The following is a 143,726-nucleotide window of genomic DNA, read 5'->3' as shown; positions in this document are numbered from 1 at the left end:
TAAACAAACTCCATCTTTCCATCCCCCCACCCCCCTTCTCAGAGGATGCGATCAACAGAACGAAACTCTCTCCAGTGTGCTAGATTATGTGTAGCTGTTACAGAGCCATCATTATTCTCTCTCAGAGTCCACACGGAGCGCTCTCACTTCATCCCTTTTATGGTCACATCACCTTGAACGGCGTCTGTCTGTCTGTCTGTCTGTCTGTCTGTTTGTTAGATATGAGCCAGAGCCAGCTGGCCATCCCCGTCACCCTGAACGATGTCCCTCCGTCCATCGCCGAGATGCTGAATGATGAGGAGTGCTGGGACTTCAACATCCTGGAGTTGGAGGCAGCGACTCACAAAAGGTACTCGGACGATGGAGTAAAGGAAGACAGAAAGAGCCCCAAATATCCAACAAGTCCTTAAAACTCACACGATCACACAAGTCGTGTGGTGCTTTTCTCAGATACAAACCACTACTGGTTAGGTTCAGGCACACTCAATAACTCTCCATAAAACCACTAGTTGTTTTTACAGGTTGGTGTTTTTGTGTTGATTGAACAACTGCAACTATTCTTGTAAATACAACAAACTATTTTTAGTTTACGACTATTTTCACTCAACGGAAATCTACTTTTCTAAAACTACAGTAGCTCAGTACCCTGAGTCATTTCAGTCAGGGTAAAGGAATAAAGATATTTAACTGATAATTAAATCATACACGAGGAGAAAATAATCTTAAAAAGATGAATATGCATGAAGAAGGGATGAAAAAGTCACCACAACGATGCAGAAACCAGTAAAAGTTGAGCCGAGTTTGTTTCGGTAGTTTTGATGTTAAACTCGTTCCGTGCTCTCTCCTCTGTTCCTCTGCAGACCGCTGACTTACCTCGGACTGAAGATTTTCACCAGTTTCGGAGTGTGTGAGTTCCTGAGCTGCTCGGAGGCGACGCTGCGCTCCTGGCTGCAGCTCATGGAGGCCAGCTACCACTCGTCCAACTCCTACCACAACTCCACACACGCCGCCGACGTGCTGCACGCCACCGCCTACTTCCTGCGCAAGGAGAGAGTCAAGGTTAGAGGAGAGACACGCCGACACGACGTCCACACTAACATACTTAACTTTTAAAATGCGTACTTTTTACTGTGTACCGCAGTTAATCATCAAAACACCTTACTTCACTCTTTTCTAAGTAATTTTTGGGACAGAAACAGTCTCTGAACTTTGATCGCCTCTTGTACGAGGGTGGATCAATAAGTTCTAAGACGGCTGCTCTTGCATGTGAACCGCTGGTCCGGCGCTTCAGGTCGGGAGACACCAGGGGGGTTTTCTTTGTGCACCATGAATTCGTCCCCTGGGGTCAGACTGTCAACACAGAGTTCCGCTGGGACCTTCTGAGGGGAAATATTCACTGCAGACCACCTGAACTGTGGCGCCATGGCAATAGGCTTCTCCAACATGACAACACGCGCAACTTTCTCGCCCACAAAAGCACAATCGCCACTTTTGTTGAACAATGATTTGTCACAAACTTTGATGTTCGCTCTCTGCTCAAGTTTCAGGTGTGTAAAACATCTCTGACGCACCCGAACCACCGTTCACAGTAACATGTGGAACTCAGGTGCTGATTTTTATCGACCAATAAAAGTTGGAGCACTTCCTGATTACGGTTCTTCCTTCCTTCTCCTCCGTGCACGTCGCGTGGCTGCACATCGATCGAACGCAACAGGAGCAGCCTCTGAACTTACTGATCCACCCTCATATGCGTTTTCATTATAATCCATCACACAGACTGATTTAATAACAGTATAAGTTTTAATGACCAGTATCTGCCTCCGTACCGTGCGTGTAGAGCGGTCCATCACCGACGTCCCCCCCTTCGTCTCCTTGTCTCCTTCAGAGCAGTCTGGAACAGCTGGACGAGGTGGCGGCGCTGATAGCGGCCACAGTGCACGACGTGGACCACCCGGGCCGGACCAACTCCTTCCTGTGTAACGCTGGCAGCGAGCTGGCCATCCTCTACAACGACACGGCCGTGCTGGAGAGTCACCACGCCGCGCTCGCCTTCCAGCTCACTGTACGGGACGGCAAGAGCAACATCTTCAAGAACATCGACAGGTCGGTAGCAGCCGGTACATCTTTCCTACAGGGAGGACTTTACAGCGCTTTCACATATCAGACCGACGCTGATCTCATTCTGTCCTCCGCTGCCGACAGGAATCAGTTCCGAACTCTGCGACAGGCCATCATCGACATGGTGCTGGCCACCGAGATGACCCGACACTTCGAACACGTCAGCAAGTTCGTCAACAGCATCAACAAGCCGATGGCCGCCATAGAGGAGACCAGCACCAGTGTGAGTGGGGGGGAAGGTGTGGGGGCTGTTTAGTGTTTGATATTTTAAGATGAAGAATCTCAGAGAGGAGCCAGAAAAAATGACGACTCTTTATTTTATAAACTCTTATTTTACTAATGATTTATTTTTGTTGTTTTGGAGAAAACTGTAATTTAGTACAAATACAGACAGGAAAGGAAAAATGAAGATGAAGCTCTGAGACTGTTTTAGTTTTTAATATTGTGTTGATTTCCAATAAATATTCATTGGTTATTTAATTATAGTTTATACTGAATTATCTCTATATGTGGAATTGTAAACTCACCCGTGTTCACATTTTTTGCAGTTGATCCACTACGCACCCAGTAAAAGGCAGGTCCTCGATTAGATCAGCTGGAGGGACGCTCTGTGGGAGGGTTAGGATTAGGGATGGACCAGCCAATCAGGCTGCAGGTCACAGATGTTCCTATTTTCACCAAAATTAACACCAAATTTCTTTTCTGGAAACTTTCTATTAAATTATTAGAAAATTACAGAATCAAGGCAATATTCGAAGAATGAGGGAAATTCTTCAAACTTGCCAAAAACACTCACTCGGTACCAACGATGAACTGATGAGATTTTGCTGGTCAAAGGTCAGGTTCCCCGTCACCTTACATTTTTTTTTTCTCTTTCTCGTGAACGTCATATCTCAGAAACATCTGGAGAAAATATTTTTAAATTTGGCAAAAACATTCACTTTAACTCAGAGATGAACTGATGAGATCTGGTGGTCAAAAGTCAAAGGTCAAGCTCCCTGTGAGTTCACATCCGTCTGCCACTGTGAATGGGATATCTCTGTGCTGTCAAGGATTGAGTTGTGTGTGAACCAACAACATCTCTTGAGTTCAGACAGAAAAGCATGTAAACTTCCACGTTAGCGACGGCGTACAGCTGCTCGGTGGTGATTCTTTTTGTCTCGTACGTGCAGATGCTAATGTCTGAATGTCCGCCACGTCTCTCCTGCAGAGCATGAACAGCGACTGCGAGGGTCAGGCCAACATCAGGAACTCCCCAGAGAACCGCCTGCTGATAAAGAGGATGCTCATCAAGTGTGCAGATGTGGCGAACCCGTGCAGGCCGCTGGAGCTGTGCATCGAGTGGGCGGGGCGGATCTCTGAGGAGTACTTTGCACAGGTGTGTTGTCGGCGCGACTGCAGCGCAGTTTAATGGAGCGGTGCAGTCAGTTAGTGTCTGTTAAAGGAGGCAGCTGTTTATCCAGGTGGAGTAACTCTTCCCGTTATCCTCCCCTCATCGTTCTCTGTGTGTTTCAGACCGACGAGGAGAAGAGATTAGGGCTGCCCGTGGTGATGCCAGTGTTCGACAGGAACACCTGCAGCGTGCCCAAATCCCAGATCTCCTTCATCGACTACTTCATCACTGACATGTTTGACGCCTGGGAGGGTGAGCCACGTTTTCTGACGTCTTTGTTTTATTCTGTTGATTCCTCGTGATTTCAGTCGTTTCCGTTTGGGTTTAGGAGATCCGCTGTGTTCCTAAAATAGATTTACACGTATATTAAAACTGATTGTGTGAGCAGGTCAGAGGTCGTGAGCCAGACTGGTGTCGCATTCATGCTGCTTTACAAACTGAAATATTTACTTTCAAAGAACTAAAGCGCCTGCTGTTCAGAGGAAAGAGATTTTAGTGGAGCTTCCTCACCTGCTTTTATTTCCCTGAAAAAAAGTTTGATGTCTGTTCTCTGAATTGTTCCACATTGTCATTTGATTGCGATTTCTTCATCCTTTTATTAAGTGTTTCAATCTTTTAGCTGAGCAAATGAAGGAGAGGTTGAGCATGAACTTTTACTTCTGTTATCATATTTTCCTGCAGAAAAAGTTTGCTCAGATTGCTAAAGAAGATGCAGCTGAAAGCTCCAGTAGCAGCAAGTGAACGGCAGAATTTTGCATCAGCTAAGTGTAGTTTGAGGGAGCTAATACATTTTCTATGGGAACGGGTACCAAGACAGACACCCGCTGACTCTCTTGTCCTCTGCTGCCTTCACTGATGTCTTCATTTTACAGGACAGAGATGAAGAGTCATAAAGAGTAGCGAGGGACAGTCTGGTCCAGAAACCGGCTCTCCTCATTTCCACTGAACTTAGTCTTGGTTCCCCGAGAGAGAACTTGTTTACTGTCAACGCAGCTCTGATGTCACGGAAAGTTTCCAAATGTTAGTGGGACTGAGGGAAGCTCAGGGCGTCAGGGGAGGGGAGGGGAAGGGGGTAATGGGGGTGGGCGGGGGAGGGGGGGTGTGGCGGCGATGGGGGTTTAAGATCGGTCGGGTTGGATCGGGACGAGAAGTCGAGTAGAACGTCGCTTAAACACAAACACACAGCTCTGGAGTCAGAGAGGTCACGGTGAGGTCACGGTGGGGTCACGGTGAGGTCACGGTGAGGTCATTTCATGGTTTAATATTGTAAACTGGATATTTGGGGGCTTTGGACTGTTAATTGTTAGCTGGGCAATATTTTACAGAAGTAGTTGTACCATTTAGTATTTTTTTTTCTATTTAATTGAATAAGACCTGAAATATAGTTTTGTTTTCTTCCCGTTTCCGTAACCAGAAAAATGACATTCAATACTTCAGAGGCCGTATGTCCTTCAAAAATAAAACCGCTGTATTTGAAATACTGAAGACTTCGAAATAGTTGGACTTTTTTTCCTACACACATCTACATCCACGAGCTGAAAAACACTGCGGTTTTCAATCGGACATTTCAAAGTGCAGATGGTCGTGTGAGAACTGCTTGAACACAGAAATGAAAACCTGTGAATGGACCTTTTAAATGCACCAAACACCCGTGTGCTCGTGGTTCTTCTCCTTCCTCTACCCGCCTGATGTTTGTGTGTCTCCTCGCAGCCTTCGCCAGCCTGCCCGGTCTGATGGAGCATCTGTCGGAGAACTACAAGTACTGGAAGAACCTGGACGAGATGAAGTGTAAGAGCCTGCGTCCTCCTCCTTCATGACCGGCTCCTCTCCTCCTTCTCCTCCTCCTCCTCCTTCTCCTCCTCCTCCTCCTCTTCCTCCTCCTCCTCCTCCTCCTCCTCTCGTCCATCACTCGGAGCAGGGTAGGACAGTGAACGCAGCCCTGCAGCGGGGCAATGAGTCTTCTCAGCGGTGGTTTGACGGAGAGCTGCGTCCTGAAGTCGACTAACGAACACCGAGGCGCCGCTCCCTCCTGAAATCACAGCTTCTCTTCTCGCAGGTCGTCGTTGGAGGAGCTCGCTCGACTCTCTGCTGCCACTTTAAGTATTTCTCTGTGAAAGCGTGTGGAGCTCAGCGCCGTACAGTGGAACACCCCAAGACACACTGCACTTTATCCCAGCAACACATTTCCCTGCTTTTCACAGTTAATAATCGCTTCCACTTTTTCATTTTCTGTCTGTGTATCGCTATAAAAGAAACGTGGACAAGAAGAGGTGACGAAGTGTCTCAGAGACGCTTTCAGCGGACGTCAAACTGCCAACGTGTGAAGGTGCTCCGCTGGGAATCTTCTTTCTCACACTTTGACTTGTTTCTGGGACCAAATCCTTCACGCTCCCTGTGTGGAAACTTTTCCTAAAAGAGGGGACGTCCACAGACAGTGAGGACACCGTCCCAGCCAGCACACGGACTTTCCTAAATGTCCACCCCCCATAAACAGAGGTGACATCCTAAAGGGCTGTTTGTTTGTGGTGACAGGTGGATTTTAAGGTCACGTAGCTGCAGAACAGGTTGGGAAACATCTTATTTGATAACTTAATGTTGTGTTTCCTTCTATCACCGCCCTGTGTGCACTGTGAGAGAAGCCGGTGGGGAGGATGGAGGTACTGCACTGCATCAGAGCTGCTCACGTTACACTCATAGCTTTGTGACACTAACTGTAGACATTTGCACCCCAAAAAAGCACGACGAGACGAATCATATCTGAACAATATGGGCTTTCTGTGAGAGTGCATCAATCTGTGAGATGAGCCGGACAGACAGACGTACGAAGCAAGCAGCAGATCTATGTCGTAAAAGCAGCATCTGTCTGCAGCTGACGGCTCTCGCGTTGTTTTTATTGTAAAGTAATTTTACTGCATTTAAGAAAAATATCCACGATTCACCTAATTTAACTCTTTTTTTTCCTAAATTATTTGGATTTCAGAAAAAAAACCTTAAAAAAAAAGCCATCAGATGGAGATCTGTACGAGGTGACTGCCCCCTGGTGGCGATGGAGAAGTGGTACAAGGTCAAATTTATGTGCAGTGGTGCATCATGGGTAAAATCAGATGAACGGGAATGTATTTATTGGGCGTGATTTGGGAAAATAAAAAACAAAGATTTGTTTTAAACAGAAGCTTTGGCATCTTTCAGGTGTTAAATTGTGATATGAACACATGAAGGTGAAACATTGTTGGTAACCAGCAACAGACACTTTGATATGATAAATTATTCAATAAATTAAGAAAATTGAATGAGAAACCAAAATGATTAGCAGTTAAATTCTGTAATTTCATGACGTATTACCGAGTCTCCTGAAAATAAATTTCATGTGTTAAAATTTACAACACCTGAAAGATGCCTAAGTTTCCGTTTAAAACAAATCATTGTTTTATTCCCAAATCACGCCCAATAAATACATTCTCGTTCATCTGATTTTACCCATGATGCACCACTGCAATTAACGAGGGAGGACGTGCAGCTCCGTGTTTTAATCTGTATTAACTGATTATTTAAACAGTATTAACCGAAGGCACAGGGAGCTCTTTACAGGTGCCTTATTCTCTGGTCATCTTCACAGAAACGGTCCCTCCTCTCCTCGACACGCTAAAATATGGCAAGAAAAGCCATTCGTGTTTAGAAATGAGACGTCTGTGCTGCAGTTTGGAGTCAGTTCTGATATTTCATCCCGAGTTTGAAATACTAAAATTGTTTTGTTTTGTTTTTGTTTTTTTAAGACAGAAGCTGAATCAGGTGCAGTCGGCTCAAATGTTGTCGTTTCAGTTAAACTGGTCACATGTACAATGTGTTCACAATGATGTCATTTTATCGAAGGTCTTAATCGACGCCTTAAATCTCTTCATGTCTCACCGAGTCCGTCTGTGAACTAGCTGCTGTTCCTGTAAATAATCTGCCAATTGCATCTGTGCTTTGCATTTTTTTTTTTTTTCCTGCTTTCATAACTTTTGTTTTCGATGTTAAACGTTGTCGTTGACTTCCAGAATATCTCAAGTTTTTCTGACAGCGAGTTTACCGTGGCTCCACGTCCGAATGTTTCCTGTCTGCTGTCACTGATCATCAGAAGATATTTTTTTCTACTCTATCCACGGAGATTTAAATATGTCAGACTTCATGCCTTTTCTGCCGATATCAGTGAGATGAGCTCTGTAGAGCTGCTCGTTACGAGACGATCAGCCTTCATTTCCACTTCTTCTTCCTCTGTGACACGGATAGCAGTGACAGCGAGAACGTGCCAATCATGTGTTTTCTACCATTTATAAATGGAACAATAATTAGAAAAAGCCATTATAAACATGAAGACTTTTTTTTTTTTTTTTTTTTAAAGGATAATAATTAGCGGCCACGAGAGCTGTCGTGTGTTTTGAAGTATTTTACTGCCTCGTAGTTACAGAAAGCTTCACACCTTTCATGTTTTCTGCTCTCGCTGTCTTATTTTGAGGTTTTCTGTCAAACACTAAAATGTATTGTCAGAGACAATGAAAGCATTCTTTAAATACAGAGTCGTTACATCAATTAACACATTCAGAGTTTGAAATCTGTTTCTTTGTCGAGAGTTCGGATGAGAAGATTTAAATCACAGACATCTGTCCGACATCCTGTTTGTTTGACTCTAACAAAAACAGGATGTCTGACAGGTGTTTGTAAGACGTCAGATAATAAGTGGAGTTTCTGAGATTGTGTAAAGATGTATTCACTTTTATTTTATCTTAGGACAAAGTCAGACAACTTGTCTCCGTATTTTCACTCTTTGTGCTAAGGTAAGCCAATCGGGTGCTGTCTTTATTTAACGAACAGATACGAGGTGAAATCAAAAAGTTCAGAGACCGTAAGAGACCGTGATGCATACGGAGCAGGAGGATCGACAACCTTCATGAGGAAGTATTCAATGATCAACATTGAGTTCACAGAGTTCCACACGTTAACGTGACCACTGGTACGTGAACGTCTGTGATGTCACCATGGACCTGAAACCGGAGCAGAGAAACATCAGATTTTATATCAAACTCTATAAATGGTCAACAGAGACCCTTGAAATGCTTCAGAAAGTCTACGGCGATGAAGCGAGGTGTTCTGAGTGACAGTCGCGTTTCAAGAGGAGGCGGAGCTTCACCGTCCAAGACCGAAGAAGGCGCGTCAGGTCAGGAGACACCTGGTGGGTTTTCTTTGTGTCACCGTGAGTCAACACCGAGTTCTGCTGGGACCTTCTGAGGGGAAACATTCACTGTGAACCACCTGAACTGTGGCGCCATGGCAACAGGCTACTCCTACACGGCAACACGCGGGTATCGTAGCTCCCTGCGACTCTTTTCTGTTCCCCGAAATGAAGATCAAGCTGAAGAGTCGCCGTTTGGCCACTAGCGGAGAATCACAGATGGTTCTTGATGTGCTTTCCAGAACAACACTTGGGAGGAGCACTGGGAGCTTCAAAACAGACCTACTTTAAAAGGAGGCGGCGGCCAGATTTAAATAAGGAACAGTGTTCGGTTGCTATGGATGCAGTCTCTGAACTTTTTGATCGCACCTCATATGAGAGTGGCATCAGTTTACTCAAGTAATCCTCAGCACGAACACAAAAAAAAAAGTATTAAATTTAAAAAAATCTATGAGTGCAAATCAATACAAGCAGAAGCAGCTTTCACATTTCCTCACAGAACAACTTGAAGACAAGGATGAGGGAAAAAAAACTAATAATGACATTTAAGAAACAGGCGTTTACAGCGAACATGAAGACTGCAGGTGGCGGATCTACCGGCTGAGCCTGGACACGCCCCCTGAATGTGATTGGACTAATATTCTTTCCATAACAGGTCATGTTTGGCACAAAATAACTTGACTTCACTCCAACATCACACCGTTAAAATCAAAAAGTCTTTCAGTGTGTTTCTGAAGTTTTTAAAATCTTAAGTCTTCAGTCGAACAATAAGCGGTCCATTATTAATAAATGTAAACAGTCGTCCCGCTAAATAAAATCCAAGCGATTCGTGAGCAACATCGAGCATCCCCCTCCCACCTCTCCTCTCTTTCAGGCTGCAGGGTCAAAGGTCACAGGCCTCCCTTCTCCTCCAGCCTCTGGAAGAGCGCCAGGCTGCGGAGGTGCGACTGTCTGTCTCCGTTCTTCCACAGAATCAGCAGGTGGTCCGCGGAGCAGGTCACCAAGCCGTTCTCCTCGAAGCTCACAAACATCTGAGAGAAGCCCAGAAAGGGATTAATGAAGCACCGCCAGAGACAGTCAGAGGAGATTATTATTCCGTGACAGGAAGCCTGAAGTAGGACACGTTTTTAACATCGTGTACCTGGACGGCTCCCGAGTGTCCGATCAGATCTCCGGTCAGCTCCAGGGTCCTGATGGTGGGGACGTCCACCACCTTCTTAGACGGAGGACCAGGCGGTTTGTTGGAGCGGCCGAAAGTCCACATCCCAAAGAACCCTGGGTAAACAGACAGGAAAATAAAGACCAATCCTGTTTATAACCATGGATTAAAGACGATAAACGGCAAAGTTAATACAGATTGTACTTCTTGCACAAACTGATGCTGTTGAAAATATCATGACCGTATATTCAAACAACTTCATCAGTTGGCTTCTTGTGTGTTGTAATATAACATATCCTCCTTGTGTCACCATGGTTACCCTCACATCTGTCCATTTCAGCTATTTCAGTCTGCACATGTGCAGCCACTTCCTCAAAGTTCGTGTGATTCTTCTCCTGTATGGATGCAATGTTTGACAATCTCTTCAAAGTCAAAAAACGTATTACCAAACTGAGTTCATGTGCTGAAGGAGACCGAATTAATTAGTTCCTAAAACTGATTCTGATGTACAAGTTTATCAACATAGCATCTCGTATTACATGTGCAATGCACGCGGTTTGGATTATTATCACAAATTGGACCTTTATATTAAAATATCAATTTATTCCGGAAATGATTTCACTTTATCAATTTCCACTTTATTTTCAAAAGCAAAATAAAAAATAAAAAATTATATAGATACATTTATTTTCTTTAATTTCACAATTTTCACAATACATATATGATCTTTCACAAAGAAAATAATAATTTTGTTCTCAAATGAAATATCCAGCAGAAGAAATGGGACAATGGCGTCCGTCTTCATTATGTCTACAAGGGTGAACGGAGGATGTGAAGTATTTAACATCCAAACGTGTGTGTGTGTGTGTGTGTGTGTGTGTGTGTGTGTGTGTGTGTGTGTGTGTGTGTGTGTGTGTGTGTGTGTGTGTGTGTGTGTGTGTGTGTGTGTGTGTGTGTGTGACCTGGAGAGGCGGGTTCTGCAGGTAGAGGTAAGTCCTGGATCTCCCACATCCTCACGCTGCCGTCTTCAGAGCACGACATCAGCTCGCTGAAAGAGACGCCGTCACACAGTTTCATTTACAGAGTTCACTGACAGGATGCAGCTTTGATTTAGAGAATATAAAAAAGCAAACATGTAACAGTCATATCTGTAAGGTTTTAAAATGTATTCAGTAAACCTGCTGCCTAAATGTCGACTCATTCTACAAGTTAATGAAGGAGCTGTTGGGAGTTTTGTGTTTTACTAAAGAGATGCTGGACATTTTTTAGCTTTGTTAAAATCCCAGTGGCGCCCTCATGTGGAAGACAAACAGAGTACAACTTCTTGCACTGATCAATGTGGACCAGTGGTTTTTAGATCTGGTTGTGAGGTAAATCTGGTACATATGAAGGTGATAAACCACATTTTTTGTTTTTTTTTCTTGTGAATTATAGAATAGCAGGGAAAAAAACTGTCGTCGGATGAACTGGTCACAGCTGTTAAGAGACATGCAGCCAATAGAAAAGGAGTATAAAGTAGAGATTGTTCTGTTTAAAGGAATCATTGTTCGGCTCAATAAGCCAAGTGTGACCAGGTTTTATATATATATATATATATATATATATATATAATATATATATATCCACTAATAACTCTGTGAAGGTATTTTTGTGTCTTTATTATGCAAAAAAAAAAAAAAAAAAAACAGCTTTGAGAGCAAATTTCTTGCACTGCAATCCAAAATCATCAGTATGTCGTCGGCATGGACAACATGAAATACAACCAGAGTGAAAGTCATGTCGTCACATTTTAAAGCATTTCAATAGATAAATATAACATAAGCAGACCTTTAAATGTAGCTCAACACAGTCCTCTACAGTGTCTGCAGACATGCTGTGCGGATGCAAGTCAAACCCACCAATAGAAACTCACGTCTCAGCCATCAGCGTTTGTCCCGCCCACAATAAAACCACACGTTTTTGACTCGCTCCCAAAAAGTTTAGTTTTGTAAGCTAAATTCTGAATTCAGTGACCAAAGATTTTTTTGAAATGCAAATAATTTCGTTCTGAGTTTATAAAGTTTTACTTACAAACTTAATTCTTGAGAAAATTGTTGTTGTTTTTTTGGCTGCATAATAAAGACATTCATCTTCGTCCACTTTTCTACAGAGAAAACTAATTGTCTCTTGAATCAAACTAAAAACATGTTTTTCTGTCACACTTTGAGGAAAAACATGAATTGTGTTAAAATCCTACCTGTCAGACAGCATCATGGTGTGTAACACATTAGAGTCGTGGGCCACTTTCTTGTAGGCCACCACTGACTTGATCTGAACGTTGTACACGTACAGGCCGCTGCCCACAGCTGCAAGGATCAGCTACAAAACACAAATATACCGTTTTAATTATGGATCACACCATGAAACGTCGTATAATGTTTTCAGGGTACATAAACCGTCCTTACCTTTCCGTTGGTGGTCAGGTGCTGGATGGACATCTCGCTGGGTTTGGGCGCGCCCAGTCGGATCTCGGTCTGAGAGCCGGCCTGCGACTCCTCCCACAGGATGTGCTCGTAGGCCAGGATGTTCCAATCAATGGAGTCCCATAAGATCAACTCGCCTGCATGGGAGCCGCTGGCGAAGAGTCCGTCTGAGGAACCAGGAGGGAAATGACATCAACCACAGGGGACAATAAACAATTTAGGACATCAAAAAAAAAAAAAAAAAAAAAATATATATATATATATATATATATATATTAGTTAAACAGACCGTTGATGTTAATGAGAGCTCTGATCTGGTCCTGGTGATCGGACAGACAGCAGATCTCAGCCACAGACACAGAGGAGTCAGTGGAGACGGTCAGCCTGTAGATCACTGCACAGAGGAGGACCAAGGAATTAACTGAAATAAATCTATTATTTTCTGTATATTGTCCTCTTAATTCAATAAAAGTCTGTCTCTTACATATCTGTTTGTCCATCGCAGCTGCGATGCAGTTCTTGGGCAGCTCGATCAGAGCAGTGATTCCTGCAAACAGCCAACAAACATTCATCAGTTTGTGTGCAAACAGCAGCATCGGGGGTGCACACGGTTGGTGGTTCCCTACCTGTGTCGCTGTGGTTCTGTTTGTGACACTGCAGCTGGAAGTCTCCGCTCCACACACACAGCTCCTCCCCGCCGGAGACCCACAAACACAGCCGCTCCAGCACCAGCAGACACTGACGGGGAGACGGAGAACAGCATGAAGCCATGTTTGTATTTCATTGTCACACACACACACACACACACACACACACACACACACACAAAATATCAGGGAAGGAGAGAAATCTAATATAATTAGCCTAAAGATGCTGCAATTAACCTTCATCTGCGATCAAGCCGTTACCGTTTTCTATCTGAAATTATAACTGGCAGAACAACCTTCAGTGTCACATTTTAATGAGTATGTTTCATATCCTGCCAACACCGACTTTACTGCACAGAGAGATGACGGCAGTAACCTTCTAATGTGAAGAAGAACCAACACTTACCCCATGTCCCGTATAGTAAAATATGTCATTAATAATGAATGCAGCATTCCTGGTAACTGTAAAGAGATTATTTACTGACAAACTGCCTTTAATTTTTTTTTATTTAAAGTTCAAATATTTAATTCTGTGATAAAATTTCAGACTGGATTTTGTCAGGTTAACGAACAAAACAAAAGTACCATGAAATGCACAAAGCAGAAATGTACAACATAAGTATCACAACCAGAAACATGGAATAGATTCAGCACTAATTAGAAGTCAAATATACAGATAATAGAGCATCACAGATGATGATATTTAATGGCTACTGAAGAGAAACTGAATATTCTTAGTAAATTCTGTGGGTCTGAGAATAATCTTACAGTTAAATAATGGAACTTAAAGCTCCAGATTTCGACTCCTTTTTTATGAAGCCTCCAGTTTCTGTCCGTCACCATCTGTCAAGAAGGAAATGACCATATTTGGAAAAACTGGGGTAGGAGCCAGCAGTGGATCTGACTGATCTGATTGGAAACCTGACGATACTAAGTCCCGCCCACCGATAGCTGTAACCTGACTGCACCAGAGGCCTGTCAATCAAACAGACACGCCCCCAAAAACACTTCTTTTTGAAGCTTATTTTCTAATTAATGACAGATTATTTTCAGATGGACCTCCAGAAAACTAATAAGGAGGAGTGACTTTAGCTAACAACACCGAGATCACTGGTGGAGACATTTTATCGACTTTGTATTTGATGAGAGAAGTTGAATGGGAGTCTATGGAGACGGAGGTTTTTTGGAGCCAACCTCTAGTGGCACTCGGCAGTACTGCAGCTTCAGGCACCTCTGCATCGGTCTCATTTTTCAGACTCGGAAGCTATGAACACTTTTGTATTCAGTCTGCGGTTTTAATCTCACTGTGCATATTTAACACAATTACTTTTATTTAAAAAAATAATTTAAAAAAAATAGGTAGGTGCAGGTGTGAAAGAGGTTTCAAAGGTGTTCAGTTACCTTTACAGAAGACTGGAGATCTTTAATGGTCTGAACCCTGTTGCCTGTATCAGGATCCCACAGCTGATGAGTAAAGATTAAGGAGAATCAAACCTGAATCACAAACACAACAGTGTTCATGTTTGAACGTGTCTGCGTTGTCAGTTTTTTCTTGAGGATACGCTAAGACTTCGGTCCGAGGAGGCGGTGATGAGCGAGGTGTGCGACGTGACTTCATTCTTACAGGTGAAGGTGGTGATGGCTGTTATCTGCTGGGAATGACCTCGCAGCGCCTGCAGCCTCTCGCCGGTCTGAAAGTCAGACAAAGAAAATGAAGCATCAGCAATCAGTCTCACTGGGTTGTCTGTAGTTTCACTATAAGGGCTGCGCCAAATATCGATGTTTTTTTCGTTGGGAGATATAAATAAAGAATATGAAACTGTGTATCGAAGGTTTAACCCGCTTCAAAGAAAATATTGAGATTTATATTGTATATCACAATACACAGAAATAATCAACATGCAACGTTTTACCTCGACATTCCACACCAGAACCAGACCGTCATCCCCTGCAGAGGCACATCTGGAAAACACAAGAGGAAAGGAAAGAGTTTGAGGAATACCTCAGCTGAGACTGTGGAGGCCTCATCTTCAGCTGACGAGTCAAACACTCAGACAATCTCTATTTATGTGAGCGATCCTTTCCCGCTGGTCCATCTCCACCTGGGAAACCTTAAAAAACATCTGTCCGGGGGCTTATCACCTTAACGTGCCCTCTGACCCCGAACCATGGCCCCCGCCTGCTCCCTGAATCAACAGACAGGATGAAACACAGAGATAAAAATGAGAAGAGAGGAACTGTCGAGGATACGTTCTCGGACTTCAAAAGCAATCTGGAGAGAATTTTCTGGCCTTTGCCCCCCGACTGTGGCACTGTGAGCGAAGAGGACGAGACCCAGAGGAGGGGGTGATTACTGGAGGAGACCAGGCGTGAACGTGAACACACACACACATACACATACACACACACACACACACTTAGCTCCGATATAAATCCCAATCTGAGCACTTATGCAGACCCACTCTAGCGTACCAGGGTGTAGTCCGCTTCCACAGAGCAGCGCAAAGAGGAGAGCAGGTGCACAACCTTTATATATGTGTGTGTGTGTGTGTGTGTGTGTGTGTGTGTGTGTGTGTGTGTGTGTGTGGACAGCATTAAAGGGCTATACTGTACTGTGCACACACAATCACACAGTGGTGATGATTGGGCTCTTGTCATGCTCTGTAAGTTTTCTGTAGGTGAGGATCTCCTGTCAATCACAGAGGGATAGAGGCCAGCCAAGGGTAGAGAGGGGAGAGAGAGTGTGTGTGTGTGTGTGTGTGTGGGGGGGGGGGGGGGGGGGGGGGGGGTGCTGTGGTCTACTTACCTGAAGTCATCAATCTGCACCAGAAATCGAACAATGTCAAAATGTCCTTTCAGCACCTGCAGCTCAGTGAAGCAGTTTTTGGGCTGTTCCTCTCCGATGCACAACACGGAGCTTTTCTGCACACAAGACGGAGAGCGGTGAGACAAACAGGCTGCAGCGAAGTGGACCAATCAGACACGAGAGACGAGAACAGGGGTGGACAGCCAAGGAAAGTAATTAGGTACAATTTTAAGAAACATGCACTTAGTATTTCCATCTTCTGCTGCTTTAAACATCTATTTCACTTCAATTAAAGGGAGAATACAGCGATGCAAGTCTGCACTGATCTGACAGCTACAGTGACTTTTAAGACTCTGATTTAACATTAAAACAACACGAGTTTATAACATACAGTCCAGATTAAACCAGTGGTTCTTACTTTTTGGCTTACGACCTCTCAAAAAAAAAAACAGTCAAATTAGGGCTCCTTCACATGTACCACATTTCTGTTAGTTCACCAACGAGACACTTCCGATCAAACCTTCTCATTTGTTTTCACTAAATCATTAAAGCTGTTCAAAGCACAACGAGCTAAATTTTTTTGAAATATTTGACCAGATTTGCATCACAGAACTTTTTCTCTCCTTTCCTGCCTTCATCAATCATCTACCAATAAAAAAAAAAAAAAAAAAAAAAAAAAAATCAACAGAAGCTGTTTGACCTGTTGCTTATGTTAATTATATAACGTGTATACCTGTTCGACATATGAAATAGTCCTGTGGTTAAGTTTGTTTATCATTTTTTTAATCTCTATGTGTATTTCCTCCTAAACATTGTCGTATCGTGCAGTATCAGTGACATTTTTTTAACTTCTAAAAACTTAAAACGTACTTTAAAAAAAAGAAATGAACTGTGGTTTCTTATTCCCAACATGATCAGTTTTATTATTACTATAGTTGTCTTATCTTTATTGGGATATATTCCCCCATTCGATTGGTGTCATGTTACTTTCAGCTTCTTGTATTTGGGTTTTTAGTTTTTCTCCAGTAAAATATCTCAGAATTTCATCCATCACAGTAGGAAGAGTTTAGTTGTATTTACACACATAGACAACTGCAAAAAAAAAAAAAAAAAACATAAGAGAAATAAAACACAAGGGCATGTGACAGGAAAAGAGACAAATCAACTCAAGAAAAGATAAATAACAACAAACAAGATAAAAGCTTAAAAAAAGAGAGAAACGTACAAAAATGAAGACCTGATTAGTCTCCACAGATTAAATGAGATGGCAATTTATATTTACATTTTTCAGAAAGTAGAAACTTCTCGATACAAATGTACTGATGACATGTGAAGGAATATTATTGTTGTAAAAAAAAAAAGAGAGAAGTGGAGATGATGGCGTTATAAGAATAAATGAAACTGAAAGAGGGAGTTGCTCAAAGACAATAAAAGAGAAATCCTGATATTTGATGTAAATTCAGTCAGGACCCTGCAGCAGCAGCAGCAGCAGCATCAACACCTTCACACGTCAGCTGTCTTTACGAGAACTTAATTTTACCTCCACTGAACCCTGAGCCTCTCGACCACCGAGAATCCACCGCAGCATGACTTCGTGTTTCAGGGACCGACCTTAGCTGAGGAAACAAGAGTAAAAAAAATAAACAGTGTATCTGGACGTTTTCTCTGAATATGAGCCACGGAAATGAATACGAGTCACAGAAATGAAGCGCAGCAGCAAAACAGAGAGCGCAACGAACAACCTGGCTGCAGGTGCTTTAACTCTTACCAGTCATTAGCATAGCACAGAAAATACGGCGAAACACTTCCGCTTGGTTGAATGTCGTCTTTTCTTTTTCTCTTTTTTTTTGACTGCCTCGTGGGAGGACTTTGACATTTAAAGTCCCTGTTCGTTGATCAACGTGACGCTAATGCTGCAGTATTGAAGCTACGTGTTGCAGAAATTCAGTCACGACCATAACAAACCGTTCATGTGACTCAAACTACGGAAGCTTTTCACGGACAAGATTCCCTCAGGTCGCTTTATATTTTGGGAAGCGAGAGTTCGGACTTCTGTGTTAAATAATAACTTCTTTATTCATTCATGTCGAGTTGAATTCAATTCCGTCATCTTCATTTGCAAATATTAACTAAGATATAGAAAAAAAAAATGTTGTATTTCCTTCTGTTTATCAGAATTAAGCAAATTCAAAACTACTGTTTCAATAACGTATTTTTTTTTTCCTACAGTCTTTTAGATAATGTTACATTAACCTTAAAAGTCAATATTAATAACAATGATACTAATTTTGTTTTTATACAACACTTTTCTAAACTTAGATTAAAACGTTTTTCATGCACAAATAAATTATAAGCAACAACAAAACAATTAGACTACAGCATAAAAAAAAAACATAAAATGTGAGAAATAGCAGTAAAACAAGAAATAAAAGTGAAGCATGTAGATAGTGGTGAAAAAGTATGTTTTAAGAAGAGATTTAAAAGATGTAAGATGTAGGCTTTTAAATTGATAATAATGATACTAGACAGTGTTACAGTGTCCCTTAGCACCAACACTAAAATATCAATCAAATTGCAGAATGGTGACAAAGACAAAACCCCAATAAAAACTGAATTAAAGAAACAAAACATACACACGATACAAATAAAAAAAGCAAAAACATAAAAAAGAATCCAAACTCTTCAAATTCTTTGGCAGCTATTTCAACATCTGCAAGGCCCTGATAGAAGCTTAGTATCCTTTGGTCTTACAGTCGGTATTTAGACCCGAAAAGATGCAGATTAAATACAATAAATCAGAAGTTTTGATAAGAGACTGTCCAATTGAAAGAAGTCCTAATTATGACATACATAAAATTACCAGCACAGTTAAATAAAAAAAAATGGCCCAGCTTGGATGAAAACTGCCCAAACTGGCAACGTTGAATGCAAATAGTTTTATTTTAAACAGCTGTCAAGAAAAGATGAAGCTTGTTCACATCTTAAACACAGACTCTTTCTTCCTTCAGCAGATGGACATGAAAACAGCCTTCTAGTGTCAAACTCTGCACAGTGATCATCTATTTAAAAGTAAAATATATTTTGCACAAGAGGTGTGCTTGAATGTTTCAATCAGATGTTCAAATGAGCGTCGTTCACCTTCTTACAGGCAGATGGCAGTGTGCAACAATCCCACGAGAGAAGAGGAAGGTTCAAACCTTCATTTTCAAGAGAAAATCAAATATTATTTCCAGTTTTTTCCTCTTTTATTCATACAAATTATGAGTATAATTCTTGAAAGATAAAATCAAATCATTTGTTTAGTTCTCCTGGATGAACTCTGTCTACAGTTGTTCTTATTTCTCCTCCTCCTTCCCAGGACTTCTGCATTAATGTTGACCTGCTCTCCATCCATACCTTCTTTCTGCACTCTCCAATCTCCTCCTCAGTGTATCCCCTGTTAGCACACACACAGTCACACACACAGTCACACACACAGTCACACACACAGTCACACACAGCACCTCGGCTGTGTCTGCTCTGCTCTCCCGATTGAGACGACATGCAGTGTAGGGCCTGTGACCTTCATGGTGGCTCAGATCTGCGGCTGGCACTGATTTCTGATTTAGTGTCGATCCGCCGCGCTTGTCAGGGGCTGCGAGGTGCTTTCCATGCGGTAATAGAAAAGCTCAAGGGCAGCTGGAGAGAGGAGGAGGGTTAGGGAGAGGGATCGGTGGAGGTGGAGTGGATGGCTTTTAGATGTGAAAATGGGCTCGGCTCTGTTTGTTTTACCTCAGTATCTGTCACACGTCTGAGTGGACGGGTCAAATACCACAGAGGAGTGTTTGGAGTCAGAATATAATTCATGCAAAAGATGTGAGGGAATTGGATCCAAAGCAACAAGGCACGCTTGTGGCTAAAGCTAATTTCAGTTTGCTTGTTTAAACTGTTTAACCTCTTAGTTCAGCATTTAAGTGAAGCCCAAAGACCGTTTGTAAAAATGGACTTAATTTCCAGGTTTGAAAAGTAAAGCCAATGCGCAAGTGTTTTAAAGTGTAATGTCACTGAGGGCCACTAGGGGCTGGCTCCATAGACTCCCATTAAAAAAAACATCAAATACTCTCCTGAAATACAAAGTCAGTAAATGTTTTCCACAAGCCATCATGGTGTTATTAAATAAACTCCCTTCTTTTGATCAGTGTTCTGGTCCTTCTGGAAATATTTCAATATTTAATTAGATATGAGACCTCAAAGAGTTTGATTGACATGCCTGTGGTGCAGTCAGGTTGCCGGTACAGGTGGGTGGGGAATAATGTCTTCAGGTTCTCAGTTAGATCCATCTCTTGTTCCTCCCAAGTTTGTCCAAATATGGTCACTCCTGGTTTTAAAAAAAACAAGATGATGACAAAATGACAGAATGGAGGCTTTAAAACGGCAGCTCTTAAACCAATGGGTGACATCACTGTCGGTTGCCAATTGGTGAAAAAAACATTAAAATAAAAAAATTACTTAAAAAGTTTTAAGTTTGCCCTGATTATGGCACTCAATGAAAAACCATCAAATAACTTTAATTATCTTAAATATTATCTGAAAGTAAGGCATAAATGTAAACCATTTCATGGCAATTTATCCAATCATTGTCAAGAAATTTCACTAAAACCTATAAACGTCATCCTCATGGTGGCGCAACAGGAGACATCAGAGGATCACCACAGTCATGAAGATACCATGAATGTATGTACTCAAGTTTTATGATAATCCATCGGCTAGATGTTGAGATATTTGAAGAGCAGGTGGACATTTTAACCTGCTGGTGGACATAAATGAAAAGGACCAACCAACAGACATTACCACCGTCAGGACGCTAACCAGGCTGCAAAAAATACAAGAAATATAAACCACACAGGAAATGTGTCAGGAAGAAAGAAGAAAGAAGAAGGTGAGGAAGAGATTCAGAGGAGGAAGAGCGAAGGTCTGCTGGGTGCAGTGACCTCGGTCCGGTGTCGACGAGGTGTCAGATATGACCAATGGCAGGAATCAGCTGAGAGCTGAAGTCATGATGGGACGGCCTCCGAAACATCCACACCACTAAAGACCAAAGAAAGTCTGCCTGCTCCCTCCTTCCTCCTCCATACCGCTCCCATCTCCGGCCTGTAAAGGAAAACAAATGGTTATGATGATGGAAAAGGAATTAAGTTGTAATTTAACAGTAGGCCAACAGCAGTGTTGAATAACAGGCTCCGTCCGTTGCTGCTCGGAGGTTCTTGTAGCAGAGACCAACACACCTCACTGTCCCTCTTCATCAGGCTCTCACTGTGTTCTGCTTTACCCGCCGTGGCCTCTGGCTCCACTCAGACCTCCACAAACATGGCAGCACCTTCATAAACTCACACATAATGAGGATTTATCCATAATTCCTGTTTCTTTACATTATGCTCCATGTATTCTTGTAATGTTTGAGGCCCTCAATCTGAAAGTTTTGCTTTTAAAAACATCTGAATAAAATCTAAAATATCTGGACTCTGTGTTTTTTTTGGCTCATTTTACTCTAAGTGGAGAAAATGTGTATTTATCAGTAATTATTTTCAGCCATGGATTGACATCCAGTAATATACAGCAGCATGATAAGGTATGTTGGAGTAATTAAAAAAAAAAGTGTGTGTTATAATAAAGAAATATTTTACCAAATGAAAAAGTCTGACTGATGTGTCTTTAATAGTTTTAATAGTCTTAGTTAGGCTAACAGATAAACGTTAGGACCATTTTCATCCTTACATTGGATTTGTTGGCAGTAAAAAATATATAGAAATTCACCATTGTTATATTTAAAGGATTTAAAGGGACGATATGTAAGATTTCAGCGCCTTCTTGTACAGTACCACTTTAAGTATGTTAAGAGGCGAGTCAATAACCTACAGTCTGTCTTCAGTCTGGCTCTCAGCAAATAGGGGTCAGTTCACCTAAATAACCTAAAATAATCTCTCATATTTGCAGATTTTAAGAGTTTGGCTTCTTCTCAAAGCTTCTCTGGAGCACTGAGATCTCACCGTCAGCTCTTCTCATAACGATATTCTGTTGAATGAAATCTGTCTGCAGAATATGTGTTTTTAATTGTTTCTGATCCTTTAAGCCTGAATGGTGCCATAAAACCTAATTAAAATTACACCAGGATGTGCATTTGATCAGAATATATGACGGTGTGAAGCTGACCAGGAAGGAGGAGTGTATTCAGGCTTCTGTCACTTTGATTTGTCACATGAGCATGACTGTAATTGCTGTGTTTCAGTCATCATAGGTTAATTATGAGCCTTGACCTACAGTATTATACATGCACACATACAGACAGAGTTTATAGAAGGGGGAGGACGGATTATTTTTACACAGCACCAAAACTTCAGAGACATCACAGCGTGGCCGTGTAGAGCTGCCACTTCTCTTTTCCTCTGCATCATCTTCCTCTCTGTCTAACTGATCATCCCCCCCCCTCCACACACACACACACACACACACACACACACACACACACACACACACTACTCCCTCCTCCGGTGACCCACTAATGTTCTGTTCATTTTCTCTTATGAATAGATAATGGGCAAAAATCAAATCTCTTCATTTGCATGTAATACAATTAAGACCTTTTCAAACAATGACAAATGGAGGGAGCAGCGAGGTGTCAGTCAGCCTCGTCGGCGAGGAGGCGTCGGCCAACCTCTCCGTTTTAACCAAAATTAATAAAACCTTCAGATGGAAATTTCTCCCCGCCATCTGGAATAACAATCAGCAGGACTCTTCAAGACTCCGCCTGTCAAATGAAATTAAACTTCCCATGAATTTGGATTCATAACGTGGACGTGAAGCCACCGACGTACCTCCAAACCTTATAACCCAAAGAATAAAAAAAAAATTCTGTCAATAGTTAAGAGATGTGTGGCCTGAAGTGACATCAGAGAGACATTTCTCTCTTTTACTCATTGGTTAATTTAAGAACAAAGATGGATCTTTTGTTTCTGTTATACACACAACACTGAATGAATGTTTTTATCAGGTCGCTTCTTGCTTAAATTACTCTTTATTCGCTGATTCCACCTCCCAAGCGTCAGCCTTAAGCTGTAAATTATTCTCTCCAACATGAGCAGTGTTTTCTCTCCGTGATGAAGATCTAGCTCAGACTAATACCTGGAAATAAAGGAGGAAACAGCTTGTCGAAGGGACATAAAATTCACAAACCAGAACCCGTAAGGTTTACTAATCATATCCAACTATTCTCTATAAAACTTTATGTCTAAAAACAACAATTTGTGGATTTAAAGCAAGAAGATGTAATATTTGCTGAGCGGTGACAACAGCAGCCTCTGTGGCCACAAATGATAATTACAGAATTCTGGTGTGTTAAATTCTGTTTAAAGACTGTGTATAGACGAGGAGATAAACCGAATAACAACAGCTGTCAGGGCCACCAAAGCTACGCCTTTACTCATAGAACCCGGGGTTACGAACATAACCAACGTCCTTCTCTTCTTCTAGTATTCAGTGTGCCATCCAAATGATTATTTATGGCCTGCAGGCACAATGACAGTCTTGTCGAAATAAGAGAGTTTTTATACAGGTCAAATAAAAAGGATAAAAACATTCACGAGCTTTATCTTTAGACAACGCTAGGCTAGCTGTTTTCCTCTGTTTCCAGGCTTTAGGCTAAACTAAGCTAACTAGATGTTTTTTTTGTCAGTAGAAATGTATAAAAGCTGTACTGATCTCATCTAAATCTCGGTAAGAAGACAAATTAGTATATTTCCCAAAATGTTAAACTATTATTGTTATTTTGTTGAGATAATTACAAAAATGTGGAGCTTTGCATGTTTTTATTGCTGATATAATAACCCAATTCATATTCATCAATATAAATTCACATAATTTCATTCTGGCTTCCCTCTCATACACAAATATAAACATGTGGAAAAAAAAACACACACACACACATGCACTAAACATGCATACAAACTCACACATGAACTGTCTCTCTCCTACACACATACACACACACAGAAACACACACACGGGAAAATTAATGAGCTCTCATTCATAATCCGGGATAGAGAGAGCCATATTCACCCTTGGATGGTTTATTGACTGATTTCATTTATTTGTGTGGAATAAATAGGAGGTAAACATTGGCTCGCTCTCACATTTTCTGCGACACACTCGCTGCACAGCATTCTGGGAGAAATGATCCCACCAGCAGCGGGGTCACTGATTGGCTACCTCGTCAGTGTGTGACAAATTACCCAATGAGAAATAGGTTACCCATTTCCACAAACTAATTAACCTGGGTGATAGTGAAACAAATTATTACATTTATGTAATATTATTTCACATCTGTTGCCAGACTACAAAAATCTTCATCCTGTGTTCTGATTGTCTCTTCGCTGTGACTAGAAACACAAGCTGTACACAGACTGTGTGCATCTAAAGAAAACATACGATTTTAAACTTTATATCAAACCCTCAAAAATAGACCTGAAATTAGAACTAATGTGAAATCTTTTTTTTTTTTTAACAGGCACTGGTTTCCAACATGGGAGTCCCAAGATGATTGACAAGTTGGAAAAGGAAAGGACTGGTGAAATATTTGATATTCTCAACTCATCAGGCCTCGAAGAAAAATAAGAAAATAAAAATCATAGGAAAAAACATCAATCTTTGGCTGAAGCATTTATAATTCATATAAATATGAAACAAGTTTCATCAAATCTTTTAAAATCTTTTCAGCTTTAATGAAAACTTAAATATTTTAAACCACTTCTTCAAAATGTTTTTCATTGGTTAAAAGAGAAAGACAACAAGACAACCTAAAAAGCCCCAAAAGACCACTGACAGACAATAAAAGCCTTTAAAAAATAGTAGTAAAGTATTTTTAGTTTAGATAAATACTTACTGTCAGTATTCAGTTATATTGAATATCACCAGTGTTTACAAATAAAAACTAAAGCAAATTGCATCAAACTTGAATAATTCACAGTAAATTAAAGGATAATTTAGCGCCAATAGTCCACAACAACAGAAGAATGGTTTTATATTTTACCACCTCGTGATAGACTCGAGTGGTTGGTCTCCACTTGAGTCTGTTTAGACTTTGGAGGAAAGAAAGAAGCTCCAGACTCTAAAACGTGGATGCTTCACACACATCTGTCACCACAGAAGATCCAAACAACCAGCACAGCTTGAAGCTGGACACCCTCGATCAGTGTTCCCCAGTTATGGTGTTCAATAATGGCCAGAAAAACCTTTGTGCCAAACGTTTTGATGTCACAGTGACCTTTGACCTTTTGTTAATAAAATGTGTTTAGCCTTTTAAACACTTGTGTGGAATTTTGTCATAATTGCTGAATTAATTTTTGAGTTATGGCCACAAACTTTGTGAGGTTTCACTGACCTTTGACCTTTAACAACCAAATTCTAATCAGTTCACCGTTGAGTCCGAGTTAACATTTGTGCCAAATTTGAAGAAATTCCCTCAAAGCGTTCCTGAGATATCACCTTCAATATAAATCCATATAAATGTGTTTATGGGTGAAAATAAAACACACCAACATGATTATAAACTGCTGAACTTAATTCATCGTCATGATAACCAATAAACTATCTGCTTTGACAGGTGAGTAGCAAAAGGACATGTCTCTGATGTAAACACTTTAACTCAACATACCGCTGGTGAGTCTTCATGGAAAATATTCAGTCCTCTTCATCCCTGACATTACCATGGTGAAGATCAGAAACCTTTCTCCAACCTAACAAAGAAAAACAAACATTAAAGGTCCACATAATGTCTTGAGATCAAACCAATGTTCATGTCTGAAAGTTGAATTTCAACTAAAACCATATAAAGTCATAGAAAATTATTGGAAGCTTTGGCAGCCATCAGTTGACTGTTAGAAATCAGAACATCATCAGCTTAAGCAAACACGAAGAGAAAACTGTATTTCCACACTGATACAGACAAGCAACCAAGAAATACTGACTTCATCTGCCATGATGCCACTAATAGTGCCGGGGGAAAAAAAGGCTTTTATTTTTTTATTTTCTGTCATAAATCTTTTATTGTTAATGTCTTCTACTGACCAGAGATTATGGAGCTTTCAAAGGAACCAAAACAGGAAGATGCGCTGGTGTTTAAACCATCGTCAGTGTTAGTGATGAAGTTCCCCTTTAACCATAATTATTATTACAGTAATTGGATAATTAGCAGCTGAACAGAGTCAGTGTCAGGTCTCAGGATTTAAAATAGTTGTATATCATGTCTAATAATAAACTTACAGTGTGTGTAGGTGACAGGAGAAAGCTGCTCCTCAGAGACAGATATCTGCTGCTGAAGTTTCCAGACTGAAAGAGAATTAAAAAAAAAAAAAAAAAAAAACAATGAAGAAAAAGGATCAGAAAATATGACACGCTTCTGTTGAAGAATTTATGGATGAGAATTATTTGACTGTCCCCTCCCTGTATTTATACTTCCTGTTAGAGTATGAACACAGATCTGATGTATCTCTGAATGGAGCCTGAAATGAAGAATGCAGCAGAAGAATCTGATAAAAAGGTGTGAAGTGTGTTGAAATATGTTCATTCACGGGACAAACTCAGTGAGAGTTTTCACAGCTGGTTGTAAACAATGCTTTCAAGTTTCGCCTGTTTGTTGTTTTCTTATTATTGACATATCAGAACAGGTCATGAAAATCCTTTGAAATACGCGATTCAGTATTTCAGGTGTCATATTTAGTCCTGTGGAGAAAGTTGGATTAAGAATTGAGTTGTTTTAAATGATTTACTTAACATTTAAGAAATTATGAGAAATTATCCTTAATGTAGTTTTAAGCAGATGTAAATGTTTATGAATGTATTAAAGGCAAATTATCTTTACAATATATTTACAACTTTTGGAAACTTATAATGAATGACAGTATAGTAAAATACAAAATATGTCTTCAGGAGAATTTATAACTGATGCTGAATTCTGTGTATCAATATAACACTTAAAGATGCCCATATTAATTATAGTTATTATATATATGCTCATAAATGCTGCATATAGAGGGATTTAAGTGTTATTCTGTCATGAAAGCGTCACACTTTCTGGGCTCTGCAGTTTATTAATCAAGACATTATTTATATTTTCTTCTAAAAAGATAATAAAATGAAGACACACACCTTTGGCCCTCTGCTAATTTATCAGTTTGGTCTTTACTCAGATTGAGTTTGACACCACTGATCCCGACTAAATTGCTCATTTGGATTTGAGGATTTAGTGTGGAGGTCCTCCTTAAGGACCTAATGCATACAGATTTTTCTTTTATTATTATGGCTCCTCTACAGCTGGTGAAAGAGAGTTTTATATACCAAAAAAATTAATGCATTTATTTAGTTTCTGTATATCATATTTTGCAACTGTTTTGGTGTCAACACGGAGACGATCTCTTCACTGTTTGGACCGAGAGACAACAGTGCAAAAATACTTATTTACAGGACTTGTAAAGGAATATTTTTGCACTGTTGTTTTTGTGGTATTAGTTAAAAGTACACAAGTATTATCAGCAAAACGTACTTAAAGTATTAAGAGTAAAAGTATTCTTAATGCACAAAGAGCCATTTCAGAGTGTTATAGATTAAATATCATGTAAATGTTGAGGTCGGTCTGATTCTCACTGCTCTAACGTTGGGAGGTTTAACCTCTAATAATGTGTATTTTATGCATTTTATTAGTTTATCACACGCTGTGCATAAAATTTGTGTCTGCAAACTGCTGTCAAATTAATTCACAGCACATAATTCAATCTGAATAGTAGTAGAAGTATTGATTAAGTAGAATATAAGTAAAAGTACAAATAATACGAATTTATACTTGAGTAAAGTGAAGTACATTTATTAAAGTATGAGGGTCATTGGGGTGCAGAATTTCTTCACTTGTTTAATGTTGATTATGCTTCACAGATTATCACTCAAAGTCATCTGAAACATGATGTCATCGAGTGATGTCATAGAAAATTAGAAGATGTATCCGTTAGTCAACATTACATTTGAACATGAACAAGGTTAGATGTGCAACTGCTACACTGACAGGTTGATTAAATACAGTTGGGTTTTTTGTATATATTGTTTTTATATATATATATTTATTTATTTTTTTAAATTAATGAATCAGAAGGATTGTGCTCTTCAAGAAAGGAGGATTGATTCATGATGTGACGTAATTGAAAATGATTTTTATTTGATCATTTACATTGAATTGATATAAACATGTCCATGAAACAAAATGGTCCAAACATTTAAGAAAGTCATATTTGATCATAAGCACAGACATAATTTTTGGAAACTTAAGTTATCACAAACTGACCAAATGGGAACAAGAGTGCTTCCTACACAAAACATCCTAGAGAAGAGATTATAGTTAAGTCAGCGTCTGTGTCTTCATTCACAGCATTTCCCCCTGTGGGTGTTTTTTTTGTTGCTTTGGACAGCACATGCAGTCTTCGTCCTGATTCCTATCACATCCTCCTCTCATGTTCTCCTTCTTTAAACCTCCAGCTGTGTGGTGTCTGCACGTCCACAGAGCATCCCTTCACAGGTGCATGCTGTGCAGCAGGGGGAGTGGGAAGGGGGGAGGGGGGAATTTAGTTTTGTATCTCAAAGTATCCACAGAATTTGTGTTGAAAAAGCTTCAGTCACCAAGCAAACGTCACTGAGAGTCCTGCAACAAGAAGGCAGGGTTGCATGAGCCGAATAAATAAATACTCAATAAACCCAGAACTTCATAAATAGACAAATAAATAGGTGATATAGGCTACATGCGAAATAATAACGTATAGCTTGAACAGAAGCAGCCCTGCGATGAATGAGGAGCTGCAGTTCTCCTTTTGGGTGGTTTGGGAGAAAAAACGCCAGCCGAGATGTGAACCGGTATCCTGCTTGTATGATTCCCGGTGCACCACCGCGTGGACGGGTCGGATGGATCAGAACTAAATGATCTCGGTGAGGGAGAAAGAAAAGCTCTTCGGGCCGCTTCACTAAGTGAAGCTCATGGATACTGTGTGCTCCAGCGCTTTGCGGCGCAGCGACGCGATGCTTGTCCCTCTCCACATGTCACTGTCCGGGGAGCTACACAGCTGAGGCGAGCCGGTCACGTTATTGGGGCCGGACAAGGACGCGGGTACCATTCCGGGGAAGGTGGGCTGGTAGAGGTGGGACTGCAGCCCGGAGCCGTTGGACGACATGTTGGACAGACCCATGGAGTTGGGCGGCGGCCCGGCGCCGAGGCTGCACTGAGACAGGGACTGCGCCATGGCCTGCTGGCGGCCCAGAGAGGGCGGCAGCTGCAGCTGAGACACGCCGGGCATCCCGGCCGTGGCCCAGCGGGTGTCGTTGGCGTGGAAGGAGCACAGGCTGTCGCCCATGGCCGCTGCTGCCGCGGCGGCGGACGGGAACTGGGTGAGACCGTGGTGCGTCGGCAGGAGGGTCCCCGGAGCCCGGAACACGTTGGTGGTCTTCTTGCGCTTCTTCCACTTGGCGCGTCGGTTCTGGAACCAGACCTGCAGACAGAGACGGGATGAGTCAGGAGGGAAGGCTGCAGGTAGACCGACAGGTCAGTCAGCGCGGGAAGGGCTCATAAAAAAGGTGACGACATCAGTCTGTGATCATCGTCATAAAACAACAACAACAATAAATCAGATGGAGGAAAACACCGATTTATGTTTTATACAGAATCATATCTGAAAAAAACAACAACCACCAACTACTGACATTATTCACATTTAATGTTTCCAAATAATAATACTAATAATAAATAGCACAAGATTATTTCTGTGTTATCAATAACATAACAGTATAACAGAGGTCTCCGTACCTGCTATTAAAAACTTGTATTTTTTAAACCAGATTGTGGCAGTTTTTAACATTTTGCTGGATTTGTTTATATATATATATATATATATATATATATAAATGGTAGAATAATGTAATTTTAGCTCAATAAATTAGCAGCACTTCAGTTTAAATATTTCTGTTTGAATCAATATTTTAACGTGTAACATTTTTTTAAAAAATACAAAAACATTGAGTCTTTGGAAAAAATACTTTTTTTTTTTTCCTCTTTTTTTTATTTTATAATTTGATCTTGAATGATTTCGCTGTAAGGGGAAGGAGCCCCTGAAACGCGCGCGCTCATACAGTAAAGATGATGTTCCCGCTGAGATCAATAGTTTTGTCTTCACTCTGGAGTCCTTGAGCTTTGCAGGTTCTGCTGTGATTAATGTGCAGATTCGGTTGAGAAAGTGGGCCGCGGTAATGAGACCGGGACCGTCTCACTCTGCTCGGTGAAGCCAGCCGTGAAATCCGGCCTGAAATGCATTAACACTTCAGAGAGAAAGAAAACGTGATTCCTCACCGCTGCCTGCTTTTAAAAAGACACACTGCAGCCTGACAGTTCCCGCGTCTTATTTCCCGCCCTATCATAACAGCAGATGAGCATCATTTCACTAATTCTCATTTTATGTTAATGGCAGAGAAACTGGATGGAGCCGTGCGATAATAATAATAGTAATGATTATTATCCGGGTTTTATTTCACATGTGACTGCAGCTGTTTAATAAGGAGCCACAGTGATGTTTTATGAAGACCAGATGACAGTTAATACTGAGAATAAAATATCTGATATTTAACTATGACTGTTTAAAGGTTTTATTAGAGGAGATTAAACTGTGAAATAAAGCTGCTCTCATTTGGTTCCTGCAGATTAATTATGATGGACTGCTGTGATGTTTCCACCCAGAATCTGCTGAAATACAAACTGAAAGAAAATCCACTGCTATTTTTTTTAACATCTTATAATGTTCTTTTTTTTTCTTCCATCAGTGTAAAATGTTGGAGGATGAAAACAGTGATGTCAGGAGGATATTAATATGATGGGTTGTAATATCTGTTGTCATATTGAAGCCTCCTTGTGTTCAATGTGAGGATGAAGCACGTGTTTAATCCACAAGGTCGACGGTTTAAATCCGGACACGACATATGACAACATAAAGTGATATTTAGAATAATATGAGAATAAACTAACCGAGTTGATTTGGTTCAGGTGTGAGTGTCATTATAAAGTTTTGTATTTAAAGAAATAAAATAATTTAATTCAACAACAGAGTGAAATTCTGGGCTAAACTACTGTAGATATTTAAATGATTTCAGTGCAACAGAAAGCTAAATAAAAACCATAAATAATGTTGATAATTTGTGCAGATTATTGCTGTATCTTTAGATTATATTTTTAAATTATTTGTCCATAAATAGTCCATAATTTAAACACAGATGGAGTTAAATCAGAAAATATAAATTCACATCCCAAATAAAAATGCTATTTTCTTTGAGTATAATTTAACTTTAATTAAAAAGAAGTGAGCGAGCTCCGTGATGTTCATTTCCAGCTGAGTATGAACAGTAATGTGAATATGCTCATGTGACCTTCTGCAGGAAATGAACAGTGAACTGTTTGAAGAATTAAAAAGCTCCTGTTAAGGATATTTAATTACACATTTATTCCTGCAGCTTCGAGGCTGTTTGGAGATTTTTATTCCGTTTTATTTTAAATGGAAATTTCAAGAAAATAAATCTGAAGAATTACATTTTAAATTAAATTGTCTGTTTGTTTTTTTTGTTTTTAATTAATGCTGGTTGTCAAATGTGTTTCCGTTCCTCTTCTGCTCTAATTCTTTTAAAATTTAAACTGATAAATGTCCTTCACACTCGGTGGGAGTTGCCCCTCCTGCCGCCCCACCTGCACTCTGGACTCCGTCAGGCCGATCCTCAGCGCCAGCTCCTCCCGCATGAAGATGTCTGGGTAGTGCGTTTTGGCGAAGCTCCGCTCCAGCTCGTTGAGTTGCGCCGGCGTGAAGCGGGTCCGGTGCCGCTTCTGTTTCTGGGACTGCTGCCCTCCGGACTGGTTCGGGTTGCTGCTGCTGTTCTGCTGCTGCTGCTTCTCCTGCTCTTTGCTGCTGACCTGCACCGGGTTGGATCCTCCGCCGCTGCTGATATCGTCACCGGGGAGCATCGTGGCTCCCTCCACGCCGTCCGGACCGGGGCCCAGCTCCCCGGAGTGTCCCGGGTCAGGTCCCCCGCCGCCCAGCCGGCACTTCAAAGCCTCCCTGTGGCCCAGGAGCTCCGCGGCATCCTTCATCCCTGCACAGACAAACGGAGCAGGTGAGATGTGAACAGAGAGCTGAGTCTCTGCAGGAGGAAGAAGACATGTTAGACATGCAGAGTTGAAAAAGCAGGAAGACACTTTACAGGCTTTAAAATGATGAACTGTTGAAGCATCAGTGTGCTGCAGGAGGACATGATGACACTGACTGCATGCACTAAACACAAGAGCACAAATTAAAGCTCTTGTTAGAGAGACACACACACAGCATGCACGTTACAATCTGCTCCTTAAATACTCTTCATTCAATTCCACACTGAGATCTTAGAAAATGGTTAAATCAAATTATGCAGTAATATAATAATAATAATTACTTTTCCAATGAATTAAGCGAATTTAGCTCACTTCAGGCACATTAAGATGATATATGAAGCAAATTGACAATTTTCAGAGCGTGATTTAAGATTAGAAGTTGCTCCAGCTTACAGTAGAGTTGGAGACCGGAGTTTGGTGATGTTAACTCACCGAGGCGAGCATCCAGCAGGTCGGCATGAGATAGCATAGCGCACCGCTCCAGGGCGAAATGCTACTCCCCCCAAAAAAATCTCTATGACTTTAACCTATTTAAGAAATATATATAGCCTAAATGAAAGCAAATTCGGTTTGTGGTTAAAAGGGAGGTTCGTTGCATTATAATGTAGTTTAGAGAAATGGGGAGGCGCTTAACGGCGGAATGAACCCATGAGCTTCTCCAAACGAGGACCAATCAGAGCTGAAGCCTGAGGTATGTCAGCTTCACCCCCCCCTCCCCCTCCGACACCCCTCCTATCCACCTCCTCCATCCTCTCACATCCACAAGTTCATTCCTCCTCATTCCTGTAATTGGCTTTGATTTCTCCTCCAAATTACATCCAATAAAATAAGCTGATTTAATATCAGAGCAGAGAAATGTTGGATCACCACAATATTTGTTTAATTGTGCATGCTGCTCTGCACTTGTTTTTATAGTGAGCCACTGGAACAAGAAGTGGGCTTATTCACATGGAGAGGAATGGCAGCACATATAATCTGCTCTGAATACGAAGCTGTTTTTTATTATGATTATTATTATAATTATTATTGCTCCTTCTTTTTCATGACACTTTAGTCGCCTGATGATGTTGTCGACCTCTTTACGACACTAAACAACTCTTGGAGACCAAGTGAACCTCCTCTAATATCCCTGATTTCCCTCCCAGCCAAACAACAAACTTTATATAATTCTAACCAGCCTCATTAGGCGTCCGGTGCAATTAGCGTGGAATCTATAAGCTTTTCACTGCAACCTTTCAGAGTAAAAGCAGTGTATAAATTAGAGGTAATTTACGAGTATTTAGTTCCAAGTGTGAAGAAGGGAGGGACTCGGTGGAAATGATGTGAGAGCAAATTAATTGTGCAAACAGAGGAGGGAGTTCAACACGAGCTCTGATGGAGGGACGCAGGTAATAAAGCAGAAAGGTTGTGAACAAGATGATACATGAACACACAGTCTGATACATGAACAAGGTGTGAAACACTTTGGGGGTTCATTTTCCGCTGCAGATTTGTATTTTTAAGAAACAAGTTCTTTAAAATAAACAAAAATCCTTCTTCCTTTGTCAAACCACGGTTAGACTCAATTAGCACGGCGTGTGTTTTTTTTTTTTTTTCTTTTTTTTTTTTTTCTTTTTTTTTTTTTCTTTTTTTGTGCAGCAGTCTGCGACATATTTAAGCAGAACAACCCCAGACATGCTTTAGACAGATGTCGGCACGTTTTGAGGGAGCCGCTTTATTTATTATGTGCAGAAAAGAGCGGCACAAAGGAGGCGTCCGAGCGTGAAGCCGCCGCTTCTCTTCACCCGCTGCCTCCTCGTGCTCATCTTTTATTTGTCTGCAATCTGGTGGCACGAGCGGCAGACCGGGAGGAGGGATGGATGGAGGGACGGAGGGAGGGATGGATGGATGGATGGATGGATGGAGAGGAGAGGACGCATGCGGGAGTCTGTTTGGGACGCACCGGGAGGAGAAGGAGCTCCGTGTTGGCGCTGATGTTTGCATCTTTTTTTTTTTTCCTTTTTTTTTTTTTTTTTTTTTTTTTTTAAAAGGAGGGAGAAGAAGATGCACTTGGAGATATTTCTGATCTCTCCTTTATCGATGGTAACGGGAGGTAGATTTTAGGAGGCTTAAGATGCTATTTTATTTCTCTTTTTGTGAGAATTTATAACATATCTGTTTATTTTATCGAATGATAACGAAAGTGTTGTTTATTTGTGTTAATTGTATTAATAATTACGCGCTAAATTTGTGGTATTTTCTTGTGTATTTCACAGAACTTTTCGTGGCGCGCGCAGAGCTGCTGTAATGATAATTTAAACCCATCACATTCCGGGATGATGGATTGCGCTCTTCGTTTTACGACTTGTCGATAGCTGCACGCTTTTATAGCTGCACAAACACCAGTGAACGACTCCCCTCACTGCTGCAGTCATATTTAACCCAAACAACGAAGGAGCAGATCATAAGCTGTCAGGACAAATGACACCTAACTGCGAACAAAAAAAAAAAAAAAAAAGGGCCTAAAAAAACATTAAACTTAAATATTAACTTCTGTATTCTTTTTAAAGACTCATTTAATATTTAGAAGTCGAAAAAGGACAACTTTGTTGTTTTTATTACTGCTTTTTAAAAATGTTATACAACTGTTTGAATTCCTTTAGAATAAATATTACAATATTTCATGGTTTATTTGGAAAATGTGGATAATAAATAAAAAAAAATATTTGATTTAATACTGCAGGAGACTTAAATTCCAAACAGTTATTAATTATGTATTTTTCATTATTAAAGGGGTGTTATTTGTGTATTTGAACTGTTGAATTCAAAGACATCTTTTTAGCTGGTGTCAACAGATTCTGTGTGTGATGATGATGATGATGATGATGATGAAGGTCTTGTAATGAGGTAAACAGGTCTCTATAAGGCGCAGATCTATTCCTCCAACATGCTCACATCAATCTTCTCCATGATATAAATAAAAATAGACAAACAAACAAAGCCGACCTGCTGCAGGTTAACGTGGTGCATCTGAGTGGAAAGTCGACGTTTTCACGGGCGGTGGAGGTGAAGAGAGACTTTTACTAAAACAGCACAAATCAACAGAAAAGTGTAAATGACTGTGTGTACCGGTTGTTTGGAGGTGCAGGAGGAGGCCACAGTGTTCATACCTGAGGTCCATAGTCAGTGGAGAAGGACTCACATTTGGCGAGTGGCGGGACTCGAACTCGTGACCTCCCGGTTCCAGTACAGTCTCTCCAAGCATCGAGGCCCAGGCGGCTCTCCTTCCTCCCTCTGATCCACCTCTGCAGTCTGTATTCACTCAATTAGAGATTTCTGAGGAGAACAACAATCGATCTTCCATCTGCACGAGCTCCCGGTTTTAACAAATGAGATTCTTGTTTCGTGCAGCTGATCTGGTGGCAGTCGGAGGGATTAAAGGAGGAATACATTACTGTGGCGAAGACGAGGAGCAGAGCAGCAACCGCTGCTGCTGCAACTCAGCTGCAACCTGCGTCCTGTTGGACAAACTTCAGACGCTGTCAAGTCCTCAGTGTTTACTGAAGAGACTGAAGTTCAGGGTTACAGACTAAGAGGTCTAATTTCCTGTTTGGTAATATTTCATATAAAAAAAATAATAAAAAAAACACGATAAAAGCCTCTTGTCACCCTGAGTGGAAGAAGTATCCCCATCTTTTACTTAATTAGCAGCAACACAATAATGTAGAACATGGTTTCTAAATACTTACTCAAGTATAAATTATATTTTTTTTTAAAAAAGGGGGTTAGATTGGATCACTATTAATTTAGTTTAATGTTGCGTCGCTGCGAAATTTACGCATTTTTACGCATTGCAATTTATTTATAGCCACAAAATAAATGTTGCAGGGTAAAAAAAAAAAAAAAAAAGCATAAATATTTCCCTTTCAAGCTGCTGGAGAAGTAACATGACATCGTAATTTAATAAATGTAGTTAAATTACTCAATAAAACATGCGTTTGTGTTCATTATTAGATTGAAGAGGCCGCTGAGGTTTCTGAGGTTCCACAGGAGACGATCCTCTCGTTTTTTTTTGGAGGCATCGTTTGATTCCCTGACCGTCCGCAGCAGACAGGTCACGTGTCTTCGAGAGGAACGAGGTCCAACCAGGTTATTTTTTGCGGAGAGAAATGAAACGCAGAGCTCAGTGTTTCTCTAAAGGTCATATTATATGAATCAAGTCATGACTTAAATGTTCAGTCGTGTATTTAAGTAGGAATTGACTTTACTTCTATTTTATACTACTTTAAAATGTATTCTCCACATCTTGGGAGGGAAATCTTGGACTTTTAGTTGTGCGAGTCTTTATTACTGCAGATTCTAAATATTGAAATCAAAATTAGGAAGCGTTTCTATCGATTAAACATGTCCAAACCGATCAAGTTAATGCATCATTAATAAAACTGAATACAAGAAGTGGCCTTTCATCTGCCTGTTCGGTGCTTTTATTTGGTTCATTTACTCTACAGGTATTTCTGCACTGAATTCAGGACCTGGGACTATTTCCACATCGTATTTTTTGCTCCAGGAGCTGCAGACTCGTCCTGCAGCGTCTCCGTGCTCAGAGCAGCCAGCAGCCTCCGCGGGTCCTCCGGTCACACACACCCAGGTGGAGCAACCCGCCGCCGCATCTCATGCCTCAATTAGCGCCGCTGCCCTCTGTACGGACTCGATTAGGCCGTGATTTATCCGAAAGAAATATAATTATAGCTCCAAATAAAATAATCAGCATTGAAGAGCGATTTCCTTAACGAGATGGAGCGGGGTAGATGTCACGGAGTAGCAGCGCCTCATTAGGGTGCTAATGAGACTTTGGGGTGATCCCGATAATTATCGAAATCTGTAAAATAAGGATCAAGTCAAATGTAACCTTAATTTGTCTGGCAATTGAGTTCATTTATTAGTATGACTATTTAGGAAGGACTTAATGTGAGGTGTGTTAGTTTGGATAATAGATGCCTGTGTTGTCATTCACGGACACATCCAGCGTTGGTCATGCTACTGACAGGCTGCACGAAGAGCGCCTGTGTTTATTGTAGAGAATCAACACACAAATCAGTTTCACTGTTAACAGGAGAACCAGCAGGTGAACACACTGAGCAATTAAAGCCCTCAGATAGTGACGAAATAATGTGAGGATTAATCGACCAAACGGAAAATAATCCCAATGTAAAAAGGTTTTAAGACATGGAACAAAATATGTTGACTGTTAGCTTCTGAAATAATAAAATGGTCTGTTTTGTAACACTGCAAACTGAATATCTTTAGATTTTGGACAGTTACAAATTGCATTTTCTATTGTTTTATTTATCAACCAAATCAACACTGAAAATAATCGTGAATTATTAGTTTTGATAGTATTCCAGTAAATAGTGAAGCTGCTGTGATCTTAACCAGTTCAAACACTGAAACTAAATCAATCAATTAGTGTTGAAATGATTAGTTGACGATTGGAAAAAAAACAAATAAACCCAATTTGAAATGGTTTCCAGATATATTTAAAACAAAAAACGTTCACGTTAGCTTCTCAAATGATATAATGTGTCATTTTACATCAGTGAACTGAGTATCTTTGGATTTTGGACAGTTAGAAACTGTTTCTATAATTTTTTGTTTTTTTAATTGATCAACATATTAATAAACACTGAAAACAATCATTAACTGTTGCTCTAGATGTTCTGATAAAAAAAAGTGAAGCTCCTGTAGACGCATAAAAGAAAAGAGAAATTTAAAATGAGAAAAGTGTCTACCAGTGGCCCCACAGCTTTAACATACAGCATTAATGCAGCAGAAAAGACACTGTGTGTGTGTGTTGAACTGTGTGTGTGTGTGTGTGAAGTCCAGACTGTTAGTACGACTAATGAAATCTAAAGAAACACCCTCCACTCAGCTGTAATAAACTGTATTCTTTATGTATTCTCGTGGGCGTATCACACAAGAGAGGCGTAGTGGTACGTTAACAGTAAACAGTCGAAATAATTACATCAGGAACGGAGACTGTGAATGGATTTAGTCGGCCGCCGCGGCTTCGAACGAGGCTCGGCAAAAGGAATGGACACTTAAAGCAAGCGAATCTCCCAGAAACACATCAGAAATCATCCTTCAAGCTTCACTGAGTCCAACATGTTCCTCGCCTCTTTGTACTCCTGTGATTCACCCAAATCCTCTTCTGTTTCCTGGGAAGAAACAAACACACACAGGTTTGGTTTTCTCCTTCAGGATGAGGAATAACAACAAACTTTTTTTTGATTCAACTGTGTATAAACGATATCGTGAACTGCGGCGCTGGGCTGTTGTTGGGTTATTGGGCTCTAAATTTAGCAGTGACGGGCTGGACGGAGGATTAACGTGACTGTAAGGTGTCCGTGTCTTTTAATCAAGTGTGTTTGAGTTCCTGTGGTGGTCACCGCGCCGACAGCTCCGCTAATCAACTGTGATGAGCGTGTGCATACGCACATGTCTGTCTAAGAGAAGGGAAGGAGGGAGAGAAGGAGACATGTTGCTAATTCTAGGTTAGCTCCCTCTGCCTACCCCCCACCCCCCACCCCACCCCCTCCCCCCAACCGCCTGCTGACTGCTGCTCTGCATTAATTGAGATGACCCTGAGACATGCATGCTTATGTTTGCTTCTCTCCATATCAGCCTCAGTGCGGCAGGGTTCGGCACGCTCGCTGGTTGAAGAGACACCGAAATACAGTTCCTTGGTGCAACGCGTGTTGTTGAGCATATTCACATGTTCAGTTCACTCGGAGCTCCAAAAAAACAAACATGTTCCCGATTAAACTTTAGCAACACGTTCTCCAACTCGCGCTAAACTGGAGCTCATGGTCAGGTTTCAGGCATTAAAAACCACCTGCTTAGCGAAAGATGATAATTTGGGTTGAAAAGATGACTTGAGCCGCGTTGCGTGTTAAAAACAAGCATCAACCAGCAGTGACGTCACCCGTTGGTTTGGGAAGTGTCATTGTAAAGCCTCAAGTTCGGATTTCAGGCCTTCACCATCTTGTTATTTTGGAGCAGGAAGTGACCATATTTGGACGAGGTGGGGAGGAGCGAGCGGTGGATCTGACTGATCTGATTGGAAACCTGACGATACTACGTCCCGCCCACCGATAGCTGTAACCTGACTGCACCACAGGCCTGTCAATCAAACTGAGTGCCACCTCGAGTGCCACTTAAAAGATACGACTTCTTTTAATTTATGCAACCTTTGTCGTCATGGCAACAATGAACGCACTTTTAAAAGGTGTCCCGACTCGTGGGTATCAAAGCATCCACCCACATTATATCTTTAAAACGGTAATAATGTTTTTCAGCACCATAATGGCCAGGAATCAATTATGAATGAAGTTTTAATTATAATACCTCTTGTTTTTCTTAAATTTTCAAATTTACTTAAAATATAAAAAAAATAAAGCCTAAAACAAGATACACTTGATTGGAAGGGCGACCAATTTTCCTTTCGTGGTGTTGAAATTTAAAAGTGGAACACAAGCTGGGATTCAGATTTATGAGAGTCGTTTTTGTCCAACAGATAAAATTGCTCCATGTTTTCTTTTTTTTTTTTTTTTTAAACAAAGTAAGAGCCACTACATAAACGGATCAATACGTGGATCGGTGCAGGTCTGTCCTGGTGCGAGATGAAAAAGATTCGGCACACGTCACGATGCCGGTGAGTGTTACTTACTAATAACTGCATCAGGTCTGCGTGTGCAATGGCCAGCCGGCGGTGACAGTCTGGGACCATCATTTTGGCCTCCTGCAATACCTCCATCTGCAACCACAGAGACCTCATCAGAACCACCCCCATCTTTATTCATCAGAAAGCCCCCCCCCCCCCCCCCCCCCCGACTACATTTGTCATTACCAGACTTCACAAAGACAACCACACACATTATTGAACATGTATTTACAACATTAATTTGAACAGCCAGAAACGGGCATATTCATTGGCTGGGTTGTGCCGCAGCCTTGTTCCTGACAGCAGCGTGCAGGGTGTCCCACGCGCTCCGCCGTGGTTAACATCTCCCGACAAGCCGGCAATATGAAAAATGTTAGTGAGTTATCGATCGGGCCGGGACTCGGGCAGCGGGGGACCGCCTCGATCCGGCTGCACACCTGGATGAATGAAGCGACCCTGAGCCGAGGGCGCCGTGATCAGGCGTAGAGAGGTTTTTACTGCGCCTGCAGTGAAAGTGGGTTACAGCCGAGGGGAACTTTCACAGCCGCGGCTAATGTGGAATTCCCCTAGCTGGCACCCTAAAGAGCAGAGAGGAGCTGGCTAACGCTGTCAGACACACTCACTCATGACAGATGCTTCCTCGGCGAGCCCTCTGTCGAGCTGCACAACACGGACGCAGATACACACATGTACATTACACGGTGCTGCACACTAGCCGTCTGCCTGCCTGCCTGTGTATGAGTTCATCTGAGAGCCTAACTGACACGCTGAAAGACGCTAGACAACTAGCGGAGTTGGTTGCCACCTCGATGTGACAAGGTGAGCGGAGGAGTGGTGGAACAGAGAGAAGTCACGGTGCCCTGCCGGTGTGCTGGAATGATCCCATCAGCTCTGGATGAAGACGACACTTACGGCGTATTGATTCCATTAAAATAAAAACCTCTAATCCATCCTGCCTCAGACCTCTCATCTCCACCCATAATCCATCTGGCCTCCTCAATCTCCCCGTTTAACACCAACCAAGCCGGCCGCTCAGCCCGAGCCGCCGCTCCTCGAATGAACAAACACAAACAACACGCACGCTGAATGTTAATGTTCGCAGTAAACATCATCAGATGAGGAGCCTCAAACATGCAGAGGAGACATTAACACGGGCCCAGAACTCCTGCTGAGGTTTGGAGCTGCACTGGTGAACCATAGCGGACCGAATATAGAAAAAAGTATATATATATATATTTATTTATATATATATATTTTCTATATTCGGTCCGTTTGGTATATGAACTACATATGAACTACAGTAACACGTAAAATACACATTTGTGCATGTTGTCTGTCAGCCTCACTCTCTCCTGTCTTTTTTTAGCTTATCATCTGTGACAGCTGTAATTCCACATTTCATTTCTGCAGTCAAGACGTCGGCGCGCCTACGAGCTGGTTCTCGATTGTCGTCAGTTTATTTCCTTCGTAAACAAACTATTGGCTGCCTTTCAGAAGAAAAGTCAGCAAATTCGATTCAATTTCATTTATTTGCCGCGAACTCACAACACAAGCTATTTTGAGTTATTTAACAGAGTAAAGTCGTTACAACAGAACCCAGCACTTCAACAAATTCCTGAGACGAAAAAAAAATATCCCCTTTAACAGGAAGAAAAACCTCCGACAGAACCAACCTCAGAGGTGGGCGGCCATGCGCCTCGACTGGTTGGAGTGAGGGGAGGAGAGAAAAGGAGAGCATAGAGATCCAATAAACAGCTGGTGGGGCCAGTAATCACAGACCAGACACAAGCAGCTCCAAATTTATGACAATTCTCCCTGAAGGGGGACACAAATGTCCGAACCCAGTTGCAACCAGTCCAATCGATAGTTGTTGTTTTTGTAACAGTTCAGCCAAAAACTGTCGACCTGATAGAAGTGCTGGAGGAAACTGAGCGTCACCAAAATCATCACGCTTCTTTTAAATGTCGATGCAGAAATGAATCCCAGTAAAAAAGTAATAGTTGGGACGTTCAAGTTTGCAGATCATTTGGTTAAAGTAATATATTAAATGGGATTATTACTCCCAGCAGAAACATTCTTCCTAAATAATTCCTCTTTTGGCCTGGACTGTATCTGCGCGTTTGTGTTAAGTCATGATCTCATCGTGTTTCAATTTGTCCGTTATAAAATCTGAAAATGCGAACAGAAACACGTCGGAGTGTAAAAAGTCTCTAAAAACACAGTGCGGCTGAGGAGTGATGGAGGGATGCAGGCGGAGGCAGAGTGAGAGCAGGACATGGGCCACTGATCTGTTAGGGACACTAAATTACCAGCATGTGTCAGTAATTATCAAACTCCTATAAAGTAACATGATATAATTACATCTGCATCGAGTACATTACAAAATCACTAATGATTCTCCTCTCAAAACCTAATTCTTCATTATCACTGTGGACTGACCTCATTACAGGAACGAGGGGCTACGAAACTCATCGGGAAGCAACTCGCTCCCCAACAATACCGCCGTCTCCTACCGGCTGAGGGACAGGTGGCGATGAGCGGCTAACGCAGAATTAAGACGCGTGATTGTTGCTGGCGCATCGAAGGAGCAGAAACGTACAGAAGTCACATACCTGTTTCTTGATGACATAATGATCTCCGTCCTCTGCTTTCAGCCGCTCCACCTTCTCCTCCTGCTGCCTCGCTTCGTTGAGGTACGCTATCTTGTCTTTGCTCAGCCTGCGGAGACACGAAGAGGAGAGGAAAAGACGTGGTTAGAGGCAGAGAGTAGCTCCATCAAACAGGAAACGTGCATGCGCGGCCTCGCAGACACATAATACTGAAGCATGAAAGGCAGGCAGTGATGGTCACTTTCTACAGACAGGGCCATCTATCCTCATTCTCTGCAGCGGTCCTGTGACTGAGGGGACACAGCGAGATCATCTCCCTCAGGACGGCAAGATACACACCTCAATAACAACCTCCAAACACATCACTCCTCCTCACCGCTGCCAGCTGCACATCAGCACCGAATTCAGCTTTGAAATGCAGCTTATCGTTTACAGTGTGATCTAAAAACAAACTTTGGGGGGGGGAAAAAAATAAATAAAAAAAAATGCATCTGCATGAAAGACATGAATATTTCTAGAACAAAACCTTCGCTTTACATTATCAGAATACTTTGTACTCTGCATGATGATCGCAAAATACAAGTCAGCACCTGCGCTACGTTCGATAAACTAGTCTTTTAATTGCAACAACAAACTGTGGTTGGCTGCAACGCAAATGTAAAGATTTTTTTGGGCCACTTTTGGGGCAGCATAGATAAGTTGTACACGTAACATATCGTTACTGTTGGTGAAGACAAAGTCACAACCCCACAATGACGTCACCAACTGGTTTATGAAATGATATTTCGAAGCATTGAGTCTGGCATTTCGGTTGTCGCCATCTTGTTTTTGTTTTTTTAAAGCCAGAAGTGACTGGAGAAGCTGGGGAGGATCTGACTGAGAGCTCCAGGACATCATGCCCTGCCCACTTATACCGCAAAACTATCTGCACCCCAGGCATGTCGCTCAAAACGCCCCCAAACATATTTCTCTTTGAGCTCTAATATCTAATTATTGATGGGACTATTTTCAGAAGGAAGAAAGTTAGCAAATGACACCAGAAGGACAAAATGTATTCACGTTGTATTTCAGGAGAGAACTTGATGCGTTTTGAATGGGAGTCTACGGAGCCAGAGGGTTTTTGAGCCCCTAGTGGCTCTCAGCGGTATTACACTGTAAGGCACTTCCGCATTTTTATGTCTATTGCAAACACGCACTTTAAACAATTTTAACATATTCAATTAAAGTACTTACTCAGTTATGCAGTAAATCAAGTGTTTCAACTGTAACTATTTTATTATCAATTATTCCTTTGACGAAATGTTTCCTCTGCAAAACGTTATAAATCGTAAAATAATAATTATCCTAATGTACATGTTCACTACATATTCCTTTAACAACAATGAGAATACTGGACCACAAAAAGAAATGTATTATTCAAGCTTGAATTTGATCGATGTTATTGAACTTCTGATCGAGTTTTCTTAATTGTTCCTAAACGAAACCAATCTGCTGTTATCAACACACATATCAAATAAATACGTTTTAGAATTTCGTCATTTTAAAGTGCCGAGTGACACCAAATTACAAGTTGAACATAAATCGTGTTGTCCATGACGGTTCCTCTACTTCTCTTAGGGTTGAGTTAACATGCCGTACGCAGACACACACAACCTTCTGTCCCTGTTAACTTCTCTCTCTCTCTCTCTCTCTCTCTCTCTCTCTCTCTCTCTCTCTCACACACACACACACACACACCTTTTTAGAGATTAATTGATCACCAATTCAATCCCTAATTTGGACCAAGTCAGGTGGTAAATGGGCCTCTTTTCCTTGATTGTTAGTGAAAATGGGCTGGAGTACATTGATAAATTTTGATTATTTATCAATTACGGTCCAAATGGAGCTAAATCTATTAAGCAGATTCCGACCCTGATTGGCATAATGGGGTTTGAAAATATCCCTATTGATAATGATTTCCAACTAATAGTCTTTTTCCGGCTCCGCCTGCTTGTTAGAATGACAACACAAATTTCATTTTTCATAAAATCAGCTGTGTGTGTGTGTAAGTGAGTAATCCTTCATTAGTCAGTCACATTACTGGAGACCCTTCCCTCCCTGCTGCAGCGCTCCTCGCTCAGCTGAGGAAGCCAGCAGCACTCTGTCATATTTTACATCAATTACCACTCATTCTTATACACTTCCATCAAGGAGCTTTTAAACAGGCACCATATGCAATCGCAGCTCCTGTCTTCCACTCTCGTGCTTGATGCAGAATGAGTGATGTCACCTGTTTAGAGTCAAAGACGGTGGCAGAGAGAGGAGAAAAGATGGAGGGAGCAAGGCTGGAATAATTTGAATAAAACTGAAGGACAGTCTAATAACAAAATGTCCATTCCTCCCCTTCCAGTCCTGATGTTAATTTCTTATTTCTCCCAGACTTGGAGCGCTGTGTGAATGAGGGGTGGGGTCGTGGCTGGTTTTAAATAGACCTGCCACCTCAGCCTTAATGGAAAAGGCAGCTCTGTGGAAAATAGAAAAAAAAAGGGAATTAGAGCCAGCCGACACACACATTCGACCGCCTTACCAAGCACTGTATTTTTGAGCCACGATGTAGTCTGCGCTGGGACCGGAATGACAAAGGCAAATTACTGTTGTCATTTTATTAAGGGCATCCGCCTCGCTAGGGCAGAAAGGCACTGACTGGAATGTGCAGAAGCCACTGGAAATAGGCCTGGCTAAAAGAGCAGGCAGGTTTCCTCTAAACTCCAATATATGAGAGAGAGGGGAAGGGAGGAGGAGAGGAGAGGAAGAGGAGACAGACACGGGAGGAAGAGGCTGAACGGGAGGGACACGAGGTTATGAAGAGGCAGAAAGCGACGACGCTCTGTACATTCAAACCTAAAAGCTTCATTAAGAGCTCATGTCAACGTTGTACTTTTGGTCAAGAGAGGGCAAGCTGCAATACCTGCCGTCTAACGTTCAAACAGTGTACTCAACCTCGGACACCTCAGAGCAGCAGGCAGGGCGAGTACACACCTGTACTGATGACCACTCCTGGACACTCTGTAGGAGACCCAGCCTCCATCATTACCACCTCAGGGAGCCTGTTAGTAATCTGACCCTCATCAAAACACAATCGATAGCACATTACACAAACGCCATTGACAGCAGGGAATTAGAGGTGTGCCTGATCGATGAGAGACACACTCACACTACCACTGAGCCCCTTATCGCACCACGCCTCATAATGTACACGATATTTTCTATTCCAGCCTGGTAAATTTGGTCATTGTAGAAATTTAGACCTAAACTCAGAATTGATGCCAGTTGTATTATTGTGCCGGCTTATACTTCCCTGATGAGTTCACAGGTCCGACTGTACATCAGAAAGTCAATGTTCTGTCCCATTTCAGATCCATCTGGATGTAATGCGAGTGTTTAGCGTTTCTATTTATCCTTTGTTTGCAAGAGACAAAGAATTAAGATTAAAAACATTCATCACCAGCTCTGGATAAGCATGTAAACAGTGGAAAGACAAAGGAACGGTGCATGCAATTGGACATAAAATATATACTACGCCATTAAAACCAACAACTTAATACAAGAGTTCTCCAACAAATAAAAATGATATTGTTTCGTTGTAGTTTAAAATGTGAGGTGTTGATTCAAACTTTCTGACCAAACAAAAACTGAAAATGCAGGATTTATTGCAAGATTGTTGCATTTCTGTACCTAATAAAATGGATTACATCCAAGATAAGACGAGGTACAGTTTTGTGGTGTTGACATTATTTTTTTAAGATCATTTTAGGTGATCACAATGCAGGCCAACAAAGTAATTTATTGTTTTCTTTTGGAAAATGCCACACTTGTGGCTTTTTTTTTTTTACAGTAAACACCAGATGAATAATGTATTGGTTTCATTGAGAAGTAGTCACTCAATACTGTCAACTATGATAAGCGGATACTAAAAGGTATACTGCAAACTGTATCAATGAAAATCCACTACTGGCAGAAAGAACGAGCAGTAGACTTCATTCACTTAACAACACTGTAAAGCAGTCCAATAAAATAGTTCTGAGATAAACCTTTGTAGTGTTTTCCCTTTTAGTTACTGATGACTCCTTGGCAGATCATTTGAGGCTGTAGTCCACTGCAGTGATGTCATACTGGACTGAATTACTCTATAAACCGATCCTAAAATGTTTAATTCCCCATGTTTGCTCCTCCATATGTAAAAAAAAAAGAAGAAGAAAAAAAAGATAGCCTTGTAAGACAAAGTAAAAAAAAAAAAAAGAAGTACTGCAAGGACTATTTCGTATTGCACCAATTCATTCAGGTGTCACCAAGAGAAACTTGAACAAAAGACCTGAATTCCCTCCCATCACGTAGTACTTTAATATCACCCTGCCAGATTTCTAAAACCGAGAACTGCCCATTAAACCCTAAAGAAACAAACAATATAACTGCATAACCTGTCTACAGTACAAAAGGGGGAATAGTATGATATCCACAAACTATAACAATCTTACAGACAGTAGATATCCTCCTCCATAACATGCCAAATCATGCACCAAAACACAGATGCAGGTAAACCTGCAGTATGTGTAGGTAATGTTACAGTAGTAGTAGTCATTTCAGATTAGGTTTTAAAACACATTTAACTTTGTAAATATGTGCACAAGAATACATGGTAAAAAACCATGATTGCCTTAAAAAAAAAAAAAAAAAAAAAAAAAAAAAAAAAAATTTAAATTTAAAAAAAAAAGGATGTGCGATATTATTTTTCAACCAACTAACTACAAATGAATTTAGTATTTTAGAAATAAGCAGCATTATATTTTACACTGATATTCCTGTGGAGTATAGTGACGGCGCCTGACAACCACGTGATGACACACGTGACATCACAGACAGGGCCGTGAGAAAGGTGGCGGTGTTAGTTATCAGCCAGGTTAAGGCAGTGTGAGCATCCCTGTGACGACACGAGTCATTTTAACATTTACAAGGCATTACATAAATCTGATGTGATGGTAAATGAACAGCTACGACCTCGGTTGACGCAGAATACATCACAGTCCCGAGTGACGATGCAAGAACGCGTTACTACCTCCGAAAGGCATGTTAGCTCGATAGCTAACCGCTAGCATCAGTCAACCGACGATTCAGGTTAAATTAGTCACTTTATTATTATTATTATTATTATTACTACAACAGAACAATGTTACCTTCAGAGAACCGTGAGCTGTTATCGTCGCACCACAAGTGTTCATTAGGTACCGTCACACAATGAAAACCGATTACTGCGTTCCCGCAGGCCGCGCTCGAACACCGAAGTAAAGTAAAAAAAAACTCCCGGACAAACGTTCATACGTGCGGCCTTCGTCGAGTCATTCCCCCCCCCCCCCTCCCTCCGGCTAAGTTAGTTAGCTCATTAGCAATAGCCTAACGTTACCTACTACAAGTCGCTTGCAGGAGATACTAAAAGTCGTCTTTAAATATAACGAAGAGCCCGCCTCACCTCTTAACGATACCAGTTTTGATCTTAATCTGCCGTATTCTTGGATCTGCCATGGCCGTAGATGGAGCGTGTTGCTCGGTAGAAACGGTGCGGTCGTGAGCGAACAGTGTCTGCGGTGTGCCGGAAGTCAAGGATGGCAAGCTGATCGCAGATAAAGCGATTTTTAGAGCAGCTCATTTTCAAGTGTTCTGGTCTGACTGACTTAAGTCCAGTAGGGAAACCACTGTGAGGGGGGGGGGGGGCTCGTCTGGTCTTGTGGGCTCCTTTAAATTACATCTGTCCGTAAATGATTACATTTTTAAAAGAACCCTACGAGAAATGTATCATGAAAAAATAAACAGTAAAAAAAAAAAAAAAAAAAAAATAGGTGTCCTTATTCACTCAAGTCACGAGCTCTTATGGAGTAACATTCATATAATATAGTATAATATAATATAGTTTTATACGGTTTGGTTTTTTTCAAACTATAGTGGTGGTAAATGAGAACCAGCTGCAGGACTGTTTGAGCTTTATCTTTATCTTTGCTCAAAAGAGGTACATAAACTCTTACTAATATAACTGTGGAAGAGTTATGTGGTGTCTGTTTAAGTTTAGGAATGTAAATCCTATACGCCGATTAACTATCTACTACCTATTAAGTGAAAATGACCTTAAAAGTGTCTCTTAAACTTTATTTTAATATCAACAGACTGCCATCACAACAAAACCAACAGGAGTTATAAACTACATCTCAAACCTGGTGAGAAATGTGACAAAGAACTGCATCGTCATTTAAAACAGTCAGTACGAAATCTTTCTTATATTCTCTTAAAAATAAAACAATTACTCTGTGCAGAAAGCAGGAAGCAGAGTAACAAGTGTAACTAATAATATGAAAGGTTGAGCTGTTCCAGTACGACAATCCGGTGAGCCAACATGCATTTCAGAAACACACTGAAACTTCTCCAGCTAAAAGGAATCAAGTCATCATTAATGTTATAATCTACTCCAAGTGTCTGAATCTAGGGGAAGCCGCAGAGCTGAGCGTGCTCAGAAGCAACAGAATTTCAAATTTGTTCGTGAATGATTATCAACATTTCTAATGCAGCAATAAACAAGACACAAAAAAAACATTAAATTCATGTCCTTTAACTAGTCGGGAAGATCCTCCCTGGTCAGTCCAGCTCACTTTATCAGTAATGTTTGATTCGTACATGTGCACAGAGTTGTTTTCTTATTCATGACTTATGGGCTGCAGCAAATTCCACTGACTGGTCTGAACAGTGTTGTTGCTGCAGTTCACCTCCTGCCATCACATCCAGTCCAGCAGCTTCTGTCTGATCATTTATACCAAGTAAAGCTGAGACTTCACCCTGCTGGTGGTCAGTGTTATTACTTTAATATTTAAATCTTTTCCAAGCCAAAACACCAAACAACATGTTCAGTCAGGAATCAGAGCTGCATGCTGCTGCGCTGACCGTGGTCCTGATCCTGCGGTTGCCAGGGGTGAGGGAGCTGTCCAAGGTACTGACTCGTGCATTTGGCAGGTTGTGACCAATAACGGGCCATGTCTAATCACTGGGTTCACCTGTTTGTGGGATTATATGCCCCAAGATAATTTCGCCTGCTGAATTTTCTCCATATAACTTCAGCGTGGCGTCTTATTGAGCTTATATGCATCAAAATTAGTTTTTCAATTGACACAGCTGTGGAGAAACTGGCGTTTAGCCGGAAGATCCAAAATACAAGAGTTAAACACAATCTGTCACTTTCAAATTATAACCATAAAAATGTTCTCATCCTTATTATCCAATTATTTATCAGCATGTTTACATCAATTCTTGTTTAAATTCAATATAGTTATATATGACGTTCCAAAGAAGGTATAACTGTATATATTTGCAGTTAAATTGTGACACTTACTGTTTGCTTCTGTTCAAGATTTTTTTTTCTCTGTCTATTAAGGTCTCTAACATGCATGTTGGTCCTTATCTGAATAATGTTAACGTAAATGCTTCATTTTTAAAAACTATGTGGCGGCAGTAAAATTTACTTGAACGTTTTGTCTTTGTTGTACTTTAACGTACTCCTCTTCATCAATCTGATCCCAAATCAAAAATCCTAAAGGTCTTATGGCAGGTCCAAAAAACAAACTAACTTGCTTTTTACAACTTATTCTAAATGTAATTCAGATCTATTTGCAGGTAAATTCACTATTTTTGCATTAACTTGGCTTTTCACATCGAGTTTCGATGAGAATTAAACTCCATATACAGAAATATGTGACACTGTGCGTACTTTAAGGTTTATAAGCCTCAAAATAAGCCAATTTCTTATTTACACAGTATATCACTTAAACTAAACGATTGACATGCCCCATAAAGCTGCGCTACAAAGACAGCACATTCAATATCATTTGAATCTTTGTGCATTTGATATTGATTTATATGACCTATGAAATAAAAATCAATTTCATAGTATTTTACAAGGCAGCCTGTGTCAAAACAATATATGTATTATAACAATCCAGACTTCTGCTTGCCAATAACATTAAAAGTTTAATACATTTCTGCACATTAACAGCTTTAACTAAACTTTTCCACAATAGCAGAATGCTAATTATACACAGAATGTTCAAAACTCAACTTAAATGTCTTAATTGCTCATCATAACTGATCACAACAACACAACTGATGAGCGGAGATGTTAAGCCAGCGGTGGAGGAGAGGAGCACAGCTGCTGCTGTATGACAGAGGGAGGAAATTTACACCTTTTCTTACTCTGAAACACGTTCTCAAACATGATAAATAAAGCCATATTCCACATTTTCTGCATTAAAAATAAATTGCATTAATCACAAGTTCAGTATTTATATTTTTTCACTTGTCAAAATCAATAAAATGTTATCCTATCACTGTCAGGATGAAAAACATGAGCAAAGTTTGTGGGAACAAAAGTCCCATCTGGTGGTGTATGAACGATAAACAATATAGGAAGTAGCCAAATTCCTTCCAAAAAAGGCGAGATATAGAATGAGACTATGCCAAGAGATTTATAGGACAAACATGCAGTAATTGAGTTGTATTGGTGGAATTGTTCCTTGAAATATAATTTTACTTGAATTGGTCACTAAACTATTTTAGAATATTCTAGATTGTTTTGCTAATTTTTTTTTACACGTTCAGCCACAAATTATGTAAAAATAAAAATATACTGTGAAATGTTTTCAAAAATTTATAATATTTGCTTTAACAAAAAATTAGAAACTTACTGTATTTCATGTGAATAAATTCATTATTCCACCAACAGAAGCTCTGATTTTCATTGAGATGCTTGAAAGCCCTGCACACAGGAGATTTATTATATATGTTGGCTCTGTTTGTGCAATATAAGGCTGTAAATCCAAATTTAATTCCACGACAAACTAAACATAAAAAATAATCTCATTGTTTTCAACCCGAACAGTTTTCTAAGGACTTTTTGTATCACTTTATACACAAGGTTTGTTGGAGGAAAATTAACATTAAAATATTTACAATTTTACAAAATAATCCAGTCATATAATATTCTGTATAGATGGGGTCAAGTTTCTGCATAATGAATGAATAATGAATGACTTTTACTTTGTAGTATTTTAGTAATGGAGTATTTTACCTTGATGTTTTACTACTTTTACTTCAATAAATTATATTAATACTTCCTCCACTTCCTCCTGATCAGATCCACTGCCCATCCAAGGGGTTAAATTTCCTGCCAAAGGCCTAATAAAAAAAAAAAAAAAAAAAACACGCACCGGGATTCCCTTCTCATGCAGAATGATGATAATGAGCTGCTATTAATTTATATTATACCAAGACTAAATAGGTTAACATAAGAGGGTAGAAAGCAGCTCATTCTCTCTGCAGCCGGAACCGTCTAATGATGTCAGATTAGAGATTTGCATGCATTATTGCAGGTCCTGATTTCTAAATATGACCACAACTGGTCTAATATATATTTTACTCTCCTGTAAAGACATGAATAAAGAGATGGCGGAGGTGTCTGCGTGCCGGTGCACGGACTCCAGGCCTGCAGCAGCAGCAGCAGCAGCAACAGAGAAATCCTATATCAGGCCGAGCTGTTGTGATTGCATCTGAGTGGAGGGAAAGCCCCGGACTCTTTCCCTGCAGCTTCATGGCCGTTGATTATTGGTATTTTCCGAGTTTTCCAAACTAATAAGTGGCACTATCAAGCATTTGGAAGCGACGGGAGACTCCAGACGGGCTGCTGGACTTAATTGATATTGAGCGGGGCTGTGGTCGGCGCGGACGGGGCCGCTGCTGGTAATTTGCAGTTTAATCAGCGTTTGTAATGAGAGTCGCTGATTAGCGCGGGGTGGAAATAAAAGAGAGTTACAAGGAACGTCTGTCAGAGTCCGGTGATAATTCACGACTAATTGTAATGATTAGAGCAAACTGGATGACTTTGGACTTTTCTAATACGCTGCCTCGCGCACTTGTAGTCTTTATACTGCTGCAGCGCGTGTGTGTATTTGCAAACTAGTTATCTTCCTCCAAAAAAAAAATCTGTTATCAATTCATTTTTGGCAATTTTCTCCATCAGAAATAGCATGTGCGCACGTGCGTGTGAGTGTTTGCGTGTGTGTGTGTGTGAGAGAGAGAGAGAACAAGACTGAATCGAAGAGGTTTGATTATCAAACAAAACAGCTAATTTATAGCTGGGGAGGCGGGTGGAGGTGGAGTGTGTGTGTGTGTGTGTGTTGTGGGGGAGGGGATGGGATGGGAGGGGAGGGGAGGGAGGGAGGGGGGGGGGGAATCACCGTTGATGGACTGTGCTGCTGCTGCTGCTGTGAGGATGATATGTATTCCTCCAGACGTGTCTTGGCCTCTGCAGGAATAGCAAATGTGAAATTAGTGAGAAATGTGTGCATGAACGCCGCCGGTCAATTAGCGGGAAGCGAGAGGAGGAGGAGAAATCAGCTGGGCTACTCTGCTTGGAGCCCCCCCCCCCCCCACCAACACCACCACCTCAGCCGCTTGAATTATAATAAAGTTTAGAAATAACATCTCTGACTGATGAAGACTAAAGTGTTGTGTGTTTGTTGTTTGTGTCTCATAAAGCCACATTTAGAGGCTTTCAAACGTTTTATAGCACAAACATTAAAGGGTCAGTTCACTCAAACTAAGAAACATTTTCTCTCTTAGCTCCATCTACATGCAGACAGTTTTAATTCTCCACTTTTTTTTTTAAAGATATTTCTCACTCAAATGTGTTCTCTGCCTCAACTCAATTCTCTTTACAATATTAGTGTCCCTGTTACTTTGGATAATGCAGAAATTTCACTGCAGATTTCATTCAGGGACTATTTTAATGAAACCTGTCCGCAGCTTGTTGATCTGGTTTGTTCTGATAATTATCAGGAACACTCAGATCATTCAACATTTCAAAATGTCCCAGACTTAAAACATCCTAACAAACAGCAGCAGCAGCTGCAGCTGCAGTGTTTGCAGCTGCAGTGTTTGCAGCAGCAGCAGCAGCAGCAGCAGTGTTTGTAGCAGCTGTAGCAACATTGTTTGCAGCAGCAGCAGTGTTTGCAGCAGTTGCAGCAGCAGCATCACAGACGACCTGTTCGGTATCAGGTGTGATGTGACCTTCTCCATCTGATCCTCAGCAGCGGGAGCTCCGATCGATTCTCCAGCAAGAGGTTATCTATACGTGGTATTTTAATGTCACGGAGTCAGGCTAAATTGATAGTGATAAATATTTGCCGGAAGATTAGGTGAGGGGGGGCGTAGGAGGGAGCTCCATCTCAGACCTGTAACCCCGGCAGAGCTGCTCCTCTCTGTGTCGGATTAGCCCCATCCATCCAGTGTCAATGGCTGTCTTGTTGAGAAAATCAGTGAGTAAACACGGCTGACAGAGGGAGCCGTGTGTGTGTGTGTGTGTGTGTGTGTGTGTGTATATATATATATATATATATATATATATATATATAGTGTGTGTGTGTGTGTGTGTGTGTGTGTGTGTGTGTGCTGATTACTCATACAAATAGACTCCAAACTCTGCCTGGTCCCTCCTGAAATGTGTTTTCTCTCTGTTCACCTCCTCTCCTCTCTTTTTTCTCTCCTTCCTATATACAACCCCCCCCCCCCTCCCCACCACCACCCTTCCCTTCCTTTCCTTTCCTCCCTCCCCTCCCCTCCTGTCCTGCTGCTCCCACTTTGTCCCCATCAATCACTGCAGCATTGTGTCCTGGATGTTATATAGACTGACTTAATATCCCCTCCTTCATCTCTATTCACTCCTAAAATCATTCTCCATGAGGGTCCAACGCTGCAGCCCAGTGTGTGTGTGTATGTATGTGTGTTTCTCTAAATGGGTGTGTGTTTCCTTTAAATGAGGAAACACAATGAGTTTTAGTGTATCCATCAGTTTGCGTGTTACTTAATGATCCTCACGTGTAAATTTGACCTCCACCTCTAAACTAAAACTGAATCATAATGTAAAGATGCTAACGGGGTCCGTCGGGGATGAATGCAGGTTCGGAAATCTTTTTGTTTATGTATTTCATCCTTTCAAAGATCTAATCAATGTCCCATGAGGCAACGCAAACAAATTAACTTGAACAAGCTGCCCTCCAAATTATAAAATGCTCTGTCACTTTCTTGTTTGCTTAGAGGAGTAGATGGATACCGCCAGGAGTCATTTAGCTTAGTTTAGCATAAAGACTGGAAACAGCCAGCTTGGCTCTATTAAAAAAAAAAAGGTACGAATTAAACAAGCAAGATATCAAATGTGAATTAGTGAGTTTTAGTGGAGCTGGTGACCTGGACTGATCTTTAGGTTGGCTTTGGTTGCATGAACCCGCGTCACACCAAAGCGTGTAATACACCCGTCAGTCCACTAGAAGATACCGTGTCAGTATCACGCTTTGTCTCACCCAGGCGTGAAAAGGACACCCTTATGAACAGGATCGAAGAAGGAGTTCACGTGATAAAGGTCATGTGACAAACCCGGAACTTTCACCCAGGAGACAAAGATTTGAGTCCGTGAGAAAGCAGCGTGCATTTCTTTAAAGTAACGCAACGTGATCGCAGGTTGGTAAAGTAAAATCGATCGTCTCATCTGATGACGATTTAGCTTCTTATTAACTTTTTTTGTAGTTGTTTTAAAACGGTCAACTGAGTGTAAGCTGACTGCTTGTGAAACAATCCGGTCGTACACGTCGTCTTATTCTCACGTCTCAAGTTGGTAACTGGACTGTAAACGATGACCGTCATACGGAAGAGGAAGTCTTGGTCCAGATATCGACTGGCTACATTGGAACCCACGAAATATTCGTCGTTGTCACCAGAAGCTAATCGTCATCAGACTGATAGCTACTCAGAGATCAACTCCCATCATGAAATAAAGAAATGTCGAGATATTACTTTAAAAGCCATCAGACATGTTTGTAAAAAAGATTCTAATAGATCTAAACTGAATATATTTTCAAAGGAGATAAAAAAAAACGAGCAAAAGACTAAACTTAGTGAAATAAATGAACTCCCTTTGGTCACTATTTATAAAACACAAATAAAAATCCTGAATTTCCTGTGTGATTGTTTCCTCATTAACTTTGATGGATGCAATTTCAAAATATTCTAAAAAAATAAATAGTTTGAAAACACGCTATTTCCATCCTCTGACTTGAGAACACCTGCATGTGTCTGCAGCAGCAGCTACAATGATCTAAAACCTCCTCCTGTTAAATCCACCGCTGCAGTCTTTGAGTGTTTCTGTGTGAAATGAAGACATCACGTCTCCAACACCGGCCCCGTGTTTTATGAAAGGTCCCTGACAGATAGGGCCTCCCGGCTGCACGCTCGGGTGGCCACCTTCATTCTGCACCCGGCTTGTTTACATAGCACCAGGACCATTTCCACGGATTAAACAAATCACTGCCCGAGGGGGACATCCATAATCCGCTAACAGGTCACCAGCTAGACAGTTATAAATGTGCCCGGTTGGGTGGGTGGTGGGGGTGGGGGAATAGATGTTCATGTCCATAGATGACCTTCCCTGAATGCAGCACCCGCTGGCTCCTACAGTGTATTATCAGGAAAAAAAGAAAGAAAAAAAAAGAAAGAAAGAAAGGCTTTGTCATACAATTTATTCTTATATTATTACAGGACAAACTGAGGAGTGGAGCCATCAGCGTCTATCAGCTCCTGTCTTTTCTGGGAGACTTCCTGACACCTACAGTGATAACGAGAGACAGTTTTCCCACCAATAGGAAGGCCAGAAAAGAAGATGAGTAAAACACTGTGTGGATCTTGGACCAATTTACTTCATCATTCCACATTACAGCCTCATGAATTGTTCAAATGTGGTAACAAGCACTCAATTCGCTCTATTATGTAAGTTAAATTAGACTTTAGAAAAAAGTTGCAGTGGCATTCAGTGGCTCCTTGAATAAAATGTAATTTGTGTGAGAATTTGTTGTATCTGTCACAAATATTCACAATTAGCGGCGGTAATTATTTGATAGTTTCTGCAATTACGGCCTAAACGGTTAAATTTGGAACTGTGTGGAGCCCTAATTGGCCTAAATGCGATATTTTGCATATTTGCATAATGAGGAAATTGGTAGAAAATTGTGTTCATTCATTTGTGAAAAATCCTATGAATTTTATGAATTTGAAAGGTCTGTTCCTGCAGTCTGTGACTTTGCCGGCTGCTCCCCGAGGAGCGGCGGTGGAAAGTGGGGCGCAGGCGGCGGGCCAAATGGAGGTGATTTAAAGAGAGGAAGGGGGAAGTGAGGAGGTTTTTGCAGAACTTCATGTGTGGAGTCTTGGACCAGGGACTCTTTAAATTCACCTGGTTTGTTTCAACATAACAAAAAGCGCTGATTTATCTTGTTCAGATAACTTTTAAGATGCTGATGATCTAATTTTGGTTTCATGTTTATTTATGTCATAAGCAGTAAAAATAATATAATTCCCAGAACTATAATCACAAGTCACACGTGTATTTAAACTAATTATAAAACCGTATTTAATTTTACTGTTTTAATTGTCATCATGCATCTCAGTAAAGATCAAGTGCACTCACAGCATCTTTTAAAATTATGAACAGCTATCAGCTGCATTTAGGGAAGTTTAAGCAACTTTTCTGGAATCATTTCTTTTTAATCTGTAATTTGATTCCTTTTTAATGAGAAGAATAAAACTAGTGAAACACCATAAAAAGATGAAACGGTGAACATTTAGTTTGCATATTCAAAACCTGATATATTACTTTTCCTTGACTGCTGTCCTGCTGCTGGAAATACTGACTCCATCAAATATGGATTAATACGCCACAGAAAGTAGTCCTGAACAAATGTATTATTTCCTCCTGTTTGAGAAACGTCTGCTAAAAACTATAATATCCAGCTGTTTGGGAAAATTATTGAAACTTTTTCTGGCATCAAACTGTTTTTAATTTTGATGTCTTCTACAGGTAGTATCAACTGATGGATTTTCACATTTTTATTTTTATTTTATTTATCTTGTTCTATTAACAGTTTTTACTCTCATAGTATGTTTATTTATAGTATATCTATCATTTGAACACAAATAAAACTGTCTGAAGGTTTTGATTTATCTCCTGTCTGACCAGATTTTGGGGTATTTTTAACACTATAATGTAGTTTTCAGCAGACACAAACACATGGTGCCTTTTTTTTTTCCAGTGTAATAATCTCTACTGAAGATATATTTTATGTTACTACAACTGAGCTTCACTATATTGTTATTTATTGTGTTTTTTCACAAGCAGCCACTTAGATGAATAATACATGAATAAACCGATATCTACCACATTATACAGCTCATTTATTAAATATTTATATGTAGTTTATAAATTTTAAATGGGGAGTGTTACCAACAGATCCCGTGTTCAGATAATTCATCTCTGCTCTCTGCTGTTGATACGGAAAAATAAAATGAGCCCCTCAAAAGTGCATTATTTTCATCTTAATGAGAATCTGGTTGTTTGTGTTTTGCGTTTTGAGTATCATCCACATTAATTAGAATTTGACAGATCCAATTAAAACTGTAGGCCCATAATGATGCGTCGAGGTCGCCACCGGGGGAGCAGCCTCAAAACAAACAGCACTAGTTTAATGTAAAGGTTGAGGAGCTGCATGACAAAGTCTCAGAGAGGAGGGATGAGTGTGTGTGCGAGCCCGTCTCCCTCCGTACCGCGCTCCCCTGCCGTTCCCCAGAACCTCATAAAGCTCAGAGACAATAATGATCCCGCCATAGACTGTAATGATCCCACCATTTCATGGGGTATTACACTGTAATGATGATAGTCCTCCACATTTGCATCCCATCCAGCCTTTAGCTGCCGGGCTGCGCCTCCATCTTACCTGGCACGGCTAATTTATGGAGCCGAGGCGTGAAGAAGCCGCGCTGCAATAATACAAGCTGCACTTAGAGTCCAGCGCTGAGATTTATTACAGCAGGGTGTGTGTGTGTGTGTGTGTGTGTGTGTGTGTGTGTGTGTTGGAGAATAAAGACATCGGTGAAAAGCCGCCAATGACAGCACATAAAGGATGATGGGGAGGCGGGTGTGAGAGACCTGGGAGGAGAGGGGTGGAGGTGGGTGGGGATGTGGGCGTGGCTGAATCATAAAAATATTTGCCTCCCAAAAAAAAAAAAAAAAACATAGAAGGAGAGAGAGAGAGAGAGAGAGAGAGAGAGAGAGAGAGAGCTGCAGGGTGGGAGAAGGTACAGCGAAAACATGTTGTTTGAGGAATTTTCAGCAGCGTTCTTTACAAACAGAGAGACACAAAGAGGACACACACTCAGACACACAATCACTGGAAGGAGGAGAAAAAACAACAAGCCTGTGCGTATTTTACTCTGAGAGTTAATGGGAATAAAATACCTCGGTGGATGAGTGCAGATGTGTTTGATACAAATAGTCATTTTCCTATTTGCTGCCTCATTGAGCATGATGAATGATGGGAGTCAGGGAGGCGGCGTGATGAATGGCAGCACCTTGGCTCCATTGCATGCCCTATTGATTCTCCTTCTTTATTACTCCTACAACCCAGCTGGCTGCTCCTGCCCTCCCTACACTCTCTCCTCTCCACTCAGGGGGAGCAGAGGAGGAGGAGGAGGAGGAGGGCGTGGGGGGGGGGTGATTTTCCTACTGTAAGGCCCCGCCTCTTACAGGAACAACACAGCAGTGTGTGTGTGTGTGTGTGTGTGTGTGTGTGTGTGTGTGTGTGTGTGTGTGTGTGTGTGTGTGTGTGTGTGTGTGTGTGTGTGTGTGTGAAACATGCAAGTGAACAAGCGTGAGTGTGTGTGTTTGTGTCGGTCTGCTGGGACTTCATGGATCGGGGAAAAATGAGTTTTCTGATTAGCAGATTAGAGGCCAACAGTCTCTAATAGGGACTCGTCTGGGCGCTGCTTAGTTAGAGGGAACTCTCAGATGACAGTAATAGGACGTGTGTGGGTGTGGGTGTGTGTGTGTGTGTGTGTGTGGTGGGGAGGGGGGGGGGGTAACAAGAGAAAGAAGTCAAACTGGGCTCTAAAAAGTGTGAATCATGGGAATGTTAAAGGACACATAGGCTTCAGTCTGGAGGGTAAACCATGTAATTTATAAATATGTCCAGTCCACATTAAAGATATAAATTAGGGGACACGGCTAGTTGAAGCTAAAATATATCATGTTTTAAGATGAGGCCGTTGGGAAGATCAACATTTATGAAGTTATGAAGACAAACTCTACGTGACTAACACTACAATATATTAGCTCAACATCCAACCAAACATGAACTTCCATGACCTCTGACCTTTTGGTAAGCATCAGCAAACACATCACAACTCGTGAACTCGAGGCCGATAGAACATTTAGAGTTGTGACATGGTGAACACCACGAGAGGGCGCCATTCATACGGACTCTTCTCGTGTGCACGGAGAATACGAAACAATCTGAATGCATCGCATGTACATCCAGGGTCGAAGAAGGAGGTCACATGACAAAGTACAAAGAGTGATAAAATCTGAGGAGGTTGGGGCGGATGGAGAGGTCAAACAAACGACTTTCTTCCAAGAGACCAGGGTTTAAGTACGTAAAAAAGTAACGTGGATTTCTTTTATGTATTGAAAGTAAGGTACTTGCATAGAATATCGTTTTTAACTTATGTTAACTTTCTCTCAGAAAATGAACGGTTTGAGTCGGTAAAAAAGTAACATGGATTTCTATTTTTAGTAACATAAGTACAAATTGTAACGTATTCGAACCACATAACAAACATGAAATAACTTACAAGATATACGTAACATTACTCACGTAAAACTACATATTTTAACAAACCAGGATCTTTTCCGGATCCTAACCAAGCAGGTTTTTTCCAAAACAACGCGGTCAAGTCAACTGCTGCCTAAAAGTACTCAAAGTGGACGCACAAGAAGCAGTGAAGCATGAAACGTAAAGTAATCTAGCACTGAAAATTTGAGTTTAGATAGTTTTGTTCTTTTCATTTGCTGAGAAAAAGACAAAGACACATTTCAGTCGTATTCTTTGAAGAGAAGCTGCAAGTAAACGCTGAAAATAACTATATAAATATTAGCTCATCAGTGAGCACTTGGTTCCTGTAAAGTGTTATTTATGAAGTGCACTGCACCCGTACTCGGTGGGTGAGACTCGGCTCTGAGGTGAGTTAAGTGAGAGGTAACACGTGTCATATCTGCAGCCCTTTGAGTGGCAGCTCGGTGTTTCCTGTCAGACTGCAGCCTTTAGAAGATCAGAAAACACATCTAGCAGGGACGGTAACCTCGGGTCCCAGCGGCTCCGTCAAAACAAAGGCCTGTTCAACCAGCCGTTCCCCCGTCTGAGTCCACATCTGAGAGAGACCGGGCCTCGGCCGGGACGACAGCTCCGTGGGGGGCTGGAGGTACAAGAGAGGGATGTCACTGGGATGATATCAAACCGGTCAAACAGGAAGTGTCTGACCAATGAGAAGATGAGCTAAAGGTTGCGACAGGAAGGAGGTGGATCTCGGAGACATGTTGTTCCAGTCCGGCTGCATGTCCTCGCTCCACAGTGTGAAGTGAAGCATGAAGGGGGCTGCAGATCATGTACAAACAACCCGCAGCAGAGAGTGAAACTCAACATGCATCGTGAACACTGCATCCACCCGGGGTCAGTGAACGCACATCCAATCCCAGTCTGGAAAACAATCCTCCGAGAGAATATAATGGGCAATCTCTGCAGCTGATGAATTTAATCTCCGTTCGCTTCCTAAATGGGGGCAGGTAGAGATAGAAATGATCCACCACTAATATGCATACACATATTACCCCCATACACACACACACACGCGCACGCACGCACGCCGGCAGCCATCTTGCTCTCAGCATGGCCTGCACGAAGCTTCCCCGACTAAATTACAAATGTTTCAGAGGATTGGAGTTGCAGGACATAATGAAGCAGTGCGGCACGCTGAGAGGTAATTACCCAGCAGCACTCCCGCCGCTCCGCCGCCCGGCGAGGTGAGAGACAAGATGAATAGCCAAAGTACAAAACCACTGACCCCTCAAAAGTTTCATTTACCGACTCCCCCCCCTCCCCAACCCGATCTGCCTCCCCCTGGTTTTGGGGAGCTTGGAAGAGGTAATCATCGAGGGACAGTTTTGGTAGCGTGATGAATGGTGTGTGTGGCTTTGGTGCTCGAACACACACACACACACCTATTTATCTGCTCCGGCCTCAAACCCAGCAGAGCAGCGCCGGAGGTGTGGAGCATGCTGGGACTTATTGAGTCACCAGGAGAGAGTGGAGAGACAGGAGGAGGATGGAGGAGGAAGAAGAGGAGGATGATGATGGAGGATGAGGAGGAGGATGGAGTGATGGAGGAAGAGGAGGAGGATGAGGATAGAGGAGGAGGAGGATGGAGCGATACAAGAGGAGGAGGAGGAGGAGGAGGAGGATGGAGGTGGCGGAGGATGGAGTGATGGAGAGAGGAGCAACCGCCTGGCTGGGAGACGTGGAGCCGATCAATTCTCCCTCCCTCCATCAGTCATGTCCTCTCACTCTGTCCGTTTCTGCTGATGACACACTTTCTCTGCCCGGCGGTCCATTTCCAGGCCAACAGAGGAGAGAAAGAGAAACTGCGTGTGTGTGTGTGTGTGTGTGTGTGTGTGTGTGTGTGTGTGTGTGTCAGTCAGAGAGGAGAACACACCTGGGGGCCGTCGGAGGGGAGCGCTGCTGCAGACGGCCAGTTTCTGTCAGAGTTTCTCCTCCCAGGAGTGGAGGGGGAGGTGGGGGTGGGAGGAGGGCCCTCAGGTGAGCCCGACTCCGCCTCCTTCAGCCTCGTCTCCCCGGCGTGCCAGCGAAGGTGGCAGCATCCAAAGCCTTGTCAATGCATAATGCATTAGAGGCCTCCTTCTCCTGACAACCCCCCCTCCCCCACCGCCTCCCACTCCAGCAGCAGGCCTGCTAATCAAAAACGACACATCCCAATGTCCGGACACACACACACACACACACACACACACACGGGCAGAAATGTACTAATCAAAAAGTGTATTTCCTGGAGGCCGACTCCCAGGAGAAATCCAGCTGCAAGAAATTGGAATAATTTATTAGCTTACAAGTTTTGGTTGACAGTTAGCCCGAGGCTATTTATCTCCGTAATAGAGAACGTCTCCAATGTGGCAAAATTGACCAAATCAAACAGCTTTGATCAGAAAATGAATCTGGCAAGGCTGTCTGTCTGCGGGCGTCCCGCGAGGCGAGCGGGAAACAAACAGAACCGGGAGACGGAGGGTCGGACTGGAGCTGGAAAACCCAGAGATTGTTTAACAGGTGACCGCGGGGAGACGGAGGAGTGAAGGAGAGGCTCACACTCTTATTATTATTCATTCAACAAAAGGCAGGCGGCCATATTTAAAACGGAAGGTAGTTCACAGTCGCTCCTGTTTTCTCACTGATTCCCTGTGTCAGCTGCAAAAACAGAAAGAGGCCCGTCAGCGCTGCCACGTTCAGGAGACTCCTGGAGGAGCCCAGCACACGTCCAAACCGCATCTACTTCCACCGTCTCAAGAGATGTCCAACACGCTCCCGACATGATCCCCTGGCATGTTCATCTGTCCAGGAGACTGACAGACGGGTCAAAAGTCACCCGGCTGACAGCGGAGAGGGGGACAGTAAACACACCACAACCGTCTCAATTAGCAGCTGTCAGGCTCAGATCCTGAAGAAGCAGGTCTCATTATGTCTCATGCACACGCACACGCACACACACACACACACACACACACACACACGGATCAACGTGGAGGAGGAGAGATCTGAAGCTGATTCACACGTCTGAAGCGTTTCAACACGTCTGGTAAAGTTTCTGAGGCCGAACAGAGAAGACGTCTCGGAGTTTGTCTCGTGAACTTTACAAAACAACAACAAATTGTCTCCAGAAGTGTTTTCTAGCTGCTCGCTAAAGAAACAATGATTGGATCACGGTGGGAAATTTCTCCATAGACTGGCATTAGCATTGACCCCCCCTGCTCCCCTCCCCATCCCCCCCAGGCTCCCCCTCCCCCCGGCTCCCCCTCCACCTGTTCTCCTCCCGCTCCTCGTCCTCTCCAATCTATCCGCCTAATGAATTTCTACCTGGCACAGACTGTTTTAAACTCCATTTGGACCCGTGCCTACAATTACCTCCTCAGAGTCTCCAAAGGAACCGCGCTCAGCCTAATTAGTATGCATTATCAATTAACAAACTTAATAGCTGGCAGATTGATTGGATCCTCTGTAGAAGGGGGCAGAGCTGGAGCGAAACACAAAATGAAAAATCATCTCCCCGCGCTCTGCTCATTTCTCTCTGCACTGACTGGAGAGCGGACGTGAAATAAGTTAGCAGACACACAACACGTGAGATCCGTACACGGTGCTTTCTCGTGTTTATCTGCAGGAACAGACATGAAATTTGGAAAGTAATTTTATATTTATATAGAATCTAAACTGCATTTACATAATGCTGCATCACTGGTAGAAAATACAGCAGTGGAGGAAACATTTGACCACTTTACCAAAATAAAAGCATCAAAACTGCAACGTAAAATTCGTGTGAAACATGGAAAGACATGACATTTATTCCCATTATGGGCACTAAGCACATATTTTTTCTAAGTAATCCCATCATCATGCTTCTGATATTTCACATTATAGGCAATCTTCCCTGCACAATTATGAGAAGATATCTCTATTATCGCTTGTAATATCTGTACTATTATGTAAAAACCTCATTTCATAACATGCGAACTTTTTTTTTTAATCACCGATTTAAAAATCTGCACGTATTATCAAATGTCAAATAATTGAAGATAAAGATTAGAATATCTGAATAAAATAAGACAATATGTATTAGTGTCCTCAATGACGACTGAGATAAGAGTTAAAGTACCTTCAGGGTTGATAGTATCAAAAGTCTTTGCAGAAAAATGTCCTCTGTCACTGTTATATGTTGCAATATATGATTATTGTTATTATTACTTTTAATGTGCATGACTGTGACTGGTGGGAGCAGTTTTAATGACTTTATGAGCTTTAAATCTGTATCTAGTGGTATAATGACGTATATAGAGATTTAAAATGCTGCTCGAGTCCTTTCAAATGTGATGAAGTGCAGCACTCGACTAAATGTTCGGGTTTGCATTTAGAAAAAATATCCATATATATGATAAACGATAGTGTAAATACATCCATCAGTGGAGGAAGTATTCAGGTTCTCTAGCACGATTACAGTTCAAAAATATTTCATTACAAACGTTAGAAAATGTACTTTAGAGAATTGAGTATCTCAAAATAAGTTTTCATCAGCAGCTGTAGGAGATCATTGTCACTATTTTATACTGTTTGATGGATAATACATAACAATAAATCATATTTTATGACCTCATCATAAGTTTACTGGGTAAATCTCGACTATGGTATCGTACATCCATCCGTTATCTACACCCGCTTTATCCTGGGATTCTATCCCAGCTGACTCTAAGCGAAGGCGTGGTTCAACCTGTGCAGGCCTCCAGTCCATCACAGAGACAGACAACCGCTCTCGCTCAGAATCCCCAGTTAAACCTCGACATACATGTGTTTAGACGGCGGGAGGAGAAAACCAACACACGCTTTTCTGTGAGGTGACAGTACGAACCACTGCACCACCATTAAGTCTTCTCTACAGTAGAACTATGTTCACTCTGACGTGGACGAACAAAAACCTCATCATTGCTGGTGCAGGACATAAATTGGTTCTGTAAATAAACTGAAGTATCTTTTTAGATCCTTATAGATGAAAGTTTCAACACTGTGATATTAAAACAATCAAATGTCTGCTTTTAAAACTTAAAACAAAGTTGGGTTTTTATGCAGGATTTTTAATGAAGTGAATATGTGAAGGCAGGAGCGGCAAAATGTCCTTGAAGTTTCAACAGTAAAGTCCTCATAATGCAAAAAGATATACATTTTCAGTGTTATATTATATTATTGGGTTAGTATTTGGACTGAATTAATGTGAGAAACTTAAATTTCTCATAGTTGATGCAGGTGAAGCTCATTTTTAACTTTAATTTCTTTTAAACCATTCACGTGTTTTAAAATCTGAATCTACAGATATTGAAGCAATCAAATAGACTTAATGGAGTAAAAAGTACAATATTTCCTTTGAACTGTATAAAGTAACAACATATTAGTACCCCAGTTCAGAACTTGAGTAAACTGTGTGATAATGGAAGACTGTACGTTTATGTGCACATGTAGGATCAGTTTCGTCACGTATGTCCTCTCCCGCCGTGCTCTTTAAATATGAGATGAGACAGAAAAGAACACTGCAGTAATTCAGTATTAAGAGCTTTATGAAGAAGAAAGGTGGATAATGGAGGCGGCGGCTGTGAAAAATGAAGAGGAGCTTCCCAGGAGGCGAGCGTGGCGCCATGGAAGGCATGTTGGGCAGAGGAAACCAATTTGTCACGGAAATGAAAATGATAGTTAGAAGCAAACATTCATTTCTTGGACATCGACGTCGCCATTAAATTGTGCTGTCTGACATAAAAGTCGCTGAATGGATGGGAACGTCTGCATTTTTCACTCCTCTCTTAATTAATGCCACCTGTTTCCAACCAAAAAAAAAAACAAAAACCTCTGAGAATGATTTGAGGAGGAGAAAACAGATTACCTGCTGTGGTTTCTGGAGCTGCTGGCTTCTGTTTTAAAAGACTAAAATCTCAGCAGCTCTGTTCCGTTTAAAAAGTCTCCATTTGACTTTGTTATTCGTGATTTCAGCCACTCTATCAGCGTTAAAGTCTAACTTTAAGGCCACTTTAGAGCAGCTACTTAACAACACTGCAGCAGTCCATGTGAGGGAAAATAATCCACCTTAATATCACTCTTTATCCACGCCGCTAATGCTCCAATAACATTCATAAACGCATTACCAAAACATGTCTGACAGAGTCGTTTTAGATGCAAATTGGCCGATACGTCGTCAGCTTTAAGTGCGCTGTCCGTGGTGCTAGAAATTAATGCTGCATTGATGTGCATTGTAATGAATCCCAACGTTTTCTCCTCATTCAAACAGAAACCTGCTTATTTACATAAATATCAATAAGAAGACATTACGACAATTATTCGCCCTATTGGCCACAAACTTTATAAGCTTGAAAATATACTTTATTTTCATTAGGAGGCATGAAATGCAGTCATTAGAGCATTAATTAAGGCCACTATAAACAATTATGTGGGTTAGTTTTTCAGTTATCCTGTAATGGGTCATTGTTGTGATAGAATCAACTCCGCTGTGAGACTAATTTCTACACAGCGCCACCGAGGACAGTGAAGAGGGTGAAAATGAACAAATAGAATCATTTTTTTATGGAAGAGGATCTGAGGTGGAGAAATGGCTCCTCAGCAGAACAGCAGTGAGGTCCAGAGGATAAAAAAAACAAAAACAATCCATTACCTGCTGCAAACACTGGTTGTCCAGATAGTTCATAGCGCCGTAATACAGCAGCAGAAATGCGCTGTAAATGCAGGGAAGCAGCGAAATAGAGGAGTCACATACAATGAGTGTCACCTCGGGGGAGGAGGGGGCTCAGGGGGTGTGTGTGTGTGTGTGGGGGGGGGGGGGGGCCCTCGGGGGGAGTGTAGGGGGGGACCAGATCCAGCAGCGCCTCCTAAAACACTGCAGCAACTTTGAAGAAACGACAAAAACTGATTTAATCTTAATGTCAAATATTGTAGAAATTTCTCAAATAAAATCAGTAAAAAGATGATTTGGTAAAAAAATTTACACAAAACTGATGGAAATGTTGATCAGGATGATAAATTTACCTCCTGATTTACTGCTTTGTTGACTTAATATTACAACTGAAACAATTAGCTGATTATTTGGGGGATAAAACATTAATTTGTAACAGTTTTGATCATGAAATCCTCTTTTAAATTACATATTTCTTTTGCTGTTACTTTCTCAAATCTGAGAATTTTCTTCTCATCATGAACATATATTATAATTTGAATATATTTTGTAGAGTTGGACAAAACAACCAATTTAGAGACATCAACCAGGAAATACAAAATGCATATTTTATAATATCTTGACATTTTATTTGAAAACATATTAAATGAGTGAATAATTGCTGCCCATTACTGAAATATTTTCATATAAAATTTCAGTGCCTCTGAATGCAGTAGTCTCTTCTAAAGCCTTTAAAAAGCAGAGACAGAATTCAGATTATTTACTGAAGTAAAACACTGTAGAGATACTTCATTAATTAAAACCTTAAAGGTAGACAAGAGGCTTCAGTCAGAGTATCTCATTTCTTGTAATAACGATGCATTGATGTGCATGTAGTTTAATGGTGTCCCAGCAAAGTATTGTTTTTAATAAACTCAATATTAAAACATTTAACTTCAATTTTACCACTGTAGCACCTGGAAAATGTTACAAGTGAACTGCACCAAACTTAATCATAAAGTGAAACTAAATAAAGCAGAAGACCTCCAGCAGCATCAGTACAGGTCTCCATGGTGACCAGTGTTTATGGGATACAGAAAAGGATGCAAACTGCAGACAAATTAAAGAAGGGCTCTGTTTGGTTTCTAATAAACTGAGAGCAGGTTTACAAAACAAAAGAGTGACTGATCTGGATGTTCAGAGTAAAAACAAAGATTTTAAGGTTTAAAATGACAAAGCGGGTTTAATGTTGAACATTATATTAAAAAAAATAAATCAGAATGAGTATTTTTTTTAATTTTATTTTTTTTACTGTGAACAGCTGTGGCACATCAAGGGATCAGACAGATGAAGAGGAGGAAGAGGAGGAGCAGCCATACAAGGGCAAGCGCTTCATTTCTGTGTGTGAGCACGCGGCTGTGAGCCTCCTTCATCGTCCCTTTTTTTTTTTTTTTTTTTTTGCACTGATGTATATTTCGTTGTCCGCCGCCTTAATTTTGATTTATAGTCCGTCCATAAATTAGAAAAATATGTTTTAGAATTCCATCCCGTCCGTGATGTCAGGGGAGTGGCTGATATTTAAGATGTCACAAATACATATTGGATTAGCGCGCTTTGTTCCCGCGCAGCCACAGCAGGTGTTTAATCATAGCTGATGGCTGCAGAGAAATGCGTTGGGACAGCCGGCCGCCGAAACACTGGAGCTGGTTCCCCTCGCGATAAATCATACGTTCACACTCACACACACACACACACACACACACACACACCTCCTCCCCCTCCCTCCCTCTCCCTCTCCCTCTCTCTCTCTCACCCACTCGCAGGTACTCCATCACGTGCCGGCCACGCGCCTCTCCCACCTTTCCCACCTGCGGGTTAAAGCACCTGATCAGCGGTGTAATTGAAGCAATGGTCCGTTATTATGTGAAAACAATTACTCTCGTATCAATTTAGTTCTCATTCTTTTGGCCCTAATCAGGATTTACACACCACTACTGTGCTTTTATGAAACGGCCGGTTTCTCCCGCGGCCCTGAAGGCAGCAGCTCAGGTGAGGGCTGATGTCACTTCCTCGTGTCGGCCAGCGCTAGAACCAACAAGGCCTTTTTAACATGAGCAATGAATGAATGAAGAAAAACATGAACTCACCCGCTCTTCTGCTTCTAATTGATTTGTTTTTGTTGTTGATATTTTTGATACAGGAGGTCACGTGACTCCACCCACATGACGTCATCATTTTGTTTAAGGTGATTTTAGAGGCCCGGCTGTTTCCAGGGGAACCGGATGAGAGGCCAGGGAGGAGGGGGAGAGAGAGAGAGAGAGAGAGGGGGGGGGGGGCGTTTAGGAGAGCAAACATTTTCAAGGTGACCCGGTGAACCGGAACCGGGGGGGGGAATGCATGGAGAAAATAGTGCGTTTTGACACCAGCGCTCGGTTTGATTAAAAGCCAAAGTAATGGGTTTAAACACACGCAGCAGAAAGGCGCCAGACTCTGTTGGCTTTCTTCCCCGCAAATTACTGAACGGTGCAGTGATGGAAATAAGGTTGTAATGTCTGGTAATGGAAAAGAAAGCCCATATATTCTTCTGTTTTTCTGCTCCTCTTGTTTTCTGACACTCGCAGAATAAATTGCCCGAGCTAATAACCATGGAGATATTTTCTTGTTCTTCCAGGTTTCTCTTTCCAACCCTCACCGGGAGCAGTAATGGTCCAAACGATGAAACATCACTCTTTTAATGCAACACAGTGAGAGAAAAATAACGCCGGACCTGAAAGGAGGAATTAAAGAGGAGAAAACTTGTCCCAGCCAGCAGAGAACGGACGTGCGTTTTTTTTTTTTTTTTTTACAGGGAGCCTTTAAACGCCTCGCACCGGCGGCGCCTGCAGAGTGGAGAACCTGCAGAGTGGAGAACCTGCAGAGCAGAACAGAGGATGGAAAACGCACTGGAGATGATTTCCAGCAGGCAGCGTGGGGAAAACAAGCTCCGGCATATTAGCTTCAAGAGAGAAGCCCTAATCATGCATGTTGGCCGGCGGGAATACCGCCTGCACATCTAAATATAGGATTCGTTGAACATGAAAATCCAATAATCAAAGAGCCCTGGAATAAAAAACAAACAAACAAACAAACAAACCAAACAAGCAGAGAGTGAGGAGCTCCGAGGACGCTGGGTTTTCCCCCGCTCTTTCTTGTCCGTCCTTTTGTCCAGCTCCTCAGCGAGCCTCTTAATTCCCCGTTAACTGGTGGTGTCAGGGCCGCGTGGCCCCGCCGTCCCGCCCGGTGGCCCCGCCGTCCCACCCGGTGGCCCCTTCGTCGCCCCGTTCTCGGCTCTCCCAGCGTCACTCCGCTCAATGACACACGGCAAATTACATTTAATAAATTAGCTTAATGGATCCGACGATCGGTTAGCGGCACCGTGTTTCCTCTGGTTAGGCAAAACATTTATATCCCACAATCTCTCCCTCGCTGTTACATCACAGCTCTGCAGAAAGTGTGTGTGTGTGTGTGTGTGTGTGTCTCCATTTCCGGTGCTCCCTCCCCGTTTCCGCTCTCCTCCCTCCGCTGTCCAACCTGTGAGTAAAAAAAAAAAAAAAAAAAAAAAGGTGATCCTGAAACCTTTGAGGCCATAAATCACCATCATCATCATCATCACCGTGAGCATCCTGCTCCTCCTCCTCCTCCTCCTGCGGTTAAATGTCATGCCCCCCTCCCTCCCCTCTATTGCCTCTGCATGTTTGGTTGCGCAAAACAATCTCATCGGACGTTATTGATGTTACAGATGTTATAGTAATCAAATTATCGGCGTGTGAAGGGCCCCTCTGTCAGCGCCGCCTGATGAATTATGGGAAAGGTCACAGGCTGCTGCAGCTTTATGGACGGTGTGGACGGTAACGCTCAGGTGAGCTCCTCCAGGGCCGCGTGTCACGTATTCGTTCAGGTTAGGGGAGTTTTTTTTTTTTTTTTTTTTTTACATCCCGGAGGGGGAGGAGAGGTGGAGGCGGAGGTTGGGGGGTGTCGTCGCCTCTTCATAACACAACTTTACCTTTTACCATTTACAAGTAACGGGAGCAGAACGTCCCGGAGGATTCAACGCGCGGAGGGGGAGTGAAAGGGAGGAAAGAAGTCTGCAGATAATCTGTCAACAGAAACCACAATGAACCAGCAGGTATTGTGTATTTGAAGCTAAATATATGTCATTCAAGATCTACACCGATGTCCAAAAAAAACGAAACTAGACTGTTAGACACGACCGCATCAGGACAAATTCCTCCTCTGTGAAACTTGACATGTCAATAAACCTGATTCTGATTGAAAACGCATCAGTGAGTTTCTTTATTAAATTCCTTGTGGAAATTCAGAGTTTTTTGTTTTTTTCCAGTGGAATCATAGATTAAAAACTCTTTAAATGTAAAGAATAAAGAAAGAAAAACGTCATTTCTGTATTTGTCTTTGTTTGCTTGAACATATTTAAATACACGTATTTGACTTCCTTTTTGTTTAAATTGGACATTTGTGCTTATTTGAGGAGAAAAACTGTCAATCTGAGTCTCACTTTAAATCTGTTTTCTGCACATGAACAAATAAAATGTTCCTGACAACAACCAGAGAATTTGTTTTGGCCCGTTTGTTAAAACTTGTATTTATTGACATATTCGGGGTGAAAACTGATTTTTAGGTGGTAAAAGAGTTCAAAGTGTTTTTAAAGCCTTTAAACGGTTTTTTTTTTGTGTGGCATTCCGTTGTAACAAAAATAAAATGGAACTGAAAGGGACTTTAATTATACAAACGTTGCACCTGTAAACTCCTAATTTCATATATTTCCATCTTATTAAATGTCAATCATTTTTTGTTGTATTTAGACATGAGCTTTGGTTAATGAGATACTGATGTCACATGTAAACTAGTTAAAGTGGAGGGTAAAACAAGTTCAAAAGTTTGAAACTGGTTTGGTTCTAGTTGTATTTAATTATTGTAAATAAACCTGAAATAAACATTAACGACATTAAACAGCTCTGCAACACCGAGCTGCAGCAGTTTTGTGACAAAGAAATTATGAGGAAATCAGTGATATTAAATAATATGACCAAATATTAGATAAAATTCGAACTGCTGCCTTCAGGTCTCTTAATTCATTATAAGGAACATTAATAACTTTGTGTTTTTATATGTTTTATTAATCTTTATTATCATTTTGATTTACAGTTTTGAATTTTATAGCCTGTGATTGTTTATTTATCAGATTAGTAGCCTGCAGTGATTTTGATTTAATAAACTAATTATGAGGAAAATGCCTTTATAAACCAGTCAGACTGAAACTGTATAAATGCACTACATATTCGGATTATATTGAAATACTGGCTGCCCATGACCTCCAGTTTCCAAATCCAAACACAAGAATTTACAGAAATATGTTAGCCTGGTTATTATTTTCCCCTGAAAATAGCCAGAAAAATGTACTTCAGTGATTTTTAAATGGCGAAAACATACATTCATTTATCTATTGGGCGGAATGAAATAAATAATGTGTTTTATTTCCTTGAAAAGCTCATAAATTCAGAGTAAAGTTGTCCTTATTGGAGGAAAAGCGTTCGAGCTGTCAGTCCGGCCACATGACTCCAGACCCGGCGACGTGTTCTCCGGTGGATGATGGCCTCGGGCTGAACACGCTCTAATCAGGAGAGTAAACTCCGCTATATTTCAATTTAGGAAGGCGCTCTTCCGCTCCGGGGGGCTTGCAGCTCGCTCGTAAATAAAACGCCCATTTACTTCTACAGCGCCACCGGGCCGCAATCACAGCAGCACATAAATCACACAGCTGGAAACGAACATCATTAGAGATGCCAAACTCCAACAAATGCAGCGTGTAACCTTGTCAGCCGGCGAGCTCGTCTCAAATCATCTTCAATGAGAGATGAAACTAAATGGAACCATTGACTCTCAGCCAAACACTCGGTCCCCCCCCGAAACAACCCGGAGTTAATCCTAACAGGATTACAGCCTCCTCTCTGTAATCCCTCAGTATGACCACACATCTGGTGTTAACACGTGGGGACAAAGGTGGCCGCACCAGTGGGCGGGGCCTCCGGCTCCTTTCAAATGTTAACCAGCATGGTTAAAGTGCTAATTGTCCGTTTGAGTCCATTTGTGTAATCCCTGGTTCCCCCCCCCCCCCCCCCCCCCCGCTGCCCTCCAGCCCCCCGAGGTTGAAGAGCTGCACACGATCTCTATTCAAATACGTCCGTATGACAACTGCTCGCCGACCACTCCAATTACAGGCCGCTCGCTTTCCATTTAAACTGCTCTAAAGGAGCTCGCCGCGTGCGTGGCGCCAACAAAAGGATCCTTCCAAAGCATTTAACTCGCCTCAAGTGACTCCGGCCGCCCCGGGACCGGGAACCGGACCCGCCCCCCCCCCCAGAGCTCCCTCAGAGGTCCCTCAGAGGCCCCTCGGGATCAGATGCTGGATCAGGAGGAGAAGTATTTCTTTTCTCTGCTGAAGAGGGTCTTCAGTGTTCAGCAGCGTGGAAATGAGATGCGCATTTAAATCTGAGAGCAGCGTCCAGCCTGCAGCCAGCGCTGCCAGGAACCCGCCCCCCCCTCGCTCGCTCGCTCGGTCGGACCGCCCCCACCCCCACCCCCACCGGACCGCCCCGGGGTCACTAAACGGTCCTCGGAGCTGCAGGAGAAGGTTTGATGCTCTCTACATCTGTGATACTAAACTCGTCCTGTCAACCCTTTAAACAGAGAATTATCATTCAGATGAGAGACGGTGTGTCCTGGAGCTGCAGAGACAGACAGACACAGGACAAAGGAGACAGAGGACAGATACACTTACATTAAGTTGGAGGGACAGGCATCACATCATTTCTCAATGATATAATAATGTGAAATCAGAGGCTCCGTGATTACACAAACTCCAAATGTCTAAAACCACCAAACTTTCTGTTTAATTTCAGTCTGAATTTCCAAAGACTGTAAACATGTCTGACTGAAAGGAGAACAAACGTGGTTTCAATTAAGAACAAGACATTTAGAGGATTTCCTGTTCGGGTCAGTTTAAATGTTTCACAGTTTAAACTCGGAGAGCTTCAGAAGTTAAAACAAGCTGATAAAAAAAATATCATCAGAAGATAAAAGTTTTCTGCATATTGATGATGTTTACGAGGACTACAACTAACTACAACTCTCTTTATGGATTACAACAGTCGAAGATCACAAACTCAATTAAAAATTTCCAATCCAAGGTTCATCCCAAACAAACCTGAAACCTGCAGAAATCCACATCAAAGAAGAAAAAAAAACAAGAAAAATGTTGCAACCGAAAAGTAGAAATGAAAGAAATGTGGGTATTTTTCCAGCTCAATCTTTTAAAAACTAAACCTTAATTTAAATCAGTTTATAATATGATTCATGGTATTTAATGTGAACACATGAAGGCTCGACAAGATAGAAGAGATTATATCATCAGTACTCATTATAATCAGGGCTGTAAATAAAGATTATTTTCATTACTGATGGCTCTGCCGATGGATTTTCTCGATTGATCAGTTTTGGGCCATAAAACACCAGGAAACAATGAAAGAGTTTCCGGAGTCTGACCCAAACAACATTTAGTCTACACACGAGTCCTCACGCCGGTTCCCGTCGCTGCAGCTCTAAATATTATGACGAATAATTCCAGGAACACGAGGCTTTCTGAGGGGGAAATAAACTCACGCAAACATAATGCACCGAGGAAGAAGGAGAAAGGAGCCGATTCCATTTACTAAATGGGACTAAATTCCTGGAATGAACAACACGGGAGAGAATTCTCTGATCTGCAGGCTCCCGCTCCGGCTTTTATCGTCACGGCGAGGCCGATGGGAGATGCAGAGTGTTTGCAGGCGGAGCGGCCGTCTCTCTGCTGTCACACACAGGTCTTCATTAGGACGCGGCCGAGGAGCCTTTGTGCGCGTGAATCACGGCGCTTTATGTGTCTTCGGCACCACTAATACGCCGCGATGTCAGACGGAGTGTGTTTTAGAGCCTTTATGGGGGCAAATTGGTGGCGAACAGAAGAGCGGAGCACTTTAGCAGCACTCACCTCCTCCTCACCCCTTTTAACTTATTAACTTATATTAACTCATTTTAACCTGTCAACAGCGCCGCGGCCGCCTCACTCATAAATCGCAGCCGTGTTTGTGTGGCGCTGGCTGCTAAATGTGTTTACCTCTGTGAGGATCCACAGCTTTCTACCTCTGACTCACTATTAATGAAGCCAATCTCCATTTGTGATCACTTTTTAATGCACTCGAGTGGTTTTTAAAGTGCAATCAAATGCTAATTAAAGGCTAGTGGGGTCTTTTTTTTTTTTTTTTTTTTTTCTTTTTCTTCTTTCTGACCATAAATGCTCTTTCTGCGTGCTCTCCTTTGTGCATCTTTCACTGCCGCAGAAACACAAGCATGAGTCGATTGTTAAATGCACCTGCAGGACCTGCTGCTTCTTTTAAATGGAGGTAAACAAAGCAAGGAAAGAAAGGCCTTTCAAACAATCTGCAACGATTAGTTCTACTTTAAGAGACCAGATCAGAGCATGAAGCCACAGAGCTGCAGTTTGCCTTTAAATCAGCTGTAAACTATGTTTTAACTGTTATTTCAAAAAAGGAAAACGTGTCACACGTTTCATAAAACTCTTGACTCACTGGAGGAAACAATCTTCGACGTTTCCACCAGTCGGAATCAAATTATGAAATGTGTCCTTCTTGTACCCGGTAACTGTCCTCGTCTCCTCCGGACCGCAGATTGATAAATGCGGGACACCAAAAAAAAAAAAAAGGAAAGTGAAAAATGAAATCATCAGAGCTGAATGTGTGTGTCCCTCTAATGAGCCTCTGATTGAACATTTCAGAGGGGAAACATGGAGTCATTAGTCTCCGTGCTCCAAAGAAGCATTTAAAAGAAACTTCAGTGAAGCTATAAAAAAAAAAAAAAAAAACTAATTACAATACAGGAGACGCAGGAATAGCTGCGAAGCATCAATTTAAGTGTAATCACCGCAATTATGGTTCCCACGGGTCCGCTGGAGTCACGCCGAGGGTTTTGGGGAGAGATTGAATCTGTGTGGATGTGACACCTTCCCTTCACATGTCATGATTTTTTTCATCAACACAGGTGCCGATTCAGAGTTCATGGAGGGAACTTTAGTTTGTGTTGATGGAGGATGAACTGCATTATAAACTTTGTTGAAATAATCAACAGCTGAATCTGTAATCTGTTTAGAGACTGAAGACTTTAACAATCAGAACCAATCAAACTGGGTATGCTGACATATGTGATTCATAAAGTGGTTTAAAGGGGCAGTTCAACCAAATAACAAACGTCGTTGACTCATCCTCTGCTGGGAGCTCATCACAGAGATCCACAAGACGACTGATGACGGAACTGAAGACTAAACATCCCCTTCTGTACAGCAACTAACTAACTAACTAACTCACTCACTATCCATCCATCAGGTCATACACCTATCAGTTTTGTCGTAACCAACCAGCAGTGACGTCACCCGTCGGTTTGTGAACGTTATGAAGCCTCCAGTTCAGATTCTGTCCGTCACCATCTTGCTAGTTCGGAGCAGGAAGTGACCATATTTGGACGAGCTGGGGGAGGAGCCAGCGGTGGAGCTGACTGATCTGATTGGAAACCTGACGATACTACGTCCCGCCCACCGGTAGCTGTAACCTGACTGCACCACAGGCCTGTCAATCAAACAGACAGCCCGCCAGAAAACTAATAAGAAGGAGTGACTTTAGCTAACAACACCGAGATAACTGGTGGAGACATTTTATTGACTTTGTATTTGATGAGAGAAGTTGAACGGGAGTCTATGGAGTCGGAGGCTTTTTGGAGCCGACATCTAGTGGCACTCGGTGGTATTGCAGCTTAAGGCGCTTCTGGATCAGCTTAATTTGTCAGACCCGGAAGCTACGAACACTTTTATATACAGTCTGTGTTTACGACAGAAACTAAACTCGTCTCAATAAAGGAAAGATGTCTCTGTCTGTCTGTTTCTGTGTTCTGCACCTTTGTATCTTTGTATTTCTGCTGTCTCTGTGTCTCCCCGTCAGATGAACCAGCCACTGATCACACACACATGCTGCCTAATGAGAAGTTGCTCTCAGTGGTAAGGTCAGACAGGCGTTTCCTCTGCCCCCCCCCCACCCTTCTCTCTCTACTGTCTTCTAACAGAGCAGCTGAACAGCCCATCATGTCACTGCAGGCTGCAGCACAGAGAGAGAAACCAAATCAAGCTGTCACTGCACTGAGAGGAGAGGAGAGGAGAGGAGAGGAGAGGAGAGGAAGCGTGGTGCTTTCATTCTCCACATCTGCACGCACCATTGTAGAGGAAGAGAGCTGGTGATTCAGCTTTTCTAAATCAGCAGCTGGTTTCAACAAAGATGCTAATTTAAATGTGCAAACTCTCTTTTTTATCCACTAATAATGTAGAAAGTTCTTCTGGGTTTCTTTCTGAAGTCCTGATAGAGTCTGCATGGTCCAGTCAGCAGGTTGTCATCACTGACAGGAACTGTAAGAAGGCCCAGTGTGTGTGTGTGTGTGTGTGTGTGTGTGTGTGTGTGTGTGTGTGTGTGTGTGTTTCTCTCTTTGTGAAGTAACTTGTAAAGTGTGCGGATATGTTTGAAAATCTTCTCTGTGGCTGTTTGGCTGTTGAGAAAAGTGAGGAGAGAATGTGTGTGTCTGTGTGTGTGTCTGGCAGGTCTGACAGAGTGTGTGTGTGTGTGTGTAATGGGAACAGCTGGCTGAGGGAATGAGTACAGAGGGAGAGGTGATGGATGCGAGTGGAGCTCCTGTGACAGATGAGCTAACAGGTGTTCACCGCAGCCCTCGGAGAGACGCTCTTTATGAGGCGGAAAAGACAGCCAGACGCAGAGCGCACGACAACACCGGCATCTCTACACACCACGCACAACAACACACCACCTACATCTACACAACAACACAACTTCCCTCCACAACGAGCAGCACGGCTGAACCGACTTCAGGAGGTTTTAGTTTTCTAGAAGCATCTTTACTGAACAGTTGACTGAAAGCTTTTCATCACGGACTCCGGAGCATATCTACTACTGAGAAACATTAACATGACACAAATGTATACAGCTGCAACACACAGAATACTTTGCCTGAACATGACTTCCTCAGTCTGCAGCTGAGAAACAATCTGACTGTTGTCTGTCCGTTTCCTGCAGGGAGGAGATGCTGAGAGCAAGGTTGTAAATCTTTAAAGTCTTCAGTATGTCACAGGTTCATAAACCTTTCAGATCATACATGTTCTAAACTGAACTACAAAGGCACCTCCTGCAACGTACGAGCAGTTTGTTTCGTGAAATCAAATTCGCTGATTGAACATCGCGACGGTCTCAGACAGGCCAAACAACATCGACACAAGACTCCTGTTTCTAAATCAAAGAACAGATGAACATCTGTTGCTATAAAAAGGTGACTCGACAACCTGACACTCGACAACTGTTGGATAAATCAGACCTCGGAGGTTTTAGATCAGTCAAAGTGAAGATCAGCATCAGCAGCAACACAACAGAAAATATATGTAATCACTCAAGTCACATTTTTTATTATTTCAGAGAGAGCGACACATTAAAACACCTCGTTGATTTCATGTTTGATCGTTTTTCTAGAGGACGTCATTATAATGTAAAAGGCACTAGATTCAGAGAGTGATGTGGGCAGTTTAAAGGTTGGGAGTGTAAAATCAGTGTTCGGTGTCATTAATTCTTCTAAAGGTTTTTAATTTAATGATGATGAAGATGTCCTCCCGTCTGTCTTAATGTTGGCAACGAGGAAGTCCATGAAAACATTAAAGAGACACATCGTTCTTCTACGTTCAGCTGTTCGTAATCACGTCTGATCAGCATGAAATAATCACTGCAGTCAATCATCAGTCAGTCTCATATTTTTGGTGTTGAAGTGGTGGGAACATTTAAGGACATTTAGAGCAGTTTTAAAATGTGCTTTAACTTCTGAGAGAGGAGCATCACTTCTGTCGAGGCTCACTCAGTTATTTCCAACGTTCCTCTCCAAATCCACCCTTTATTAAAATAAGTGGCAGAAATGTCCTAAAACCAGCAGAAATAAACTACATGAAGTGTTTGTCTGCGTGTTTGTTCTGCTTTGTGTTTCCTACAGCAGGTGGAGAACGGTCGGAGGCGTCTACGCCTGAGCGAGGGCTTGTTTGAGGTCTCGCAGCAGCATGGACGCCATGACGCTCTTCTCTGAGTTGATGGTGAGCAGAGCGCCGGACGAGTCCGTCCGCTCCAGAGACACCAGGACCAGAGCGCCGCTGCTCACCGTCCGCCCGGCAAACCTGCAGGGGAGGAAGACTTCAGGTGAACTTCAGGAAAACCACAGGACAGATAGACAGACGCTGAAAACACGTGGTCTTAAAGGGACATCACCCTAAAACTGCAGCTGAAACTAGAGCCTATTAAGAAAATAGAGACTAAAGATGTGGTTTATCTTGAGTAAGAAAAGCTGCAATTCAATTATTAAACTATTAAATGCTTCTACTCTGGACTGTAAGGGTGTCAAGACAGATAAATATCTAAAATCCTGAATGAATAAACTCAAAATTGAGTTTTCATCCAACTGTCTAACAAATTGGAAGGTCAGTTTTTTTATATCTGCAAAAATAAAAATGGGAAAATTGTTCTATCACCTTGGCTGAAGTAAACAAAAGGATTTCATAAAAATGATTAGTTTTAAAGATTATTGTGAAAGATGACGAGGCCTGTTGGTGTCAAATATTTCACAATAAATAAAAACAAAGCTATGTACTAAGATTAATAATAATAAAAAAAATCTGTGTACATCATTATTTCTGTCACATTTCCATTATTTTTTTATAATTAAATTATACAATTTAATTCTAATATCTAATCTCTAAAGGACTTTCAACTACTAAAATTACACCTTTTTTAATTTAACATAATTCATAAAAAGCCATTGAAGTGAAGCAGACGGTGTTGAACTACCGTCAGTGAACATGTCGTCTGTAACAAACATCCGACACCTTAAAAACCAACAGATTAAAGCGTTGACCGGCTTCAGGTCTTCACCCTTAAACCTGTAAATGGTCCCGTTAGAAACCTCCGTTACTCCTCACACCTTTAATCACTTTAAATGAGTGACGGAGACGATGTGACAGGAAATAGAGGCAGCAGATCAACAGACAGTCTATTATCCAGCTGACTGAAGAGCCATCAGGGACCCGACACGCCCTCCAGCCTGTTTTTATGGACTCTCAGGGTCTATGAGTGTGTGGGAGCCCCGGGACCGGGATGGGGGGAGCGCCCCATCCCACCAGCTCCCTCTGGGCCTCTGGGAGAATTCTCAGTCCCCCGTTACCATGGATACCGTCCCTGCAGACTGGGGGCCAATCTGGGCGCACATGGTCCCCATTGAGAGCGCTAACAAGAGGCAGACAGAGGCTGTGACCCAGCGTGACCCTCTCTGAGGGTGACAGAGCCGAACCGGGCCCCTCTTTTGCTCCTCAGCCTCGCAGGGCCGACTCCCAGCCATCTGCCTCCATTTAGCACGACATCCAGCAACAAAGACCCCCCGAGGCAGCAACAAACAGCCCGCTTAGCCCTGACAAACAGCCCGCTTAGCCCTGACAAACAGCCCGCTTAGGCCTGACAAACAGCCCGCTTAGCCCTGACAAACAGCCCACAAACAGCCCGCTTAGGCCTGACAAACAGCCCACAAATAGCCCGCTTAAGCCTGACAAACAGCCCGCTTAGACCTGACAAACAGCCCACAAACAGCCCGCTTAGGCCTGACAAACAGCCCGCTTAGACCTGACAAACAGCCCACAAACAGCCCGCTTACATCTGACAAACAGGCCGCTTAGGCCTGACAAACAGCCCACAAACAGCCCGCTTAGGCCTGACAAACAGCCCGCTTAGGCCTGACAAACAGCCCACAAACAGCCCGCTTAGGCCTGACAAACAGCCCGCTTAGACCTGACAAACAGCCCACAAACAGCCCCCCTGGGGTGCACAATGAAACAGTGCTGGCTCCAACACCTCGTGTGTCTGGCTGCATCTCTGGGGACCTGCTAAATTACCATCAACACAGGAGAGGGAGTTTATCAGGCAGCTCTCGGGGAGGATGGAGAGTCCTCCTCAGCCTTAATTAAAATATTAGCTACTTCAGCAGGAGGACGGATTCATCTCAGAAAGAACAACCTGTTATTTATTTAAACCATTCAGAGGTTGGATGTTAATCACTGACAGTGTCCTGGACGAGTTTTATTACAACCTTAAAAAATAAATTCATACTTATGCAAAGAGGCTCCTTTCTTCTGTTTTCATGTGACGTTGAACACACGATAATAAAAACCTCTAAAACTCCATGCGTGTCCCCCTGTCCTGGTCCCTGTCCCCTTCTGTCTGCAGCCTGAGGTGTCTCTCTGTCCCCGTCCCCCTATCCTGTTTCCGCTAATGGATTTAGGATAAAAATCTATCACTTCCAGTTAACACCTCCCTGAGGCTGCTTCCATTGTGTCTCTGGAGACGCTGCTGTCTTCTGTTCATGTGTTAATAAGAGACAGAAGAAGAAACGCGTTCTGACTGTGTTTGATGCGAATACTCTCACTCTGTTGTCTTCTGATCATGTGTTAAAGAACAGACCAACATCATCATATCTTTAAGGACTAGAAGGGGAGGATTAAGGTCAAGCGGGCCTTAAAGGGGTCGTTGGTATTCTCCGTCCGTCCTCACACACACCCGCTAAACACCGGATTAATTGCAGTGCATGGAGAGAAAAGCAAAGCCGAACCTCTGGACTCAGAGCAGCTGGATTGGCATCGATCGGCGAAGCATCGCTCTCCAATTATTCCTGATTCTCCTCAGTGCCATCTGCCTCCCCTCCACCGGCCCTGGAACACAGAGCGGGCTTCACCTTTACATCCACCCTCACAGGGACGAGATGACCGGGGACGCAGGACGGTGACCGAGCTGAACCTCGACCCGACATCCCACCGTGTTGTTTGGAAACCAATGTTTTCTACCACAATCAGAGACTCACAGAGGACACAGCTGGTCCTCGCTCCACGCTGGTCCTCGGCCAGGTGGACAAGTGGACGAGTGTCCTTCAAATGAGTGGTCAGCCGGGCCAGACCGGAGACACGGACACAGGAGGGACGCACTCAGACTGAGACCAGGCAGATGGCCAAAACTATTAGAGCCAATTAGAGGCAGGAACCCTCCAAACATCTCCAGAGCCGAGCCATACGGAGGGACCGAGAGGGGCAGAGAGGGACAGGAGGGGACAGAGACCCAGAGGGACAGAGACTCAGAGGGACAGAGACCCAGAGGGACAGAGACAGATGGAGGGACAGAGACTCAGAGGGACGGAGACGGACAGGAGAGAACAGACAGAGGAAGAACATGTAAATAAACCATCTCTAATATCTTCCAGACAGAGATCATAAACTACAACAGATGTGTAAAGAAGCGACCTGTCAGTTAATTATTCAGGTTATAAATTAATGTTAAACAGGAAGAAAAATGTTACTTCAGAGAAAAGAAGAACATTCAGAAACATGATATAATTAGATGTGAGTGTAAAGAGAAACATGATGTAATTATACGTGAGTGTAAAGAGAGAGCGTGGATTATAAATCACCAGGATCAGATGGTTGTTTTTTGTTAAATGAGGGTTTGGCAGCGCGTTCAGGATTCGATCAAATCTGCGTTGAAACGGACTGAAAAATAAAACACATTTATTCTATTCCGCCTGTTTAGACACAAACAAGAACAGCGTTTTCTACATTTGCTTTCCTGCTTGATTTATTGCCATCCTCCTTTCCAGCAATCAATTTCTGGGTTTCAGTGCCGCCCCCCCCCCCCCCCCCCCCCCCGTTGCCTCCACGCCTGTTTGGGAAAAGCAGTGCTGCCCCCTGCTGGTGGACGAGGGGACTGCAAGGAGGAGGAGATGCAGAGGAGAAACAGAGTCTGTCCAACACTGAGATCCATAAACAGTCTCAGGGCGCTTTGAATAAATCTGTTTCATCTCCAGATCTGCTTTATTTTTTTTACATAAAATTCAAACTGAGGAAACACTGCTGAGATCTGAGCTGCTCAGAGGCCTTCCTCTGGGGAGACCTGAGGAGACATACGAGGGGGGGGTCACCTCGCACATCACCTTTAATGCAGACTGACCTCCACAATCAGTTCTCAGTGGGTGAATCCGATCACATCCATCACTCTGTGTGTGTTATTCAAAGGAGGTGCAGTAACACACAACCAGTATCAGTACTATTGCACAACGAGTACCAGTACTATTGCACAACGAGTACCAGTACTATTGCGCAACGAGTACCAGTACTACTACACAACAAGTACCAGTACTACTACACAAGTACCAGTACTACTACACAACAAGTACAAGTACTACTACACAACAAGTACCAGTACTACTACACAACGAGTACAATGAGTAAAAGTACCATTAGTGCTGTAATAATTGGCAGGAATATGATATTTATTCTCATATATCAAACAAAAAAGACAAATATTGTCTAATTCCAGCCTCTAAAATATGAAGATTTGTTTTTGTTGTTGTTTTATATGATGGTTAATAAATAGTTTTGAGTTTCACATAGTAGTCACGGTTTTCTGATTTGTATTGTAAAAATATATTCAACAGATTAATGTTCATTTGTTGGGATGTAGAGGTTTAAAATATAATAAGGAGCTATAGTACATGTAGTTAATGAGGAGTTTCCTTTAAAAAGGTCTATTGAAGTTATGAATGAAAACAAAAAAGAATCCGTCTCCAAAATAAAAGACAGCAGCAGTGAGATCAATTAATTGTTTGGCATCCAAATATCAGCAAATAATGAAAATGAATGATATAATTTCACATTTTCATGTCTTATTTATTTGACCAACGATCCAAATTTTAAAAAATTCTCAGTTTACTTTAACAGAAAAACAAAATCTAAGAAAATGTTCGCATTACATTATTAAAATGATGATGAATGATGGATTTTTCAAAATGGTTGCACATTAAGTTTCTCTTGATCAACAAATCATTTAATTTAATTACTGTTGAAGTTACAATTGCAACTAAACAATCATTATTATCATCCGTTATTTTTTTATGACCATTTCAAATAAAATATTTAGAGGATGTGAAATCACTGCTTCCAAAACAAAACTATAAATGGAGGACAATAAAACCATGACTCAATCATAACAGCATCCAATCCTGCATTAAAAAGCCTCCCTAAAGCTGCAGGTTTAGTTTTCATGGAGAAGAACGGAGATTTGATCAGAGAGGAGCTCATCATCTCCTTTAAATCAGACCGCTAAAGGATGAGCTGAGGAGGAGGTCGTCATAACGACAGCATACGGAGGAGAGAGTCTTCATTACTGAGGGTCCGCAGGGTAACGCTGGGACACCGTCCTCCTCCAGATGACTCAGTGCATCAATCTGAGCTGCAGGTTATTCTGAATAGAGGGTGGACTTATCGGCTGCAGGCCTCTCCCACTGCCTCACATTGATTTCCTCTCACTGTCTCGGCGCCCATCTGCACATGTCTGACTCTATTTCATCCTCTCAAGACTTCCTCACTGTCCCTTATTCATCCAGCCGCTCTGACATGAACCTATAGAGAAATTATCACCGAAAGACGAAGAGACAGACAGACAGAAAGAGACGAGTACGGTGCAGAGGGACGGAGGGGGAGACAAAGAGGAAGAGACAGACAGACAGACAGAAAGAGACGAGGAGGAGGAGGAGGAGGACGGTGCAGAGGGACGGAGGGGGAGACAAAGAGGAGGTGAAAGAGAGCCGGCGGTGTGCAGGGAGAGACAGATGGGGGAGCAGAGATGAGATGAAAGAGGGACAGAGCAGGAAACAGAGGGAGAGAGGGAGGTGTAATTATCTATCAGGTGTTCGGGTGTGCGTGACAGAGGAGGAAGCTCATTAGCACACTCTGTGTACACCAATTACACAGCCAGGCTTCTCAGGGCATTCCCCTGGCATGTCTGTGTGAGGCTGGTGGGGAGACTTTATACACACGCGCACACGTGCACGCACGTACGCATGCGTACAATCTAACCAGACTCCACGGACATTACAGCAGCACATGTACCTCCATCTGATCAATCAGACGCAGAACAAACACTTTTAAATGTGTACGGGACGCACACATTTACTGCAAAGAAAGTTTTCAATCTCCAGATATGAAGAAGAGTTTGTTTCCTGCATGAATATCAGATTTGAGTTTTTCATCTCTGAAAAACGTAAAGCAGATGTTTTCACTTCTTATTTTTATTTCTGCATTTAGCGTCACAGAACAGTAGCTTCAAACTGGAGCAGAGGAACGTCAGATTTTATATCAAACTCTGGAAATGGTCAACAGAGACCATTGAAATGCTTCAGAAAGTCTACGGCAATGAAGCGAGGTGTTCTGAGTGACATTCACGTTGGAAGAGGGGGCGGAGCTTCACTGTCCAAGACCGAAGAAGGCGCGTCAGGTCAGGAGACACCAGGTGGGTTTTCTTTGTGTCACCGACAGAGTCAGACTGTCAACACCAAGTTCTACTGGGACCTTCTGAGGACTCTGAATTAACTGTTTGTTAGCTGGTTGTTAGCGTTGGAACCTTTTGATTGCACCGTGTACAGCTACAGCGAGCAATCAGTTTTCTCCTTAGTTTAATTACTATTCTTTATTGGACAGTAAATATTTCCTAAACCATCTTTTTAAAGATGTTTGATTTTCAGGGTTGACATCAGGTGATAAAACGTCCTCAGACACCAAAGACACATTTATAAAGACGAGGACTGAAGGTCTCACCTGTTAAGGTTGTTCTGGCCGGAGGAAATCTCTCCTACGTTGGCCATCGACAGGACCTGCTTGCTGATGGCCTGGCTGGAGGCGTTGGCCGTTGCCATGGTGATGGTTGCCGAGGTCTCATTCATGCCCTGCAGCATTCCTGAGAAGATGCAAAAAGTGTTTAAGACATCAGAGAAGAGCCTTAAAACCACTTCACTTTATTTTGACTGTAAATTCAGTGTTTGTACCACAAATAGCAGAATTATGAAAAACACACATTTAACAAACATGAAAGGTTTCAGGACTGAAGCTTGAACAATAAAACGATGCCTCTATCAATAATTCACAAAGAGACTCCCAACTGAAGGCAGAGGACTGGTTCATGTGCACTTAGAAAGAATGGATATAAATATGTACAAGTTAGGCAGAAATAAAACAGGTCAAATATGGTAAAAACCCATTACCCAAAATAATGAATTAACTCCACTCAGTCTGTGAATATAAAAAGGAATCTGTTAGAGAGAAAATGTCCCATGAAGCAGGTTTAATTCTGTTTTCATGGTCTGACTGCAGGATGTAGAGCTCAAAAACAGTAAATGGACATTAATTCATGCAGAAGCAGCATTTAGGAGCCACTCAGGATCTCAGTGGTGGATGTGAGGATGCTCTCACAAGTTCCTCTACAGGTAGGTGTGTGTGTGTGTGTGTGTGTGTGTGTGTGTGTGGGTGTGTGTGTTGGAAACAACATGAAATGTTTCATAAGAGGTGAGCATCGTGCTTTAATGACAGCAGTGAGGAAATGTTTGTTAGAGGCAGATTAAATGTAGGATTTAGACATGTGAGATTTATACTCATCTCACCTTGCTCCCTGCTGAAGTCCTCCTCCGTCATGCTGCTGGGCATCAGCAGCTCTCCGACAGCCGGCTGGATGGACACACTGAAGTGGTCCTCCTTGGTGCTGAGGGAGGACAGAGCAGAGGACAGGAGCAGGGACTGGATTTATGTTCAGAGTGAAGCAGGAGTCAGTGTCTCTGTGATCTAAACTCATGTTAATATGAAGGAACCTACGTTAACGTGAGGGGAACTGTGTGTGTGTGTCTGTGTGTGTGTGTGTGTGCGTGCGTGCATGTGCGCGTGTGTGTGCCTGTCTCTGTGTATAAAACGTCTGATTGCTCTCTGTGAATGGCATTTTGGGCCGGATTGATTCCCCCATCTCAAACAGATTTTCTGATAAGGTTATTGATCAGCTGAGCAGCGGTGCCGATGGCATTCAGCAGGTTGATTTGGGCTCGGGCTGATTACTGCAGGAATAATTGTTATCCCAGTGAACCGGGATCAATCGTGGCTGATGTCTCACCTGGGAGCGCCGGCACAGAGCGGGAGGAAGAGGAGAACTTACAGAGAACAGATGAGAGAGGAAGGGGAGAATTAACAGAGAACAGATAAGAGAGGAAGAGAAGAATTAACAGAGAACAGATGAGAGAGGAAGAGAAGAATTAACAGAGAACAGATGAGAGAGGAAGAGACACGAGCTATGAGGGAGATGAGACGAAGAGGAGGAGAGAAGATGGAGAGGTAGAAGATGAGAGGGAAACCACACCTGAGTGAACATGAGAGGATGTCAGCTTTTCTTACCACAACTGGAAGTTGGCTGCTTGCGTGGAGTCGTTGAAGTCGATACCCATGGATACCGTCACCGAGGCCTCCGGCTCCATCCGCTCTGAGAGGAGGAGGAGGAGAGGAGGAAGAATGAGTGACAAGGGCACCGTGTGCAGCGTGGGGAGGGATGGAGCAGAGCGGAGGAGGACGAGGAGGGGGGGCGGCAGAGTGGAACAGACAGGCATCCACACCACTTGTGTTTTCTACTTCACAAAGCAAGGCCACCGGGTGTGAGAAATCTATCCTTCAATCTCATCACACACACACACACACACACACACACACACACACACACACACACACACACCTATAGCCTCTTGAAAAAAAAAAAACACGCAGGGAGGAGGAGAAGAGAGGAGGAGGATGAAGGAGGTTAATAATGAGGAGAACACAGACAGACAGAAACATCCTCCCCGTTTTCCTCGGTCGGTCGGTCGGTCGGTCGGTCGGTCTCTGTGGAGCAGCAGGATGTTTTCCTGTAGAACTCCAGAAGAGGAGACTCGGGAGGAAAACATAACCATCATGAACTCACTTCCTGTCCAGCCTTCACAGCTCCTCTCTGTCTCTGGGTTTACCTTCACTCTACTCTCTTCAGTGTCAACATCAGGCTGTCTTCAAAGGAAATGAGTGACGTGATATTTCAGTCAGAAACTACTTACTGCACTACTGACCCACTTCAAGACACATGGCGTCAAAGCAAAATCTACAGATACCGCTGTATTATTGTAGTTTATTCATAAAGGTTGATCAAAACCTGCTAATTTAAAGAAGCACTTTGACGTTATAGTAAAAAAAACATCCTGGATTTTATTTGGAGGTAAAACTAAAACTCAGAGAACATTAAATGTTGTAAAAGTTCACTATTGTACGGTAAAATAGTGCAAACAACTGCTGTTCAAGGTCAAAGCAGAAAGTCAAGGTCACGTTCTTTCGAGGACTGTTTCCAGTTGCCACCTTCGCGTCGACCTCAGGTTAACTTTGATACTGTTGGAGGAGCCAGCATAGACCACCGCTATCCCACTTAGCCATGCCCACTAGTGAACACTGAAGCTGAGAGCGACAGTCTAGACCATTACGCAGTTTTACATGCAGTTTATGTTAATAGGTTCAGGAGATGTTAACAGAAAGCCACAGACATGACTTCGTTACAGCTCCTTACATCACAACCGTTGCCATGGAGACGAGAAATGCACCGTGTGACCAGAGGGCAATATTTCTTATTGAAAACAAACCCCGTCATGTGCCATCCACATACAGCAGCAGCAGATGAAGCTCTGTCTGTATGAGTCCGGACATCGATCCAAATCACCCACTGTTTGGCTGCTGGAGTTCCTTCAATGTCGGATCAATGCCTGCTATCGACAGCTTTAACATGCTCCACCAACACTGTGTGTGTGTGTGTGTGTGTGTGTGTGTGTGTGTGTGTGTGTGTGTGTGTGTGTGTGTGTGTGTGTGTGTGTGTGTGCGTGAGCGTGCGTGTGCGTGAGCGTGTGTGTGTGCATGTGTGCATGACCGTCCTCTGTCTCATATCGTAGTGAGTGAATCCATCATACATGTGGAGAAATATGGAGATGGTGCATGTTTGTTGGTGCTGATCGATTCTAATGAACCGGGATCAGCTGCAGGAGTGGAGTGGTGGGAGGGGTACTGGACAGAGCATGCGGACTTTTAGGGTTTTGATAATATCCTGATCATTTAACATTTGTCTGAGAAAACAATCACAGTAGGAGAGATTTCAAAAAGCCACCATTACAAATAAACGTGGTTGTTTAAGTTGCAGCAGGAAATAAATAAAACCTTTAATCTGCGAACACAAAACTAAACAAGCTCTAAGGTTGCATACATGTCGAACAAAATAACCAGAATTACCTCCTTGCCTCTGCTAACCAGACGAACTTTGTCCACTAAATCTGATTTTGATAGAACATTAAGTTGTTGCCATGACAACAGACGATGCTTCAAAATGGATGTTGCTGCGTATAAGCTCCAGATTGTAAAAGGTGGCTGTTTCACACACATGTTGAACCCGACACACAGAATATGTGAATATGAATAATGGACATAAAAATGATTTTTTTTTTTTTGCGGAGCATATTGATGACGCCGTGGAGTTGACCTTTGACCTTTCCGATATAAAATGCATCACATCATTTCATCCAACTAGATGTTGTTTAGGAAATTTTGTCATAATTAGCGCGTGAATTCATGAGTTATTATGGCGACAAACTTGACCTTTGACCATCAAAACAAAATAAAATCACTTCCTCCTTGAGTCCAAGTGAACGTTTGTGCCAAATCTGAAGACATTTTCTCAAGCAGTTCTTAAAATATCGTGAATACGAGACAGATGAACAACCCAAAATCACAACGCCTCCGCTGTCAAAGGCATTCAAAAAAATAATAATAATAATAAATCAGAAGACCCCCCAAACAATTAAACTCAAACTTTGTGTTTAAATTACACAGAGATTAAAAAAACTGTCATATCACTGCTTAATTTCTCAATCCTACTTTAAATAAATAAATCATATATAAAATCATCAGCAGATGCTCAGCCTGACCTGAAAGCTCTAAAATAGACAGAATACAGTGGAGAAAACATTTGAATATTTGTCCTGCTCAGTGCTTGCGTGAGGATCCGCAGCGGAGTGTTTTAGCTGCGAGGCTCTCGTACTCACCGACGGTGTTGAAGCAGTGGATGTTGAGGCCGGCCGGGCTCCGCTCTCCGATGTGGATCTGCTCCAGGACGTGGTCCGAGCTGTTGGTCAGGACCACCTGCACCGTCACCATGCTGGGCTCGTACAAACATGGCTGCCGGGGGAAGTGGTACTTGGCCGACAGACCTTTTCCCGTCATGTGGTGGAGCAGCACGGAGGTTTTCACCGGGCCGAAGGATGGAGCGGTGACCTGGAGGGATATCACAGAAGATATGTTGGAGATGAATCAGTAAGTGTGACTATGTTAGAGTAGGTCTGAGGAAACAGCGCTCAAACAGAGGAAACCATACTGAATCTAAGACCTCGTTCAGACTGACAGATAAAATCTGGTTTTATCATCGTATCCAGATTGATTTTTGAAAGTCTGGACAGCAAAAAAACCCAAACATGCAAATCAGATCCAGACAACATCTGGAGGTGGTTTGAAATCCAATCAGAAGTATGGTGGCTCAAATCGCATTTCTTCTTCGACACACAGCTCTGTCACAGTTGGCAGAATCCAGTGAAGCCCGCTATGGCAGCAGTGCAGACTCTGCACTGCGACATGACAGTCTTATTGTTTGGATGGTGAGATGATGGACCTCCGTTTATGCCCCTAAGATAGGAAGCTGCATCATCAGCGTAGCTACACATACGTCGTTGCCACAGCAACCCATGCAGATAGGTCGGTGAAGTCTGGCAATACCAAATCTGGTTCACATAATTGCGAAAAAAACGTGCAGACACTGTGTCCCGCTGGATGCGGGAGCCTGAGAGCAGCAGAAGAAAGGCTGAATAATGAAAACATCGCATGTTCCTGAAGCATTCTGCATCAACACAACATCCCGGGACTCTTATTGTACATTTCAGAGTAAATGGATCCACACAAGAGGCCACGTTAATACAAGAGCCTCCGCTCTCCCCATCACCAACATTCATGCAATTCAAGTCTGCCAATCAGCAGCCAGAGTGCAGCACTTCTGAGTTAAGTGGGACCCCCCTCTGCCCCCCCCCCCCCAACCCCACCCCCACCCCAACCCAGCGCTGCCTTCATTAACTCTGTGGGATAAAGTGCAGCACATTCAAGAAATCAGCCCCGTTAGATGGAAACGAATAAAAACAACCTCTAATGAATAGAAACACAAGAGGCTGCAGGCCGACCGCCGGTCCTGTCAAGGAGCTTTTACCTTTTCAGAGGCAGGAAACTGGATTACCTCAGAGACGCTGACAGGAGCTGCTAGTCTACTCTTTTTTTGTTTTTTTATATCCTTAAAAATTAACATCTCGTTATTTCCACGAACAACGTTCACACATGGTGGTGTCGAGATTTTCTATGCTACACAACAATGCTACACGCACTGCACTGTCAAACGTTGGAATAATCTCACAATGTGCACAAACATCCGACACACCCCTGCTGTATTTGTGATGAGTCCGAGTAGTTTCTTTAGTCGTCATTGGAAGTCAAAGGTGCTGCTGTGGGTTGAGTGACAGCTCTAATGAGGTAAAAACACCAGGACAGATTCAGCCGTTTCACACCCTCTAAAACGATTAGCACCTGAATGCACTTGCACACCAACACCGAGACAGATGCAAATGAGCACGAGTTTAGAAACGGAAAAATCTCTATTTACCACCTGAAAGTTTTACAAAAATAACAACTCTAACTCTGATATAGAAGTCAAAAGGAGTAAAAAAAAATAAATAAATAAAAAAAATAACAAAAAACACAGCAGCAGAAAAACAAAGCCTGGAACAAGGAGTGTATTTAATTAATCTGATTGAATATGAATAAGAATACGCTACTAAGAAACAAAAGAAACATGATGGTCTGGTGCTGCAGCTCATCGTGATGAAAGGCGCCATCAAACATCGTTTTACTGAAGCTGGACGTACGACCAGTTTGTTCTGACTCAGCTGAGAAATGTAAAATGATTAATTATTATTCACGTAGCTGAGCTCCACCAAAACCAGCTGAATCAGCTTATTTTAAGTGAACAATAACAAATTAATTATGTTGTATTTATGTCATTGACCCAATTTCTGAGCAGCTGTTTGTTTCCAGCTCAGTGAGAGTTTCTGCTGTGTTTCTGTCCTCCGGTCTCTGTGTGTCTCATTGTGGGCGTGTTTCTGCTGCACTGACATGGTGTGGAGTTAATTAGGACTCTTCCTGACAATTAAACTGACCTTCCTGTATAATCTAACATTAATCCATGTCTGAAATGACAGGAGCCGTAACTAACTTCAGACGCATCGTACGGTATCTGTGACTTGTTTTCAAATATGCAGATCTAAAGAAGGTAAAAAAATTGGCCTGCAAGAGTTCCAGTATGATATCGGCACTACTATAAACATACATAACCACTGTGGAGTACAAGAGAGGAGGTGTTGTCCTATATCTTTATCCTCAGAAACTCTCTGATCGCCACCATCTCCGTCCCTTTCACTGACTCCGTGTCTCTCGTGCCTGGACCCTCCGAGCGCCTGTGAAGGAGGTCAAACAAACATTTGTCGGCGTGCCGTGACGCCGCGCTGCCTTCACACGCGCCCGTCACACCACCGCCGGCCTGACAATTTATGGGGCCACTTTTGGATGTGTCAGAGCCGTCGGTGTCAATAAAGCTGGCCGTAATGTTTGCCACCCCATCACAGCAGAGATTTACCTCCCTGACAGACGCATCCTGCTTCAAGGTCCCGCCCGCCGCCTCGCCCCGAGCAGCGGGGACGACGGTGGGGACACACGGCGGCAGGACGGCGCTTCAAACTGCTTATTATCACCAATCTGACACCGTGGACAGTTAAAGCCTGACACCACACCCCCACCCCTCCACCTATTGTTGTCCACAACACCTGAAGTGTAAATAAGAGAAGAAGAAGGATGTAACCTTGACTCCTCCATCAATCTGACTCTCGGTAGTCTCCGCCCCCGACAGGAAGGAGGGAGGTGACAACGAGCCAGGAAGTTGATTGAGAGGCTCTATTATGCATCAACTTAAAGGAAGCTCCCGTGATGGATGACACCGACACCAGTCACCTTCAGAACCTGGACACCGCGTTCCCAGCATCCTCTCTGGCAAATGACCTGAAAATCCCGCTGACATATTCAGAAAGGGCTAACAGGAGCCGGGCGGCCTCGAGCCGTCTGCAGAAGAGGACCAATTTACAGGGAGAGGTGGAGGTGTGCAGAGATGTATGTTCGTATATTGAAAATCCATTTGTGTTTTTGAGCCTTCGTCCGTCTCCCACAGCTCAGACAGGTTTCTATTATCCTGCACAGAAGATGTGAGCAGGAAGGTGCGGGACATGTGTTCGACTTTAGGCCCTAATTGTTCCCTTCAGTCTGGAGATGACAATTAATCGAGGGGCATCACAAGGACCTTGACTGCAAATTGAATTAAATAAATGTTACTACAGCCACCTAAAACTACTTTAAGGTAACAGGAAGTCTCCTGAGTGCGTACAGACAGAGGTTACTTCATTCATGCCAATTTGTCAGTAAATTAGGTATTCGAAAATGATTAATTTTCAAATTTTTCATTTAAGAACATTAGCAATAATGGAGGACCGTTATTCAGAAACAGAGGTGTCCTTCATCTACTTCTGTAAAGTAATGTTAGCAAGAAGCAACACTTTCACACTGCAGCTTATTATTTATTCTGATTACTTTCTACACTGTGAGGTTTGAGACTCCCTAATTAAATGGAGTAGAAGTTTAATTGTATATTTTCCTGCAGTGTCGTAGAGTAAAAGAATAAAGCAGAAGAAACGGGAAAACACTGATTTTGTTGGCAGTGTTATTGCATGCATGATGTAGAGAAGTTAATACTGCAGATACACATGGTGATCTATGAGAGCAACACAGATAAACAACTAGTGATTCTCATGTGTTTCATCTGTACATGAAAGATGCAATATTTCAGCGCACAAATTCATAAAAAATACCCAAAAAAATCACTGGTGTCGACTTCTCAAATCTGAATATTTTCTGGACTTCATTGTCTTAAATTAAAGTTTGATTATCTTCTTGGACGATGATGTGATTCGCATTATTTATACATTGATATATAAAAATGATCAGTTTATCAAAACTTTGAATGTAGTATTGTTTGTAACAGAGCCTGTCTGCAGTGGAACAAAACTGTGATCCGTCTCTGTTAATATTGATTCTTCGACCCAAACTCAAGCGCAGACTGAATCTGCTACACAAGCACACACGTAGCATACGCTGCTAGCTTCTTGTCTATTTGCTGAAGAGATTCCTGCTAAAACTTTGATGCATTGAGAAAAAAAAATTCTAAATGTCAATGCAACTTATCACAAATGAATGAGAACAAACAAATGAGCATTTCCCAGCATGCCTTCTTCCTTCGTAACTTTTGATAATAAAGCAACCAAATAAATAGTCCTGGGTCAGAAGAATAGCTTATTTTCTATAAAACATGTTTGGGCTACTGACCCCATGGTTTCATCATCTATAGTTACACCTTTGGGTATCGTTATGTTTACTTAAAGAAAGGATGAAGATACTTGAAAGAGATAAGCTGCACAAGACTCGCACAATATTATCTAAAGCGCTAAAATTGTCTAAAATTGTTTCGTTAAGAGTCACAGTTGTCGATGGCAACCAAAACACACCTGCAGTATGGTCGTCCAGATTTTAAAGGAACACTGTTATAACCTCAGAAGAAAAACACCAACGACAAAACGAAGAAGATAGAAAAGGTAAAATACCTTTTTAACAGATCTACCTGCACAGACATTATATCTGCAACTACACAGTTATCAGAAGTAATTAATGAGTGGAGAGATGCTGTGTTGTAACACCAACATTTCCAAATTCCCTGCTGGCGGCTCCGCCTCCCTGACGCTCTGTTTCCGTCCTCTTTAAGAAGCCGTGTGTGCAGTTTGAGTGGCAGCGGGAGGATCGGAGGGCAGCAGCCGCCATATTCACAGCTCTGCAGGACTTTCTGCTGATTCATAATTAGACGTGAACCCGGAGCACCCACTACGGGGGAGGTCAGAGGGGTGAGGAGGGAGCCGGGGGAGGAGGGAGGAGGGAGCCGGCGTCTGCCTGATGGACACCAAATGAACAAATTATGATGGCCCCCTATGGGCGTGATGGGGTCAAACGGCCCGCGCCCCGCCGCTGACAGTTCAATTTCCCCCCAACGCAGCCCCATTCGCCCGCCGCTAATTATGAATGAAAAGTTATCAGGCCGAGCCGCACACACGGACACGGACACGGGGGGCGGGGGGGATTTAAGAGGCATTTGTGAAAGATCCTAATGTCAAAATGTTATTAGAGGGAGCTGAGGAGCGGAGGAGGAGGCGGGTCAGACACAGTGACCGGGGTTAATCTAAATGCCTTTGATAACCATGCAGTAATTCTCTAAAAGGGCCCGAGCGCTCAGCTGAGACTCTCCGGCTGCCTCGCTGGGCAGATTGCTGAGAAATAGAAATGACACCAGGGCCAGTGTGTGTGTGTGTGTGTGTATATGTGTGCGCGTGTGTGTAAAGGTGAGGTTATTTACCCTCGTCTATGAGTCCCGTTGCCCATCATGTATTTATGCATAGAATTGACTCTAAATCAGATGTTGATGTGAGAAAAGTTCCCTGTTTCTAATCTGCATTTCTATTCTCTATTACTGCCCGGCCTTCACCTGAGGAAGATGAGGAGGAGGAGGAGAGATCGCCTAACAAGACTCGTGCCACATAAATGCTGGCCTGAGAGCAGCTGTCAATCATACAGAGTGACAGGCGGGCGGGAATGACGGGATGAATGTAGACGAGCTGAGAGCAGCAGCACAGCCGAGACAGAGTGGAGGAGGACGAGCAAAACATGCAGACAAACTGTTTACTGTTTAAAAGTTAAGACCGACTCAGAGAAATCAGTTTATCCACTAATATCTACATTTATTTACCAGTTTAAGTCTATTTTTTCTCCTTCGCATGTTCCCTGAAAACCTTCAACCTGACAGTTTTCTGACATTTTAGTCATTAAATGATCACACAACTAATCCAAAATTAGTTAAATAAAATAATCCTTACTTTTGAGTCCATTATGAATAATTTATCTAAATCAAAACTAAACGCAAAATCCTTGTTTTATGCTTTGTTTCTGTGTTCATTTGTCTTTTATTGTTGTTTGTACTTTTATGTTTTGAATATACGTTCTTATTATTGAGTTTGTGATCTGTATTGTCTCTTGTGTACATATTGCGAATTGTTTTATGTATTTTAAAAATCCATTAAGAGACGTGCATCTCATATTAGCTCTGTCTACAAATGCTCTGATGTGTAGCGTTGGTTTATGTTGCATTCTTGTCCTTATACAAATAAACATTCAATAAAATAAGTGCTGAACATGCTCACATCAATATACCGATTAAATATCTTTCTGATTTGAAACCTCCAAACATGAGAGTTCCTGCAGACGTGACAGTGTGACACCGAATAGACACAGCAGCAGCAGCAGCAGCAGCGGGAAGAACGGTCCGGACATTTTCCTCCCGGGAGGAAAGACGAGATACAAAATACACAGACGTACAAGAGAGAAAGGAGCCGTCACACGAAGAAAGGTCAACCATCAGATATACACAACACGGAGACACCAGGGACACAACATCTGACAGAGAGAGATGGGAGGTGACGGGGGAGCAGAAGGAGGGAGATCAGAGAGGGAGGAGGACTAAGAAATAGAGTTCGGGGGGTGGGGGGGTGGAGGTGGGTGAGAGAGGCAGACTGTAAGAGGGAGAGGAAACACACGGAGCCGCTGCAGCGTCCTGACCGACTATAAATATCACACAACAGGAAAGGTCAAGAGTTGGAGTCAAGAGAAGAAATGTTCCACCAGGGAGAGACGCTCATTTCAGAAGCTCACACGCTGCTCGGCTACACACACACACACACAGATGGAGGAAATGTCCTCCTGTGTGCGCATTCACACACACACACACACACACACACACACACACACACACACACACACCTGTACGGTGGAGGTAACGTTGGACAGAGAGAGGCCTTCGAGGTCCGACAGCAGGCTCGGAGAGATGAGCGAGGAGTTCGGTGCGTTCGAGGGCGCAGGAGAAACTGAAGAACAAAGAGAACAGGAAGTTAATCAGAAGATGATTAAAGCTACTTTTACACTCAACGCTGCAGCAGTGTCATTCTTCCTACTGCCACAGGGGGGTGACAAAGACTCAAATTATACATTTTACATCCTCAACAGAAACTTTATGTTAAATATGGTTTTTGGCCACTTGGAGGCAGCAGAAAAAACACAACACTTTTTCTGGCAAAGTTTTACATGATAGCAGATGAAGTGATTTTCAGTTTTTGTTGTTTCAGTCTTATTTTAATTTCAGAGTAAAACTAAAGTATAAAAATGGTTTAAGTTTCTTCCCCATTACGTACTTCTGTTCATACATTTATAAGTTGTACAATACATGTTAGTACACTCACTTTTGACGAAGCAGTGTTGTCTCAAACTGCACAAAAATAAACACTGTGACAATTGTCACTTTTCTTTCACTTTTCTTTTTAAAGCTGCCGCAAAATGAGGTATTTTTGCAACAATCACAGAAAACCTCAGTGAAATCCTGGAGGAGTGTCTGTTTTGGTCTCATTCAGCTCCAGAGAAAAAATATCTGTTGGAATTAAACTCTCCTCACCAGGAGTTTTAGTGTTTGTGTCTGTCTGCTGTTTAATGATGAGGACACAGAATAATATCAGAGTGTATTTTAAAACCTGCTGCTTTTAAACTGTATTATTCAAGAAGAATTATCAGATGAACTCACAGTCGTCAAGATCCAATAAAGAGACTTCCTTCTTGGACTTCGCCGCCACCTGAAAAGCAAACGGCAACATGATGGTGAACAAGTGGAGGAGTGAAAAGAGAAAACGGGAAGTGAGTGAGCGTGTTACCCAGACGGTGAAATGTTTCAATTTCTATTCATCCCAAAAACCAGAAAGTCTGTGTTCACATGTAACATGTCAGGGATGACATGGGATCCGTCATGCAGGCTGTCATGTCCCCCACCTCATACCACCGAGGCGAGAATTACAACACACGCCACAGCAGCCCAATAAAAACACATTTAAACATACGAGAGCTTCTATCAGCCGTTTTCCGTCTCTTCCTCACAAACCGGGCTCCGTTCACATTTCATAAAGAACCATAAAATCCCACTCTGCATACTTCAGGCTGAGCAGAACCAAAAAACAGGACAGACGAGTGAGGGAGAGGGGAGGGGGACAAAGCAGAAAGTTAGAGGCCGTATCTTATCAGATTCTCTCTGATTGACGCTCGCTGCTGGTAATAGAGACGGAAACCTTGTTAGTAGAGGGCGCTCCGAGAGAGAGGCAGCACACAGATACATAATTCATAGGCCGTGGCCAAACGACAAAGTGTATGAAATGAGAATTTCATAGTGCAGAGAAGCAAAAGGGAGGGCGAGAAATAATGTGATGAGAGGAACAGGTAAGAAAAAGATTGAAGCAGTTGGGGGAGGAGGGGGGGGGGGACGTGAAGAGAGAAATAAAAGTACGAATTAGATTTCACAGAATAAACTGGCGACTCTGGAGATGTGTGGAGCTGGAGAACAACTCACTGGGAGAGCATCATGATTACACCCATCATCCTGTTCTATATATTAAATATATTTAACATCTCATCATTCACTGCATGTATTTTTTTATATAACTGTTATTAAGTGTTTGATAACGGCTCCACATCACAACATCTTTTGTATTTAGCACCACATAATGAACCACAGTGAGATGCAGTGTTGCCATGGCTACAAAGATCTGTACCAACTGTTGTCTATTTTTAACATCCTGTTTTTCATATAAAGGATGACATTCGCACAATAATAAGGCCTTTTACGGTGAAGGTGACATCAACATGTAGTTCGAAAATATTTTGGATTAATTAACTTTTTTTTTTTTGAATAGTGATGCACAACATTGGATTTTTGACAACATCCAATATGATATTTTCCAACTGTTTTGCTGACGCTGATATACTCACATCAAGTCTGTCCTGCAGTAGAATAAACAGATTACTATGACTACTCTTATCCTGATGGCCACTGGCAGATGCAGACAAAGTTTTATGTTTTTCAAAATGAACACACTTACTGGGAAAAACTACTGTTCTCTGGTTAGAGGGGAGTTTTTCTTTCACTCTGTATGAGGTTTTTCTTCCTGTTAAAGGGGAGTTTTTTTTCCTCCTAGCTTACTTGGGAATTGTTGAACTGTTGTGTTCCTCTGTATAATGTTGTAAAGTTGTGTTGTAAGGACTTTACTGTGTTAAGTTATCGAAGATAACCTGTTGTGTTGTGATGTGGCGCGATATAAATAAAACTGAACTGAATCAAATCAACCTCAGACAGCACCTTGTATAAAAGGAGGGAGGATTTTGGAAGACTTAAATGTTAAATTTGATTTCTGCTGGACTTCACTGAGGCTCATGTTGTTCTTTATTCTTCTGCACCTCAGGTTAATTGAAATTAACTCAGTTTCCTGGAGCAGCTGAATCCTTTCGTCACCTTGACTTTGGTATTAGCGTCAGACTTCTTCTTCTGTGGTGCGGGGGAGTCGGAGTCGGAGTCGTCCCCGGAGTCGCTCTCCGAGTCGGAGGAGCTTTCAGCCGATGAGCTGCTGGCGTTGGTGACGGGTCCGTTACCGTTTTCATCCGAGTCACTGGAACACACGTGCGATCGATATCAGCAACAGAACATATGAAAAACATTTTATTGTGCTCAGATTTAAAGTGAAAAATACCAGAAAACAAAGCTGACCTGACATGATGACATCAGAGCTTCAGCTCGGCTCGATCACAACAAACATCAATCTGTTTTTGTTTGTGAAGTTAATTCACTCAAAAAGATTTTTTCCATCTTTCCCCTCCGCTCGCTCCGTCCCTCTTCAATTTGTCCCGATAATGAGTGTTTACTCCGCCTGCCTGCGGTTCTCAGCCGTTAAATTAATGAGGGGGATTGTGACGGTAACTGGCTTCTTAACTTGGGCGATGATGAAAAGCCAGTATTAATTTGGCCTACAGATTTCATTTGCTGCGAACAGGAAAAAGTGATATAAATCACTGTGGGCCTGATTAGGCCCTGCCTGGAATGACTGGGCCGTAATGAGGGCATTATGCTGTGTTTGTTGTGGAAGCACTGGGGTGAGCTGGTCTAATTACTCTGGGCGTGGGCGTGTGCGTGTGCGTGTGTGTGTGTGTGTGTTTGAGCACTGGGGTGAGCTGCTCTAATTATACTCTCTAATGGAGAGAACAGGGTCAGCAGCGGCCTGTCACACTCACACACACAAATCAGGTGTGTTCAGTGTGTGTCAGCAAGTGCACGAGAACCTAAATTTAGCCGTGTGTCAGAGTGCGTGTATGCGTGTGTGTGTGTGTGTGCGCATGCGCACTCGCGCGTGCATGTGAGCATATTCAGTCGAAATGACTCCGATCTCATTCATTGGTAACACCAGGGTGCTAAACGACCAATCACAAGTCATTATCCATCAGCCATGTAAATATGGGTTACACTGCTGCAGGATGAATTCTCCCTGATTAGCTCATTAATGGAACTCAAACCAACAATATCCAGCAGCCTCAGAGAGTGTGTGAGTGTGTGTACAGTACGATAGGTGTGTGTGGGCAGGAAGTTGACATGAGGTAATTTTTCCTTTCTGATTTGGGTTAAATTTGTTGAACAGAGAGTCAGTTCTCTGACCTTTGGTGGTCAATATGAGTTTTATATTTCAAAAGGACTCTTTCACCAGTCAGGAAATGTTCTTATTGTTCAAAGGATCACTTTAAAAACTGAGAAAAATGTGATTATTTCTGCTTTCATATCTACCTGGTTTGGTCCGAACCAAAGTATCAGGTGAAAAAGGGGCCTCGGACCACGGTTTGGACCACAGGACTAAAATCTGGTCTGACCATAAGAGGCGGTCTCAGTCTTGATTAAACCTCAAAATATCATTAGACATTAAAAGAAGAGTTTCTTTGGACTGAGAACATTTGGATCTGACTTTATTCCAGTCAGTGAAGCTGTTATAATGTATTGTGTCTGTATTTAAAACCTGTCACTGAGTCCATGCAGCAGCGGGGTGAAAGAAAGGTTCTGAACGATGCTGCGTTCACTGTCAAACGCTCAAAAAGAAACAAACAGAAGATTCAGTCGATGAAACAAACAAACTGCTGCAGCTCTGAGGTGCAGGATTGTTCATTCTTTACTGAGACGTGATACAACATGAGCCGGAATTTTTTTTGGGGGAAAAAGCCACTTCTTTTATAACAATATCTGGTTTTGTGTGTCCCGTCTATGAGTGTGAATACACAAAGATCTAGCAGGTAGAACTTTCATTATTCTGGACTCTTTCTTGGTTTATGAAGAGGATGAAGTGAAATGAGGTAAGAGAAGCTCCAACAGAAGGAAACCTCTCACCAACATGATAATAAAAACAGATGCAGCTTCCAACAGATGGAGATTATTGATGCAGTGAAGTCTGAGTCACGTTTGTTGTTGACTACGACTCCCACTAACACACACCTGTCTGATTATGAGTGAGGAAGAGGAGGAGGAGGAAGAAACAGGTAACATCTGGACATTCAGAGGAGGACACATGATGCGTTCAGGAGCAGACAGACAGTGGGACATCTCTGTACCTGTCATCAGCAGCTGGCTTCATCTTCTGCACCGCCTTCTTCTTCTTCATCTTCTTCTTCTTCTTTTGTTCTGGTTCTGACTCACTGGAGCTCCTTTCAGAACCACTGGAGCTCTTCCCAGAATCAGTGGAGGTCTTCTCCGACTCTTCGCTGCTGTCTTCATCACTGTCGCTGCCCGACTCTGCAGACACACAAACAGTACACATACTAAATATATCATCTTTATACTTCCATTAAATATAACATCAGTTTAAACTTATTTATGGTCTGCAGACACTCAATGTGTTTACATTCAATAATCAGCTCCCAGTATAACATACAGATATATAATATACTGCTGTATAATATACAGCTATATAATATACAAATGCATAATATACAGCCGTATAATATACAGCAATATAATATACAGATATATAATATACTGCTGTATAATATACAGCTATTTAATATACTGCTGTACAATATACAGCTATATAATATACAGATACTGTTTGTTGAAGAATTAAAACTCACATTTTTCCAACGTTAACCAGGACTGAAATCTTAAGAGTCATAACTTTGATAAATCTTCACACAAGAACGACAGCATGACGTTTTATCACTCTTTAAAAAAAGGATAAATAAAGTTGTATTATAAAATAACATGTACAGAAACACACCTTCACTGCTGCTGCTGCCGCTGCTGCTGCTGCTGTCAGAGCCTTCATCTTCCTTCTCTTCATCGTCTGAGTAGAACTTGTCAGCAGATTTGGGATTTTTGACCTTCCCAACGATCGGTGCCCACTCATTAACCTGAACAGATAAAAGGAGGAAATCAAACTACAACATCCAGGGTTTATAATTCAGGGACGATTTTTAGGCACTCATTGTGAAGAAAACACATCATTTTGCAGCTGTGTTGTCATCAAAAGCATATTTACAGACTCATCTGTTCACGTGACATAAACATTATAACATGAACACTGTGTCTCTCAATTACTTCTCTAAGATTCCCTAAAATTATTCAATCAACCAACACTACAACCAGTTAAATCTGTTTTGCTGTTATCAAAAGTCTTTTCTGTTAAAACTGGGAATTTTGTTTTGTTGACACGACTGCTTTATTGTTGTTTATTGTTTTATTGGGATCCATTAACTGCCACACAGACTACAAACAAAACGTCTGAGTTGTTGGTGAGAGAAATCAACAATATCCCTCACTGAAAACAAAAGCTTTTTAATTTATCTAATTTTTGTTCTTTAACAACAAAGTTTCTGGTCTGTCAGCTGAGTGGAGCAAAAGGGTGAGTTTATTTCTGCGTCTATTATCAACTAAAACGGTAATGATGGAGGTCAGTAAATTACAGAAAGAAATTAGAACACAAAATGGTCAACAGATGCTTTTAGATGATGATTTACAAATGTGTATTATAATTGAGCATGTTCCAACCAATCACCACCCAGCAGTGACGTCACCCGTTGGTTTGTGAACGTTATGAAGCCTCCAGTTCAGATTCTGTCCGTCACCATCTTGCTGGTTCGGAGCGGTTTGGAGCAGGAAGTGACCATATTTGGACGAGCTGGGGGAGGAGCCAGCGGTGGATCTGACTGATCTGATTGGAAACCTGACGATACTAGTGTCCCACCCACGATAGCTGTAACCTGGCTGTACCACAGGCCTGTCAATTAAACAGACACGTCCCCAAAAACATGTATTTTTGAAGCTTGTTTTCTAATTAATGACAGATTATTTTCAGATGGACCTCCAGAAAACTAATAAGGAGTGACTTTAGCTAACAACACCGAGATAACTTGTGGAGACATTTTATTGACTTTGTATTTGATGAGAGAAGTTGAATGGGAGTCTATGGAGCCGGAGGCTTTTTGGAGGCAACCTCTAGTGGCACTCGGTGGTATTGCAGCTTAAGACACTTTTGCATCGGCCTCATTTTTAAGACCTGGAAGCTACGAACATTTTTATATACAGTCTGTGATTTCCAGTCCAGACACAAATACAAAGCAGAAACACGTCAAAAACTGAAACTTTTTACGTAACTAATGAACTCACTCACGTTTACCTTCAGGTGTTTTGGCTAATTTCGTATTTTTCTTTATTTGTCTTGTTTTTATTGCCTAATTTGTTATAACTCTACCTGATGTGTTTTAATTCGGTCCTGAAAGTCTCCACACAGTTCTCATACACTGACTCTGATAAGGAGAGCCTCAGAAAGGTGTTTTTCTGCTTACCGGTTCGATGACCTCCACATTCCTCACTGACTGGTCCGGAGCCACAGAGGGCCAGTCGGAGAGCTCCTGGTACCCAGAGGCTTTCATGTTGATACTGTGTGACAGAGTTCCCAGCTGGAAACGTTCCCGATCTGCAAGTAGAGAAAAGGAAGGAGGTTGGAAAGGTGAGGATGGCGATATAAAAGAGATGGATGATAAATTGAAAAAATGAAAAGTAAAGTCAGTTTGATGAGTGGTGGAGGAAGGAGGTGGGCTGGAGACACTAATATACAATCTAAACATCCACATGCATCTAATATCACCTCAGAAGAAGATAATCAGTGTTCTCTAAAACAGAGCTTTGCTACCAAATAAAAAAATAAAAGACTTCCCTGTGAATATTAAGAATGACAGGGGCGGTTAACAGTTTCCATAAACATGCAGGAGTTGAAGACCACCTCTGAATTTTAATGCTGCAGTTTTTGTCCCTTTTAGTCGAGGAGGAGAAAAAGAAAATACAGATAAATGAAGGAGATTTCTTCTTTTTTTTCTCCTCCTCTCGGTGTCTGTAAAAGGTTAGCATTAGCTCAATAATTTACCCATCTCATTAGCCTGAGTTAAAGGGGTCTGACCTGACTGCCCTTCAGAGAGACAGACCCTCCAGAATAATAAAACCTCAGCCTGAAGCAGCTCTACATACTGCTGGAAGAGATGTGAAATAGAGGTCTGATGTGTATTCAGTGATTCTCTCAGATCATTTACAGAAGAGACACAGGAGAGGAGCTTAAACACACAGTTTAAAGATATTTAATGTGTCAAAATAAAGATCAGAGGTTGAGATTATGAATGTTTGAAACACCTTTGAAAGCGGACTCAAGCACCGGCGCCGGTTTGGAGGCCAGCAGGATGCGTCGAGCGTACTTGTAGAGGGCGCCGCTCTTCTCGCTAGGAACGATCAGCTGCCTGATGAAGCGTGTTCGGTCCCTGATGTCGTAGTTCTGGTCGTATTTACCGAGGTTCAGGATGTACTGGGTCAGCAGCTTGGTCTGAGGGGGGAGGAAGGAGAGGACAGAGAAAACAGAGAGGACGGAAAGGATTCAATAATATCTTTGGAGGTGCTGCCAGTTGTATTTTTGAACTTTGGAGAGATGCTAGCTGTTTTTACATGTTGCTTGTCTTTATGCTAAGCAGCTCCAGATTTTAATGCAAAAACCACAGACTGTATATAAAAGTGTTCGTAGCTTCCAGTTCTGAAAAATGAGGTCGATGCACAAGTGCCTTAAGCTGCAATACCACCAAGTGCCACTAGAGGTTGGCTCCAAAAACCCTCCGGCTCCATGGACTCCCATTCAACTTCTCTCATGAAATTCTTAATCAATAAAATGTCTCCACCAGTTATCTCGGTGTTGTTAGCTAAAGTCACTCCTTCTTATTAGTTTTCTGGAGGTCCATCTGAAAATATTCCAACACTAATCAGAAAATAAGCTTCAAAAAGACACGTTTTTGTGGATGTGTCCGTTTGATTGACAGGCCTGTGGTGCAGTCAGGTTACAGCTACCGGTAGGCGGGACGTAGTATTGTCAGGTTTCCAATCAGATTAGTCAGATCCACCACATGCTCCTCCAAATATGGTCACTTCCTGCTCCAAACCGCTCTGAACCAGCAAGATGGTGACGGACAGAATCTGAATTGGAGGCTTCATAACATTCACAAACCAACGGGTGACGTCACCGATGGTTGATGGTTGACATAGTCCCCAAAACGTCAAACTACTCCTTTTCAAATTAATAACACCTGGAATTAATATTCATAAAAATCAATGTTCAACCAGTTCAACTGATCGCCATGACGATTGCCTTTTATCTGCAGACATCTCCCTTATCTCTTATATTTCCACCTGTCAGAAACCATTTCCCTAAACAAACACAGGGAAGAGAGAGCACTTTCACTAACAACATAAATAATGAAGGCAGCCATAAAAACAAGAAATACTGCAGCCATAAAGGGAGCATCATCACCTTCATCCTTTACAGCATCATCATCACCCTCATCCTTTACAGCATCATCACCCTCATCCTTTACATCACCTTCATCCTTTACGTCATCATCACCCTCATCCTTTACAGCATCATCATCCTCATCCTTTACAGCATCATCACCCTCATCCTTTACACTATCGTCTCGATCTCTCCTTCTATCACATTACGAGGAGCAGCAGGTGTAATAATGTTAATAATCGTTTGAGGAGACGGCGTCGGGCCTCATAAACCCGGCTCAGAGGCCAACATCACCTCATCTAACAGAACGGACCTGCAGACACCGAGCAGCACCGAGGGACGCACCATAACGTTCTTCACAGAGTTGGTCACGTAGAGTTTTTATGGTTACCTGTTTGGAGTTGGTCAGGTAGAGTTTTTATTGTTACCTGTTTGGAGTTGGTCAGGTAGAGTTTCTATGGTTACCTGTTTGGAGTTGGTCAGATAGAGTTTCTATGGTTACTTGTTTGGAGTTGGTCAGGTAGAGTTTCTATGGTTACCTGTTTGGAGTTGGTCAGATAGAGTTTCTATGGTTACCTGTTTGGAGTGGGTCAGGTAGAGTTTCTATGGTTACCTGTTTGGAGTTGGTCAGGTAGAGTTTGGCGGCCAGGTTGACCGTCTGCAGCTTCACGATGTCCTCCTCTGCTGTGAAACTCTTCGCCATCTTCCGGAGGACGTCCGGTGCAATTTTCGGCACCCTCTCGCAGTACTCTCCCATCAGCCACAGGATGCTGGCTCGGGCCATCGGGACCTGAACGTCAGACGGAAACATCACCATGAAGGAACCACTTCCTGTCTGGACTTTCATGTTGATCACGTTGAACAGATGAATGTTTCGTACGGTGATGTTGTCGAACAGCTTGGCCATGTGTTTGATGATGTCGCTGTGCTGTGTGGGCTCAGTCTGCAGCAGCTTCTTTATGACCACCACGCTCTCAGCCACCACCGTCTCTGTGGAGACACAACACGTCCTCACAAACACACCTGGAGACACAACAGGTCCTCACAATCACACCTTGAGACACATGGATCACAGGGTCTTACCGTCTCTGTTGGACAGCAGCAGCACCAGTCCGTTCAGACACGTGTCCGTCACCTCAGAGATGTTGGTGGCACACCTGCCGATGGCCTGGATGGTGGCTGCTGCAAATGCCTTGTCCTGACTCTTCACGTAGGTCTGAGAGATAATGACACAGAGGACGGGGAGGACAGACAGGAGAGGGAACACAGGGAGGACGGGCAGGACAGACAGGAGAAGAAAGCGTTAAAAGGTCACCAGGAAGTCGCCGGAAAAAAAAAATGCACTTATATAGTGCTGTTTTTTGTATCTTTGCAGTTTACAGAGTGCTTTACAACATTTGCTTTTCATTCAGCCACACACACACAGACAGACAGACAGACAGACAGACAGACAGACACACACACACACACACACACACACACACACACACACACACACACACACACACATATACACGAAGGAAGGAAGGAAGGAAGGAAGGAAGTGAGCAGCTGAACCACAGCCGCCTCTGCTGTCAATCATCATTAATCATAAAGGAGCAGAAACCAACCTGGAACTCCCTCAGGATGGTGGAGATGTTGGCTTCGTTGGCCAGATTGGTCAGGATCTCCAGCTGCACACATCACAGAGGAAAACATTCTTGTTGGTTCTGGTCTGGACTCAAAGTAAAGCTCAGTGTGGGAATAATACTGTTGAACATCATCCTACGTCTCACAGGTTAATAGAGGATGAAACACGAACACAGACATCTTTCTGCTCCTTATTCAAAGTCATATTTGTGTTATAATACGTCCATAAGTAAGCCGGTATCTATCTACCTTCAGGGTTTTGATGTGTGTGGCGTCTGTGGAGCGAACGTAGAAGCTCTTCATGAAGGGCTCGAACATCCCCTGTTAGGAGACAGCAGGAGTTACTGCTCAGGCTGCACAAACACATGACATCATCACTGTCCTGACGTCCACTGTACCTTCCTCTGGATGGACATGGTGGCGATGTTCTGGAGCACGATGTACTGGACCTCTCTGTGCACAAGGAGCAGGAAGTGAGCACATACAGAGATAATGAACAGTTCCTACAGTGTGCAATCATTCGTCACAGTCACCGCAGTGTGTTTTATTTCCACCTGTGACTCCTCAGCAGTCGAACCAGGGACTTGGTGACGATGCCGACTTCGTGTGTGGGAGCCAGATGCCAGTAAAGCTGAGCGACACACATCACTACCTGAAACACATCAACACAGAGACAGTTAGTGGATGCGAACATCTTAGAAATAGGCCACTAGGTGGTGGTTCCAGTTCACAGCTGGAGGAGTCCGGGGGAGAGGTCTCCTCGTCGGTTTGGAGCAGGACTTGGTCGTGGACTCCTGGGAGTCAAGTCCTGCTCCAAACCATCGAGGAAACACCTGCAGAACAGGGTGTTACGGTGAGTAAAAGGCTGAAAGACTCCTTTCAGAATAAAGTCCCCATGTTTTACAGTCTGACTCGATTCTACTTTTCCTTCATTTTCTGCTTCATTATTCAGTATTGGAGAATCTTTTGGCCAAAATGAAAACTTTATTTTACAGAACATGAAGCAGAAAAAGATGCCAGGTGTGAATTAGAATGTTTAAAAAAAAGAAATATATATATATATATATGACATCAATATAAAGAGTGAAATATCCTGCATTCATTACAGATCTCTGACTGTCTGATAAACAATTTTTTTTTTAAATCACTGCAGAAACTGTGTTTATATAAATATTGCATATATATATATATATATACTATTATATTGGCCAATATATAAATATCTGACTTTCTTTCCTCCTTTGACCATCGATCCTGAACACCCAGTATCAATGATTCTCTACTTTAAATTCCTTTCAGAATAAAGTCCCCATGTTTTACTGTGTAATTCTAGATTCTACTTTTCTTTCATTTCCTGCGTCTAAAAGCTCTAAAATCACTTTGTAACTTTTTAATATTTCATCATTAGATATCAGCTTCAGTCCATCTCCGTCTGTTTACTGAACTACTTCCTTCAGATCTCTACAGAGACTCTCCTGACACGCGTGTATGAAGGTAATCTTTCAGAGGAGCTTTAAATAGCAGGAGGACGTGTGTCCGTCGCCGCAGGCAGAATGAAAGCAGCTCGGCCGTCGATGAAGATGGAGGATGTCACCGCGTCGTCGCCAGTAAAAGACACAGCGTGTCACATTTTAATCAACACTTTCATTTGGGAGCATCTGTCCTCCCGCTGCTCCTCAGACGGAGACCTTGAGGCTGCAGGATGATGGAGGTCTGCTCTCACCGGGTTTTTATCACTTCTCTCCTCATTGTTGGAGAGTGTGTGTGTGTGTGTGTGTGTGTGTGTGTGTGTGTGTGTGTGTGTGTGTGTGTAGCAGGTGTTCCTGTGTGTGTGTGTGTGTGTGTGTGTGTGTGTGTGTGTGTGTGTGTGTGTGTGTGTCACAGTGTGCACGCTGCATTTATGCAAGAAAGTGTATCTGCACGTCGGGGGTGTGTGCGCACGTCGGAGGGGAGTGTGTGCACGTTGGGGAGTGTGTGCACGTCCATACAGGGAAACGGCAGCATCAGCTGAGACAGAGGCTGCAGTCAAACACCTCCATCAATGTTTATGTGTGTCAACAGGTTAAAGATGCTGTAAAGCAAATTCCAAGATTTGCTTCTCAGTACAGATATATGTGTGAAATTAGTTGCTGAAAGCATGTGCAAAGTTTGAATACCTCGCACTGAAATGTGGAGCCAGACCGTTAAACAGTTTCTCATCCGTCTTCAGCTCAGGTTTTTTTTAATTTTTTTATTTCAAATTTGGATGGGTAGTTAACAACCCATACTTCTGTGGTGTGATGAACTTAAAACTCATTTTCATTTCTACTTTACAGCATCTTTAAAAAGAAGCGCACACATTTACACACAAACACATTATGCTTCCCCCACACTTAAAAAATGAATTTCAAACAGCTTTGTTAGAGATGTGTGTTAATTCCACTCTAAAATGAGGAGGACTCTGTCTCCTGACGGGAACTTCACTTTCTGTAACTCTTCCTTCTCACATTCAGACAGATGCGTATATGTACATGGTTCAAGCAAATACAATTTTATTCTACCAACTGTTTTTATGATCTTTATATATTGGTATAATTGTTACAAAATAATGTGTGTGTAGGTGTCTTTAGGTGTGTATATGCATATATATATGTGTGTGTGTATAGGTGTATATATTTTGTGTGTAGGTGTGTATTAACGTATATGTGTGTGTGTATAGGCGTGTATATATATACATATATATGTGTGCATGTATAGCTGTATATATGTGTGTGTAGGTGTGTATTAACTCACGGCTGTGTTTCTGCTCTGCAGCAGAGGTTTGGTGTTCCTCAGCAGCAGTCTGTGATCTGGATCCATGATGTAGGGCTTCGTTTCCTTCTGATCTCGTTTCTCCTCACATTCTGAGTCGTAGAACGTTTTCTCGTCGTTCTCGTCGAACACGACGCCCTGAAACACAAACACACAACATCACACTGAAGCACGGAGATATTCCAGGATGTAGAGCCTTGGGCTGGGAGACTATGGCTTAGTCGGTAGAGTGGGTTGCACACTAATCGGCAGGTTGGTGATTCGATCCCCAGCTCCTCCTGTCCACATGCCCAAGTGTCCTTGAGCAAGACACTGAACCCTAAATTGCTCCCAATGGTGTACCATCGGTAAGTCGCTTTGGATAAAAGCGTCAGCTAAATGAAATTTAATGTTTGATGTTTTAAGCTGTAGCATCAGCAGGAGATGTCTTGACAACCTGTTTAACACCAAGAGGCTTTAAAAAAGTTATGATAGCATGTTTGTCAGTGGAATCGTTATTATTCTGAACCCGTCTGCCTCACCTCCTTCCAGGGGCTGGTGAATTGCGTCCTGGCGTAGCGCGTCAGCATGGAGATGATGACCACCTGACCCCACTCCTCCACATCCACCAGCAGGTTGCACAGCTTCCTGTAGTTCTTGTGGATCAGATCGATGCGGTCCGGACACACCTCCTCGAAGGCCATCACCACACTGCCCGCCACCAGCTGCACGACAGAACCCGGGGATTATACACACGTTATAACTCAGAGACCAACTCATGAGGAAGAGCGTATTTTTATTCACTTCTCTACCAGATTAGCATACGAGTTAATGGAGGGTTTACAATTAAACTAATACGTCATCCTTTAAAGAAGCAGTAATATACAGAAATAAAACACTGGTCAACAGGTTATTATTGCACTTTAAACAAAAAACACAATGCTTTCATTAAAACACACTCATTTCAGCCTCTCTGTGTTTAATTAATAATTACAATCATAAGTTTTCGACAACCGTGTGTGAGAAATAAAATCCATCAGGAGGAGAATAAACGTTCATGACGGCAGCAGCTGATAATCAACCAGGTTTTATTGGTCGAAGGAAAAATCCCATTTGGCTGTTGGATTTGTGCCCTCCCCCCCACCACCCTCACTGACTGACTGAGAGAAAGAGTGAGTGACACGGCAGTGTATTAATATGCAAACAGCATTATCCCAGGCAGGCGGTAGGGGAAGAAGAAGAAGAAGAGGAAGGCAGCAGAATCTGGTCCTCCCAATTACAGCCTGGTGGCCCTCAGCGGTCCCCCGGGAACCCGCTGCAGTTACCCATCAGCCCCGCCATGAGCTTGCATTGATTGTGTGTGTGTGTGTGTGTGTGTGTGTGTGTGTGTGTGTGTGTGTGTGTGTGTGTGTGTGTGTGTGTGTGTGTAGGCTGCAGACTCTGTCCCTTAAATCTGTGTGATGATGAGCTTCTCTGACATTCACACACTAATCCTGATGGATGAATCACTGCGGGATCAAACAACCACATTTTATAGAATTACAGTGATGTATGAAGTTATAGACATGCAGAGATTTCATGTTTATATTCCAGCAGAGAGATGTAGATGTGGTGATTACACAGTGAGGATGGTTACCAAACTTATTTATCTCCTGACAGTTAAGACATATTTACAGCTAGGAATAAAAACTATTTACATTTCAGTTTTCACAGTTTAGATCACCTGATTTGAGATCAGAAATTCGCTGTGCACACATCAGTAGGAGTGAAGAACTTCAGAGGAACCAGTAATGAGCTGAAAACATTTATTAAAACTAACAAGAATCTTTATAATTAAAATACTGAACAGTTTTCTGTTGGACTCACAGACTGTATATAAAAGTGTTCATGGCTTCAGGTCTGAAAAATGAGGCTGATGCAGAAGAGCCTTAAGCTGCAATACCACCGAGTGCCACTAGAGGTTGGCTCCAAAAATCTCCCGGCTCCATAGACTCCTTTTCAACTTCTCTCATCAAATACAAAGTCAATAAAATGTCTCCACCAGTTATCTCGGTGTTGTTAGCTAAAGTCACTCCTTCTTATTTGTTTTCTGGCGGTCCATCTGAAAATAATCTGTCATTAATTTTTTTTTTTTTTATTATTATTATTTTTTTTTTTATTTCACTTTATTAATCCCCGAGGGGAAATTTCTTCGCTACAGCAGGGGGGCTCTCAGGGGGGAGCTGCTGCAGCAGGCTGCCACTAGCGCGGCGCCAGGTAACCTGACCTGAGGTGCATGTTCTTGGATGATGGGAGGAAGCCGGAGAACCCGGAGAGAACCCACGCAAGCACAGGGAGAACATGCAAACTCCGCACAGAAAGGCCCAGGACCGGATTCGAACGCGGAACCTTTTTGCTGTGAGGCGACAATGCTAACCACTGCACCACCGTGCCGCCCTTAATTAGCAAATAAGATTCAAAAAGATGTGTTTTTTGGAGGGGGGGGGGGGGGTGTTTGATTGACAGGCCTGTGGTGCAGTCAGGTTACAGCTATCGGTGGGCGGGGCGTAGTATCGTCAGTTTTCCAATCAAATCAGTCAGGTTACACCTCTGACTCCCCCCCAGCTCGTGCTCAGGTTTCAGGGTGAGAATCTGGGTCAATATGAGAATCTCTATCCGACAATATCACTGTTAATCCTCTACAGAGAGTGTAAACTGAAAATGTAGATGGAATAAAATACATGGAAAGTTGTTCCAATGAATAATATTAACATTATTTTGACAGGAAATATAAATAAAACAGTGAAAAGACTATCTTCACAGCATATTTCAGTTGGTACCACTACCAACCATATTATACTGTAGACAGAGCAGCTCTCAGCATCAGTCAGAGTCCACACTGAGCATGTGCTGTGTGTACTCATGTGTCACCTGACCTCTCCTGACTGATACTACGAGCTGCCTCTGATCATGTGATGCTGCTGCAAGGCTTTGTGCATTCTCCACCAACTTCCCCCATTAGACACAGCTCCAAGGTAAACTACATGCACCATCAACAAAACTGACACCCCAATCTGTGGGGTTCAGGCCCCTCCCCCTCCTCCACATTATCTCGCCGCCGTGACAAGCCGGTAATGGAAAAATCACACTAAGCAAATGGTTCTTCTAATAACAATAAATTTCCTATAAAATTATGAAGGGCCCAAAGCGTTTCCTTGCATCTATTTTGCTATGAATTCTAATTAGGGAGGCAGAGAGTGCTGGGTCATCACGTCAGGGACGACGAGCCGCTCTGTGATGGATGGCCCAGTGTGGGGTCGGCCCATCCTCCCTCCCCTCCCTCCTCTCCCTCCTCTCCCTCCCTCCTCTCCCTCCTCTCCCTCTTAAATTAATGGGCGTCTCACCTAGCCCCTAATCATAGCACCCCCTCCCCCCCTTTCTGTTCTCATTTCAATTTTGCAGAAGGTGCAGGAGGAGGTGGGGGGGAGGGTGGGAGGGGAGAGATCGATCATTTATCTTGTAATGGCTGGATAATAGATCCATCACAGTAAAACGGCTGCAACAAACTCACATGTTGTCTCTGTCACCGGGACGTCCCATTAACCATTTACTCTCTACCCCACCAGCCCCCCCCCCCCCCACCACCACCACCACACACACACACACACTCCCCAGACCGTCCCATATACTCTATACACCCCCACCCACCCACCCTCATGTGTCACAGACGTTTAAACGGCCTCACCTGTGAAGGTGAATGTCAGACTGACCAATAACCAAATGTTTCCTTCTCCTATCATCACCATAGTAACGCCAGTTCACCACCATCCACCTGCTTGTTTGCAGTTTCCCACGTCACCCCTCCCATGCCTGGACCTCTAAATACGCCACTGCATCCTCCCAGAGTTGTACAAATGCACTGTTGTCTCCTGATCAAGCCTCCACCATGTTGACCGTTTCCTCCATTCATCAGAGACTGATGTTTGTTTGTGTGTGTGTGTGTGTGTGTGTGTGTGTGTGGGAGGGGGGGGGGGTTGGAGGTGTGATGCTGCTGCCCTCTCCCTCCGTCCCAGGCCTCACACCGAGGGCTCCAGCAGGGACAAGTCATCTGTCTTCGTTAGCGTCCACCGCTAAATATGCTACGCATCTGGTGCTGGGCTCTCTCTCCACCCCCCACCCCCTCGGTCTGGGCCCCTTTGTTTTGTTTGTATAATGGCAGGTATATTCTATGAATACATAATTACAACACAGTCTACATGTGTGAAACATTCAAACACCTTCAGTGTTCACCGTGACCTCCTCACACCAACACGCTGCCTGCTGACTCCTAATGGGCGACTGCACGCTGCCGGGCCTGAACACAGAACCTCAGAGTCCAACTCATTTACGGTCCGTTGAGGAAAAAAGCGGAAGAATCTGGCCTGTGAGAAAATTAAGCTGACATCAGCATGAGAGGGAAAATTCCCTCCAAATGGACTGTTAACACGGAGCATCTGAAGACGGGAGGGTTTAAGTGGGTGTTAACAAACCGTGGCATCGCTGAATGAGCTGAGGGATGGCGAGCGGGGAGGAGAACCGCTGGGCTGCAGCGCCCCCCGCTGGTCTGTGTGTGTGTGTGTGTGTGTGTGTGTGTGTGTGTGTGTGTGTGTGTGTGTGCGTGTTCTCTGACTCACTGTGCTCTTATCTTTCAGCAGCTTCTCGATGACTTCGATCAGCTGCTCCTTCTGGTCCGGGTCCAGGCTGAGGACACAACACACGCAGCTGTGAGACAAACTGTCCACCGCTGAAGGACAATTATTCACGTGGGGATGAACAAATCTAATCATGTCTCCCATGTGTGTGAGCAGATTACGAAGATGTCTGCGTCCTCGTAGAGACGCAGATCAACTGTCCATCAGCACGTCTTATTTCTGTCTGACACACAAACGTCCCCCTGAACCGTCGCTCACTGCTCTCCTTTATAACAAGTGATAAACAGTATAAACTGTGTTCACGCATGTAAAACATCACGTTTTGTGCATGTGTCAGTAGACAGGATCATACATGCAGGGGACCAAAAAATAAACCATTAGTCAGCTAATTGATCAGAAAATTAATCAGAAACTGTTTTTAGAAACGATTAAATGTTCTAGTTGTTGTCGGACCATCGGCTCAAACATCTGAAAAAGTTAATAGTTCTCCTGCTTTTATTCATTAAATCTGATTACAGACTTAATGCTTTGTGGTAAACAAATCGATTTTATATCCCTTTAAAGAAACTGTGCAGCTTTCACTGCTTTCAGACATTTTCTAATCAAAACATTTAACTCAAGAAATCGTAATTGATAATAAAATAATCATTAGCTGCAGTCTAACTTAAAATAATAACATTAATAACATCATGTTTCTGGGTGTTTCTGCATTTACGATATTCTTTATGGTACTAAATACTGAACAATATTTCATTATTAATTTTAACAACCGATTATTCGATTATAGTTTTTATATGTCGTGTAGTTCTCCTGCTTTTTCTCTTTATATCTGACTGTAAACAGAATGACTTGAAAAATATTTTATTATTGATTTTAAGAAGCTACAATTTCACCAATATTAGTGTTATAGTTTTAATACGTGTTAAAATAAACAAACCGTTTTCCTTTCAGCATCAGTAAAACTAACACTGTGGGTTACACATGTAACACACAATAATCAGGCTACTGTAGTAATATGATGTCATTACATCTACATGCCAGAAAACTGATAATATCAATGATTGTATTTATCATATGAAAATTTAGCGATAGTATCGCGAACGGTGTGATAGAGAACACCTCGACTGTGGACACCATGTTTTTTTTTGTTCGATTGAGTTAATAATGAAATGCTCTGTATGGAGTTAAAATTTCACTGTGAAACTAGATAAAAAGGTGCAGAGTTAACAAAGTGCAGAAGTGTCCTCAGTCATGTTAAGCAGCATCACCTGGTATCAACCCTGAAATCAAGCATACTAATATTTCATTCTTTGATCCACGGCGCTCTCATAAAGACTCATTTTAAAAGATGAAGATTACAGCAGGGTGAAAATCTTTATATGGACACGACCCAACCTTTTCAGCATGAACCGATCAGGAAGGAGGCGGTAAGAAGACTGAGAGAGTTCATTCCCGTGTACCTGTAGAGCTTCTGGATGGCGTGGGCAGACGTCTTCCTGACGTACGGGGACAGGTCGGCTGCAGCCTCCTTGATGGCCAACATCATGATGGGGACGATGATGGGGACACGGATACTGGACAGAACCCTCAGAGCACTGGCCCGGATGAACTGGTTTGGGTCCTGAGACGCAGATAAATAAATAATAATGATTACAGTGTTTTAAAACATCAGAAAAAACAACAACACTAAAACACACGGAAAATGATGCACAGCATCCGCTAAAATTTCTCTTTCTGTCCTGAAACACTTTAACTTCACCACGTCAGTGAAGATAAACCCATGCAGGAGGTGCAGATTTACCTTCAGGGCCCGCTGGAAGGTGCTGATGGAGAGCAGAGCCAGGTCCTGCTGCTCCTCTGCGTACCTCACCAGGTACACATACACCAGCTTCTTCAGCTGCGGACAACAATATACAAACAAACGGAAAAAATGTGAAACAGGAAGTGTGAGCAGCACGAGTGGAAACCATCCAGAAAACATGCTGGAGTTTTTTTTTTTTTACATGAAATAAAAAGACTGTAAAAGAACAATAGAGGCTCTTTTTTTTTTTTTTTCTTCCGCAGGGACATCAGAGTTTATTATTATTTCAAGGGGCCGGAGAGAAGTTTGAAAGTTTTCCTGCCGTTACTTCGCCAGCTGCAGACTGTTGTTTCAGGCAGAGAGGGAGGTTGTGCATTATATTCGTGTTCCTGTCAGATATGCCGTTGAATGATCGCCCTCCCCCCCACACCTCCCACCTCACAGGAAGACCCGAGTTAATATTTGTCCTGCTTTGACAGCTTTAACTGGAGGTCAAAGGTCGCTCCTCTGCAGCTCAGAAAGACCGAAGAAGAAACGGATTAATAGATAACGAAACCAGCAGAAAAGAGGTCATGAGAAATGATGACCGTTTATAAGTTCCTTTATGACCTGGTTGAAGCTGGAGGTCAGCAGTGAGGTCACATGTTAGGTCCAATCACAGAGAGCATGAGTCAGCGCCATGCTTCCTAATGCAGCAGCGCCACAGCTCTCAATCATCGTCCTGCTCATTACAGCTGGAATTAATGGCATTACTCACTATAAGACGGAGACACAACCCATCTGCCCTCCTGGAAATGGTTTCTATGACCACCAACAACTTCACGGCAACGCAGGGCGAGGGAGACTAACCCAGCGTCAGAGGGACTCTATGTTGTCTTCATCTCTCATTCATTGAATGTCATATACGAAGCAGCTGAAACATGCGAACACACACAGTCTCATGTGAGTTAAGAAGAAGGAGAAGGAGAAGGACAAGGAGGAGGAGAAGGAGAAGGACAAGGAGGAGGAGAAGGAGGAGAAGAAGAAGGAGGAGAAGGAGGAGAAGAAGAAGAAGAAGCTGTGTTTATCAGGATGTACTGCAGGTGAGAGAAACCGTTGACTACCTGAGCAGCTGTGTGTGTGTGTGTGTGTGTGTGTGTGTGTGTGTGTGTGTGTGTGTGTGTGTGTGTGTGTGTGTGAGTGTGAGAGAGAGAGAGAGAGAGAGAGAGAGAGAGAGAGAGAGAGAGATGTGACTGAGGGCTCTCTCCTCCCAATTACCTCCACCCAGCTGCCCCCCCCCCCCCCCCCCAGCTGCTGCGGCTGCGTGCCCTGCACACAGCGCCGGCCTCAGGCCCCCCGCTCACAGGCTGCCCCTCCTCTGCCTGATGATTCTGCTGCTGATCAATATTCACACTTTGTGTCCAGGAGAGTCTCTCTGGAGCTGCTTGGTGTTCGAGTCCATCATGGCTCACACGTTACAGGATGTAGAGGAGCGCTGACGAAGGCTCACAGGATCCTACAGTTCATGCTGCTGCTGCACCAGTTTACATTCACAGAAATGAAGCGAGCTGCGCTGCTGTTGACTGATGAGACAGCATCAATTAAAATGAGATTCTAATAATAGAAGTAAGGAAATATTCTGATCCAAAGTAAGAATGAATCATTTCAACTACATATGCCGTTTACAGAAAGGACTGATGTAAAACGGATTTTGGTAATTTAAGTTTAATTTAAGTATAATATTCTGATAGAAAACAGCAAACAGATTAAAACCGCTCAGGTTACAGAAAAACCCTGATGACTGTACTTCTCCTATGGTGCTTTAATAAAATGTTTTTATGTTTCATTTGATTGTTTCATTTCTTGTAATCAAATTCTAAATTTGTTTTAAATTTGTTGTAAGGGAATCTGAACCAAAATGGAAGTCCCATGGTTCTGCAGTGGTGCATTATGGGTATCTGTTCGTCTGTATTGCCTGTGAAGACAGTTTGGACCTTTCATTACACTGCTGTGACCATTTCCTGTTTGTCGAGTTTACTTTGGATGGAAACAAACATTAAAAAACAAAGTAAATTAAAAGCTTTTAAATAAAGCCAAACCACATGATCTGAACCAGGAAGTTGTGGTTGGTATGTGGCACAAGAACGAAATGAATCACAACATGCAGCTGCAGTAAAGATGATACGAACACTAAGGATGATATGTTTCTGCGATTTCTCAATGCTGCCATACCTCGATGTTCTTATTCGCTACGTTCTTCACAACAGCAGGAAACAACTCGGACGCATTTTTCCCTTTGGCAATCAGCTGAAAAAGAAAAAAAAAAAGAAAACATCACTTAATGAAACAATTTAGTCGCCAATATTAATCACAGAAACCTTCAGTGGATCTCAATGAGGCTCTCACCCCAACGACCCTCTTCATGGCGTCCAGTTTGAGCGACTCCTTGTTGCTCTCCAGCATCACTTTCAGGTCTTCATTCCTGCACAAAGGAAACAGTCTGATTGTGATCAGGGCTCACTTGGCTCCGCCCACCTGCTCCTCTCAGCTCCAGTCTGGAAACCCTGTTCACATTAAGGTCATCTTTTCTGTGTTTTTGCATTTCCTATTAGCTTGATAGACCGTTAGCCTCCGGGGCTTCTAGACTTCATCCACGTTACCGTTGCCAATGTTGACGGTGCACACGACTTCCCGTGTTGTAACCACGAGCTCACGAGGTCCATTTGAACGCAGCAAAAATGTAGTTCGACGGTAGATCGAAAAGAAGTGAGAAAATATTAAGGAGTAAGGAATCTGCAGAGGTCATTTACTGACATTATATTTCACTGCTCACGTTGAGGGAAGTCTCTGTTGTTTACAGCTCGCCGAGTTTCAGCACCAAACACACGTCCTATGTTGGTCAGTGCCAATCGGGTAAAGTCTGTTCCAAAAGTCTCTAAATCAGTTTACAGTCTACGCTCATTACACAATGAGTGGAAATAATCCAGAGCCGTATACTCACACAGCAGACCTGGTGACCCCGGCCAAGGTCAGGAGGTACAGGGACCAGTGTGGAGGTGACTTAACTAATCAGTTGGAGAAGTTACAGCTGGACCAAATGTAGTGGGAAATCTCCATGACAACGACATCTGTGCCAGCTACACAGATTACAGGTCAAACAGGTTGATACAAGTTTCAGTTGATGCTGCACACAGCCAACGCAACAGCAGCAACGTTGTCCTCCTTAACAACACAGCAGCAACGTTGTCCTCCTTAACAACACAGCAGCAACTTTTTCCTCCTTAACAACACACCAGCAACTTGTTCCTCCTTAACAACAGCAGCAACGTTGTCCTCCTTAACAACACAGCAGCAACGTTGTCCTCCTTAACAACACAGCAGCAACTTTTTCCTCCTTAACAACAGCAGCAACTTTGTCCTCCTTAACAACAGCAGCAACTTTGTCCTCCTTAACAACACACCAGCAACTTTGTCCTCCTTAACAACAGCAGCAACTTTGTCCTCCTTAACAACACAGCAGCAACGTTGTCCTCCTTAACAACAGCAGCAACTTTGTCCTCCTTAACAACACAGCAGCAACGTTGTCCTCCTTAACAACACAGCAGCAACTTTGTCCTCTTTAACAACACAGCAGCAGCATCACAATAGTCTCTGCTAGAACTGCTCAGCAATCCGTCATGTGAGTGCTGATGCTCATTCTTCAGCTAATGCTAACATACAAGATAATGTGGTTGTAAACCTACACAGCAGCTGGTTTGTTCCGTACCGAGGCTGTAACACTGATAATAAATCAACGTAGAGGTCTTCCTTTAGAGGGAATTCAGTGGACAAATTTATTGAAATAAGTCAACGACATCTGGATTCATTACCATGAATTAATTTCTTAATTAATTCAATGATTGTCGATTATATGGTTTGAAAGAGAATCATAAAATGCTGACAGAAGTGAAGTGAAACCTTCACAACGCTTGTTTAGTCCAACTAACAACAAACCTCAAAACCTATTAACGTTATTAAAACAAAAAGTAATATGTAAAAAGTTATATAACTTCTTTTCAAGAAGCCAAAAATCACAAAATGTTTGCCATTTAACGGATGTCTCGACTGCTCGTTTCCGCTGTTTGTATAAACTGCTGGGGAGTTTAATTCAGAGAAAAGCGTCATCATTATAAATTCAACTAAAAATAATATTCCCATAGAAATGTTTGGTTTTGATGCAGTTTAGAGGGAGAGCGTAAAAGCCCCACTGCGGCTACAATTTACAGATGTTCCCTGAATACATCAAATGCAAGCTAACACTAGGCGGTACAATTTACTGATGTCCCCTAAACGCCTAATATACTATCAATTAGGGATCGGCATTTAAAGCAAAATTACTATTTGAAATTCACTCTGAATTTTGCCTGCAGAGCTCTGAAGTCTTAATGTGTTCTCCTCATGTTGTTTAATGGAAGCCGGTAAAACAGCTTTTAGGTGAATTACTGCCACCTTCTGCCACCTAAAACGGGAAATATAGAAGAGTAATAGTAAGCGAATCAATATTAACGACTATTTGAACATTTGAAAATCGTGTCCCATCAGTACTATCAACAGATGCAAGCCTCCAGGCCGTACGGCCTCCAGTTAGCACACGCAACTCAGACAGGGGTCTGGCAAAAGTTGTGTATTTATGTATGTGTTTTTATGTATGTAGCCCGGTTTCGAAAGTTTGTACCAAAACAAGAGGACCTCTTTTTATACTATATTGTACGTAAGCACCGAAATGTACCGTGTTTTTACGAGATTCTTCTATATATATTGTGATAAAATAATCTTCATCCTATGAAAAAAAACTGCAGTTTTAAAGTTTGTCTTCTCCTCCCGAGTTAAATAAGATGCAGCATATTAAGTTGTTAAAGAAAACATACTTCAAAACATCATTTTAAAGTTTCCTATATCCACTATGATTACGTTTTAGAGTTTTCTATTGAATCCCACTGGAAAAGTATTTAATTGACCAACATTACGCATCTGAAGAGCAGCCTTTGTCCCATAAAACATTCCCACTCTGAAGTTAGATGAGTGTTGGTGATCTTTCTACAGTAAAACATTCCCAGTCTGAAGTTAGACGAGTGTTGGTGATCTTTCTACAGTAAAACATTCCCAGTCTGAAGTTAGATGAGTGTTGGTGATCTTTCTACAGTACCCATGTGTGTGCGTGTCCTTGGGGCTGGTGGTGCAGCTGCGTGTGAGGGCCTGTTCTTCCAGACTGAGCTCAGGCTTCAGGGTGAGCTGCAGGTTCTCAGCAGACACCAGCACCGTCCTCATGGCTCCCACCGCCTCGGAGCGCAGGGAGGAGAAGCCCACGTCCATACCGCCTCTCTGTAACGACTGCAGACAGCTGCAGGCTGTGTGTCCTGTTTATTTACAGAAGTCTTCTTGTCTTCTTCATGAATGTCGCTGCTGCTGTGAAGTAAAGAGGAACACCGACGTGTCCTCTGGCTCGGTGACCGTCCCTCACAACTTTCTTCCTCTTCTGTCGGCCAGATAAAGTCACAAGATGCCCCGTCAGCTCGCTAACGGCAAGTCATCCTGACGCCTGAGGGAAGTCCCGGCTCACTGGGTCGGACCTTTGCTCCTTCCTTCTGGTAAACTCCTCTTCTGCATGGAGGTTGTCCTGTTGGAGAGCGGCCCCGGCCCCCCCCCCCCCCCCCCTTCGCCCCTGGCGCTGTGTGTGACTCCGTCCCTGTGGGACTGAGCTCACTTCCCTCTGGGGGAAAAAGGAGGGCCTTATCTGCTGCGGCGGGTAAACAGCGGGCTGCTTTTCATCACCAGGGCTGCACAGTAATCCACTTTATCTTGACACCACTCAGAGCACATACCCTGCCCAGTCTGGCCCACATCAGCGATAACAGGAGCTGCTCAATGTCAGGAAATACCCAACAAGACCGGACTGTGGACCTCAGAGTACTCACTAGAGTCCAATTCAGGCTGATGATATGGTTCAAATGTAGTATAATCAGTGCATGTTAGAAAAATAAGTTCTTTTATAGCATCGTATACAAATTTTTGCAACTCAAAAGTTTCCTCCTGTGTCAGATTTTAATAAAGTGACTCGCGAAGAATTTATCATGAATATCAAACCATTATAATTGATCAGAATGGGTATTTATGAAGCAAAGTTGATTCTCGTGTTCAGCCAGGTGACAATAACAATGCTGAATGACCACAGGATGTGTCCAAGTCAGCAATTCTCAACTGGACCAGTTCAGATTCTGTCCGTCACCCTCTTGCTGGTTTGGAGTGTTTGGAGCAGGAAGTGACCATATTTGGACAAGCTGGGGGAGGAGCCTGTGGTGGATCTGACTGATCTGATTGGAAACTTGATGATACTACGTCCCGCCCACCGATCGCTGTGACCTGACTGCAACACAGGCCTGTCAATCAAACAGACACACCCCCTAACTCATAAGAAGGAGTGACATTAGCTAACGACACCGAGATAACTGGTGGAGACATTTTGTTGACTTTGTATTTGATGAGAGAAGTTGAATGGGAGTCTATGGAGCTGGAGGCTTTTTGGAGCCAACCTCTAGTGGCACTCTGTGGTATTGCAGCTTAAGACACTTCCGCATCGGCTTGTGATTAGGTTCAATCTTAATTATACTGTCAGCATTAATTGTAATATTAATTCCTGCTCATGAATCAGATGTACATCTTCGAGTGTTGTTTTGCTTGATATTTCCCTGATTTGCAAAGACGTTCAATTGTTTTCCAGGTTCATTTATTTAAAATCACTTCATAGTTTTCAAGTCCATCTTATTTGTGTTGGTTCTGTCTGATGTTGAGCAGCATTTTGTTCTACTTTCGTTGCATATAAGTGTGTTATATAAAAATACTTGGCTCGGTGATGCTCATTAGATTTTAGAACTGATATAAAAAGGTGGACTTAAAATAATCAAATAAGAAGGGAGATTTATCTAATCTAATCCTTGTATATAATTGTGTTATATAAAAATACTTGGCTCAGTGATGCTCATTAGATTTTAGAACTGGTATAAAAAGGTGGACTTAAAATAATCAAATAAGAAGGGAGATTTATCTAATCTAATCCTTGTCAAAAGGTTAATATGGGGTTGAAAGCCAAATGTTTCCAGTTATGCAAATTTCTGACAGCAACATCTAAAAAAAACATCTTTTAATCTTTTTTCTTGTCTTTGGTTCAGATTGACGACTCATAATCAGAAAGTAAAATATCTTCATCAAGTTTATGCTGATTAGGAGCTCTTCAAGTCTTCTTTCCATCACTGCTCAGACTGATTATCATATAATATATTATAATAAACCCACAGCAGTTTCCTAATGAGTATTTATCACAAATGAGCCACATGTGTATCCATCTCATTTAATGCCATGTTGTAATATGTGAAGAAAAAATATCATCACATGGTTTCTCTATCATCATCAGCTCTGAAATATCAATATATAAATTAATGCCCATACATGACTGAAATATCACATTAAATTAATGCTCATACATGACCAACCGGTCGGGCGGAAATAATTCAGCTTCTGAAGGTGCAGAAATAAAATGTCACAGAAACTGTATTTTACATTATGTATGCATGTAATCATACAGCAGAAGGAGGTCAGAGCCTCTTCATCATGCTGGTTCAGTATGTGTGTGTTGAACGTCAGTTTGTTATTGTGCACATAAAAGAAGCTGAATGAGCTGGTTTGGGTGGAGCTCAGCTATGTGAATATATGTTACTGTATAAGTTTCAACATTATATACGTCAATAATATTAACCAACCGGCCATCATTAAGCCTCACGACTTCAACCGAACACCAAGTTCAAAACCAAACAATCTAAATGCATACAACCAAACTCAGCCGCAGCGAAACATCTCTGGTCCCAGATGATAAATTAGTCACATGTTCCTCTCAGCGAGTGAGACGAGGCCTTTCAGACCAAACAGTGTTACAGGAATGTCACTGTGTCCTTCACGTGGAACAACTTCAAATCACAAACACACAACTTAATTTAATTTTAGCACAATGTCCTCTAAATATGTCCTCTGCTGGAGCTCTTTGAACTGTAATTCACAAATATGCAGCAAATATGCTGCTGAGGCGGCATACAGATACGTGTCCTGACACGGCGTGTTTCAGGATGGACAGACTGAAGCATTGTGAACTGTGTCAGACAGACAAGAAGCATCATTCATTCCCCTGTAGCTCCTTTCTGGTCTCTCAGGTGGTCGAACATATGACCTGGCCTTCCCTCAGCGGGTCATGCGAGACGGCTTAAAGGTTCGTTTTAGCACAGAGCCACATTTAACACAAATTAAAATCTTTACCAGTCATAAAAAAAACAAAAACCTCCATCTGAGGTTTGAGTAGAGAAAAAGCTGCAGAAGATGTTTGAGAGTAAATCAGATGCTGAAGTTTAACACAAAGTAAAAATCTACAGATTTCTATGTATGTTGAATATGAGGCTGAAGAACTGGCTGAGCTGCTGGGATGTGAAACCCTGTGGTTCTGTCTCCACCTGAAGACCTGCTGCTGTGTGCAGCTTCACTCAGACACCATTAAATCCGAGCAGCTAAGATGCATCATCATTGATTTTACAAGAAATCGCAGCGTGCACAGTTACAAACTGGTGGTTGGCTGCCCTCTAGTGGCTGGTTTCTCAGCTGCAACTGAAAACACATGACCACAATATGATGGCTCATTTTCAGTTTTACATGCTGGTGGTTCAACAAGCTGCAGTAGAAGACGACTCTGTGATTCTTATAAGGTACTAAAAGTAGAGAAAAAAATTTCTCAAAGAGATCTGGAAACCTGCAGGTAATAATCACAAACTAATCTGGACTACAAAATGTCATGTCTTAATTCCAGTAGCTCAAACTGGTGGAATACAGCTAAACTCCAACACTGCACATATTTCATGTTCCTATGAAGTCAATGCCTTGTTGCATTTATAAATAAAAAAGTGTTTAACACGAACGTCCGAGTCCAGACAAACAAAGTTTAATCCTACAATCACACTAAAAAAAAAAAAATCTCTTCTGAACAGCATTGGTCACAATGAGGAGGGCAATTAGGCCCTAAAATAACAATATTCTTCATATGGCAAAGTCCTAAAAAATAATTTATCTTTAATTTCAAGAACATAAAAATGAAACAAAATAAGTGTTATAGTTAATATGTCAGCATTAAAGTAAAATATTCAGACAAAACTAAACATAAGTTTTCCCTCACTTCTTTAAAACAACAGTAACTCAGATTCTGTATAAAATATAGGTGCTTTCATCCATGTTTGTTGTTCAGATATTGCCATTACTAAGACATGAATTTTTTTTTTAATCATACTAAAAATTATCCCCATATTACCATGAATAATAATTCACACGCCCACTGGTCACAAGTGGAAATCTGCATGTTGCTTTTCGCAGTAGATCCTTGAACATCACTGATAATCAGGTCTCTGTCACTTCATTTAAAGACGTAATACAGGATTCATTTTACACTAAAGATTAAACATAAGAGGACTTCAACATGCTGAAGCTACCGATTTAAAGAGGATTTATATATTTATTATTTTCTTTTGGGCATCTGACCACAGATAGACATGATAACATTACAGGGTGTTGTGGAAACATCATATTGATAATGATTCACGAAGGCAGGTGTCAGTGGGTTTAACAGGTGAATTAAACCTTAATATGTTCTACAGAAATATGACCTGAAAAATTTTAAATAAATGTAAAAAAGGAAGATGCTACACTTTCTTACAACAAATCAGTAAGAAGCTCAAAGCGCAGGCTGCCCACAGCTGGACTTCTCTACAACATCTGTCCAACACCAGAGGACTTCTCTACAACATCCGTCCAACACTAGAGGACTTCTCTACAACATCCGTCCAACACTAGAGGACTTCTCTACAACATCCGTCCAACAGTAGAGGACTTCTCTACAACATCTGTCCAACACTAGAGGACTTCTCTACAACATCGGTCCAACACTAGAGGACTTCTCTACAACATCGGTCCAACACTAGAGGACTTCTCTACAACATCCGTCCAACACTAGAGGACTTCTCTACAACATCCGTCCAACACTAGAGGACTTCTCTACAACATCCGTCCAACAGTAGAGGACTTCTCTACAACATCTGTCCAACACTAGAGGACTTCTCTACAACATCGGTCCAACACTAGAGGACTTCTCTACAACATCGGTCCAACACTAGAGGACTTCTCTACAACATCCGTCCAACAGTAGAGGACTTCTCTACAACATCCGTCCAACAGTAGAGGACTTCTCTACAACATCCGTCCAACACTAGAGGACGACTTCTCTACAACATCGGTCCAACAGTAGAGGACTTCTCTACAACATCGGTCCAACAGTAGAGGACTTATCTACAGCATCCATCCAACACTCGAGGACTTCTCTACAACATCCGTCCAACAGTAGAGGACTTCTCTACAACATCCGTCCAACAGTAGAGGACTTCTCTACAACATCCGTCCAACACTAGAGGACGACTTCTCTACAACATCGGTCCAACAGTAGAGGACTTCTCTACAACATCGGTCCAACAGTAGAGGACTTATCTACAGCATCCATCCAACACTCGAGGACTTCTCTACAACATCCGTCCAACAGTAGAGGACTTCTCTACAACATCCGTCCAACAGTAGAGGACTTCTCTACAACATCCGTCCAACACTAGAGGACGACTTCTCTACAACATCGGTCCAACAGTAGAGGACTTCTCTACAACATCGGTCCAACAGTAGAGGACTTATCTACACCATCCATCCAACACTCGAGGACTTCTCTACAACATCCGTCCAACAGTAGAGGACTTCTCTACAACATCCGTCCAACAGTAGAGGACTTCTCTACAACATCCGTCCAACACTAGAGGACTTCTCTACAACATCGGTCCAACACTAGAGGACTTCTCTACAACATCCGTCCAACAGTAGAGGACTTCTCTACAACATCCGTCCAACAGTAGAGGACTTCTCTACAACATCCGTCCAACAGTAGAGGACTTCTCTACAACATCCGTCCAACACTAGAGGACGACTTCTCTACAACATCGGTCCAACACTAGAGGACGACTTCTCTACAACATCGGTCCAACAGTAGAGGACTTCTCTACAACATCGGTCCAACAGTAGAGGACTTATCTACAGCATCCATCCAACACTCGAGGACTTCTCTACAACATCCGTCCAACAGTAGAGGACTTCTCTACAACATCCGTCCAACAGTAGAGGACTTCTCTACAACATCCGTCCAACACTAGAGGACGACTTCTCTACAACATCGGTCCAACAGTAGAGGACTTCTCTACAACATCGGTCCAACAGTAGAGGACTTCTCTACAACATCGGTCCAACAGTAGAGGACTTCTCTACAACATCCGATCATAAATAAATACAAAAAAACCCACAAAGAGACTCCAAATGTGACAAAATGACTGCAAACACAGAGGAAAAGACCACCAGAAGATGAAAAAAAAAAAAATAAAAAAACCTGAATAAGATGCAAACTGACCACAAAAACACTAAATGATTGCAAATCGACATAAGACGGTGCACAAAGTGTCCATAGACCACCGAGAGAAGCAAAACATCCTGAACACGATGCACAACAACCACAAAGCGATGAAGAATATATTCATGACAGTTGTGGTCATGTGTCTCAGATGGGGCCCATTGATAGGTCTGTGTCTCTGTTGGACAGATGGGCGCCTCTATAATGTCCCTGCCCAGGTGTCCATTTCCTGCCAACCCGCCCCTGCGTGTACACAGCAGCTTCATCCCGAAGAGTAGACGGTGACACACAGGATTGAGTTTTAATATAACGGTTGATATTTAAAGTCTCTTAATAATAATAATAATAATAATAATAATAATAAGTCTGATAGTGGTCACTACCTCACACCGCTAACCGTCAGTCGCCATCACCGCCTGCCGTGTGGATGCTGGCCTCTTTTCAGGTCGGCGTGTTAGCCGCATTAAGTCCAATTAAACCGGCGTACTTAAACCTAAATGGACCCCAGTGACGGAGGACGGAACCCGCGCTCAGCTCACTTACTTTTTAAAGTCGGCGCTGAAAAGTCCAAACGCAGCTCCAGTGCCGGAGGTGGTCGGGGTGCTCTCCTGCCCCGCTTCAACCGCTGCCTCCGCTCCTCCTTGGTCGTTGTACAAAGTTCCCGTCGACATTGCTCGGCTCCTCAAACAAGTTTCCGCCGAGAAAACTGACTCTGCTTCTCTTTTCAATCTACAAACTGTTCATAAATCCGACGACGTGTTCACGTAACGCGGCACTTCAAGTTCCTGCAGAGACCAAACTTCTGCCAGATTTCACCCAACTTTTTTACACGCAGAAGCGGAAGTGTGAGCTGGACAAGTTGGAGTCACATGACAGGTTCGGCTGCGGATCGAACATAGATCCACAACAACCAGAACAGACTCTCTGGCTCATATTCTTCTATTCTTTTCACATATTTCTTTACAGAACATAACATTTCATGTAGTGAACATGTATAAAACACCCGTCAAGAGTAAAAACGTCTTTATTATAGCCTCATGTTACGGAGGCTAAAATAAGATAGAAATAAGATAAAAGATAGAAACGTCAACAATTTTAAATGTAAATGTTTAACCTCTGAGACACGTTTTGAATTGAGAAAAAGGTTAAAATTATGTTTATTTTGTAATAATTTGTGTTTGATTAAAATATTCCTTTTTGAACGTTTTTTGGTTTTTTTTTACATGCTGTTATTTTTTATTTACTTATTTATTGTTGTTCTCACATGTCTATTGCATTAAATTGTTCATATGTTGAGACAACAACAACAACAACAACAACAAAAATAATTTGTGTTTGATTAAAATATTCCTTTTTGAACGTTTTTTTTGTTTTTTTACATGGTTATTTTTTATTTACTTATTTATTGTTGTTCTCACATGTCTATTGCATTAAATTGTTCATATGTTGAGACAACAAAAACAAAAACAAAATGTATTCTTTTTTTTTCTTTTTTTCTTACGTACGTGCTGACGTATTCCTACTTCCGCCTGACGTGTCGTTATGTCGCATCTGATTCGCTGTTGGTGACCAATCCTCCAGCTGGACAGTATCCCTGGACAGTTAATACTTGACTTCTCCTCGGACCGTGTCATCTCCTCGGGCCGCCTTTAGAAGAGTCCGTCTCTAATTGGTTCTATTTATTCAGCTCGGAGACACTTAACGGGAACCGACGGAAGTCGTCCTCTCGAGAGAGCATGTCCGATTTCGACAGCAACCCGTTCGCGGACCCGGAGCTCAGCAGCCCGTTTCAGGTAACGCCAGCTACTTCCGGTAGCCACATTAGCTACTGCATTATTCCACATTAATAACAGGTTTGTCGTCACTTGGCCCGAAAAGTCTGTCGCTGCTCGGTGGGGGGTGAAAGCCGCTGTGAGGAGGCTGCCGCACGTGTTTTATTCAGTTGAGGCAGATTTTTTTTTTCTTTTAGCTGCACTGTCACTCCACGTTGGCACAGTTTGACTGACAGCAGTGACATAACATGCTAACATACCAGGTAATAATCTGAGCTCGCTTTATGGCTTGTGTTAGCCTCCCAGTGATACAGCAGGTGCTAGCCCGGATTCATACTGCAGCAGGTGGGCTGTGTTGGGTTGAAATACCTCAGGGCCTACCTGTCAGGTTTAACTCTACTTATCAGGTTTAAGTCTACCTGTCAGGTTTAACTCTACTTATCAGGTTTAAGTCTACCTGTCAGGTTTAACTCTATGTATCAGGTTTAACTCTGCCTTTCAGGTTTAACTCTGCTTGTCAGGTTGAACTCTACTTGTCAGGCTTAACTCTATGTATCAGGTTTAACTCTGCCTTTCAGGTTTAACTCTACTTGTCAGGTTTAAGTCTACCTGTCAGGTTTAACTCTGTGTATCAGGTTTAACTCTACTTATCAGGTTTAACTCTGCCTTTCAGGTTTAACTCTACTTGTCAGGTTGAACTCTGCCTTTCAGGTTTAACTCTACTTGTCAGGTTGAACTCTACTTGTCAGGCTTAACTCTACCTGTCAGGTTTAACTCTACTTATCAGGTTTAACTCTGCCTGTCAGGTTTAACTCTATGTGTCAGGTTTAACTCTACCCATTAGGTTTAACTCTGCCTGTCAGGTTTAACTTTGCCTGTCAGGCTTAACTCTACTTGTCAGGTTTAACTCTACGTGTCAGGTTCAACTCAATTTATCAGGTTTAAGTCTACCTGTCAGGTTTAACTCTGTCTAGAAATACAATGATCATGTGATTGTAATCTGGGATTCTTAAAAACAGAAAAGTAAACATATTCTGGTAGTACATTTTTCCAGTCCCTCCTTCATGGCGTGTTTCCTTCGGCGTGTTTCCTTCATCGCGTGTTTCCTTCCTCGTGTTTCCTTCATCGCGTGTTTCCTTCCTCGTGTTTCCTTCATCGCGTTTCCTTCGTCGTGTTTCCTTCGTCGCGTTTCCTTCGTCGCGTTTCCTTCGTCGCGTTTCCTTCCTCGTGTTTCTTTCCTTGTGTTTCATTCATCGTGTTTCCTTTGTGTCATGTTTCCTTCGTCGTGTTTCCTTCATCGCATGTTTCCTTCGTTGTGTTTGCTTCGTGTCGTGTTTCCTTCATCGTGTGTTTCCTTCGTCGTGTTTCCTTCATCGCGTGTTTCCTTCGTTGTGTTTGCTTCGTGTCGTGTTTCCTTCATCGCGTGTTTCCTTCGTCGCGTTTCCTTCATCACGTTTCCTTCATCGCGTTTCCTTCCTCGTGTTTCCTTGACCGTGTTTCCTTCAACGCGTGTTTCCTTCGTCGCGTTTCCTTCGTCGCGTTTCCTTGATCGTGTTTCCTTCATCGCGTGTTTCCTTCGTCGCGTTTCCTTCGTCACGTTTCCTTCATCGAGGCGTGTGTCTTGTCATAGTGAAATTATGCATTAGATCACGTGTTCTCTTATCATGTCAGCTTTAGTAAACATGCACACAGAAACATTAGCAAATAATCTCCAACAGTTGTGGAAACTGCTTAATCATTAAAAGAGTTTTTCGAGCAGCGATGTCATTAAAATCCGATTACAGCTACTTAAACGGGATTATGAGCTGGTTTTCTAGGTCGTCTCATATTTTTTTAAGGAATATCTTAAATTTTTTGGGCTGTTGATCCAACAAAACAACGACTTTTCACCATTTTCTTACATTTACAACATTTATGGGTTATGAAGAAGAATTATGAAGAAAATGAAAGAAAATATTGATTATCTAAAGATATTACTGATGCTCCAACTAACTATTACTCTCGTTATTTACCTGCAGATTATTTGATCAATTAATTGAATAAAAAAAAAAAACAGCATTCAGAGGTTCTGACAGGAGACAGCAACGTTTTCGGTTTGCTAGTTTGGTCTAAAATCGAAATATGTTTCATTCCTTGTCACGTTTGTCAAAGAAAAGCAGAAAATCTTCCCATTTAAGAAGAAGAAACCAGAGAATATTTCGATTTTTGCTTTTAAAAAGGATTCAAATATTCTGATGAATTCTTTGCGAGTAATAGAAGAAGCTGTCGGCAGCACATGAGGTTTTTTGTTTTTTTTAAACGATAAATGATGAAATGGCTCCAATACAACCTTCCCCCACGTGAGCGGCTGTGTTCTACTGCAGGATCCCCGGTGTGTGACGGGAGGACGCTGACGCCACAGTTTGACCGTACCGACGCAGGAGCAGTGAATTATTCACGGCCTTCATTAACATACTGACGGGCCGTCCTGCCGCTCGCTGGCTCGCTCGGTTTTCGTCCCGAGGGTAGATGGAGCTCTGTTCCTTCTCTGAGCCATCGTCAATACTTCATGAAATCATATGGTGCCGTCACGGCCGACATGTGGCGCTCCGATCCCCGCCGGCTCCCCTCCTGATTGACCTCCCATCACTCCCAGTCATGATCGCACCGTTGGGTCTGGCTTGTCCCTATTTCTCCGGGAGTGGGCTGAATACAGGAGGTTCAGATATCGCGGTGGAAAGTCTGCGAGGATGAATCGCGCGACGAACGTCTCGAGAGCGCGGACCCCTGCTGCTTTTCAACCGTTCAAATCTTCTGATTAAAAAAAGAGCAGTTTGTGTAGGTTTGCGCGCCTTCCTCCCGCACAACAACACCTTGTCTGGTTTCTGCGTTTCCATCAGGTCGTGGGTTGTTATTCCACGAATCCATGAAATGAGTTGACACTCGGATCGATGTCCGACAGCTGATCGTCTGTTTTTTTTTTGTTTTTGTTTTTTTTTATTTCTGCAGATTTCAGATGAAAACTTCGGGGTGAAATGTGTGTTTGTGCACTGTAGGGCCGAATTAAAGTTTAAACACAACATAAGCTGAAATATTCATGACCCTGGTCTGGTGACAGGTTGTGTGCGTGTGCGTGTGCGTGTGCGTGTGTGTGTGCATGCGTGTGTGTGTGTGATGCTCCTGTCCATGTCAGAGTGGTAGAGACTGTGAGAGGGCTGCAGACGGGGTAACTGTGGAGGAATACGCAGAGCGGATGTTAATCTGCAGCAGCAGTTTGAATGAAAGCAGAGCGCGACTGACGGCAGCTGATGGTGAGATTATTGTACACGGAAAGGCATGAAAATGAAGCGTAGCAGAGGGCTTACATGCAAAAGAAGGCAGAAAAATAGGTCCTCTTGTGTTGTAGCGGCGGTAGGAGACACGGTAACTCTCGGGTTTCATCGTTAACGCTGGCTTTATGTACCTATTTTATTCTCAAATTTTTGTGTTCATACAGTGAAACGGTCTCAGTTCACGGCTCTTGGTCAACGGGGATGTTTTAAGGATGTGCTCGTGTTTCAAAAGGATCGACGAGGGTTTCAGCAGTTTTTTGAGTCTCTTTTTTTTTTTATTTCTGTCTTCAGCAGCCAGCAGCGTTTCGCCCCCTGAAACTCACCGACGTGGTTATTTATAGCCTTCGTCTTCCTGTGGAAATTATTGGAATCATCCCATCTTGCCAGGACTGAATTATAGGCTGGTTGTGTTTTGAATAAGGAGAGCTGTTTGGCCGCGATGCGGCAGAATAATGGAGGGTTTTCACTGTGAACACAGATTTCTGCTGCTGTCTTTGGTTGAACAACGAAAATATGAGCGCTGCTTTTCTCCAAACAGATTTCATGTTTTATGGATGAATGTGACACTTTTCTTTCTATTCCAGGATCCATCAGTGACACAAGTGAGACAGGCGGCTCCTGCAGGGTTGGAGGAGTACAATCCCTTCACAGACGGAAAATCTGTGAGTACTTTACGCTTCGTCTCTGACTCTTCGTCTCTGACTCTTCATCTCTGACTCTTCGTCTTTGATTCTTCGTCTCTGACTCTTCATCTCTGACTCTTCGTCTTTGACTCTTCGTCTCTGACTCTTCATCTCTGACTCTTCGTCTTTGACTCTTCATCTCTGACTCTTCGTCTCTGACTCTTCATCTTTAACTCTTCGTCTCTGACTCTTCATCGTTGACTCTACATCCCAGTGGAAGTGAGTTCAGAGATATTTAAACCAACCTAAAGCTTTCAGAGGATCGACCGGACTCAGTGTGATCTTTATTTTTCAGACTGTCACCTGTCGATGTGAAAATCAGGTGCATTGATTTAAAGTTGTGTCATTAGCCTTCCTTATCATTAAAGAGATTTACACTATTATATTCATGGCACTCATCATGCAAAAATGAGGAAGTGGTGAAAAATGAAACGGTCCAGGTTTAGTGAATATCTCTGTGGACAGATTCTTTATGTTTTCAGGTTCCCCAAAACATTTAGAGCAAAGTTTGTATGCTTATAAATGTCACATTGATGGTTGGTTTATTTATTTTTTTAATTAAGTGCCAACGTGGTTGCTGATGAATTAAAACTCTCAGTTAACTTTTGTCTGATTTTATTGCAAGAAGTAGTCGCAGTATACTTCATTTAGTTTTTATCTTCTACAGTCAGTCCAGCAGATTTAACTGTGGAGCAGCAGAACTCAAACTGTTTCAGTTACAGTTCTTTTCTCCTGTTACGATCCTGATCAAAAGATGGATTTACATTTCTGAGTGAAGTAACTTTCTACCTCACTGTTGGTGATGTGTGAGTTTATAAATCGTCTCAGTGTTCTCAGTCTCTCTGAGCCGTGATGATCATAAATGTGCGTGCGCTTCCTTTAATAGACGCCTGCGGGGATGGCCCCGAAGACCGCAGGCCCCAACGTCAACACTCAGCCGGCCATCATGAAGCCCACCGAGGAGCCGCCGGCCTACTCGCAGCCTCAGGCGCAGGTACGACCGACCGAAGTCGGGTCTTCAGAAAACATATTCGCTGGTTTTATGGAGCATAAACAGGATTTATTACAACAGAACAAACAACATTATTACTGCGATAAAAAAAAAAAATAAAAAAAAGAGAGAGAGACGACCGCAACGCTCTTTATGATCTCTCTCTCTGTGTGTGTGTGTGTGTGTGTGTGTGTGTGTGTGTGTGTGTGTGTGTACACAGGAGCAGTCTCGAGCGGCCTCTGAGCTGCTGAGGAGGCAGGAGGAGCTGGAGAGGAAGGCTGCCGAGCTGGACCGGAGGGAGAGAGAGATGCAGTCACTGAGTGCTTTAGGAGGTCAGAACCAGAACCAGAACCAGAACCATGAGTTGTGTCTCAGCTGGTTCACATTTAATGACTCATATTGATCAGAATTTAAAGGGCAGGTTTCACTGTTGTTGAGCGTTAACAAGAGTCATAAAGCATAAAGACTGGAAACAGATGGAAACCGCTAGCCTGACTCTGTTAGGGGAGAAAATCCAGCCACCTCTGATTTTTACAAATGAACACACAACCTGTTTAATCTGCCCACAAACACACGTGTACAAATTTAAGTTAAAGAAAAGAAGCTAATTCCCCAAAATACACAAACAATTCCTTTTAAAACGTTTCTGTTTTAAACCACATTTTGTACAAAACATCTGCAGAATATTTCAGAGACAACCTGTTGTGGGTCACAGGAAACAATGAATGACTGTACTTCAGTTGTTTTGTCAGCGAGTGAAACATGAACTCGTGTTTTAATATTTTTTTTATGTTGATTTTGTGGTTGCAGGCAGGAAGAACAACTGGCCTCCCCTCCCAGAGAAGTCCCCCATGGGTCCGTGTTTCTACCACGACATCACGGTGGATATTCCTGTTGAGTTCCAGAAGACGGTGAAGATCATGTACTACCTCTGGATGTGTGAGTCTTAAACCCAGTGTGTGTGTGTGTGTGTGTGTGTGTGTGTGTGTGTGTGTGTGTGTGTGTGTGTGTGTGTGTGTGTGTGTGTGTGTGTGTGTGTGTATTCAGGGTCCACATGACTGCTGCTTGTGGAGAGTCATGTGGTCGGTGAAGGACTCAGTCAGATGATCAGTTTAAACTTCAGGCTCGGAGGTTTTTGTTATTTCACATTTAATGTCCAACAAATACCACAAACTGGATCTTTTCTACTTCGTCCGTAGCTTTAGTCGTTAAAGATCTGCAACACATCGCTGTCGGGAACATAGAAACAAACCGCGTAGAGAAATACATCTGCTTTCTTCATTCATACGTCCCTGTAGATCATTTTCACTGTTTCATTCTGATGTTTTCTCCGCTCGTCATCCAGCTGTGCTTCTTGTATTCTCATTATAAGTGTTTCATTGAGAAGTTCTGGATCCTCTGCTGCTTCTGTCCGTTTAAGATCTTTGTTCCTGCTGCTAACAGTTTCTAACTGGATCTTTTGGATCCTGAGTTCAGCACCAACGTCTCTCCATCAGACTCCTGCCATATTTCACACCGACGTGTAAAATCAAACACAGTCCATCCAACCTTCCCCCTCCACCATCTAACCTCCACCCTCCACCCATCACCCTCCACCCTCCAACCTCCACCATCCACTATCCAATCTTCCCCCTCCACCATCCAGCCTCCACCCTCCACCCATCACCCTCCACCTTTCAACCTCCACCATCCACCATCCAATCTTCCCCCTCCACTGTTCCTCCTCCACCCTCCAACCCTGCAGTCTCTGTTAGGACCAGTTAGGACCAGTTAGGACCGACTAATGCTGAATGTTGAATTATTAAATGAGCGTGTGTTGTGTTCCGTGTTGAAATATTAAGCGTCCGTATTTCCTCCACTTTGTGTTGGACCGGCGGGACACGGGACGTAGGACACTGCTGTCTCAGCCGTTATTCAGCCTCAACTGTCCCGTTCCTCTCTGTTCAGTCCACACGGGGACACTGGACACTGCTGCTGTCCCACTTCTAACCTGCATGTTCTCTGTCCATGTCTCCTCTGTCCAGTCCACACGGGGACGCTGCTGGCCAACATGGTGGGCTGCCTGGCCTGGTTCTGCGTGGACACGTCCCGTGGGACGGACTTCGGGCTGTCCATCCTGTGGTTCCTGCTCTTCACGCCGTGCTCCTTCGTGTGTTGGTACCGGCCGCTGTACGGAGCGTTCAGGTAAACGACGCGACGCAACACGTGTCGGAGAACGACGCTCTGCTGCTTCTGTTCTTCACTTCCTGTTTATCGTCTCTCTGCAGGAGCGACAGCTCGTTCCGCTTCTTCGTCTTCTTCTTCGTGTACATCTGTCAGTTTGGCATCTATGTGATCCAGTGCATCGGCCTGACCAGCTGGGGCACCAGGTGAGACGCCGACGGGGGAGACACGTGCTGCTGTCTTATATTTCTGTGATAAATAAATCTCGCGATGCCGTTCAGAGGGGTTCAGAGGAATCAGATGTGACTGGTTACAGTGATGAGTTCACTGTCATCTTTGCTTGGTAACTGACGGTTGTCTGGTCTCCAGTGGGTGGATCTCGGCTCTGACTGGCCTGAACAAGAGCATCCCAGTGGGCATCATCATGATTTTGATCGCTGCTCTCTTCACCTCGCTGGCTGTCATGTCCCTCATCATGTTCAAAAAGGTACAAAACATACAAATATTTCATTAAGAGTTTCAGTCCCAGCTGCTCCATCCTAACACCCCCCCTCCCTCCCCCTTGTCCCCCGCCCCCCCAGGTCCACGGCATGTACCGGACCACCGGAGCCAGCTTCCAGAAGGCCCAGCAGGAGTTCGCCACCGGCGTCATGGCCAACAAGACGGTGCAGACGGCGGCCGCCAACGCCGCCTCCCAGGCCGCCACAGGAGCCTTCAAGGAGCAGATCTGATTGGTCCAGAGAGCTCCTCTCTCCGTCCACACCCCTCCTCCCCCCTCCTCTGCACCTCCACCTCCAGCTGTCCTGTGTGAACTCATGAACGCCCCCTTTCCCCCAGCCTGTTGACAGTGCTGCAGCTGACCATCCAGTCAGCTGATCTGTGATGTGAGAACCTTCAGACCGACCCCCCCCCCCCCCCCCCCCCCCAGCAGCAGAGTGCTTTCTGGGACGCCTACGCTGACGCTGCACTCTTCACCCAGCGTGCTCCACTTTATTCTCTGTGTGGGTTTGTGTGCATGTGTGTGGCCAAGTACCATGAATGTTTGTGTGCCTTTTTAAACGTGGTCGCCGCCTCGAGGCCCGTCCGTCCTGCGGGGACGGATCCTGATGTAGCCGAGTCTCTGATGTTAACTTCCTGTTTGATTCAGCAACCTAATCACTACTATCATTTTACATTCATTTAATTGGATCGAGTGCTTTCAGTTGAAGCTCCTGCAGCAGCCTTCGTTAACACTGCTGACCCCTGGTGGAGGGACTGGGTACTGCTAAAGATGAATGCTGTGCATTCCAGTTCACTGCTTTGCCTTCTGCTTGTTGCTTTCCTCTGAATTGGATTTTACAAAGTGTGAAGTCTTAACTTCCTTAAAGTGATGCTTCACCCAGAATCTGATGTGTTCAGGTATCGAACTCTCTGATGGAGACCGGAGGGCTGCGCATTAGATTCACTGTTTTCACAATGTTCAGTCCAAAACTATAAAAATCTTCATCTTAAAATGATGAAAGACAGAAAAAAACAAAAAACGGTCCCAACTTTTCAGAAGCTGATACCAGCAAGTGTTATTAATGCTACCAGCGTGCTCCTACAGAGGGCGCCGTCGGTCTTTGTTCCACTGAGGAATTGTTTAGTTAATTTGTGCGTATGTTCAAAGTTTCCAGATGATGCATCGTACTGAGTTCGTAGACCTTTCTGACTTTTCCTCTAGCGCCGCCACGAGACTCCTTTGGTGAATTGTTTAAACAAATATCAGCCGGACTTGTCTTCAAATTTGGTACACACGAAGTTTGTCCCCATAGGATGAATTTTTAATCACTTTGATCCTTTAACTTTTCATTTAGCAACATCATCTGCATCAACAAATTCCCATCAGCCTCAGCTGTACTTTGTCTTAAGTGCTTAATTTCTAATTATTTTCCTTGTCAGTTGACCAATCCGTTAGTTGGCCAACTGTCCCAGAGGACGATGTCCTTTCACTTGCGAGAGGTGGTGCCTTTAGCCGACATGATGAGAAATATAGTTTTCTGACCATGTTTCACCGTTAAAAAAAAAACAAAAAAAAACAAAACAGTTGTATTTAGACAAACTGAACTGAATCCATCGTTCTCCATCAGCTACTAAACGTCTCACCTCCTCTACTGCCTTCAGTCATGTTTCATGCTCCACATATTCAGATTTTCAGTGGAGCGTCACTTTGAAGTTTTCTCTCAAGTACTTATTTGCTTGAAATCTTTTGCCTGTATCGATCCACATATCCATGTGTTGCACTTTAAATCTGGACATTAGTTATTTTTGACTGTTTCTATGGAAGGATTGATATTTATGAAGATGGCCTCACGCCTTCCTGCTCATCAGATGCTTTTAACTCCTACATGCAGCTGAGTTCAGCTTTCACACAGAGCCTCTCCTCTACAAGACGTCCATGAATGAATCCACTACTCTGAACATCCAGCTGCATGTTTCTACCTTCTGAAGAGGAACGTGGAAATCGTCTCCGGCTCTTCGCAGTGCCGCAGATTTACCTCAGCTTTACTCAGGATTCTTTTCACCTGCATGTTGAGGGTTAATATTATATCAGATTGTACATAATCAGACACAGACTGGCCCCCTGGTGTTCAATCAGTATACTGCAATAAGAAATTACTCTAAAAGATGATGTAATGTGATAACCGCTTGCTGATTCCTGATTTTAGAAATGTGGGTTGACGATCACTGAAGTCCAGCAGAACAACAATCTCTTCCTCCTCTCTTTCATTTGCGATCAAATCTAACATCATCAAATATTCCAGTGGGTTTCAGCTGCCTTGAATGTCTTTTCTACATCCTGTATGTTGATTGGTTGGAGTGTAAATAGAAGTTCTGGGCCTTTACATCTGAATCTGTTTGTCTCGACTTTCTGGAGATATAATTTTCTATCTGTTGAGGCTTTCTGCATCATACATTGTGTTTCTCTCCCTCCTTTTTTTTTTTTTTTTTTTAAACTTCATCCCGGCTTTATTCATTATGGTACATGTTAATGTCTCAGTTCAGTGACGTACAAAACACCAGGAGATTATTCCTGAAAAGATTCATGCTGGTGTTTCTGGACTTGATGAAGACAAACATGATGAAAGCGAGAGAAGTGTTTGACTGCGATGCAAAGTGAACTGTGTGCCGTACCGTCGACGGGCTTCAAGCTGGTAGAAACACACTGAAAATTAAAACCTAATTCAAACGCATCTCTAATAATGAACTCGTAATGAAATTAATGAGGCAGAATATGAAATGATGTTTGTATATTTTGTACGATTTAAAAGCGGTTGGCTGTTCGCTCTGAGTTTCGGTGTCATTGTAAAGATGCACTCTGGTTCCACCTCCAGTCGCATGTTGAGTAGTTTGCGTTTTGTATATTTATTGTATTAACACTGAATAAAAGTCTTCTTCTCTACGTGTTTCCTGGCTTCTCTTTGTTCTGCCTATAAACCACCAGACAACAGAAGTCGGTGCTGTTTGTGTATTAAAAGTGTTTTCATTGGTTTTCCGCTACCAGCTGGTCACCAGAAGAGGTCAGTGTTTACCAAAGAACATGAGATGAAGTTCACTTCAGCGTGAACCAGCAGGAGGATCAGGAGATGAACGAGAAGGGTTTCCTTCAGGGTTTCTGATTGGAAACAGGAGGAGGAAGAAATGATGTTATACTAACCCTCCTCCTCCTCCTCCTCCTCCTCCCCTCCTCTCTTCTATCTTCACGACAGTTATGATGAGTCTTATGATCAATGTGGAGGATGTGGTCCATGGTGCTGTTGAGCTGCATTACATCAGACACAAGTTTCCAAGAAGTTGCGGTCTGTGTTTACATCACTGATGGTTGGCCAAATAAAAACAAAACTATAAACATTAAAGTCTTTATGAAGGGACTATTGGAAAGTATGACGAGTAATACTAGGCAGATAAATGGGCCTGTGATTGCGTTACCGTTATGTTATATTATCAGACTGATGACGCCAGTGAGCCGAGCAGTCATTACGTCAGCGCTGTGTTGAGACAGAAATTCATCCAGGAATGCTCTGGTGGGACCGGATGCCTGCAGCACACCCGGAATAACAGGCACACGGAGTATACACGGAGTCGGCTGGTAAAGAGGCAGACCGGGTAAAAACTTGATGGATTTTTTTTGTTTGTTTTTTTGTTTTGGGAGTCCACCTGCCCACTGTGATGCAGATAGCACCCCTTCACTGCACCGTTGTTACTATCACGTCGCAACATTAAACCGCCGAGTCATCATCTTCAACACGAAACACAATTCTGTCCTCCGCAAGTTCTAATGAACACGGCTTTGTTTTGCAGGTTTCTATTAAAATACTCCATTGAATAGTTAAAAAAATAAATAAATGCATAGTTAAGCATGGTTTGTGCGTGGCGGGCTATTGTCTCACTCGTGGAGCCAGCTTCTGGTGGCCATTCGACAAACTGCAGTGTTTTGGCGCTTTCATTTTTCAGTCCTAAAGTTCGCCGCTTGTTGTGAAGTGTGAAGTTGTGTGATGACAATAACCCTGTGAAGAACACGTAAAGGCACCGACTAATCCCTGGTCCCCGTCTACCTAAAGGAGGTGTCCAGCCTCCCTCCTGACCTGAGACTGTATATAAATGGCCACTTTTATTCCCCGCAGGATCCTCCACGCCATCTCAAACAGGTGAGACTCATCAGTGCTCTCAGGTGTCCATAATGAGACAGAAACCCTCCTCTCCTCCTCTTCCTCGCTGCGGTGGTAATAACGGCCTCGTTAATCATATAGAACCACTCAGACACACTTTAAGACTTCTGCAGGACGAGTGCTGATCTTTCCTCAAACCAACCTGTGTGAAGTAAAGCAGAGCGACACTCGCAGAGGCAGAAACTGGCAGCAGACCAGACTGCCTGCCAACAGGAAGCAGCACAGAGGAGGAACAGACTCCAAACCTTCTGTCCTTTAATGCCCTTCAAGCTTCTTGTAGGAGTGAAAACAGACGCAGTCTTCGGTCTCATGTTAGCTGTCCGTCCAGACTGTCACATGGTCCGTGACGTTCCTCTCTGGTTCCTCTCCGGTTCCTCTCTGGTTCATCCCTGGTCCCTCTCTGGTTCTCTCCGGTTCCTCTCTGGTTTATTTCTGTTTTCTTTCTGGTTCCTCCATGGTTCCTCCCTGGTCCCTCTCTGGTTCTCTCTGGTTCCTCTCTGGTTTCTCTCTGGTTTCTCTCGGTTTCCTCTCTGGTTCCTCTCTGGTTCCTCTCGGGTTTCTCTCGGGTTCCTCTCTGGTCCCTCTCGGGTTCCTCTCGGGTTCCTCTCTGGTTCCTCTCTGGTTCCTCTGTGACTCTGAGAGGAAAACGAGCGGCAGAACTAAAAACCTCTGGCAGGGAAACGGGCCCGAGTTTCTGCTGTGCTCTTCAGATTGCTCGATTTGTCATGTGCCTAATCTGGAAGTGATCAAGCTCTGTGTTTAGTTTAGCTGAGTTTGAGGTGGAGGAAGGGAGCCGCAGGGTTGTTCCAGAGGCTTCTCTGCCGTCCACATGGAGGGAGGAACATCTGTGGAGGGAGCGTCTTTATGTGATCACACTGTGGTGGGTGAAATACTGGCAGCTGGTAGTAAACAGAGGAACGAAGTGGAAAATGTTCCGTTGACAAGTTTAGGATCTGAGCAACTTTAGAGAAGAAATTCAGGTCCTTTCACTCCAAGTTCTCAATTTAAAATCACACATAAGTGAAAATATTATTATTAAAATGTACTTTTAGTTTCAAAGGTGTGACACTGGATATTTTTTACTGACACAATTAGATTGGAAATAAAGATGCATTACTGCAACAATTGACTGTTTTTACTAGTTTTAACTTATTTACTTAGCGTTAGGTCATTTACTAAAGTGGTTTCCAACCTAAGGGTCGGGCCTGTCCAGGGTCCCAAGATCTCTGTAATACAATCCGACCAATGAGAAGGAAATGATAATTAAAGTTATATTAATCTTAGGAAGTTTCCCCCCAAAAAAATCTTTTTTTTTCTTTTCGGTTTTTTTTTACTTTATTGACATCGGAGACGTAACAAAGTTTTAACAGGTTAAATTTTCAAACCCAAGCTTCTCATGTTTCTTTATGGAAATCATAATTTGGTAAAGTAATTAGTAACTATTTATATGTAGTGGAGTCAAGAGTAAATTTTTCTCTGTAATGAAATAGAAGTATAATGTGGCAAACAATGGAAATACTGAAGAACAGTGAATTGTACTTTGGTAAATATACTTCAATTAGTAAATATACCACCCAATATTAGGCGCACACACACACACACACACACACACACACACACACAACACATGTATGGCTATCCTTGTGAGGACATTCATTAACATAATACAATCCCTAACCACTTACCCTCACAATAACCGTCCTAAGAGCGGAACCCTAACTTACGTAACCTAAACCCTCAAACCGAATCTATCAATTTTCTCTTTAAAGTTGTGACAATCAGCCTAAATGTCCTCACAACA

General features: G+C 42.7%; 6 protein-coding genes across 12 annotated transcripts in view; 2 read left to right on the top strand and 4 right to left on the bottom strand.

Annotated features, from left to right (window-relative positions):
* Positions 1-8,080, top strand: part of pde8b (phosphodiesterase 8B) — a 35,731-nt gene extending 27,651 nt beyond the window's left edge. For 2 of the 3 annotated variants that reach the window (XM_069164950.1, XM_069164941.1), the window contains 7 exons: positions 220-349; positions 861-1,059; positions 1,886-2,103; positions 2,203-2,341; positions 3,329-3,496; positions 3,634-3,763; positions 5,222-5,424. In XM_069164950.1, coding sequence (XP_069021051.1) covers positions 220-349; positions 861-1,059; positions 1,886-2,103; positions 2,203-2,341; positions 3,329-3,496; positions 3,634-3,763; positions 5,222-5,328 — 1,091 coding nt within the window. In that variant the 3' untranslated portion in view covers positions 5,329-5,424. Of the gene's footprint in view, positions 1-219; positions 350-860; positions 1,060-1,885; positions 2,104-2,202; positions 2,342-3,328; positions 3,497-3,633; positions 3,764-5,221 lie in introns of all 3 variants that reach the window. The other variant, XM_069164958.1, reaches the window with a different exon arrangement.
* A 1,158-nt stretch (positions 8,081-9,238) lies between these two features.
* Positions 9,239-17,771, bottom strand: wdr41 (WD repeat domain 41). The gene is made up of 14 exons (XM_069164970.1): positions 17,563-17,771; positions 17,335-17,410; positions 15,795-15,910; positions 14,902-14,950; positions 14,551-14,679; positions 14,390-14,452; positions 12,968-13,079; positions 12,826-12,888; positions 12,631-12,735; positions 12,324-12,508; positions 12,116-12,237; positions 10,842-10,927; positions 9,862-9,995; positions 9,239-9,751 (listed from the first exon to the last, which is right to left on the bottom strand). The coding sequence occupies exons 2-14, from the start codon at positions 17,380-17,382 to the stop codon at positions 9,611-9,613; spliced, it is 1,353 nt and encodes a 450-aa protein (XP_069021071.1). The 5' UTR covers positions 17,383-17,410; positions 17,563-17,771; the 3' UTR covers positions 9,239-9,610.
* Positions 17,772-28,013: 10,242 nt separating this feature from the next.
* Positions 28,014-35,583, bottom strand: otpa (orthopedia homeobox a). 3 transcript variants are annotated; one of them, XM_069164929.1, is made up of 3 exons: positions 35,023-35,583; positions 31,582-31,982; positions 28,014-29,347 (listed from the first exon to the last, which is right to left on the bottom strand). In XM_069164929.1, the coding sequence occupies exons 2-3, from the start codon at positions 31,978-31,980 to the stop codon at positions 28,826-28,828; spliced, it is 921 nt and encodes a 306-aa protein (XP_069021030.1). In that variant the 5' UTR covers positions 31,981-31,982; positions 35,023-35,583; the 3' UTR covers positions 28,014-28,825. The 3 variants fall into 3 exon arrangements, with proteins under 3 accessions (XP_069021030.1, XP_069021011.1, XP_069021021.1); XM_069164910.1 differs by lacking the exon at positions 35,023-35,583 and adding an exon at positions 32,431-32,657; XM_069164920.1 differs by lacking the exon at positions 35,023-35,583 and adding an exon at positions 32,470-32,656.
* Positions 35,584-37,048: 1,465 nt separating this feature from the next.
* On the bottom strand, positions 37,049-47,989 carry tbca (tubulin cofactor a). The gene is made up of 4 exons (XM_069164896.1): positions 47,849-47,989; positions 42,349-42,454; positions 39,743-39,829; positions 37,049-38,231 (listed from the first exon to the last, which is right to left on the bottom strand). Exons 1-4 carry the CDS (start codon positions 47,899-47,901, stop codon positions 38,151-38,153), a joined length of 327 nt encoding a protein of 108 aa, XP_069020997.1. The 5' UTR covers positions 47,902-47,989; the 3' UTR covers positions 37,049-38,150.
* A 30,427-nt stretch (positions 47,990-78,416) lies between these two features.
* On the bottom strand, positions 78,417-129,147 carry ap3b1a (adaptor related protein complex 3 subunit beta 1a). Of its 2 annotated transcripts, none has more exons than XM_069164883.1 (27): positions 128,861-129,147; positions 119,167-119,242; positions 118,993-119,067; positions 116,782-116,877; positions 116,441-116,601; positions 114,963-115,029; positions 110,853-111,035; positions 110,314-110,469; positions 108,096-108,193; positions 107,940-107,994; positions 107,791-107,862; positions 107,523-107,585; positions 106,996-107,128; positions 106,793-106,902; positions 106,526-106,702; positions 104,775-104,961; positions 103,937-104,067; positions 102,370-102,502; positions 101,708-101,888; positions 99,579-99,732; positions 97,827-97,875; positions 97,016-97,119; positions 90,010-90,238; positions 87,308-87,392; positions 86,533-86,630; positions 85,694-85,832; positions 78,417-79,189 (listed from the first exon to the last, which is right to left on the bottom strand). In XM_069164883.1, exons 1-27 carry the CDS (start codon positions 128,986-128,988, stop codon positions 79,036-79,038), a joined length of 3,294 nt encoding a protein of 1,097 aa, XP_069020984.1. In that variant the 5' UTR covers positions 128,989-129,147; the 3' UTR covers positions 78,417-79,035. The 2 variants fall into 2 exon arrangements, with proteins under 2 accessions (XP_069020984.1, XP_069020977.1); XM_069164876.1 differs by lacking the exon at positions 128,861-129,147 and adding an exon at positions 121,946-122,384.
* Positions 129,148-129,890: 743 nt separating this feature from the next.
* LOC138207550 (secretory carrier-associated membrane protein 1-like) lies at positions 129,891-140,658 on the top strand. Of its 2 annotated transcripts, none has more exons than XM_069164855.1 (9): positions 129,891-130,110; positions 133,985-134,062; positions 134,970-135,077; positions 135,295-135,406; positions 135,885-136,013; positions 137,099-137,258; positions 137,342-137,443; positions 137,607-137,724; positions 137,819-140,658. In XM_069164855.1, the coding sequence occupies exons 1-9, from the start codon at positions 130,054-130,056 to the stop codon at positions 137,966-137,968; spliced, it is 1,014 nt and encodes a 337-aa protein (XP_069020956.1). In that variant the 5' UTR covers positions 129,891-130,053; the 3' UTR covers positions 137,969-140,658. The 2 variants fall into 2 exon arrangements, with proteins under 2 accessions (XP_069020956.1, XP_069020964.1); XM_069164863.1 differs by lacking the exon at positions 129,891-130,110 and adding an exon at positions 133,263-133,379.
* The last annotated feature ends 3,068 nt before the right edge of the window (positions 140,659-143,726 follow it).

Source organism: Embiotoca jacksoni, unplaced genomic scaffold (assembly GCF_022577435.1).
Source record: "Embiotoca jacksoni isolate LCO1_2020_lvr unplaced genomic scaffold, fEmbJac1.0.p SCAF_10, whole genome shotgun sequence".
Lineage (NCBI taxonomy): Eukaryota > Metazoa > Chordata > Actinopteri > Embiotocidae > Embiotoca > Embiotoca jacksoni.
The sequence above is the reverse complement of the archived record's forward strand: the minus strand, read 5'-3'. Positions and strand labels throughout refer to the sequence as shown.

What these genes read in the sequence shown, in the direction of transcription:
- wdr41 (XM_069164970.1), bottom strand. Translation starts at nt 17,382, where the DNA reads ATGCTGCGGTGGATTCTCGGTGGTCGAGAGGCTCAGGGTTCAGTGGAG. An exon ending in GTGCAGATTGATGACTTCAG is followed by an intron (nt 14,951 to 15,794) that starts GTAAGTAGACCA and finishes TGTGTTTTCCAG; the next exon opens with ATGTGCCTCTGCAGGGGATG. An exon ending in TGCAGAACCCGCCTCTCCAG is followed by an intron (nt 9,996 to 10,841) that starts GTCACACACACA and finishes CTGTTTACCCAG; the next exon opens with GGTTCTTTGGGATGTGGACT.
- otpa (XM_069164910.1), bottom strand. Translation starts at nt 32,506, where the DNA reads ATGCTATCTCATGCCGACCTGCTGGATGCTCGCCTCGGTGAGTTAACA. An exon ending in CTCCGGTCTCCAACTCTACT is followed by an intron (nt 31,983 to 32,430) that starts GTAAGCTGGAGC and finishes TTGTCTGTGCAG; the next exon opens with GGATGAAGGATGCCGCGGAG. An exon ending in TGACGGAGTCCAGAGTGCAG is followed by an intron (nt 29,348 to 31,581) that starts GTGGGGCGGCAG and finishes CTCTGTCTGCAG; the next exon opens with GTCTGGTTCCAGAACCGACG.
- tbca (XM_069164896.1), bottom strand. Translation starts at nt 47,901, where the DNA reads ATGGCAGATCCAAGAATACGGCAGATTAAGATCAAAACTGGTATCGTT. An exon ending in ATTATGTCATCAAGAAACAG is followed by an intron (nt 39,830 to 42,348) that starts GTATGTGACTTC and finishes CTGTGGTTGCAG; the next exon opens with ATGGAGGTATTGCAGGAGGC. An exon ending in CAGACCTGATGCAGTTATTA is followed by an intron (nt 38,232 to 39,742) that starts GTAAGTAACACT and finishes GTTTCTTCCCAG; the next exon opens with GAAACAGAAGAGGATTTGGG.
- ap3b1a (XM_069164876.1), bottom strand. Translation starts at nt 122,112, where the DNA reads ATGGACGTGGGCTTCTCCTCCCTGCGCTCCGAGGCGGTGGGAGCCATG. An exon ending in CCTTCCAGCGGGCCCTGAAG is followed by an intron (nt 116,602 to 116,781) that starts GTAAATCTGCAC and finishes TCTGCGTCTCAG; the next exon opens with GACCCAAACCAGTTCATCCG. An exon ending in GGACTTCAGCAGGGAGCAAG is followed by an intron (nt 85,833 to 86,532) that starts GTGAGATGAGTA and finishes GCATCTTCTCAG; the next exon opens with GAATGCTGCAGGGCATGAAT.
- LOC138207550 (XM_069164855.1), top strand. Translation starts at nt 130,054, where the DNA reads ATGTCCGATTTCGACAGCAACCCGTTCGCGGACCCGGAGCTCAGCAGC. An exon ending in CCTTCACAGACGGAAAATCT is followed by an intron (nt 134,063 to 134,969) that starts GTGAGTACTTTA and finishes TTCCTTTAATAG; the next exon opens with ACGCCTGCGGGGATGGCCCC. An exon ending in CTGACCAGCTGGGGCACCAG is followed by an intron (nt 137,444 to 137,606) that starts GTGAGACGCCGA and finishes TCTGGTCTCCAG; the next exon opens with TGGGTGGATCTCGGCTCTGA.